The 116,209-nt window shown below is 40.4% G+C and overlaps 5 protein-coding genes and 1 long non-coding RNA gene across 8 annotated transcripts; 2 read left to right on the forward strand and 4 right to left on the reverse strand.

Moving 5' to 3' along the window:
- Positions 1-562: 562 nt before the first annotated feature.
- On the reverse strand, positions 563-8,606 carry GCSH (glycine cleavage system protein H). The gene is made up of 5 exons (XM_083851697.1): positions 8,268-8,606; positions 4,623-4,702; positions 3,313-3,376; positions 1,615-1,746; positions 563-1,052 (listed from the first exon to the last, which is right to left on the reverse strand). Exons 1-5 carry the CDS (start codon positions 8,437-8,439, stop codon positions 955-957), a joined length of 546 nt encoding a protein of 181 aa, XP_083707823.1. The 5' UTR covers positions 8,440-8,606; the 3' UTR covers positions 563-954.
- Positions 8,607-8,937: 331 nt separating this feature from the next.
- Positions 8,938-49,565, reverse strand: LOC310905350 (polycystin-1-like protein 2; the record flags this gene model as incomplete). Its single annotated transcript, XM_083851521.1, has 39 exons — positions 47,511-49,565; positions 46,781-46,945; positions 43,416-43,601; positions 42,942-43,052; positions 42,355-42,502; positions 40,718-40,938; positions 39,655-40,059; positions 38,468-38,566; positions 37,689-37,738; positions 36,366-36,560; positions 35,195-35,265; positions 34,808-34,900; positions 34,384-34,619; positions 33,511-33,881; positions 32,302-32,496; positions 26,272-26,406; positions 25,430-25,655; positions 24,778-25,043; positions 24,182-24,574; positions 23,882-23,983; positions 23,519-23,697; positions 22,869-23,015; positions 22,175-22,374; positions 21,797-22,023; positions 20,598-21,198; positions 19,737-19,965; positions 18,647-18,968; positions 18,200-18,296; positions 17,422-17,562; positions 16,578-16,763; positions 15,375-15,702; positions 14,251-14,384; positions 13,324-13,451; positions 12,837-12,997; positions 12,030-12,240; positions 11,164-11,265; positions 9,842-10,017; positions 9,645-9,748; positions 8,938-9,158 (listed from the first exon to the last, which is right to left on the reverse strand). The coding sequence occupies exons 1-39, from the start codon at positions 47,896-47,898 to the stop codon at positions 8,938-8,940; spliced, it is 7,950 nt and encodes a 2,649-aa protein (XP_083707647.1). The 5' UTR covers positions 47,899-49,565.
- Positions 26,764-73,163, forward strand: BCO1 (beta-carotene oxygenase 1). Of its 3 annotated transcripts, XM_083851673.1 has the most exons (15): positions 26,764-26,892; positions 28,159-28,250; positions 55,750-55,831; positions 56,594-56,655; positions 56,843-56,999; positions 60,612-60,740; positions 61,030-61,159; positions 62,636-62,783; positions 63,647-63,794; positions 64,876-65,096; positions 65,943-66,200; positions 67,321-67,423; positions 68,048-68,142; positions 70,272-70,383; positions 71,074-73,163. In XM_083851673.1, the coding sequence occupies exons 5-15, from the start codon at positions 56,936-56,938 to the stop codon at positions 71,244-71,246; spliced, it is 1,581 nt and encodes a 526-aa protein (XP_083707799.1). In that variant the 5' UTR covers positions 26,764-26,892; positions 28,159-28,250; positions 55,750-55,831; positions 56,594-56,655; positions 56,843-56,935; the 3' UTR covers positions 71,247-73,163. The 3 variants fall into 3 exon arrangements, with proteins under 3 accessions (XP_083707799.1, XP_083707797.1, XP_083707798.1); XM_083851671.1 differs by lacking the exon at positions 56,594-56,655; XM_083851672.1 differs by lacking the exons at positions 26,764-26,892; positions 56,594-56,655 and having other exon boundaries at positions 27,757-28,250.
- LOC310905427 (polycystin-1-like protein 2) lies at positions 26,892-32,629 on the reverse strand. Its single transcript, XM_083851696.1, has 4 exons — positions 31,299-32,629; positions 29,713-29,895; positions 28,522-28,646; positions 26,892-27,729 (listed from the first exon to the last, which is right to left on the reverse strand). Exons 1-4 carry the CDS (start codon positions 31,410-31,412, stop codon positions 27,570-27,572), a joined length of 582 nt encoding a protein of 193 aa, XP_083707822.1. The 5' UTR covers positions 31,413-32,629; the 3' UTR covers positions 26,892-27,569.
- On the reverse strand, positions 72,275-75,404 carry LOC310905431. The gene is made up of 2 exons (XR_014589038.1): positions 75,100-75,404; positions 72,275-74,660 (listed from the first exon to the last, which is right to left on the reverse strand). It is a non-coding gene; the product is annotated as an uncharacterized lncRNA (long non-coding RNA).
- Positions 75,405-75,583: 179 nt separating this feature from the next.
- Positions 75,584-115,370, forward strand: GAN (gigaxonin). The gene is made up of 11 exons (XM_083851670.1): positions 75,584-75,893; positions 88,355-88,469; positions 89,335-89,685; positions 90,523-90,740; positions 91,636-91,757; positions 92,242-92,354; positions 93,323-93,472; positions 93,769-93,905; positions 94,604-94,732; positions 100,598-100,707; positions 101,468-115,370. Exons 1-11 carry the CDS (start codon positions 75,727-75,729, stop codon positions 101,647-101,649), a joined length of 1,794 nt encoding a protein of 597 aa, XP_083707796.1. The 5' UTR covers positions 75,584-75,726; the 3' UTR covers positions 101,650-115,370.
- Positions 115,371-116,209: the final 839 nt, after the last annotated feature.

Raw genomic sequence — 116,209 nt, forward strand, 5'->3', positions numbered from 1 at the left:
AAAGGTACTTGGTTTTCTCTCCCATTTTGTGCTTAGCTTCTAATAACCATTTTTAAATTGTAGGAAAAAGCTGTAGTCCAAACCTCTGCTGTACTATTATATTTTCCTAAAATACAGGTCCGTACAACTCAAACTTACCTTTAGATGTCACATCACTTTGAGTGCACATTTGTGGATTCATTGAATATTAAGTCTAATGGAATCAGCTGATTTAATTTACTGGTTTGCAAAAGGAAAGTTTGAGTCTCATTCCTTTTATGTCCTCATTACAGCAACATGCCTACTTGATCCTCACGACGCACATTACTACAGTGTATGTCAAACTATTACTATCACACCATTTTCAAAAAGTACTTATTCTTGTGAAATCACCACAATTGCTAGGCACAAGATGTAGAATTCCTTAATTGCTTGTGACATATGTAGTGTTTACTTAGTCCAGACAAAAAAAAACAAAACAATCCACTCAAGAACCTTGATAAATGGTCAGTGCATGAGTTCTGCATTGTAAGAAAGCACAGTGAAACAGAAAACAAGGACTATACCTTCGGAAAGGCAGAACTAGTTGATTACAGAATTTATTAATCCTTCATGTTTTCCTTCTTTATTTCACTACTCAAAGAAGTAAACAAAAATCATGCAAAGAGGTAGTTGATATAGCTTTTCTTTTGGTATCATCTCTGCAGCTATAATTAGTACAAAATACTAGGAGGTTAGAGAGGCACTTTTGTTGGTTTTTTTACATCCTGAAGTTACATAAATCAGACAATCTAGAATAAAAATCCCTTGCAGGTATGCATATGTTAAACATTTTATCACTGCAATTATTTATGGTCTGCATATGTGAACATCAGTGATATTTTTCAGGCTGCCAAAACTGGATATTCTCTACTTCATTAATTGATGACAAACTACGTTGAAATATTTTATATGGGTTTATTTGATTATTCCAGCTCAGTCCTCGATGGATTTTATGTATTTCTCATAGGCATCTTCATTCATCAGTTCATCAAGTTCAGCAGGGTTTTCCACAGTCATCTTGATAAGCCAACCTGTAGTTAGGAGATTTAAAAGAAAAAACAGTTGCTAATATCCTATAACCAAAGATTCATTCACGTTACTTCCTTAGAAAGATACTCCTACAAGCTCTGTAACAGAATCAACAGGACTTCCTGTGCAGCAAAACAGTGTTTCAATACTTTTAAAAACAAACAGCCTGAAGTGGCCTTTTAAGTCAAATCGGTTATCTAATTTGGTACTGTCTCCGACACTGGTGTTAAAGAGAGGCTGTACAGGAAGAGTAAAAGACCCTGACCGCCCAGGATCACGACTTGTTACAGGATCAAAAAAAGAGAAATGCAATCAAGGGAAAGAGATTTAAATAAAACCAGTCTATGTCTGAAAAGAACACCTTGAAAATAAATTATCAACAAGACTACAATAGTATTTTTTATGCTATAAATTTTATTGTGCTTGAACTACATTCAATATATTCTATTTTAAGCCTCCATACCATTAAACTGGAAGAACTAGGAATCACAGACCTATTTGTGTTAGCAAGCAAGACTGCCAGGATCCAGGTGGTATTGAAAGATAAAAACCATGACATCTTACCATCTTGATAACAAGATTTATTGACGAGCCCTGGATTATCGGCAAGGGCAGCATTAATGTCAGTCACTTCTCCTGTGAGAGGAGAGTAGAGTTCACTAGCAGCTTTCACACTTTCCAGAGCTCCAAACTCATCTGAAACACAGAACACGATTTGATGCTTTTAAGGGGAATACACAAAGCAATTTAGTTTCAGTCATTCTAGTGATGGCCTATCAGTAAAAGGCCTTTATGTTGAGCAAGGAAAACTATCAAAGAGGTTGAAGTTACCAACTTTATGAAATGATCGGCAGTACTAAATTTGACGTTTATACTCCTCAGTTATTGTGGGGGACTTGCATAATACTGGCTAGCTGGCTGTTATAAAAGGAATGGAAATTTCTTACATTTGGCTAATCCTTTGGCTAAAGCCCTACAACATGATATGACGCAGAGTTAGAAGGAACTACATCCAACTATTGCAGCAAGACGTCTAAATAAACCACCTATCTACAATTTAGACCTTTTTATGCATAGTTTGGTTACAAAATAGCCACGATTTCAGGAGCCTCCCTTGTTCTTCAAAAACCCCATCAAATGGTACACTTGCACTCACTGGAAAACACTCATTAGTATTCCGAAGTGCCACACTGGAAGCACCCAGCTGCTCTTCCTTTTTTTCTGTTTCATATGGAAACAGTGCCTGGAGCAACCTTAGCCAGAGTAGCTCTAAACCATAAACAAACAAGGCTGAGGCCGGAGGAACATGGAGCTGTCCGAAAAGCAGATAGGCATCAGCACAGGGACTCAGAGAACAGCATGTTCTGGGAAAACTCGGAGTTAGAGTAACGCCAGAACGGGCAGAAAAGAGAAGTAAATGGAAATGAAATTCCTTCAGATAAATCAAAACTACAAGTTTGTTAATTAAAACCCTAAACAGAAAGAACTTCTGTCAAACATTCACTATTCAATGTGATGTAACAGATTTGGCCTGAACAGCTTGACACAGACCTGTTACACAAGAAGGATGGCAAAAGAAAGGCCTGCTACTTTACCTCGGTAAATTTATACTTTTCTTCAACAATGTCTGCAGTTCACAGCAATCTTTTCATACACTAGCAAGGCAGTGCTCTGTGCACTGCAGGGATAGGCTTTTCCTTTCTACCTGTTAATGTTCACTCTTAACACTGGAATGAAACACTCTTTAACACTGAAAACTGCAAAAACTGAATGATTAAGAATGTAACAATTTGTAAGTTGCTAATGACACAACCGATACGCATAAATTATTGTGTATATGCACAGAAAAATTAGAGCTTGCTATCAATTAAATCTGAGTGTTTCACAACAAGTAACTCATGAAATGTATAACTGCAAAATCACAGATAAGCCAGCCTACACACAAGCAAGTCCAAATCAAAGCCTGTGTTTTAAAAGCAGAGTATAGACAGAATTATTACAAAAATATATCTAAAATAGTTGATTTTTAAGTAAAAGTCTTCACAGTTTTAAAAATAAATACTTTCTGCTATCACGGGTGGTACGCCAATGAGTATTTGAAAACTGTTGTGTCTAGTCATACAAATACCTGAATTTATTTTGCATCCAGAAGATGTGTAACGGTATTAATGAACGTAAAGATTACTTGATAAAATTTGACTTAAGAAAGGGAGAGTAGGATGAGTAGAATGAGTATCATTAGAAACTAGAGCTGAAACTTACCATGTTTACTCAATTTTGTCCCAATTTCTGGAAGACTACAGTAAACAACGTCTCCTAGTGCTTCCTTAAAAGAAAAACAAATGCATCAAGGCACACACTAAGGAAACTATAGGTAGGAGAGATCTGATACAATAACTCTAGAACCAATGTAAACACGTCATCTCCCTCTCTAAACACAGATATCATTTAAGTATTGTGTATTTGTCACTCTGTCTTTTTAAACATTTCACTTGAAAAAAATGTTAGGTGACCCAAATGCCTAATTAATTATCTATTACGGTGTTAATAACCCTCAGGCTGAGTTACAAGGCTTATATACAGATTTCATCATGCAGAACGAGAGAGAACATCTGCTTATCTTCTCAACGCCAGCTAGCGCAACAACGGTTTTAAAGGACAAAGTTGCCAGTGATTTTAGGGAATTAGGCTTTTGGCAGAAGGCACAAAGAATTTTCTTTTAGTGTAATTTGAAAGCAAAAGCAGTGATTTCTCCCCAGGAACAGGGACAACTAGACAGCTGGAAGCATACAGTTTGTCCTTACCAAGTGAATAAGGAGCCTTATCACCATAAGAATCAGCTCAACCGGAACAGGCTTGTACCTCTACAGTGAGCAATGTACCCTGTCTCACAAAAGCCTAGGGACCTTATAGAGCAGTGGCGTTATTTGCACAAAACATGACCGGAAATGCTGTTTATCCTAAAAAACACTAATTGCACTTCATTGATAGCTTCTCATGCTAGATTTTTTGAAGTTTCACATACAGTAAATCTGTGTCCTGAATTTCCCTGTGACTACTCCAAATCAAGTACATGCACCAAAGCAAAACAAAACAAAAAAAATCCAAAGGGATCCCCCCCACTATTATAAAATGAGAAATATATGCCGTGTTATACTTCTATTCACAATTGTTCTTTAGCCAAAAGAACTGCACCACATTTACGTTCAAGTGGAATTTGACCTAAAAAGTGCATGGTAGCCTCTTAACAGAGTCACTTACTCCTAAGGCCTGTAAGACCTGAAGTAATAAAAGAGCTTTTAAATTCAGCTGAACCAGTAACTTTCTCATCACATTCAGCTCTCTGTAAGCTTGATCTAAAGTGATTAAGAATTTATCAGAATGCTGAAACAGCATTCACTTTTCAAATAATGTGATAACTCCGAGTCCAAAAATCTCGTTCTGTGGATATAGCATATACAATTACACCAATAAAAAAAAACAGTAACCATCCAAAGAGCAAGGGCAAGAGCAGGTATGTGTAAGTAAATATTACACACTTGGGTAGGAAAAGAAAGGGGGGTTATCGATACCTGTGCAAAATTGCTGATTCCTACTGTTCCAATGCCATTTTCAACTGATATCCATTCATGCTTGTCTGTGAATTTGCGGGCTAAAATGAAACAAACTTGATATTTCAGAAATAAGTGGCATGCTGCTTGCTTAAATACAATACACTAAAGGTATTAATCCTTTTGTTTTATTTCCCCCCCAACGTTTTGTTCCCCTCCCAACACACCACCTCCCAGAAAATATTCAAAGCAGCAACTAAAATTTACAGAAGCATTTTATTCTGCTCACGACATGCTTAGTGCCATAGTAAAGCTCACTGGGGAGGATTATGCCTGAAAGTATTACTAGTTCCTTTGCAATCATCTAGAGAATGATGAACTACAGGAATAAAAGGAATAGTTTAGTTCAAATGTAAAATATAAATCCAAAGCATATACGTGTACTTTGGTCACACTTACGCTTTTCTATGATAGCTTAGGGTCTTTTCAAGCATATTTAGTGCTTATTTCTGCCAACACCTTTATTATTCCTGAGAAGGCCAGTGTGAAAGACGTGTTAGTTTGAAACAGTGTCAGCGTTACAGCACCTCATTCAATGCACTTAAATAGAGCCACCAGCTGAAATGAAGTTGCAACCTTTAAGTTTAACCTTTACATTTTAACCTTGCAAAGTTTAAGTGGCTGATTCCCTTCCATCCCCCGACATTTCCTATACAGTCTATTTCTCCTATTTTACACAGATCAGTGCCAACATTAAATTAAGCACAATTAGTATAGGTCAAATTAATAAGACCATTCAAACAGATAACTGTTACTTAAAAGAATTTGCTGTTAATACTATTAGAACAACACAGTAGTTATTCTAAATAATTTTAAATATGCACATTTAAGACCCTGTTAGATCTCTTCACAGCAATCCTATAATTCTGGATATATTTTAGATCTGTTAGATTCAGGGCTGCTCATATTAACTTTTGCTAGAGCCAGTTCTTTATATAAAGACATAAGGAAAATCTTCAAAAGTAGTAATTGAAACAGATATTTTTCTTCCTAATATTTCTTCTTATTCTGAGAGTGCTTTCATCCTGCTTCATCCTTTTCCTCATGTCTAGATTTTCCCCAGATATTTTTTCTTTCCTTTCTCTTTAACGTTCACTTATAGCACCTGTCCAATCGCACAGGGGATGTTCCAGAAGTTGAAGAAGATAACTTCTTAAACAGAGCTTCCTGTGAGATTAGTGCCTGAGCGGTGCAGCTGGACCTTCCCTCTGAGTCCAAAATTCTCTTCTTGGGCCTTTCTTCTAGGCTGACCTCCTTGTAACCCCTAAAGAAATTCAGCTTCTACAAAGCCTCGTTTCTTTTCTAAGCCTGTGCATGAAGGAAAGCAGTTTTCTTTAGATCTGCTAAAATCCTTAAACTAAGTCAGTAATGTTTCAAGCTGTTTCAGTTGTAGTGAAAAAATGGTTTGTCTTTTAAGATGGCTCAAGTTTGATATGCGTTCATATTTATGTTGGTAGCACAACGTGCTTTTTTGTAAGTACAGCATAAAAAACTGAGTAAAAAGATAAGCAAAGATAAGGGTTTTTCCATGCAATACCACTTTTTAAAAAAAAAGCTACAATTTCAGCTAGCATTATTGGTATCTGCATAAATCTCTCAGGACATGTTCTAATGAACAAGAGAAACTAAATGTCTTTCAAATCAATTTAGGTCAATACATTAAACCCATGGGTAATAGGAATTTCATTGGAAATGAGCAACGAACCATGAGAACAGAGAACAACCCAGAACATCAAGCCCAAGCTGAACATGAATGTTATGTGTGTCATGAAGAAACCAGCCAGTATCTTTTTATGTAGGACAAAAATATTGTATAAGATTAGTGTACAAGGCAAGATTTAAAAAAAAAAAAAAAAAAAAAAGGAGACACCCATGATCAATTTGAAACAAAGCAGTAAAATGTTCTCAACAGCTGGAAGAGCACATACGCTTCTCATAGGACATTAAAAAAAAAAAAAAAGTGAAATATTAAAAATTCTAATCATGTAGCAAAACCCACTGTAAGTAAAGTCCAGGTCAAACTGGAAAGAGTTAATAAGTAATCTCAAAAACTGAACTTTGAGCTTATGCCATCAGCACATCAAATAAATCAAAATAACGGACATGAGATGTCAAAAGCACACCAAATCTCTTCTGTGAGTATTCTTTTTCAGAAGAGGAGCTAAATTTACTCTAGCTTCATTCATTTCAACATGACTTTAGTTTCAGCTTAACTAGCATATTCTAAGTTCAGACCTTCATTTAGTTTATCCTGCCTCTATTAAATATTTCATAAATATATACCTGAAGAGTGAAGGAAAACTCACACCTCCACAAACAGGCATACAAAATTTTTCCTCTCTGCCTAAAACAAAAGCATAATTTATGTTATTTCTTCAGGTTATAACTATAGAAGGCAATGGGTATATTAAACAGCTGGAATAGTGAAAAAAGCTTAGCTCTTGTCCCATCTAGTTTGCAAATAATGACTAATAAATGCTATTTATTTCACTTAGAGCAGACAGTAGTTAAACAGCTAGGTTATAAGGCTATATAGAAGAGAAATTATGGCCCATTCTTAGTGGCAGTCATTGCTTCCACAGCGTATTCTCCTACTTGTTCTTCATTTCCGTTGCCTAGAGTACCACGGTCTGTGTTCAGACTGCTGTGGCTAACTTCCATTCAGAGGCAGTTTCGACAGCAGCAGATACCGCCCGGGGCAACGAGGTAAATCCACGGGCAGAAGGGCACCAGGCAGCAGGGCAGAAGCCCACCGTAACGCTCCCATAGCCGCACTGCCCAGGCACCAGTGAGGCCGATCCGACCTTCTTCAGCATGCACAGGCCCCAGGCCCTGAAATTTGGCTCAAGTTTCCTGACGGCCTGCACTGGTCTAACCGCAGGGCTGCTGCAGGCCTGTCCTCCCTACCCATGCTTTCTTTGCCCCTTTTTCCTTTTGCTGCTGGCGCTGTTTGGATGCTCGGACAAGCTGCTCCAGCGTAACGCATCAAGGAGCGACCCGTGCCTTCGCCAGGCCCGCTGCCCGCTCTGCAAAGCCTCCAGCTGGGGCCAGGAGGGGACGAGGCCACTGAAGCAGCGTGGCGAGGAGCTCGCCCAGCTCCCTGCCAGCTAAGGGCAGCGAACCAGCTCCTTGTGGGGCGAGGAACTGGAGCAGCACCAGAAACCTGTGCTGCGAGAACCAAGGCAGGGCAGCGGCTGCCCCCCAACTCTTTGTGGAGCAAGGAACTGGAGCAGCACCAGAAACCTGCGCTGACAGAACCATGGCACAGCAGCGGCTGCACCCCGTGGGCTCCAGCCATCTTGCGGGGCCGCACCGGCCCCCTGGCACACCAGCAGCCCCAGAAGCAGGCTGCCATTTAAACCCCACGCCGTGCCCGGGGCAGACATGTCACCCCAGCCCTCACCGCTCGCTGCAAGCAGGTGCAGCGAGCGAACAGCCCTCCGCACATCCCGCCCGCACCGGGACCCGAGGGCTGCCCCACGCCGGCGGCGCCCCCGCTCCCGAGCCCCGGGGGAAGGGACGACAGGCACCGGGCCGCCCTAAAACCCCCGGAGCCGCTCACCCAGCCCAGCGACCTCTACCACCAGCCCCCTACCCGCAACTCACCGGACAGCGCCAGCGAGCTGGTGGCCAGGCTCCGCGCCGCGGGCGGCCGCAGCGTGAGGCGAGGGCAGCGGGGCGCCAGGGCCAGCCCGAGCCGCCGCACCGCCAGCCACGCCATCTTTGCCGGGCGCCCTGCGCCGGGGCGGTGCCTCACGGCGGCGGGCGGGGCCGCCATTTCTTCACGGCGCGGCGGCCGTGGCCAAGGCACGGAGTTGGGTCGGCGTGGAGAACGGGGCTGCCTCGGGCTCTCAGCCGCGTGTGGCTGGAGGGATGAAGGCAGGGAAGCCCCAGGGACGTGCAGTAAAGCCCCGGTGGCTGCTCCTTCTCTGGGGAGGCAGGGGGTGACCTGGCCGCCATCTGCCAGGGCTGCGCGCTTGACAAAAAGCAAGCGGTTTGAGCCAGCAGTGCAACAAACACTCGGTGTTTATTAAATACAGGTGTCAGGCCTACTGTAAGTACGCGTAGGATACTTTATCTTACGTTTCATACAACTTCTTAATCTAACACTTTGTTACAACATCAATCAACAACAGTTTGTGTTGGAGGCTGTGGTGTTTCAGTCAGAAGCACGATGACCTAGGTCTAGCCGCTGCAGCTGATAGTTAAAAAGTAAAAGCGCTTGCCCACAAACAAAGAAGCTCTTCATTATGGTTATCTGTGAATTGTTGACAGATTACTTCAGTTGATCATTACTGGCAGGCTTTTCTTCCTTCTTGCATTTAATCCCGAAGAAACTGAAAAGTTTCATTACCATTAGATCCACAATCTCCTCCTCTTCTGAAGCCTGAAATAATGACAAGAAATAAGTTACTAGGCTGGACAGACTAGAATCAAATAGAGCCTCTGCTGAAGCTAGAGAAAACTTTAAGAGGAACACTACTTGATGCCAAATAACTCAATTTTCACTTTAAACAGAGCACAAATAACTGCTGAAGCAAAACATCATGCAAACATATTTATCAAAGACAAAAGTCCCAGGTAGCCTGAGGGTTTCTACATTACAGAAGAAACTTTGGCTCTGTCAAAGACGATGGAGATTCTGCTTTCTGGAGCCTGGATTTCACTAGCTGGCTACCATGCAGCTACTGGTATACACATCTGGCCACCCACTATTTCTAGACGAAGTAAATGAGAAAGACCAAATATATCTTGTTTTCTGTTAACAACATTTTTTTCTTCTCCACTGAATTTATATAAAATACAGAGGAATTTTGGACAGTACTGTAGTGCTCGCCTGAATTTCACACCATGCTACCAACAGCTTGAAAAGATCAGGCACTCAGTGGCATTGTCAAAAGGCTCTGTAAAGTACTCATCAAGTCGGTAGAGTTTTGGTACTGATTTCAGTGGAGCTGGGGCAGAAGTCTAAAACCTTCTTACTGGGTTTAGTATGTGAACAGAAGGCTACAGATCTTATACTAAATCGGAACAGAGACTCGCCTGAACAGGAATGGATGGTGTAATTCTGGAAAATCTGAAGTGTGCTTTATGAGTAAATGTTGACTTCTTAAAAGTAGGACTGAGTTTACATGGGTATCATCAGGTGGTGGAATACCTAAATTGTGAGTAAGCACTACACGATAAATGTTAAAGAACAGCAGAAGAGTTCAGATGAACACACCTGGTAGTGCTTCTGCTCCTCACTGAAAGCAACCAGAATCACTGAAATGAAGAGATTCAGCACCACAAACGTCATGAAAATGATGCAGGATCCAATTAAGAAGGAGCCTAAAATTGGATTGTAGTCCAAGATCTGTAGTATTAATAAGGTAAGACATCACATTTTGGTTTTTAAAAAGAGAATACATATAAGCAGTTAACACGGCAGTTGGTCTCTGAAAATCCTTCTGGCTAATAAATTATGCTATATATACATTATATATTTAAAAATACATTTTCTCCTTTAGTCACTTTTGAATTTGATACAATATAGTACAAAGATAATGGAATATTTTATATACATGATATGTGAATATAGGAAGTCTTTTTTTTTTTTTTAAAGTTTGCGTTTGAATGTAATGGTATGAAAGTTCCATGTGATTTGAAACTTGATAAGTGTGGAGATTGTTTATCCAAATAACTAACAGCTGAAGCTCCATCATGACCTAGCTAGCAAAGCATAGGTAAAATATGTGTGTTTCTCTGAGTGTTTTTATTTAACAGTGTCTTTACACAGAAGTCCAGTCAGACTGTCATGGACACATATCAAATAAGGGTTGTATAAAAATTTAAAAACCTCATTTTGGTGTAAGCTATAACATAGGAATATATTTTTTGTGATTAACAGCTTGAGTGGGATGTAGAGCTGAAAATGTTATGCCCAGTTACTGATCTTCAAAGCTACCCATACCCTGTTGGATTCATGGTCTAAAAACATCCACTGTGGACCTCACAGTCAGATGTCTGAGCTTAACCCACAGAGTCATTCAGAGGATACTGTAAGATTTGAAAGAACTTAATGAAAAAGTCAAGAATAATAAAAATAAATGTAACAAAGTTCGCTTATGGTAGGCATTGCCTTTCTTGAGAAGATGATGGGTACGTGTTCAGAACAAATGCAAGGGCATTGCTGACATTTCTTTCTGTAGCTTTCTAAGAAAATTATCTCAAAAGTTTTCCTGTAGTCAATAAGTAACATACCTAGTTAAAATGTAAGCAGCTTGCTCAATGAAATGTTCATTATGAATCTACTGACGTTCAGAATGGGATGTAAGATATATTTCACTCTTTTTCTTAATTTAATGAGTAAATGTGGCTGCTTTAGGAGGCTGTGGCGCTTGCAAAATTAGATACATGTCTAGCACTAACTGAAAGTCCTTCTGTTTGCTGGTTCAAAGCACATTTGATAGCTGAGATGCTAATTGCACAGCGATAAACTTCTCAAAATCAGAGGGGGTACCTCCTCGTAGTTGAAGATTCCCAGCTGAAGACTGACCATGGTCTCTGCTGAATCAAAGAGAGTTTTGTAAGAGTAGAGCTTCCAGCCAAATATCAGGTTTGTCTGCAGAGGAAACAAGGCACATCTTACATCATAATCAGAGTACGTGCTGCAAGATCAGCTAATGAATGCTATGATGGTGAGAAATTGGGCAGGATGAAGCTGCCTCAGGTCCTGTTTGTCACAGGACTGCCTTTCACGTTACGTTTTTCCTTGGGTCCAGATGATTTTCACTTAAGCTTTTCAGTGGTTTGGCAATTGAGGTATGCCAAATTTCCCATAGCCCTCTGCCAGAAATTTTACACAAAACATTTCAAATAAAACGGTAAATGTACATACATAGTTGCAGTCCAATAATTCTCTGATCTCATTAGAATTAAAAGAACATTTTGTTTGCATAGTAATTATTATTCCTCAAATAGAGGAAAATATTCAGAAAAATAATTATTTCCCACCTAAAAAGCAGACAAACAGCAAAGGGTACTCTGTGTACCCTCCCCAATTTGAGTTTTATCCAGAAAATGATTTTTCCTGTACTTTGCTCTGTTACTCCTGTTGCACACAGAGAATCTTTTTTTTTTTTTTGTCCCAGTGTTCCATTTTTGTACTAAAATTCATTTTGCAAAGAAACAGGCAGGTGGATATTGTCACTTCTTTCACTTATACAAAGAATTAGGCTCCAGGCTTCTAACCGAAGATTTAGATATGCAGCTTTATTCAGTTTTACGTTTCAAAGCCACGTCACTGTCACCATTCAGAAATAATTGACTTAACCTGGCAATACCTAGATGCAGACTGCAGACAACAGAACCCACAGTCACACTCACAGCGATGGAATAGGCAAGGAACATGATTGCGATAACAGTGATGAATCCAGAGATGTCCCCCCAAGCCCTCCTTAGAGTCGAAGTGATCATGTTTAGTTTAGGGTTGAGCCGCAGCAGATGCCACAGTTTCACTGTGGTGAGGAGCACTAGGAAAGCAATCAGGTAGCCAAGAACTGCATCAGCTCTCGCTGTTTCATTAAAGCTTACGCAGCTGTTACAAACAAAGAAAAAATGTGTTAGACCACGCACATAGGAGCCTTTGAATACATAAAATCTGGAAAAGCCACTCACTCTGAACTAATTTTCAGTGGAGAGTTAAGCTGAGTTTTTGCTTGAGTTCCTGTCTGAGCTTCCTGCTGCGTGCACACAAAAAGCTCAGTTGCATAGGACAGTATTTTTTTAAGATTTTTTTTTTTTTTAAGAGCATTAGCTAAAACTGATGGAGGCTCCAGGCTGTAACCCACAAACGGCTCATTTTTAGGAAGTCATAGGTTAAAGGTAGCTGGTACAACCTTGCTATCAAATTCTGACTCAGAAAGGAAGACAGGTTCTTTCATGCATGTGAATATTGAAGGGGATGGGCTTACTGGTGCTATGCAGCTGTGACCAGTTTTTAGCAAATGTTATTATTTTCCATTCTGTATAAAATAAGCCATTATTGTCCTCTACCCAATGTTTCTTTACAGCAGGTAACGAGGCAGATTATGCACTAGCTGGCTGGATGTCCTGTAGCAGAAGGGCTTCTTGACTCAGAAGACGGCACTGCAGCTAGGAGCTAGTGTAGTAGTTGCTAGCATTAGTACTTACTCCTCTTTGTGTTCCTGGTAGTAGCTGATATCTCGAGTCCCGAGGATCGTGCGCTTCACGAACACTGTCAGGGCACTCCAGCTAATCAATATAATGGCCATCTCCAGGAGATTCCACTTGCTGTGGAAATATCTCCATTTCAGAGTCTTCATCAGTTTTCCCTATGGAAACAGGAATTCGACAGTTTGAGTCTGACTCCATATCATACAATACACCTCTAAAGGTTAGGGCTATGCCCTCCACAATAAAGCAGGCTAGTGCACATCAGTGAAACTACATCTTGCACTAATTTCACACTGTCTTCTCAAAAGAAGCATTCCAGCCAAATAAAATGTCACCTTCCTATTATTTAATAGAGTATCCGATTCAATCATCCTTTGGTGCAAGCCAGCAGCAGCACTACTGAAATCAAGTATAGTCCTAAAGTCTTTGCAAATGAAATCAAAGCCAGGTGATGCTGTCAAGAGAATTTTCCGTTGCATCTCACCTGTACTACCATGTAGTACACAATAAAGAGGAAATAAATTACTTCTGCTGCAACAACAAAGATGTGGAGGCTGTTGGTGTATGGGTAGAGACGGACACTTTGCAGCTCTGCACTTGTGAAGAAGGCCCCTAAAAAATAACAATGCTCACCTCAGTGCTATAGTAATTACAGCTTTCTGTTTTCATTCAAACAATTAAGTTCACTAATAAGACCCCCGTACTCACATTCATGTCAATGTGAGTCTGAATCCAGCCATCAAACTGAGATTTAGACTTGACTATATGTGGTTTGGATTAGACTACAAATGCAAAGATGTAACAGGAGGGCCTGGAGATATAAAGCTGAATCTTACTCTAAAAAGAAAATGAACTCAGTTTTGTGGTTTGACTTGGGCATTTTCCAGTACTGGGAGAAACCTGAGGGAGGCTACTGCTCAGATCAAATATTTTTGTATGATACTCAAACCAGAATCTAGTTTCACTGTTGTATCCAGATTAAGTATTATATGATTACATGGCCATATTTTATGTCTTCTACAACAGAAAAGACAGATTTTGTTATTTGCACTTTTTGTCTTGATAGTGTATTGATCAACTTAAATGATTTGGAAACATATTTTTTCTTGTTCCTGTTGTGTAATTCTAGACTAAGTGTCAGCACTGTGTTTTCTTCATCAGCAGATGAACAAGCATGAGCAAACATGATGTATGCCATTATGGTCTGTATTACTGTGGTGCTCAGCATGTACTACACCTACATTTATTCCTAAATGGTTTGTAATTCTTTGCATTGATTTTGCTATGAGGAGATTTATTAAAACCTGTTTACTGAATCAAGAACTGGGTAAACACTGTCAGTACGTAAATATGCACTCTGTAGATATATTGCTTGCTGTCTTCAGAACTAGGTGACTTAAAAGGTTCTCACCTAAAGCATTGGTTTCAAACATCAGGCTTATAATGCAGAACAGGTTCACGTTGGCATTGTAGACTGTAAATTCAACAAACACTGCTCTTGTGAAGGTGTCCAGCCAGACGTTGTTGAAAAGGTACTGGAGAATTCTGCCAAAAAAAAATATAGACAGTGATCTAACTCACACAGGAGAGAGGCAGTATCACATGGAGAACAGAAGTGTGACATTTTCATGAGAAAGAGCAAACCAGAGCTAAGAGGTTTGGGAGGAAATCTGTCCCATTAGGTCTGGAGATAGGGGATGTTTACTCTAGGTGGTAAATTTCTTTTTGGCTCCTCTGGAGAATCAGGTACCAGACTCTGGCCAGTGCTAAACCTAAGATGCATCAGGTCTCTTACCTCACAGGAGTTCCTGTGCAAACACAGCTATCTCTGATAACTTGTAAGAGATAAGAGGTTTGGAACGCCACCCCTGCGGGATACAACTTCCTGCTTATTTATCTCATGTCTCTTGTCCGCCAAATTCTGCCGAGGCCCGGATTTCAAGGCCTCATTTCCTATTATTTCACTTTTAAAAGTATTCCCTGTTGCTATTCATATTCACACACATTGCACTAATTCTCCTCCCTCTAGGTAAAAACTCAGTTGTCTGTAAGGATCAGGAGAGCGTAAACACCAGAGAGATGAAGAAGCTTCACAGATCTTACTGTGATAGGAAAACAAGTGGAGGCTTATAATGAGATAACAGAACATTAACATAAAAAGATTTAGGCTAAATTATTTTCTCACCATCTTTGACACACCCTTAGAAAATGCAGTATTTAAGAAGTTAAAGGCCAGCCTAGATGCAATGATGGATTAGCACTACACTGATAGGATTGTTCTTCTAGTTTTTCAACATTATGTATTTCTGCAGCTATGTAAATCTGGGATCTATGCGTGTAAATTAGGAAAAGCAGACTATAATTTGTGATCCTGGTTGTTACCTAACATGGAGAAATATGATAAAAGTATAAATTACACTGGAGGCAGCACAGTCAAACCTACAATATTCAGCATAATCCATGCTAGCGAACTTCAGGATGGAATCTGAGATGAATCCTTATCAGAGGATTCGCTAATAATTTACCAAGTGGTACCTGGAGGCATTGTTAGGATCAGTTCCCAGGTGAATCACGTATCCCCCTCCCCTGTAGACGGCAAGTTTGCCCCAGACGGGCTGCCCTCTCAGCTCGGACTGACTCTGGTACTGCCATGCTGAGCTCACGTCAGAGGAGTTAGCGAAGACCGAAGTGTTCCAGTGCTCCCCGTAGTCCGATGTGTCTTCTGTTTGTAGGGAGTACGGAGCGTGGCATTCCCGAACCACACGCTGCAGTCTGGGAGAAACAGGGCAGGTGTCTCCTTTCACTCTTACTTGGCGAATTCGAGCACTACCCACCAGCTTGGAGTTGCCGTCTGTGATGAATCCTGATCGGGAGAGGGAAAAGAGCAGCGCTGGCAATATGACAGAACCACTGATAATATTGCTTCATTTCATTTATGAGTCACTGATACATTAATATTTTGCTACAGATTCCTTTTTAAAGAACTCTGTAAGCGAAACAGTCCTGAAAATTAAGTCCTTGTGTTGATTTTAAGTCAATTCTTAGATAACATCCACGGATAATGGTGTTTAGTATTATTATCTGTCTATATTTTATAGAAAAGGAAAGAGAGGCCTGCAGAACAGCAGCCTGCCTGGAGGCACGCAGCAAAGGAGCTGTGTGCACTGCTCCTTGGCCACAGTTGGCTATTGCCTGTCCTGCCCAGGCAACAGCTCTGCCGATGTATTTTCACAGTTACTCTGAAATGGGAGCTGGAACACGGCTCTCATCTGTTGCTAGATAAGGCTAGATAGAAACACGGTGATAGCGCGAAATTATCCCTCCCATTGACCTGAGCCATGATGCAGGCACAGCTCTCCCGAGGAAAAGCTTTATAGTACCATCTATCTGTCGTTCTGTTGTGGTTTTTCAATTATGGGAAGAAGCTTGCGCAAAACTGTGAGGCATATGTCTGAGTATGAAATGAGCGATGTAAAACATGAAAAATGGAAAATTGCAGTGCAAAACTTGTGGGTTATATTAAAGATAATGAAAATGTCAGGCCACATGGAACTTGGGGTCAGGCTGTGGGGCTTTTGTTATCCACTAGTATTCAGATTATGAATCCTAGTTTTATGCACTCATAGTCTCCTCCTCCAGTCAAATATGCGTGTACAAGCTGGGGATATGTATAAAGATAATGTTTCAGCATCTGTCAAGCTGAAGTGAAACAAGGTGGTATCAAAGCAGTCTCTGCACCTGTATATGATCCATAAAGATTTTTGAGTAAGGTGGTTTTTGCCCACGTGAAAAAATCCAGGTAACTGTAGACATCATGGAATCCATCTGTAAAGCTGCTCTCGATGTGCTTGTTTAGGTAGTAGGAGTTGGGATCTCTCTGCCCATAGGCAACCAGCAATAGCATCCATAAAAACCCCACATAGGCTGGAAAAAAAAACAAGAGACAGCAGGTGAGCTCAGAATGAACACTGCTGTTCAAAATAGACAGCAGGACTGATTAGTGCTGCCATCACTTATTAGGTTAAGGCGATGCTTTGCAAGAATCTGACTGACCAGCGCTAATGAATTTACACAAGCTAAGTCAGAGTGCCGCGGTTTAAGCAGGAATCTGAGTAGTGGTCAAGAAAATAAGTGGGAAGGCTGGCCGAACATACATAGTGATGACAGCTGTTAAGGGAATGAGTAGTTTTAACTTCATTCCAAGTGGTATTGAGGTATTATTTGCCATTGTTTTCAGAGGCAATAAAACGTAATGCTATCTGTAGATACACCTCTTAGAAAAGTGGCCGGCAAAGATGGCCCCCATTTGCTCTTTTGATTCCAGCTGCATGTAACTGTTGACCTACTTCCACCCTTCCTAACTTTTGTTTAGCCTCTTGTGTCTGTAATGTGTCTCTTTAGCATAAAATCCAGCCTTAGCCACGCTTTCATCTCCAGCTGCCCCTGAGCAGCTGGTCTGTACACTGTAGTGGCTGCTGAAAGGCTAAAGACACGACAAAATGTCTTTACCCCAGAGAACAATATTTTCACTGATGTAAAAGTACTACTGAGTAAAATGAGGTAAGCTTCATATGGGAAATACCCAGGATTTCTCTGATGAGGGCAAATGCTTTCTGCTCCTTCATGCAGCTGATTTTCATTTTCTCAACATCAGCTGCAGGAGGTGGCCGATAAATATTGCTTCTGCTGTCTCGTCGGGCTCCCAAGAGAGGATTTGAATCACCTGTGGGTGAGAGCAGTAAAACCTGGAATCAGTCAACAGATTTATCTGTATCCTGCTTTTCACTTCTTTGGACATTAAAAGGAAATATTTCTGTTTAAAGGGTGATGTGCTCAGAGCTTGACCAGGTGAGGGAAGAAGCTGTTGAACAGTATTCTTTGCTGTGCCCTAGGACTCCTGTCTGCTGCTGTCGACAGGCTTTGTTTGGGCAGGATTGTGATTGCAGAAGCCACTCTTTGGTAATAGGGACACATGGTGGATGTGGAAAACGATGTAAACTGAGGACTTTCATATCATAGGACTTTTATGTTTTGACCTTGTGGACTCTTTCATCAGGTGTTCTGCAAAATTTATCTGTCTATCATGTAGCAGTCTTTGTGTTTTCTGGGACTGACACAAAATCAGTTACTAAACTTTGTCCCCACTTCTAGCTTGATCTTAGGAACGCTAATGGCTGGGCACGTCGGCACAGCACCTTTGCATCCTAGTGCTTTCTGCTAACCTTGTCAGCTGAGATTCAGGTATATAAAAATAACCTGCAAAGTCCTCACTGTGAGTCACGTATTGATGCAGAAAGCATTCAAAAGTCTTGGAGTGCACTTCGCTTTTTGAAATAATTTTTTACTTTACAGACAGGTACCTGATGCAGACAAAGGCCCATCAATGGCCATGTTTTCTTCATCCTCATGTTCCACCTTCTTCAGAACCAGAGCAAAAAAGGCAGCAAATCCCAGCACCTGCAAGAATCAGCTACAGATTCACTACATGCCCATTTCATATAAAAAAGCTCAGAATTTGGATCCAGGTACTGCAGGAGAATAACTGTGCTTTGGCTTTGTGGAAGTCTTACAGCTGATACTCATAAACATGAGAATAGTGCACAAGCCCTAGAGACTGCCTAACTAAACTGTTTTTGCCGTGTGGTACATCTTCTTTGGTCAGAAACCTTATCGCCTATTAAATTCTGACAAAAGAGGGGAGATGAAACTGATGGAGTTAGTGCCAACAAATGACAACAGAAATCTGTGGTCTATGTGTTAGCTCTAGTTTTAAAGGGAAAAACTTTAATTTTTACATGTTAGATCCTGTGGTTCTTTAAAACACATTTTCCTCTTTTCCTGGAATGATGGCAGAATGAGTTCATGTTGGCCGGTGGCTGCATTTCTGAGTATCTCACCTTTAAAGGCTGTGTGATGAAAAGACTTTCAAAGAAGGAGATAGCCATGGAGATCAGCCACTTGATGGAGTTCTCCTTCCCATAATGCAGCCCATAGAGCATGGTGAAGAACCCAGATACGCCACTAGTGGCTGCCACAAGGAACCAGGCAATGAACACAAACCACCAGGGCAGCCCTTTGGAAGAGGAACTTTTCTTTCCACCACCGGAGAAGCTTGGAGTAAGAGACCACCTTTAGAGTCAAGCAGAAGAGAAAAAATCATTCAGCACTGGAACAGAAGCCAAAATCACAGTCTTTAGGTTCAGTGGGGTTTGGCAACATCTTATGATTTAAAATCTCTACCAAAATACTCTTTTTTTTTTAACTAATGCAGTTATATAGATACATGGATAGCAAAAAATACAGCAAGCAAAAATACAAGAAAATGTGCTGCCACCAGCTGAAATCAAAACAAATATGATGGGCTTATTTGCTCCTCAGTTTATGCATTATTGAACCTCCAGTAGAAATGTTGATGAAAAAAATAAACACACGAGTGCTTTTTAGCTGCTGGATACATCTCTTGTGAGATCACCAGAAAGGCCAGAAAGATAATTAGTGGTATTCTTTTCAATACTTCCAACGTAATTATCAGATTTTCCTGAAATATTTTTGTCCACTTATTCATTTTTCTTCTTGCATTTTTAGAGACTGATGAGACTTTGGAGCTCAGTGATTACGTTCAGTGCTGTACAATCATGTGGCACTGTGCTGTAACATTCAGTTTTGGAGGCAAAATTGACAGAGAGTAATGATCTGTCATTATTTCTTTTATGCACAGTTCAATGCATTGAGATTTCTTTGTTGCTCCTAGAGTAATATAATAGTATGACATGTTTCTACAGCTGTTATAACACTTATCTAGCGCATATTAAGCAATACTTATTTTCGTCTCCGTCATCCTGGACAGTTTTGAATTCATGACCTGAATTTACTTATACTGAAAACGGGAAGAGTTACCTCTCACTGACGGACGCTGATGGGCAAATCTGGTTCTCCAGGAGGTTCTTCATGTGCTGAACCTGACGAACAGCTTGTGTATAACTCTGAGGCATCTGAAATTTGTGGGGCCCCAGTAATTCCAACTCCAGCTCTACATGCTGGAGTTGCATGTACAAGCAACGGTTGTAATCATTGTATTTCAGTCGTTCGCACATTCCCTTCTCTGGAGTTGGGCTTCTTGCTTTTTCTACAAATAAAGAATTAAAAAAAAAAAAAAAAGAGAGAAAATCAGCATGGCTATCCCTAGATTAAAATACTGTTCAGTACAAAGGGTTTAAAAATTAGGGCCCAAGATTATGAATGTGACAAAGCGACATTTAAAAGGACATGTAATGCAGCTTTATTACTAGAGCCTTAGCACTCTTCTGCTGGAATGGACTGGAACAGTTGCCAGTAGGTAACTTCGTAAGACAGAAGTCCTAAAACCTCAGTAGCAAAGTCGGATAAGATCAAGTGTTAATTTGTTCGTAATTTACCTTTGCATTTTGTAGCTTCAAATACTCATTGGGAAAGCCAAATGTATGTCTTCATGAAATCAGTGGGATTGTTCACTGTTCATATATTATTTATTATATTGTTCACATATTATTTATATTACTGTTTAATTGAAAATAAATCAATGCCTAAGTTAAGAGTCAGACTGAAAGGAGCAACAGCACCAGGCCAATAATAGAAAAAACAGGCAGGACAAAATGACTGCGAAACAACTCATATTTGTGAGTCTTGATGCTACTAGATACTGATCCAACTCTGAAACCAGGCTGATAGCTAACATTTCATTTACAGCAAAAGAAAGAGATTTCAGTGTCTTCACTCAGCTGGGTGGTAAATGGTGCACAGTGAAAGGACGAGACAATGGGCACAAATTAAAACACAGGAGATTCCATCTGAACCTAAGAAAAGCTTTTTTATTGCACAGGTGGTTGAACACTGGGACAGGTTGCTCAGAGGAGTTGTGGAGTTTCCACCCTTGGAGATACTTGACATCCAGCTGGACATGGTCTTGGGCAACCTGCTCCAGCCAGCCCTGCTCTGAGCAGCGTGGTGGACTAGACGACCTGTAGAGGTCCCTTCCAGCCTCAGCTATGCTGTGATTCTGTAATTGCCTTTGAGTCAGAATATAAAAGCTTGGGTCCTCACATCCAGTGTCACCATCAATTTCACTAAAAGGTTTCAGTAGGTGTGTCACCCTGTGTTGTTTACCTGGTATATCCGTAGCACCTAGTGTCACAATTATAGGGTCATCCTTCTTTTTGCTCTCATCGTAAAACTCTTGCCCAGCTCTGTTCTGGTGGCAGATGATGTCCTCAACCAATGCCAAAAGCGTGTTGATGTTAGTTGATTTTCCAAGATCTGATACTGAGGTGAGTGATGGAGTCTTCAGGGCTTTAAAGAGTGAGTTGGCAATTCTTCTAATGTCCTACAAAAGACAGCAGCAACACAGCAGTGACTCGGGCTGCAGTGACTTACGCTGATGTTTTCAGAAGGCACCACTGGCTGGGAGCTGCATCAATTGCTAAAATCCACAGAATGGATAAGGACAACACATCCTACAGGGCTGGAAGTGGCAGGCAGATTTCAACAAGCTCAGCAAGACAGTTTTCAGGACTCAGAAATGCAGCTTACCCGCCTGAGGATCTAAGTGGAGGAAGACTGGGTGCATGATATGCTTTATCTTCACTGCCTTGCTTGATGTTTGCTGTTAACCCCTGAACACAGTGATTTTGAACACACATCTTAATTATGCTAGAGTCTGGGATGTACAGAGGCAGATCTTGCTGAAGATGAGGATTCCCTACACGTGGAATACACTCTGAAGGTGGATGCCTCCTGTGCTCATCCATGGCTGTGTAGATGCATAATCGAGTGCTTTGCACCAAAGCTTGTTTGGCTTGTCGCTTCAGACAATTTAAAAGTCATTTGACGGAAGATTTCTGCTGTTCAGCTGGAGATGTCGAGTAGTGCATGGCAGCAGAGGGCAGTGCAGGACTCACTGGGGAGCAGCCACAAGGACTTACCTTCGTCACAGCCTCTGGAGTCAGCGAGACGGCGTGGGTGACCTGTGGGGTGGGAGGTAGGCTCGGAGACACCCGGCCATTCTTTCCCGGCTTCTTCTCTCTGCCCTGCGTGGCTGGCCGGGATCGTACGTTCCTGAAGATCTGCACAATGAGCAGGTTGATGGGGAACATGAGGAGGGAGCTCTCAAAGCCAATCATCACCTCCTGCCATGTGAACTCAATCTTCCCTGTCAAGATCAAACAGAGGGAAAGAGTAAAAAATAACCTCAGGAACCATCAGGTCTGTATCTTGTGAAAAAGCCTGTTTGTTCAACTGCCATGCTTCTAGATTTTGCCATCTCTGTATTTTCCTGCCCAAGCAATGACAATGGTTGTTACCCAGATCCATTTTCTGCTCGGCTGGATCCTTTGGCACCCCCCAGAACATGATGCTGGTCAGCATGGTGCAGAGCAGCAGCGAGAAGCAGCACGACACGCGCTGGGCTCGTGTGAAGGAGCTTCGCGGGGAGCGGCTGAAAACTGAGTACCAGATATGCCCATCCTGGAAACCCTTGGAGGTCTTCATGAAAAACAAATTGCTGGGAAGAGGAAGGGGAAATCAAGAGTGCTTAGAAAGGAGAGGGAAGAATAAAGCTGTAGTTCAGGGTCCTGACCTGTTCACGCCTGTAGGCACTGTCAGAAGAAATACTAACTATGAGAAATTATCAAATACCATGGCTTGATTTACGTGGCTGCTTTATGGCCTTTCCTCCTGGCCACACCATGGTGGTGAAGCTAGTCATGAAGTACCTATATAAATTTCTAGGCAAATTACACTTAAGATAAGATGGTTGGGTTTCCGTATGTCTGTCCAGCTATCCTTCTTTAACGCCAACATTTCCAGTGTGGTGTAACTGCTAGAGTAACAGTCAGACTGTGTTAACTATCCTTCCTTTTCTCCTTGTTCAGAGCCCTTTGGGAGCCTTTTGAAAGATCTCCCTGTTTTCATTTTTGTCTAGGGAGTTATCTTTGCATACTTGCTTTTCTAGACTGATTGCTATTAAGAGCAAAAAGGCCATAAAGCAGACGTTACCTGAACTGCTTCATGTCCTGTTCTGTAGCTACTGGGAACACTTTATCTAGGACGCATTCTCCGATATCAATGGCTAGCCAGGAGTTACAGAGGAAGTACCATTTCTGGTCCCATGCAAGGTCCTGGACCACTACTCGATTCACATACCTGTAGGGAGAACATGCAGGTCACATTCACGTGTAACTGAGTGCTCTGAAATTCAGGACTCAACAGGACCATGGAGGACAACCTCTGGCCTTTGACTTTTTAGGCTGTGTGTAAGCTGTAAGGCACAGAGCACACAGCACAGTGCCCTGGAAAAATGTTCCTCTGAGTACTCAGGTTGGTGACCTAATCCAGAGCAGTTACAGCTCCCATCTGATCATAGTGCCTAGATTTTGTTTAATAGCTTCTACAGTGTTTGATGAAAGTCTTGCTCTAGCACAGAATCGGGTTGTAGTAGGGGTATATACTGATGCAGAATATGGGAAGCACTCATGGACCTGCAGTTTAGATTATGAATTGATCTGTTCATTCTGAAAAAAAAAAAAAAAAAGAGAAACTTCCTTTCTAGAACTGTAGAAAGGGTAATTTGTAAGTGCTAGGAAAGGAAAACTATTGTCATTGTAAAAATAATTTTGAATCTTTATTATTTCCCTGCATACGCTTACCAGGATGGATTGTCCCCTGAATTATCATGCCACAGTCGAATACTCTGCAATTCCCCAAGAGGGAAAAGGGTACAGAGCAGGAAAACATCCACTCCCCCACGTTCAAAGACTGGTGTATCAGGATCAGTTAGATGGTGTGGCTCACTCTCTCCTTCGAGTCCATAGAGGGTGAGAGTCACCTGGAGAGTAAGATGGCAAAATGAAGACTTGCACATCTCAGAATCCTGTATATGATTATTCCTCTGAAATATTCCCCCTGCTTTCTAAGGACTTTCTGGCTTAGAAATTGCATTTGGGTGCTCCTTTATGTCTCCAGTTCTGTAAGTGAGTGCATGAGCTCTCCCTGCACAGTGCCATTGGTACCTGGGAGGTTGTGGCTGCCCCACGGCGGTGTCCTGTGAAAACTGTCACAAGATAACGATACTGAGCAAAGGGGTCATTGTCTTCCAGTACTGTGATTTTCACCTGCAGAGTGACACAATACCAGCGGTGTGTTAGCAGTTTGGTAAGTATGGATGCATTAAAGCTGGGGATAGGAATTGGTCATCTTGTGAGCTATGCAAAGGGAAGGGAGTAGGGTTGGTTGAAGACTTCTTTTAAAATAGGCTGGGCAAAGAGGGAATCGGCCTAAATACTTTCAGTCGTTAGTAGCTGAAGACTTACTTTGGCATCATCCTGGATGTCTTTCCTTCGAGCCCAAACAACTACAAGCACATATATCAGAAAGATACATCCTACAGTGGTCACCACCACAGGGTTGTCCACAAATGTACCAAATAGTTGTGCAGTTTTGCTAACATCAATGGCATTGGGTATGACAAAGAAGGAGCTCCCAAAGAAGGTCAGATGGTTGCAGAGGCACTGCGTGTTCCTAGGACTTGTTTTTGGTCCTACCTGAAAACCAGAAAAATTTCTGGATAAAACATTTGGCTTCAAAGTATAAGAAAACTTACCAAGCAAATGAAAAGACAGTGCTGGGATGGGTACATTAGTATGGAGAACTGCAATACAGGAATGAATTATTCCCATTCCAATCAGGAATATTAATTCCAATGTCTAGCCAGAAATAGGCATTCACAATATGATACAGACTTGTCAGAATAGTTCGGTTTGTCCTTATGTATAAGCATATCCCAAGAAGTTTAATGGAAATGTCATTTGAAATTTAGCCATCCTGGACTAACGTTCATTTCTCGATTTTATTAAAACATCTCAGAATGATGTTATTTTATGGTGTGAGATCAATGCCATCATTTTACTACAAGATGAGGGTTATAAGGGCTGGCTTTGAAGTAAATAATATAAACATTGCTATGTTTCTCTCTACTTACCTGACATCCATGGCTGTTCCAGTTCCCCTGCTGCTCATCCCAAAATACACAGCGGGATGCGAAGCAAGTGACAGCTATAGTTAGCCTGTCATGGGCTGTGGAATCTAGTCCCATATCTTGTAAAACCGTGAAGTAGTAAGTTCCCTCTCCAAAAATGAGTTCTGCTGGGCTAAGAACCCAGGTGTTTGTCTCACCTTGAACATAAATATTTTAGTTTCAATGTTAATTTGGAATACAGCTGTGTTGCATATAATAAACAAACAGAACAAAATGAAAGAAACAGGTATCAAATAATTGCTAGCAGCTCACTGTTCAAAGCATCCCACTCTTTGCTCCGGTAGCATGACAGATTGGAACTCCTTTGAGACCTTTCTTTTAAGATAGATGTCTGAACTTATGGTCAGGGCTCATTCTGCAAGTATATAGATGTGCTGACCCTGTAAAGCTGTGGATGAGCCCTCCACGTCGTCCATGTTGGGTGCCCTTAATTGCCGTGGGTAGTGACCACGCACAGAGCTCTGTCTTTTGGTTCCACAAGCCCAAAATGCCCAAGCTATGGGTCACTAGCAAGTTGTCTTACCTCCAGTAGTTTTGTTACAGAACAGATGATTTTTCAGGTCATAGTTAGTTTCATTAGGGCGATAACCATACCCTAAGTAGAGTATTAGTGGAACGTCTTGTTCACATTCCAGGTAAATCACTGTAGATGTGTTTTCTGAGGTGACGTTGACTTGGAAAGTGCTAAAATTGCCCAGATTCAATAGAATCCTATTTTCCTGAGTTGCAGAATGCCTTGGTAACATTATCTGGTTTTAAACAGAAAGACATAGCTTCAAATACAGAAAAGCATGTTGCTTCTATTTTTATCTATAAGCACAATACAGCCACACACTAGAAAATCTTTTTTAATAATATGAGGAAAGTATGGCCAACAAAAATACTGTCTTCAAAATGATTGTCTTGATACTGTCAGCTAACCTCTGAAAAATCCCTTTCAAATCCACATAGGTTCGTCACAAGGACTGTGATCCTTGGTGCATTTTGTAAGTAAGAGCTGAGGTTATAACTGAAATACCGGCTACATGAAGTGCATATATGAACTATTTAAATGTAAGTTTATACATGGGCTAGGAAGCCCAAACAGGAGTAATATGTGTGTACTGCCTTGTTGGATGTTGACATCCATGACATTGTGTTTTGGGATGACTGTAGTCTGGAGTAATTTTTCCTGACCCTTTTCGTTATTTTATTCTTAAAATCAAACAAATCCCTCCATCATAAATGCAGGCACCCATGATCCCATGATATGTTGTAGTGAACACAGTACCACAGTTTGTAGTCACCTTACAGAGGATGGTAGCACAAATGACTGTAAACAGAAAAAGGGGAAAAAGGGATAGGGATAGAAAATAGTGGGTTTACCTCAATGTTTTCTTTGAGATTGCTGACTGGTATGATCAAGCCATCCAGACCAGTAAGGCTTAAACCTCCCACTGTTCCACTGATGTCAAAGCTGGTGTCGCTGGAGAAAAAGGGATTCACGGCAAAGCTCACCATCTATTAGCAAGACATTAAGAATCAGCTTTGAGCTATTGGTAAGATTTCATTATATTTATATATCCATTATATATTTATAATATTAATATAATATTAATATATTATATTAATATGTCTAAATTGCTGAAAAGATATGGCTTGAACTCAGACCCAAACAGTACTCATAGGGAGCCTGCATCCAGATTTAAATACCTGCCTTAGCTCTGTGATAGGCCAAACGCAAACCTTGAAAGTGATTTGGATTCTGAAAGGTGATGTGTACAACACTGTTTATGGGTTTCCATTCGTTGTAACCATTTTGTCTTTTAGATACCAGATATCAAAATGCAATTGCATAGCCTCTTTGCAAGTAACTCTGTCAAAGCTGCGGCACTCCTCTTGGCATTAGGAACAAAAATCTATTTCTCCTGTGACAGCAATGCATAAAAGAGCGTGTCAGAGTCATCATTTCAATGAGAGGATTCAGGAGCCTCTCCTAATGCTCAGGTAAGACACTTTCAGTATTCCACTGATATAAGGGGGTTCTGGACTTGTTTAAACAGAGCTGGAAAAGACAGAATGAAAAAAGTGTATGTTTTACCGGTATTGTAGGAGTGTCCTCAGAGTGTCAAATCAACCTGAGAGGCCTTTAGAAAATCTATTAGAAAAACATCACAATAGTATGCAATCTCTTGTTCTGAGGGAAAAAAACAAAGTCTCCTAATTCAGATCAGGGATGTGCTATCATCAGGACATGCACAGACCTCATGTCTCCTGCATGGTCTGAGTGCCTCAGACTTGTTTGTTTCTACCTGGGATGAAAGAGGACAGCTGCCTGTTGGTTTTAATCGTGATATTGACTCTGAGCTGTTGCGTCCTCCTCAGAGCGCTGGTTGTAAACAAAGAGAGCAAATAAGTATGTAGTATTGATTCTATCACCTTCTCTAAGCATCCAGGTAGGAATCAGGAGTGTACGTGAGGGGATAATGGGATGGGGAGTTTAAGCTTTCAGTCCTCCTCAGCTTGCTCAACCAACTTCATGCAATTAAGATAAGAGAAGGCTTCTTTGACAAGAAAAATATTTCAAATAATGTTCTTGTAATGACTGGAGGGATGATTTGTGTGCTTGTATGCTCACTGTAAAAGGAGTCTAAAACCACTAGACCAAGAAAGTAAGTTGTAGATCAGATTGAGTCAGATAAAAGCTGTTTACTTGCCCTTATATCCACTGTATCATCATCAATTCCTGAAACACTGAGAAAGGAAGCTGTTGGAAGAACAAAGCTGGCAGAGCTGGAATTGGAGATATTAATGGCTGTACCATCCAGGCTTTCTGTCTGTAATCTGCCCAGTCCAGTTAGGGTTGAACACAAGCAGAACAGATTGGAAAAAAAAAAAAGAAAAGAAAAGAATCATGTATGGATTTCAAATCTAGAAAAAAATTTTCTCGCTTCATTAGTATAACGTACGTGGGAAACTATTTCTAACTCTGCCAGTAACTACTTAGTGCATTTTCCCTGATGTTGTACTCCACGTAACACTACTATATATCACCCAAAAAAGGGGTGGAATTGGCATATCTGGATGTGGAGGTGTACCTACTTAGGTGTACTTATGCAAAAGATACACCTGGTCTTTGTGTGAACATGCTCTTGATTTTTACGCAGAGTTAAATGTGGATGAAAAATGGGCTCTCAAGGAACAATTTGGGGATAATTATAGGCAATGGAGAATGCTTATCAGGCTCCTCATGATTGTATTTGTTCCTGCCAGACTGGTTACAGTTCTGTATAACGTGTCATTATTGGCAACATGGAAAAGAAGAAAAGAACTTGACTGACTGAGATTTCCACAGACTTTCAAAGGTAAGCAGCTACTGCCTAATCCAGGAAGTAGCAGTAAATTGTCCCTTGGTCAAAGAAGGCACAGCATGAGAATTTCTAAGATGGCTTTACTGAAGTTAATTGGGGTCCAAGCTGTTCTTCCTATTAGTCAGTAATGGCAGCCTCATCACACTGTTGAAGCTGTCATTATGCTACAATATTTTGTTGCGTGGTTTCACTGAAGGATAATGTAATGGATATTTGGGGAAAATTTGGGTAACTATCAGGATTTAGGGGGTGTTGTTACAGTTACCTGTTTATATACATGGTGGCAGAATGAGTGGTAAGGACCATGGGTTCATCATCCGGTTCCTTCCCAAACAGAAGGGCACTCTGTAGATTTTCAACTGTATTCAGGAGCTGGTGTGACACTGAACTCTGGAAAAGGATTAGAGGAGGGGACTTGTAACACAGCTGCTCAGAATCAGCAACTTGGACGTTATTTGCCCTTACTTCTTTTTATGAGGAAATACCGGTTTTACTGTGTCTTATAAAGCTGGCAAACTTGGTGATGAGCTTCTTAATCTCAGAGAAAATTATTCTTGTCAGCAATTCAACTTCTGTAATTCTCATGAAAACATTGCATACAGCAAACAAATATCTTACAGTAAATGGAATTCTAATATTTAGAATTTCTACAAATCGAAGTTTGAAGGACTACAAAAATTACATCAATTTCATGCAAGATGTGTGTGCACTTGTGTACATTAATGCTCTTTCACTGCACATTTTAATGTTTAGTCACTTGAAAAATAAGACCTAATTACCTATTCGTTATGTGTTATTAGGGTGTTATGCTGGGGGAGTTTGAACAGTTCATAACCTTTTCGCTCATGTTAGATTTATATCATGCCCTACTCTCTTGCAGAGATGAAAGCAAAGTATATTCAGCCCAGGAAGCACACAAAGGCAACTGTGGCAGTTTACATATAAATAGGAAGGGCTAAGACAAAACAAACACATTGCATAATTCTGAATAGAAAATCAGAGTGGGCTTTCTGAAGAAGTGTAAGCAGCAACCAGAGCCGATTCCAGCTCTGAAGTAGTGGAACCAATCACAAATATCGACTAGCTGTGGCTTCCTTGAATTGTGGGGCAAAAGGAGGGAAAAGAATCAGATCTAGAAAAAAAAAATCTTACTGCAGTCAGTCTGCTTGTCCTCCGTTAGAGGTCTTACACTGATCCAGTGTTCTCCAGCACTCTGTCCTGTTCAGCTTTAAATGCAACAAATCTTAAGAGGCTCCTATCATTCCCATTAGCAGACTGTTCTAACAGGCCCGACTGGGGAGAAGCTTACTTTGATATTCAAGTCCACCATGTCGTCATAATAAACCCTACCCAATGCCAATTTAAAAATATGAAGCAGCAAAACTCTTAAAAACCTTCTAAAGCAAGTTAAATATTCTGCCACAGGACCCTACAAACTGGACCAAACCAAAATTACCTGTTCTGCCTCTGGCACTGAAGTGTTCACAGCTCTGGTTTGTATGGAAGCTTGCAGGACATTGCTCACTGCGTTAAATAGGTAGTTGGCTGCATCCTTTAGCTTCTGATCATCTCTGCTGTCCTTTGTGTTTACAGTGAGCAAGGAAGCACTTACATCTTTTAGTGTGTTGCTAGCTTCCACCTGCAGGGGAAATAAAGGGAGAAGTTTCAGTGTTTTGGTACTACAAGTGACAGAAGTGACGCGTGTCATTGAGGCTTTTACTGAGTATTGCAGTGTAAGTAATCCCATGGGACTGTTTGTGGCTGTACCTCTTTTACTGTAATAATTTCTGCTGGGGTAATACCTGAAACACCAATAATGATGATGTACTAGATGGCATACTAACACGTAACACAGCTAACGTGAAAAATGTAGCATGCTTCCATGGATTCAATCCGTAGAAAAGATGGATAATATCTGAAGAAAATATGTCTGTCAAACACAGCGACAAGGAAGAGTTTAGATGCACAATAACGTAGTAAATCAGGTTGTACTTTTATGTGGTGACTCCAGAGACCCAACTCTATTGTCAAGTGCACGTACATTTCAATCTTGGTTTCCATAAAACCTATTGGATTACCAGCAAGTGACACCTTTGGCCTTGTGCTGTGCTAAATGCCAAAGAATGAGTCTTACAGTATTTATTTTGTGCCAAAACACAGCCCCTGACTGACGATTGGTTGTGAAAGCACTGGCCAGCACTTAGCCCAGGGTGACGGAGCCAAACACAGTCATTGCAAGCTTGGACGTGTCCATTCCCACAGTCTGCAAGTGCTTAGCAGCCTCGCGTGGAGTGAGTGCTGAAACTGAGCTATGCTCTTGTCTCACCAAAGGTAACCACATACAGCTGACATGCTCCCAAGCCATTGTCTGGCTGCAACTGTACAATACGTCAGAAATCGGGACAGCTCTTCTTATTGCTGGTGTATTTGTGAAACGTCCCCAGTGATGGTTTGTTCTGTCCTCCCATGTGCTCACTCCTTACACATAAATAGCATTGTCTACTAACGGTGTCATATTGCCAGATAAGATTCAGTAAATACTTCTGCAAGGGCAATCTGAACATTTGTGCCTGATTCCTTTAGGTACTGCCTTGTTCCTGCCTCACTGGCAGCTTGTTTATGTACATTTTGTGACAGTGCATGGATCAGGGACCAATGAATCTGGGTAATTCTAGGAAAACCTTCCTGGGTTCTTTTTCTTCAAGATTCTAAGAGTGCTTTACAAGATAAAATATACATCCTAGCCTGTTTTTTGCTAAAAGTTAAGGTTTTCATCTTAAAGATGTATCACAGAATATAACTGCCAGCCACTTATGCCCTGGATTGTAGTGACTGCTGAGACGACCCCTGTGGGTCCACATTTGTTTACTCAAAACAGCAAAATGTATTCCCTTCTGGTCAAGGCACACATCCTAGTACAGTCAAAAAAAAAAAGAGTAAAGAACAGGTACCTGTAAGGCACTGAAACTCTTCCAAGGTTAGTGGGGTGCAACAGTGTTTATACTGTTGGTGTAAGGAGACAGAAGGTGAGATGCTTCTTACCTGCGCAGAGGCAGACAGCTCCTCACTCCTGTGAGTGATTTCTTTCAACACTTCTGACATCTGAAGAGCAGTCTGCACTGATGTTACGTTAACAGCAGAGAGAGTTGTCAGCATCAGCCCTCGCAGCTTGGGATGGAAAGGGATAATTAGGCAAAGGAATAAGATGCTAATGAAGACTAAGCAAGTAGTGCTTTATATTGACAGCAAGGCTTGCTGTGAACTCTGTGGTAGAATAAGGCTCCACAACAAGGATCATTTGAACTGATATTAGGTCTCCTGACAAGATGCCACTTGCCTTACTAAGTGTGTAATTACATGAGTTTTGTTACCTCCCAACACAGAGAATTTATACACTTAACATCCATTAATAGCAAGGGGAGTTACTTCTTAGACTTTGTACTAATGTCTGTGAATTATTATGTAAATGCCACTTCCAGAGAAAGCAGAGCCATGTATAATTGACGTTAGTCAAATAATGAATCACAATTGAAGGATTATATGGCATTTCTCTAGATCTTTACATCTGAGGCATGCAAAGCACTGTACAAATATCAGCTTAAAATTGAAACAAGCTTGTAGCCGAAAGAAACAAACTAAAATTACCTGCCATTTAGTACTTTTAGGGAAATTTTGATAGGATATTTCTCCTGCAGGAGAGGCAATTTTATTAACATTTAAATTTTGTGCAAAATCAGGCTACCTCTAAGCTTAAAAAGACCATCCAAATAAGTTTAAATTATTGCATTAACAATTGAGAATGAATTATTTTACTGATGGATGATATATATATATATTTTTTTATTATTAATATTATTATTTTTCATGGGCAAGTAGTAAAAAATAGCTGAAACCTGTGCCAAACACAGAGGTGGATACCAGAAACTTGAAATCTCCATTGATTGAGGAGGTGATATATGAGCTTCTTACTGCTTAAGAGCTGCCAAAGAATACAAAGAGTCAGTTATATCGCATTGTACTGCAAGAAAACAAGTGTCTGGCTGACCTCTTTTCGTGTGTCCGTCTGTAAAGATATGTTAAAGTTTTCCTCTTGGGTCTCGTGATTAAGGACTGAGGTTACTGACTTCAACAGCTGGAAGAGACTCATGCTGTTGTTCCCATCTTTTAGCATGCTGTTTACCTTCTCAGATACAATGGCCTGTAGGGTCAGGTTCCCATCGATCATATCTGTGTGTCCAACCTAATAAAGAAATCAGAAATGCTCTTAACTTTGCTAACACTGTTACAGTTATCTTTGAACAGTTCCCACAGTCATCTCATTGGCAGCCTAGCTAGAGTGGACAGAAAACTCTGCTACCATTTTTTCATGTTTTATTTTCAATTACATTCTCCAGGCAGTTCTGCTGTCCTCTTGGGTCTGCTGACTACGTACTGGAGTCATTGACTTGTACAGCTGGAACAGACTCATGCTGCTGTTACCACCCTTTAGAATGATGTTTGCATTCTAAGATCCTATGGGCCATCTTTAGAAATGCCCAAATATAAGAAAAGAACCCAATTCCATCTCAATCTATGAAAAACTACTCTCTTTTTAAGATGTCTGATTCCACCCAGTTGGCTGAGAAATTTGTGAAGAAGAGGAAACAGACTGTAATTCAACCCAAAGCCTTACCCTGTGTATTGCACAAAAAAACCACAGTGACAAGAAGCTCTGCTGAGTGTGAGGCATGGAGAAATACATGGAGTTTTAGTGGCCTGATAAGGATCTCTACTGGCACAAAAGCAGGAGTTTTCAGGGCCCTACAGAGAGTAACTCCAGACTCACTAAATACAACCTCTGCTGCCCAATGTCCAAATAGGTCATCTTTTAAAATTCTGTCTTAGAAAAAAAACAGAAGTATCTTCTGACTATCTTGAGTCCACAGAGATTAGTCTCTGTTAGATACAGAAATGAGTATTGCACAGTCACAGGCATGTAATAAGTACAAAATGGAAAGAAGTTCCAAAAGTGAATCACAGATTAAATATCAACTTGAGAGAACTTGAATAAAGTGTTTGTATTGCGTACCTTCACTGAAGCGTTAGTTTGAACTGTATCACCAAAGTTGTTGCTAATGGTAATTGTCACGTGTAAAATGAAATTATTTTCCTCTTCTCCAAGTGGAAGATAAACTGGGAAGAGCTCAGGATCTGGGCCACAGTGCAAGAGAGAATCTGAAATAGGAAAGATGGGATTACCTACCAGATTTCACACAGACACCTCCTGTTCTCTGAGAACAGAGAGCTGTAGGCTTGCTCTGTGCAGGCCTGATTGACTCATGTTTAGACTCTCCGAGGAGCAGAAGCAGGCTGTGGCTTTGCTCTTGGTAGTGTCAGGAACAGTGCTTGCCAGAAACATGGGGAAGCAGCCAAACCATCCATCTCGGGACTTACTGGAGTTCAGGTAGAAGCAGTATGTGAGCTGCCTGGATTGGCATGAATCCACTGAGCATGGAGTGCTGCAGGAGACTGTGAAAGTGGTGAGCACGGATCCCTCCCTGGGAGACACAGCGCAGCTGGGGACCTGGGGCGGAGGCACTGTGCTCAAGAGGTAGGTGTCCTCCCCGTAGCCACGCTGAGTCACTGCTGGGAGTGGAGGGAGCAGAACGTCAGCGATAATCATGCCATGGCAGCAGCGAGCTGCAGACATTACTCTTACCTATTCTAGCAATGATGTGGTTTGTTCAGGCACCAGAAGCATCGCTATGTACCTAATCAGAAGGGAAATCCCACTACTGAATAAGCCGTAAGAGGAAAAGAAGTATTAAAAACATGGTAGTGTTTGCATTGTAAAGCAAAGCTGGAATATTTAATCAAGTATTTAATATAACATCATTGCCAGATGAGCCTTAACAAAGTCATTAACAACTTGCAGTAAGATAACTGAATTTGTCCTGTTGTGCAACAGCCCAGAACAAAGATAGTTCTTAATTATTTTAGAGAACACATGTGTAAAGTAACAGCTCTCAACTTGTGGAATAATTTAACTTCTTGCTTGTCAGCGAGGCTCTGTGCATGTAACGTCAGTATGATGTCAGGATGGCAGAGGCTATCTCAAAGGAGTCTAAAAAACCCTGCTTGCCCCTACCTGTTACTTTAATCTGAAAAGCTTCTCCGTGTGTCTGCAAGAAGGAGCTGTTCATTATCAACATGGATGCGTTGCTTTGAAGCAAATTCAAAGAGTTCTGCCGGAAACCAGTCAGGCTACAGGCTGGAGGGAGGGGCACAGACTGAAAATCAGACAGAAAAGAAAACTTGACAGTGGACGCTCTTTGCTGTGATTTCTGTTGCAATGTATCAGGAGCAGGGTGGCAATTTGGTGCCCTCCATTATAACCACTCTCAAACGTAGCTCCCCCGTACCTCAATCCTCGATCTGTTTCCAAAGCCCTCCATGTGCCCCCTCTGAGACCACATGGCTTTCCCTCACAATAGATGTTTATTTTTTGTGTGTGCAGTATTTCTGATAAATCTGATGCTCTCACCTTGTTTTGGAATGTGTTATCTAAATACCAGTTATAGTATATGGCCTGGGAGTCCTTCGATTCAGAGACACTCAAAACAACTTCCTCGCTAGCGTTCACTGGCTTGCAGTTTGCCTCACACCTATAAGGAAGTAAGGCAGTAGTTACAGGCAGTAACTGTATGAGATGTCATAGTCCTTGATGTTGTTTTAATCTTGTTTAATGAAAATCTGCAAAAGTCCTGTGATATATGTCCAGGTGACGTGACTCACAAATAGTGAAATACTTCATTTTAAAGCAAGGGGTTTAGGAACCTTCATCTCCATTTTCAACAATGACTAAGGCACAGAATCCAGACGCTATTTTATGTTCAAAAACTCATTCAGGCTCTCAAGTGAAGCCTACCTAATCTCCTAAAATTATTATATTAACAGACCATCGAAATGCCAGTGATGTTCCAGCTTCCCGAAGACCAGATTTTTGAAGCAGTAATGTGTATCTGGGTGTCTAGTAGGAATTTCAGACATATCTTACAACTTTTACTCCTGTCATTTCAATGAGGTTTGCATATGGAAATCTCCAGCACTGAAAGGAGGTAGTGAGAGTCAAAATGCCTAAGAGGTTTGGGAAGAATATTACGCAATTTATAAAAGGATTATGTTCAGAAATGTGAACTGGAAAATGCAGCAAGACCCATTGTCTTTAATTCCTTTGATGGTAATAAATAATTGGATTTACAACAATTAGTAAATTATTACTACTATTATTATTAATGATAATTGTGGCCTTGCCCTAGATTTGTGTAGTAGTAATATTAAATAGTGAACACTAAGGTTTGAAAACAGACCTGATTTCTAGCTGTAGTTCTTGTTTTGCAGTCACATAGAGACATTGCTCATCCTGTTTCTCTTCATTCCCATGGTTTTGGACTGTAACCTTCACAGTCACCGCTGACTTTGGAGGAGGAAGGCAGGAAGGTGGGATTTGCACCTCTCGTTGGTTGGTTAAGATTATCTGGTGCTGCACGCATTCATTCCACTCAGGCCAGCAAGATCCTGCATGAACATTTCTTTTATTATTAGAATAATCGTAACATCCCATGTCCCTCATAAAGGACTTGCCCGACAGCAGCTCCAAAGAGCTTTATACAGTAAACGAGTTTCCTTAACCCAATTTACGGAGTGAGTAACCAGAGTTCAAACTGATTTCTTCAAAATAATATATGAGGTCAGGGATAAATACGAGGACAGAACACAGATGTTCTGAATCTCAGTTCTGTTTTCAGCTATAAATGTTCTTGCATTACGTTTGATGCTAATTATTGCAGTTTTATTGAGAACATACCTTTCAAATGCTTAACTGTGTAAGTCACTTGCAATTACGTCTTCACTAGGGGGGTGAAGGCTTAGGATGGGCAGATCTTGAAAACCTGAAACTAGGAGCCGCCTTTGGGAAAAGACAGAGCTGTGTGCTACGCATTATTATAGACCATGATTAGGTGGGTGTTAAAACCAGAATAAGGCAGAGGGATGTTCTTCATATACAGCGAGTGGCAAACTTTTGTAAAACCAGGCAGAGACTAAACCATCCCCTAGTCAGATTTTCACAGCTTGGTCTAACATGACAATGAGTTTAATGCTCATGAAATAGAAGTTGGTGGAAAACCTTCGGGAAATGCACATACCGCAGGACCAGAGGAAACTAGAATTAGCGCTGTTATCTGGCCAGCCAAGAGTAACGGTTGTGAAAGGATCCACGTGGCGACTCGGTTTAATATATATTTTGTTTTTTCTTTTGTAATCCTAAATAATAAGGAAATGTACCAGTTAGGAGAGTAGCATGTATAAACACATACGTATCTTGTTTCATATAGAAATGAAAAAGGTGTGTAAGGTTAGACCCCAGATGCAGATCTGTAATTTAGATGATCTTTCTCTAACTAGTGTTTGTATGGGAGTAGAAGCTATGGGAATAGAAACAGATCGCACAGAGAAATTATGTGTGGCAAGATAATCCCAAACTCACACCTGTTTAGGAGCCCAGCTCCTATTTTTAAAATTAATCCAGGTACTTAGGAAATTCCCATTACTTTTCCTCTTTTGGACCAAGACTTTTAAGTCTTGGACAATCATTTGTCTTCTAGTACATTTTCTAGTACCTCTCTTTTCTATCAGAATTGGATACATTACAGCTGTAGATAAAGAGAAGAAGAAAGCTGAATTTGTCTTCTTGTGCAACAAACTGTGATAAACTTTTGAATTAGTTTAATATTCCTCTGACGCAATATATTTTTACAGCCAATCTGTAAAGCATGATGCCTTCTTGTGAAGCAGCGTGTCTCCCATAGCAGACATCTGTCTGCTAGAGTTATAGTTAAAAACTAGACCTTTGAGATGATAACAAAATATTATATCTAGCAATTCTCGATTTAACTTTGTGCAGCTGCTAGCAATTAGTGTATCATTAGTTTCTCAGCTTGCCATGAGCTGGAAATTTCTTTTTCAGAAAGTGACTTAAACATTCCAATACAGAAGGAGAAAACACTTGGAAATAATATAAAAATATATTAAACTCTGCTTGCAAGATAGCCCTTCAAAGAAAAGTTTGCATTAGTCACATAGATAATTTAAAAATTCATCTAATCACATTTCAACTTCCAAAACTGGATCACGGTGAAAAGTTCATTTTCTCTAATATTGGAATTGTTCTTTGCAGGCTTTTACAAACTGTAGGTTGAATGCCTGTGGACACATTTGTCTTGGAGATGTTTGGTGTAGATTCTGTGTTAAACTAGTTGGGGCACAGAAAATCTAGTCCATAATCTAATATGTTGCTAATGCCTGTTTTTAATATCTTCTGCAGCACTTTTACTAGCAAGAGGAATTTCTAAGCATTTCTATTTTAAAGAAAGATCTTTCAATAGTACTTACTTTTGTCTTTTGGGTATTTGTTTTGGAGCTGCCTTTTTCCTTAGCAGAATCTGTTCAATACAGAACAAAACAAAACAAAAACAAACAAAAAACCAATATTTTATTGCTACCTATAAAGCTTTCAGACAGTCCTCAGTGAATTTACCTTAAATATTTGACTACAAGCACTCTGAAAGATAGGGCTATAAGACTCGGACTCCTGAATTGTGATAAACAGCGTATTTTCAGGAGGTAAAACTGTAACAAACTGTCACTATAAATACTATAAATAAGATCACTGTAATTCTTCAATCATAATGGTGTAAATCAAAATCAGTTCACAGAGGTTAAGAAGTTCAATTGATGCACAGAGAAAAAATGAGGGAAAGTACTGGAAAGGTCTGAATACTAAAGTCAGTTTATTCCTGGTAAAATCTGCTTTTGTAAATGTATGCATGTGCCATCTAGAAGTGTTTACTGGCAGCAATTTATATGATTGCTGTGATGCAGATATTTCCTGGTTTTAGAGCTACATCCCAGGACACAAACTTCACTACTTAATTTTGAGGACAAATAGCAAATGTGGAATATGTAATATAGAGAGAGCGATGCTAATTTATGACCACTTCAAAGCCAGAGAATCTGCCTTCATCGTGAAGAAGCCTCCACAAAAGTTTTCAGCACTATTGCTGGAAAGAAAGCAATTACTAGATGCAAACCATAAACACGCCATAAAATGCTCTGATTGCAAAAAGACATTTATATGGTAAAAACCAGCACTGTCAGATAAATGCAATTACCTTCTTTATGAGAAGTGTTTGCCAGCACATTGATGAACCCAATATCCAGACTCATGTTTGAGAAGGCATTCATGGCCACCACTTTCACTAGGAAAGTACCTAGAGAAGACAAAAGACCAATTTAGAATAGCAGCAGACCAGTCCATGTTTGTGACATAAAATCCAATACATCGAGAAAATCCTATTCTTTTCTCTTGGTTGGTTTTGTTTGTTTGTTTTTATGAGTTTGCCACTGCCGAAAGGCTCTTCAGGGAATGGTCTTCCTCTTTATCTCAGGTTTTAACAACTCAGCTGCCCTTGTCCTAGCACTTGCAATGCTGTTCTTTGTCAGCTGGCTTTGATAATACAACAAAGAAATCTAGAGATGTGCTAGTATTGGAGTCCAAATGAGTTTAGACATCTTGAGAGAGCAGCTGTCTTGTTTTGCTTGAAGGGAAGGGACATTCAAATGCGTATAGGGAGGCCCATTAAAACTTCTAATATTGAATGTTCTTAAAACATAAAGTGAAATCATAATTAGCTTCTGGTGTTCCAGCTTTGGCATGGGATTTGAATAGTTCATTAGAGGAGAAAACTTTTTTATCTTCTGCCACTGAATTAACTCTTAAGGACAGTCTCCCTAATCCCATATTTTAAAGGCTTTGAATTCTTCATAATGAAAAGAAAAAAATGCTAAAAAGCTTATTCATAAGTCCAACAAAAACTACGTGTTGGAGACTGATGTGCAGATGAGGATGGAGCTCCCTTTTTTCTTTCTCATCCATACTGAGAACTTCTCAGGTTTTTTATTACCTTAGCGTGAAAAGGAGTATAAAGTTGAAAAAGTTACACGTATGGACGAACTGGAGGAAAATGCTCTGTGAGTCAGGAAAATGTCTTCATTTATACCTGAATCAGGTACAGTCATGAAAAAATGACTGGTTCGCTACGTCTTTTTAATTGCAAAATTCATGTGAAACCTTGCTTTCCGTCTCCTTATGGACACCCATTTGCCAGTTCCGTTTTTTTAGCTCACTTAAAGGCCAGTGCTGTTCATACACTTCTGCAGGACAGGTTTAAATGGTTAGAAAAGTTATCTAATTCAGCTGTAAGTTATTGTCCCCTAGCCCAGGGTGCTGTGCCTGTTTATGTGAACTCCCCCACTCAGTTGTGAGTGTTTTAGAAACAGAGATGTCAACATGCTGTACCTTCAGAGTGCATGGGAATGAAGTATGTTCGAGGTTCCCCTGCAGGGCTGTCTTCCTCGTGAGAGTGAGTTTCATTAGATCCAACCACCTCAAACTTCAGCTTATCTGGGGCACCATGAGGAACAGAGACGTTTATCTCCAGATTCTCCCCCAGGTGCAGAGTGTGAGAAGCTAACACAGCCTGAAGACCAGAGACTGGCTCGATTAAGTGAACGGCAATGCTCCCAGAGATCACTGATGCAGTGGTGTTGCTGGATGCTCGGATTTCCAGCCGATGCATCCCAGGACCCAGCAGCTCTTGAGCAGCACTGTCAAGTGTCAGATTGTGAGGGAGAATTCCTTCCTTTGCACTGGATTCAGCGAGTGTCACGTTGTCTGCTAGTACCGTGTAGGTCACTCCGTTACCTGCAAAAAGACAGATCAAAATTTCTCACGGCCTACGTAATAGGCAATCCACTTCTAGCTGCTTTGTGCAGCAGTTAGGTGTTTACAAAGGAGCCATAAGGGTACTGCAGCAATGCAGTTAGTTTGAATAAAGTCACTTTTGGTGCCTTTGTGCCCATTTGGCTCCCTATGGAAATCTGACTCTTTTCTGCTGAGAGTGCTAAGGCAGTCAAGAGAGTTCAAACACATGCTACTGAATTTCACTTTTTAAGCATGTGGATCCCAGGAGCTTGAAGTGAGCACAAAATACACAGTAGCAAATATGACCTGCTCAGTGGGGAACCCTCTTACCCTCTGCTAGAGAGGCATTTCTGTGCGTTCCTAACTTCAAATACAGAAATACTACTACTGGCTTCATGTGGATTCACATGACCGAAGTTGTGGTCATGCTTTGTCAGATTTGTGAAGAGGGGAAAAAGGGTTTATGCTCATGTTCAAAATACCTCTGAGAAAGAACCCCTCCAAGGGAGCCGAGAGCATTCAGTTGCAGAAATGCAATGATTAGATGGAAATCATTCACTAAAAAGGATTGTTTTGTGTAATGAAAATCCTGCTTCTGTCCTATGGGTAGGATCATATTTAGCCTACAATTTAAAGCATGCAGAGTAATGAAGCTCACCTCCGTTGAGTTCAACTTGGATCCATAACACCTCCCCGTAGAGTGTTCGGCAGTGAGAGCTGTTCCCAGATTCGTACTGGCTGTAGCACCCGGTAAGGCTTAGTTCGTCCATCTTGTCTTGAACAGTCACCCGCCTCTGTGCTGTCACATGCCACTCGCTGGTGGTGCACTCCACAAAAACTGTGAACTCCCCAGGAGATGAATATCTGTATGTGACATTGCTGGCCAGTCTAGAACAGAAGGAGAACAGCTGCCTGTGGAAAACTGTCCTGGAAAGTCTTGAGCCTTACATGCTAACGGTGGTCACAGTTCCCAAATTTCTGACCTGGCTCAGGAGACTGGAAATGAACATGACTATTCACACTAGAGCATGTAGCAGTGCCCTCTATTTCTCTATTTCATTCCTGATTTATCTCCTTTTGGATACATCAGTGGAAGCTGAGGCTACTCAGCATTTTGTCAGATCTCAAACCTTGCTATTTTATTTTGCTCTATGTACGTGCGACTGCCATGCTGGAAAAATGTCTCTTCACTTCCTGGGTCTGGTACAGCTCCAGTAGTGGTAGTAACAGGAGATGAATGGATGCGAAGAAGTCTGCAGCAGCTGCTATTACTGCTAATAAGCATCAGGAGATGGTAAAAAGAACCTAAGGATATCCTCCTTGAATGACATGCACCATGGAAGGCAAAGAGGTATTACTCCTGACACTACTCTCTCTGAACTATCATGGTGACACCTAGTAAATGCAAAAAAATAATAATAATAATAATAAAAAAAATAGATCCAGACGTCATCCTTGACAATGCGTATTTTTCATTCTCTGTTTTAATGAAGTAAAGAAAAAGCAGCCCCTGCAAGAGTGGGTATCAAACTGAATGCAGAAAACAGATAAGCATGACTGCTGGCCATAGGTGAAGTAAAAGGGCCTCGCATAAAACCAGCAAGCCTCAGCTTACAGCTAGCAAGCATATTTCACTTAAAGGCTCCCTATTAAAGATTTTGTTCATATTCTTTACAGCTACAAGCTTGTGTCTATAGCTCTGAGGGAATGTTTTCTATTTCTAGTATATTATGACTTTTTGGTTTTCATTCTTTCTACTCTTATTTTTCTAGTTGGGATTCCATTAGAAGAGAAATAAATTTCTAGATTCATATTATGTCGTGCCTAGCACTAGGACAATACAAAATCTGGCTTTTAAATCCAGCAGAAAAGTGTTTGATCTTTCAAAGACAATTTTTATGCAATTAAAAGAAAAATTCCAGAATTCCACTGTATTCTTTTTAAATGTTATCAAAAATACTCTTTAAAAATACTTTTAAAAATAACACTTGCCTATTTCTTTGGCAATTACTGACTTTTTTTTCAGTAATTTTGTGTGCTAGGGATCTGTATTCAATTCCATTAGTAAGAAATAGGAATCACTTGTCACGATAAGCATAAGAAAGATTGTGGTTGGCAGCTTGACATAACATTTTGTATTTATTTCAAAACAGGTTTCTGCAGAATCCAAGTATCTTGTATGTATGGTCTGTTATCAGTCTGATTAATTTTTGACATCTCATCTTGAAGCATTCAATGAAATGCAAGCAGTGAAATTTGCTCTTTGTCTGATGATTTGTAAAGGACTCATCTTACGTTAGAGGGTAGTAAGGATCAACCATGTGGCCATCTCCAGTGCTGATGATACAGGAAAGGTTGCCAGAGTATGGGGAGAGCAGCCAGTTCAAAGAGACTGTGATGTTTTCAAAGATAAAGCATATATCTGTTACAACCAGCTGCAGACCTGTAAAACATAATGACAGCATTCAGTGCCATTGTTTGTCTGCGACTCTTACATAACTCAATTGTTTTTCATGTATTGTTGAGAACAGGCCCTCTCCAAAGCAGAGTTGATACTGCTGCCAATTTGAGTGCATTAGTGGCATGACTGGGAGCTGATTCTTCTCCGTATCTACTGGTCAAGATTCATGTTAGAACATAATTTTATTTGCTTGTTTTATGTGTCTGAATTTCCTGGCTTTGTGTCCTATCAAAAACCCTCTGGAGCTGTCAGTTAAGAGAGGAAAGCTACATTTTTGTGCCTTCAATACTTCGAGTGGTCACCACTCTTCCAGATTCTTCTTTGAGGATGGAACAGGGATTGTCAAGATAAATCTTATGCTCACAATGTTGCAGCAAAGTGCAGAACAGGCTTTTGGTGTTGACAGCCCTCTCCCACTTACCTTCCTTGCAGTGGTATTGAACAGACAAATAGCTTCCTGAAGCTGGGCAAGGGTCTCCAAAGAAAGCATCATCTGCTGCCACCTGGCAGGCCTGAAGACCATGACACTGTGCTGGAAAGAAGTTTTGCATGAATTAGTGTTTTTTGTCTTTGACTGTCATAACAGCTCAGGTGAGAGATGGTTACTGAAACAAGAACACCAGTGAGGGGAGCAATGCTTCGTCACTGATTTCTAGACAAACTCCTACAGCACTTTGACTTCAGTGTGTTTCTTATTGCCTGGTATTTCTTAGCACTGTTCCCTCCTTCCCATTTAGCCTCCTGTGGGACCCTCCTCCATCTCAGAAGTTCTTCGTGATCCCCTTCATTTTAGGAATAATATACTTTTCCATTCACTAAAGCTACTGAAATACAAGATGAAATACTTTAGGGACCAGGAATGTATTGTATGACAAACAATGCCATAAGATAGTACCTGCTACTTCGTCTTTGACACTGATCCAGCTACAGTCTTCATCTGTATCATACTGGAGAGGGGTTTCCAATACACAGTAGTGAGGGGTCTTCCGTCCATAGAAGGTCTCATCAATTTGGATAACTTCTCCTGATCCACACTGTACAGTGGCATTGTAATTATCACAAGCAATGCTCTGGCCAGATTCTATTAGGGGGAAAAAAATCAGAATTAACTTTTTGAATATCTGAAAAGTCCTGCTACAGTTCTCCATATCCTTCTTTTTTGTTATTATTATTTTTGTTTTATTTTTCTTCCTTTTAAGCTAAACAATACTGAAAATGGAAAAATGAACAAATCATCAAATATTTTTCCATTTTGGAAATCTGAAAAAATAGATTTATGCTCTTTACCATCTTAAGCAGAAATTTGAGAACACTTTTAATAAAAGAAAACATTTTAAATAAAAAAATAAACATACTTTTGTGGGAAACACTTATCATTTGTTTGACCTGTAGTACTGGAAGGTTTAAAGTTGCTTCTTACTTCAGAAACCCTTGTGGCAGTGTGTGATTTGCATGATACTCAGATAATTGCGCTGGAGAAGATCTTGCGTATTAAGTACAGGACCTGATCCCATTTCTACTACAGAGGCACCTTTGTTCCTGTGCAATATTCGACTGACTTCATTTAGCAGGACTGTTAAAATGAGTAAGGTCATATCTCTAAAAGCATATACCTTATTCCTTGATTAATCTGGGACAGTTAATTATCTTTCAGAATTCTTGGTATCCTGTAGTAATCAGGATACGTAATACCCTGAAGAAGGGTATGCAAAAGACTGTTCTCATATGGGAGTGTTGCAAAAGAATGTTCCTGTTTCAGCTGTCTCAGCTTTAAATACATTGTCCTCCAACTGCTGTTTTGATCATTCCCCTTAAGCACGTTGATTAACAGAGCCAACGTGTGCACACTGCAGTAATTGTGTGCTATTGTTATTTAAAGCTAAATCTAAGCCTGGCTGTAGCTATAGCAACATGATCAGTTTATAGGTTAGAGCTCTCTAAATAAGCTTGAAAAATAACTTACTGTTATATTGTAATACAGGCTATTATCTCATGCATTTATTTGTTCTTTACTTTACATAAAGCGTTCCTGTAGTATTTGCTGTCTCAGCAACTTTTACATGTAAAACTGTCCAGAACTGGGTTTGTGTTCTTATGGACAGTCCCTGTTCAATCTGTATATTTTTGCTACATCAAATTCCTAACGTACGGAGCAGCAAATGCTTGGATAGAAGTAGTAAGAACAGTGAACTGAACTAAGGAAAGTTTTCACTTGAGTTGAGAAACACGATTCTAGGACAGAGGCAAAGAGCAAATGAAGGCAGAATGCTGTCTGTCTGCTTAATAGTTTTTGCACACATAAACATCTCAGGTGATCAAGTAAACGAGGTTATCAGGAATCAGAGAGGTTCAGTTCAACTAGTGATCCCATTCGGAGCTACCTGTACGTTCAAAACAGGTGAGGTTTTGAACTCGATGTTACTGTGAACCAAGCCTTGCAGTAACTGAATGTGAGGGAGTCAAACACCACTGTGCCCATTTTACAGAAACACACCAAGGCACTGTCAGGCTGTGCGAACCTCCAAACATTCAGCACCCAGAGGAATTAATGAAAAGAAAGTCCCTGTTTCTTTCGGATATTAGATCAAATTCCTTGCATGCAAAGCTAGTAAAAGGGGAGTCTATTATTGAAATATGCATGTGTATTAATGGATATGGGCTGTAGATAAGGAAACCAAGGCTGTAATTGCTTTAATCTGTTCGCAGTTTCCTGGGTAATGGTGGGTTGGCATCATTGTTCAACAATGCAGACTCTCTTTGAACGTAATGGGCTTTAAGTCAGATCCTATGGTAACAGATGGTAGCTTCCTTACAAACAGACAGTTGTCTACCATGTTGTAATGGAAAAATAACGTTAGTCTGATTTAGCATGGAAAATAAGCTTAAGGCATCGTGCTGTCTGCCAGTTTCCTCTCCCCCAATCATTTTTAAGAAGAAGATCGTCATCTTCAGCCAAATTTGATGTATGGACATAAACCTCGAAACACCCTAAAATTTCATGAAAATCAATAGTAGGTGGAAGAGAAAGAGCTGTATCAGTGCCTCTACTAGGAGCGGAGATCATAACCCAGCATTTATCTTTTCCATGATGGGATTCAGCTGCCAGCAGGTACAGCCGGAGCTCTGAAGCTGCTGCAGAACTGCAGGGACGGAGGGAAAAGCATCTGGAGAGGCAGAAAGTGCTGGGAGTGAACTGGGAGAGCTGAGGAGGAGGATAAGGACGGGATGTGGAACAGGAGATCAGGACAGGAATCAAGTCGTTATTAGTTTTGCTGATTGTGGAATGATTTGTTAATCATGTCAGAGGTAGTACCGTACTGGACCAGGGCAGCAGCACTGCTATGGCTTGGGATAACCTGGATTTGCATACTGCATTTGAAGACTGTTTATATTAGTGAGTCTACAGCCACACCTGCCTTCAGGTGCTTGTGACCTTAGTTCCAGTTTTAAATGCCTGGTTTACGTGCAAAGTGCGAGGAACACAAATTCCCCTCATATCTGTGTGTCGAATGGGATCATACTGCCAGCATTCCTTTCCAGGACTGTTCCAAGCCGCAGCTCCAGGGACACAATGTCTGTACTTTTTTCTATCTGAACACTAAAATGCCACCAGGAGGGACAAGCTCCTGTCTGTTTCCTTGTCCTGGGGAAACCCTCAAACTTCACCTGATAGGAGGGTCTGAACAAGAAAAACTTGTTCTCACTTTTGCTTGCTCCAGGCTGCTAGAAAAGTTATCTCTGGAAGCCCAGCTGTATTTTTGCTTCCGTGACAAATTACTTTGATGGTCTTGCCTTGGCCCATATTTATGATTACGAGTTTAGATTCAGGGCAGTCATACTGGTTCCACCTCGTTCAGGTACTGTGGTGGTGTGGCAGTTCATATTTGCAAACATGCTGTTATGCACTGCTCAAACCGTCTTTAAAGTAGTTTTTGTATACAGTAGACATGGACAACTCCACATTTCAATTCACTCTCAGATCTGTTTCTATTTTATTAGTCCTCTGTTGGAAACCTGGAATTCACAGGCTAGTTGCTGAGCACCTACAGCTCCCAGTGATTTTAGGGTTCTTCCTTTCTTTGGATCAGATCATCAACAAAGGGGAAAAAGAGTCCCTGATGGGGTTTACTGTTTTTTTGCTTGTTCATTTTTAATAAGCTTTAGGTTATTGCACAGCCACTTTGAAAGAAACAAGACAACTTATGCACAGTTGTGAATACAGTATGCTCATGTCTTAGATCCAGCTGTTGTGTATCTTACCAAACTCACAAATGAAGTCAAATTCCTGGCTGCAGTTTTCAGTCACACTCCACTGATACTTGGCATTCTTTAGGATGTACCCACATGTGGATGAGAAAGAAGATGGCTGATCCTTGTACCAGTTACTGTAGCTTATATTTGAGGTGTCCAGCCAAATCATTGACCCTGTGAACAAAGCAATCATTTCCCGAGTGTTTATTTTCCACAGTAACACAACTAAGGAGTCAGAGCCTGCAGAGCAAGACTATATCCCTGCTCCTACTCAAGCAAAGACGGTTTTGTCTGAATAGAGATCTTCAATATATAATATATAACATATAATCTGATATAGCCACTAAAAAAGACACCACTGCTTCCCCCGTGCTCCCAGCCTCCAAATTCCACCATTCCCTTGCATCACATCTCGCAGCATCTCCTGGCGTGATGAATTAGCTCAGCTTGCTTGTCCACTGGAGAAACAACCCAGCACATCTTTTTAACTGGGTTAGCCAGCTGATCTAATTCACCATGTGTTTGCACAAGCACAAGATCCCACGGAAAAGGTGACAACATGCAACTGAGAAGTGAAGCACACAGCTAGAACATTTTAACAGAAAACTGAAGTTACAGCTACAAAAGACATTGTTCTTTCAGCAGGTGTCTATAGAGGGATTGACTGCATTTGCTGTCATGGTAAGTAAGCATCATGGGCTGGTACAGTTTTAAAGAAGACGATTTCAAAAGCACCTACCGTCAGTAGTTTCATTCAGCAAGGAGTTTGAGATCAGTCCTATCCACCATTCCTGATCCTCGGCAATATGCTTCTGCAAGAACTCTTGAGTTTTCTCATTTTCAATAAAGACAAGGTGCCCCCCTCCTCTCTCGCACCATCTCTGGGCACTTCTGAAGGATCGCTGGAGTCTAACAAACTCATAGCATGAGTGGTTGAAAGCTAGCTGATACTTTGAGCAAGGGATTCCTTCCTCAACTGTTGTCTCCTCCACAGCCAAACATACAGCAAGAAAAATTAGAACTGTGATCCCAAGCCACATTTTCAGCTCGGTGCCCCATGTAGCACTGGTGTTGCTTATCACATCACCACTCTTTTTGCTGCCTTCTTCAAAAGCTTGAGTTGTCATCCTTGTCATGTCATCAGTATTCCTCCTTCCTCTTTACTGTTTGCAACAACAGCAGCAATAGGACGTGGAACAGATTGCTTCTAATATATAATGGCGATTGCGTCTGAGGATACACACAACCGGTGTTGATACTAAGTCACTGCAATGGCCATTGTGAGGCCTATTGTGTAAAGGTGTCATTCCACATGAAGTCAGGTTGAAGAGAAGCCATTACAGGATTGCTTTCCTCGTGAGCAGAGAAGATAAGGTTGATGTATGCTGTTACTGGACATATGCAAAAGTGAGATAAAGCTCCTCCATCAAAGGTGTCATTGTGTGAACGTTAAAGCTGGATGTCTTCACAACAACGAGATACAACAGTAAGAATGAGAGAAGGATGAGGGAAATAAGAAACACAAGGAATCATGAAATGGGAAAACACACGGTGTTCCTCTAGATACATTTAATTGTTTTGGATTACTTTGCTTTTAATAATTATTATTGTTTCAGTGTGATTATTTGAGGTGCTTCTTTTGGATGCTAATGTGATTCCTGTAATTATTGTATCATTCATTCTGGCCACCTGTTTACACATCCTGAGATTAATCTCAGCTGTTCCAAGGAGGATGTATTTTGAAGTGTTGTGTCTGTTTAGAATTACACACCTCATGTGAAATGCTCCCATCTTCCCTTAAAAGCTAAGCTGCTTAACTCTACAGAGCTACTTCACTTATACCTGCTCGGAGGTAGAAGACAAGGCTAGAAGTTAATACAGTGATTTGGAAATGGTGGAGGTACTGCCTTCATCATCAGAACTAGTTGGGAGCCATACGTGGACATTGCAAAGGCTGCTGATGGACTTTGTGAAGCCAGTCCAGCAGCATTTTGGAGCTGAAAACCCTAAGTACTTCTGAACTTCCTTACAAAAGGTACCTGCCAGGCTTACAAGGCCACTGGATTAGCAGAAACAGTACAAATAAGGATCTGTAGCTGTTGTGATCCTCATGTCCTCGGCATTACCTCCACTGAATTTGATGCAACTATTATTAATTTATATCACCACAACTTGACACCAAAAGAACATGCATTTATATTTGGATGTGGCTCAGTGAGCCAGGAGCTGCATCACAGAGATGCAGGAAGCAGTGATCCTCGCTTGAATTCCCCCACTGCAGAAATGCCACCGGCATTGCACTATTGACCTGAAGGTAATGCACTTATCTCAGAGTATGCCAGCCCAGCTGTGACTATCTGAAGCTTTCTTACAGAGTAAAGTATGTGCACTTTATCCAGTAAACATTTAAGAATTGTCTTCAGTCCCGAGCCTTTCTTACCTCCACTTCATAGTCAGTCACCTTGCTCAGCTTGATAAAGCAGAATTATGATCATGTGTTCAAGAGAAAATTCATGGGTAATTATTTAATGGGTAGGACAATTGCAGAGGAGTAGAGGAAAGGGGAAGAAAATGCCCTGTGATGGAAGGACAGTAACTATGCTAGATGTCCCCCCTCCCACTGAACTTGATAATAGACTTATCTCAGCTATGGAACCCTTGGACCAGATCCCGCAGGAATTTCTGTCTGATTAATAGAGAGGGCTGATGCAGCAGCTGAGATAAAAACATTCAGCCTGGGTTTGCCACCTCTGAGGATGGCCAGTCCGTACTCTGATTATCTGATGGATCTGGCCCAGGCAGTGCCCAGGCACCACTCCCTTTCCTGGAAGAGACCCTGGAACTATGGTTATCAGCTGGTTCTGCTGAAACAGTTGATAACCTGTTGTGGATTTTGCCCACAGGTTAGCAATCCCTCTTGGGCTGCATACAAAACCTCGTAGGTGTCAGTTTGGGACCTCCCACGCTCTTGCAAAAGTCAGAGCTGAGGACAGCTGCTGGTCAGAGTTTACCACTGCGTATTTTCGTGATGTTCCCTTCAGATTGCTTGCTTCTTCTTGGGCCATGCTGACTTGCCTGGCTTTGGAGAAGCTGGCAGAAAGCCCTTCCATTTTGGCTTCTTATGTATGAGAAACACAGCCTGTTTCTGAAAATATAGGTATGAAGAAGGAGGCTGTACATAAAGGTGTCTGACTCAGTGATATTGAGTATTTCCAGTAAGTGCCATTGGCTGGAGTGATGGATTGATTCTGTAGCATTGTCCAGTTCTCTCTCTGCAACTGAAAATCTGAATACACGAACATACTGCTAAAAATGCCAGGGCTGGAGGTGCCACAGGCTGTCCTCTGTGGATCTGCTCCAAAGCCATTGAAGTTAATGGAAGTCTTGTCTCTGGCCTTGATGGATTTTGAAACATGCCCCCAGAAGGACAACTAATGTTTGGAAATGTCTACAAATGAAGCCAAGCTGTCCAAGTGAGCCTACAGTTAGCAATTTCTACAGCACTGTGATTTTTTTTTTCCTAATCTACAGTTGCTCCATGTAACTATTCAACTGCCTGCAGCAGATGGGGAATGAAAGAAAGATAGTTTTCCTCTTTCAGTTTGTTGACTTCATACCTTTTAGTGTCACTAAAGCAGGCTGTCAGTTTATTCTGCTTACCACAAGGAAAAGAAAAGCATTTACAGAAAATAAAATACTGCTTTAAAACCATCAAAATTAGCAACCAGGGTCCTCAGGAAGAGAGAAAATTCCTGAAAGCCCTTTTCACTCATAACTGAAAAATGGCTCGATTTCAAATAGTGCTGCTTGAATTCACCATTTTGTAGGAAACTTGTTTTTTTTTTGCATTCTTCTTCAACAGAAGCACATTTTTAATTAGTTTTCTTATGCCAGAAGTCCACATGGGAGCTTCACAGGATAATGGTTTATTTATTATTATTATTTTTTCCTGCTTGCCTTTGTGTAAGTGGCTATTAAATTTAAGAATTTAAAGAGTTTAATTAGTTTAAGAAGTTACTTTAAGTGTTGTTTTTTTTTTTAACCAACTTTGAGCCCCTCACATATATCCAAGACTAGTTCATTTCTGTTCAGCTATAGCTGGCTGCCCGAACGGCTGTTGTAGCAACCACCCTTAAAGCACGTGTTATGTACCAGCGACTTAAACTAAAACATATTCACCAGCAGAAATAGGGCTTGCAAGGCAATTGTGCTTTGCAAAGCAATTGTGCTTTGCAAGCTTTGACTAGAAATTAGTGACAAAGGTTTCTCAATATTTTCACACCCTCACTCCAAGCTGTGATAAAGCTATGAATAAGTCCTTTGTTTGTGAACTCTGTTGTGCCTGTTGGAATAATTCTTTCGTTTTTCCCAGAAATGTTACAGGGGGCCCTGCAGATCTCTCAGAGTCCTAACTTGCCCTTATGAGTTACACCAGATGGTGGCCATAAAGAGAAAGTTTCTTTGGCAAAGCACTGTGCTATATAAAACATCACAAAAGGCAACGATGAATGATTTATTCCTAGTTTTCAAAGGACGCTTCAAGGTTTATTAATTTGTTGTTGTTGTTGGAAATAGAAGCTGTTGAGGTGAAAGAAAACTGAAGCATATTTTATTAATGATGCACACACACACACAAAAAAAGATGTTAATATAAAAGTGGCTTGCATTGAGATTCTGTAAGGAAATCTTCTAGGTGGTCTTCACTACTCCTAAGAATTGAACCCCTTAAAACTGTCTCAGATTTGGTAGCCAAATCTCAAAGTACTCATAATCACTTTTTTTTTTTTTTTTTAAATCTAAGCTTATGTGTTTCAATGATATGCCATTTGGAATCTTAGCTTTATATGCCTAAATTCTTACAGATCAGGATGATGAGCACACACAGTGCTTATCTAACGTACGTATGTGTGGTAGGCTTGCCTTGACACCTTTGCAGATCAGCTTTTCACACCCCAAACTAGACACCTATCACTGAGTGGCATATCTGGGGGGAAAAAAAGAAAAAAAAAATCTTATTCAGCATAAACAAGTTCTATAGCTCAGGACACCCTGAATCCAACTGCAAATTTCTCCGTGACCAGTTGCTGCTATTAGGAGAATGTGGCTCTTTCATAAGACTTTTCTTGTTTCTGAACTTTGGTCTCCCACACCGGAGGAAAATCAGTTCCAGAGTTTCACTGGGCTATTGGAAAGCTTGGTGTGCAGACAAGGAGGAAAGGCGTGGTGCCCCCACTGACTTCATGGTGGCCCCGATGGGTACCCTAGTGCAGCCTCTCAGCATTATGTGCTTCAAACGGCCACGGCAGCACAACAGAATAGCTTGACAATCCTCTTCCACAGGCCAGAAAGTATTAGACTTAAAGAGTTAAAGAATTGAAGAGTTGCCAATAGGAAGGAATAAATCACACCCCTGTTCATTTTGGCTCTTGTTCATTTGCCTTGAGGAAGAGCAAGTAAATTTACTCTCTATAGGATATTTACATCTTCACATTCCTGAATATTACTGAATGTAATGTATAGATTTTATCAGGAATAGAACTATATCTCTGTTCTGTGAAGTGCACAATCATATACATGGAAATTTGTTTTACATTGCTCTAGCTTTGAGGTAGAAGAAAGATGATTTTCAGGTATCACTAACTTGAGCCAAGGCTGTGAGTTCCCTTTTCGATGTGTCACATGCATACCCACTGTGTGCAGAACTGCTTCTTGAGAAGATCTGTTTCATTATTACCCAGATAGGAAGTCCTGAGTACAGAGCAGACTGCCTGGAAAGGGATGGGGAAAAGCCCCTAGGTACACATACACCTTCCGTCTCTAAAGATTGCTTTAGGTCTGACAGGACAGATTGCCATCTGTCAATTGGTTTAAGAAGGGGGGTCACAGTCAGGCTTCCTTCCTTGCTGCTCTCCTGGGCTGCTTGTCCTTTTAGTGAGACCCAGTTGTTTGCTGAATCCAAAGGGTTTGGTTTTGTTGCTGTTCTAATGCCTAATTGTCCGTGTGGCAACACAGTGAACTTACCAGTGAGTCCTGCCAAGCTGCAATTGTGATGTTATCTCGTTTAGAAAAACAGAGAAAACAATTCTTATCTTTATAGGGAGCAATGATTAATGTAGAAATCCGTACCTGGAATGATAGGGTCAGGATACGGATTAGCAGGACTGCATTCAGGAGTTGCTGGGTTGGACGTAATTTCTGTATATGGGATGTGTATGGTTACCTTCTGGCACAGTTGATGTCCGGATAAGTCACTGAGGGTCTTGCCTAGGAAGTGTCCCTTTAGAAGCATCTGCCTTTGGGCGTGTAGCTTGGCTTTCCTCCCTTGCCAGAGAGCTGATGCCCAAACACCACCCCCTCTCCCAGCTAGCTCCTGTCCTTTATTGCTGCCCACAGCAGAAGTGTGACTACGGACAAGAAGAGGAAACATGTGCCACATAAGAATGTTAATCAAGTTAGGGTTATTTATTGAAATCTCACCCCCCAAAAAATTCACCAAAACCACATAAATAATTACTTTGAACCAAATGATACTGATCAAAACAGTGTTTGATCAAAGCAGGTTTGATCCAAACAAAACCTGCTCATAGTAACATATGGAAACTATTGTTATTTAAATGTCAACAAACTATATATGATGGTTTGTTTTTGTAATTGTACTTCGACAGTGCAAGAGAATTATTCCTCAGTGGTGCTGAGGAATTTTCCATATTTCTTTTGAAATGAGATCATGTCAATAAGACAGTATTTAATAAAGATAACTGTTGGAGCTTACATCTCCTGGTACAGTGAGATAGCAGTCAGTATGAGTTCAGCAAGAACAACTCTAAGTTCATATCAGTTTTACTGTTGAAATCTTTATTCGGTAATAATGGATAACATTTGATAGCTGGAAGTTCTTAGTGCCGCCCAAAGACATATTCAGGTAATTTGACCTCTGTTAATGGCTTTTAATTATAACCTGAATTTTATAATGGAAAGGTTGAGATAAAAGTAAATTAAGTAAGTACTTCTATTTCAGTATGGAGATAAGGAATAATATTGGTGTCTCTCTGATTTACGAGCCAATGATCTACTTCTTGTGTAAGGAACCCAAAAGTACAAAGGTAGACACCTGGCCATTACATTACTGTTATACCAGAAGCTTAATTAACTAGCAGTTTGAGCTGTACAAAATGCTTAACTATTTATACACACAGAAAGTAAGCACGGTTGCAAATTTACAAGAAAGCAGTAAGACTTATAATGCTATTCTGCTGTGGAAAACTTTGTTTCCATTGAACACCCGGTGTTGGATGGTGGTGAGGCACTGTGGATCCTGTTCTACTGTGACTTCTTGCAGCAAGACTGATAGATGCCTTTTGACTACATTCATGATTTTATATTACATCTAAGATCTTTTCCTTCTAAGTTGTGAACAACTCTGTTCTCACTTCTTTCCTTCATTGCAAACTATTCAATTAAATGGCTTCAATAAAATGGAAAAATCTAACGCTACAGAAAACTGTTCTTCATACAGACAGCACGGTCTCCCTGAATTTATAGTGTTCTGGTAAACATTATATGTATGAGTTATAATGTGTCTGGTAAACCCAAGATCAGAGAGAGTCTGGTAGTCTCTCCTAAATCCAGAAAGGTTTGTATTTCCTGTAGGCCTGGTAAAGGCAGCAGCTCCCTTTTCAAACCTCTTCTTTATTTTGTTCTGTATAGGAAGTTGGAGCCAAAGCCAAAAAGCAGACGTGAAAACATGAATAGGGAAGAGCCTCAGATTCATCATAAAGATACACAGTTTTGTGCTGACAAAGAACTTCAGCTCTTAGGGAAGGTCCTGCTGGTAAAACTGAATTTCTTCTTTCTCATGGAATATCAAAATAAATGAGAATAATAAGGAGGAGTAGAAAAGGTTTCTCTCTGTGTTCTCTAGAACATGGAATTTTGTAACCTTCTCTATGCTCTCCCATCAAACATGTTCCTACAAAGGAGAAAGAGACTTTGTGAAATAATAAAATTAGAAGAGTCACCCAATCCACATCTACTTCCTCTGACAATTAAACATTATAATTTTAAATAAATACTTTGATATTAATCCATTTCAAGGTAAAAAGGGGAAAATTGCACAGTTAGCAAGAAAATTAATTTCTCCATATCTTACTGAACTGGTCATCTGTTATTAGCATGACTGAGACAAAAAAAAATAGTATGTGTTCTCTGATAAATAAGTATTTTTCACAGACAAGCAGGAAAAAAGAACTTTGCAAGGCCTCTCTATTAAGTTGTACAAAATGTCAGACAAAACTTACAAGCAGACACCTGAAATTAGCTAACTAAACACACTCGGGATGATTTCAAAAGGTGTTCAATACCTCCCTTGTTCTTCCCTTAAAGTAGCTTTTAACGAGGTTTCCAGTTATCTTATGTAGGCTGAATCTTAAACTACATAAACAGGGTAAAGAAGGGCAAAAATGGTTTGCAGTAATCCTTTTATTGCTTGCTTGCTGTACGTAAATAGCACCGCTACAGATCAGACCACTCACACGACTTCTGTTTCTATGAGGCACAGATCAAACAATTAAATCCAGAGCATTAAGAGCTGCAGCCGTGTAAATGGAAAATGTGCTGAAGAGAACATACTAAACGAGAGCAGAACATCAGGGACAGACAAAATGTCCCTGTGGCTTAGGAGAAGTAGAATTAGCTTTGCTTTCTTGCCAGATCCTCTTCACTCTCCAGTATTGCTGAAAAAATCCCTTAGTTGGCTTTTCATATACAAGTAAGTCTACTTCTCTATATAAAAGCACATAAATGCATGTGTGTATATATATATGTTTATGTATGTATGTCAGCATGTGCCTACATGTGAGGACTTTGACACTTCTCCTGCAGCCTCCTGTTTCAAACATGCAGTTTCTTTATTAATACTACTGACTCCAACAAATCCGACCCTCCTATTTTCTTTTTTATCTGGCTTCTTATTTTTGTAGTCACCAGTCAGTGCTTTCCAAATGGAGACAAAGGCATGCTGTCTTGGTGATTTTCCACGATAAGCCATCAAAGAGACGAAAGGTAAGGATGAGAGGAGCAATGTATGTGTGCAACAAGTGAGTCAGAGCAGTCACCACAGCACAAATTGTGTTTTCAATAAAATGAATATGGATATTTATAAATGATCAGTGAGACCTAAGAATGGATGTTAAAACATTTTGGGAACAACAGTGATTTAGCAGAAAAAATCGGATTTTAGGGTAACCCCATATGAAATTGCATAATATATGATTGTGCAAAGAATCTTTTTATCCTTCATGTTCAATGGAACCTGTGACTTGCTCTGCAATCACATGCTTTATATTGAAATAATTCTTTTCCTAGAGGATTTTAAAATTAGCAACGTTGAACTCAGTTAAGTACCTTATCTTGAAACAAATGAATGAAGTTAAAAATCCCCCTTTTTTTTAATTATTCCTGCCATACTTTCACAGAGACTCCAAGGATCCAATAACTAGGTGGAATCAGGTCACATATGGGACAATATGTTACAATATTTATTTGTGAAAAGATGTTTAATTCAAAGGTGTGCCACTCAGTTCACTCTGGACTAGCTTGTATATAATGAAAAAAACACATGGCCATTCAGTGATGGTATTTTGTTAATTAATAAAATAGCCCAGTTTAAAGTTTCCAGCATGGAAAGAAAATGATGACCCCCCACGTTTGTCAGTTCCAAAAAGCCATACTCAGAATGGTGGGTTGACATTTCTTCTATTCTCGTCTCTGCTCCTGCCAACTGGGGCAAACACCCCTACAAAGTATCTAAAATTTTCTCTGCAGTGCTGAAGGTGATGCTTCAGATTCATTTTACATGACTCCTTGGGTGTGCCTGGCTGCCTGAGGTAGGTTCACAGAGAGCAAAAAGACAAGTTACATTTTTCTTCCGTTGAATTAGTGAAAGAGTTGGGAATGTGCAAGTATTATAGTGTATGTGTTAAGGATTAAAGATCAACTATTATAAATTGTCGATCTATAAGCCACTAGCCACTAGCTCGAGTTACACTTTGACCTTATCCTTCTATGTAACAGGAAAGAGCTTTTCTTAGCCCAGACAGGAGGGGACTGCTACGCCTGCAGGAACAGCTGGGTAGAGGACACAGAAACCGTTTGATTACATGAGAGATGGAAACGATATTTAATAAAAACAAAGAAGAACATCCAGAGCCCATAAAAGCTGAGGTGCAAGGTAAGTGAATGCAAATCTCTTCTAATACATGTGTTTATTTTGGTGTTTTCAAATGTGTAAACATTGAAACACTTGTTCACCCGAAACGGCGTGGAAGAAGGAAACCGAGAAAGGGAGAAATGTCAGTGAACTTTGTTTAAAGGACTGAACTCAGATCTTATTTGTGCCCCTGACTGGGGGATTTTTCTTCCTTTATGGGTATTTCTGTGTATTTTGCCAGAAAGTCTGTTTGAACAGGGTTCACTGAAGTCGGCAGTGAGGGACAAGAATCAGAATTTAATCTGGTGACACCCCCTCCCCCATGGCTCTGTTTAGACTTTCATTTTCTCTTCGCCATAATTCTTCGCTACTCTCTCGCTGTTCTTTCAGCCGAGCACACTCTTCCTTGCATTCTGGAGAGGTTCACTAAAACTGGGACACTTTAGCAATAGTAATTCTAAATAGATAAGCAGCAGTAACAGATGCCACTGTGTGCTGTTAAAAAGACGGTTCAGAAGGCATTCCAGTAAAAAATGCAGTGTCCTCCAGCAAGATAGCTTAAAGTGGCTTTCTAGGGATGAATGCTTGATCAACTTAACATTTTTACTCCTTGTTTTACCTTACAGAAGAGGGAGGCAAAGAGTTTTTTCCTACAGCTATAGGAGATGTTTGTTGCTGAGAACGCCAATTTTCAGTAAATGTATGCTGTGTCTTTTGTAGTATATAGTCTAAGAAGTAGCAGGCATCTAATGCCAATTTTAAAGTTAATTCCCAGGTACGCTATATAAAAGCAGGCAATTACAACTTGCATGATGTTGCTGTTGTTCAGTTTGATGGCTGAATAGAAAAAGATTTTGTTTCCAGTCAAAGTGCATTGTTTTAATTTGAGGTGATTTTATGCCTTTCTAATTTTTGTCACTCAAGATAAAATCTTTCTATTGAAAACATTTGAAGTTGTTTGCAAACAAAACTATTGACCATACCTGATCTGCATTATGGAATGGTTTATTTAAACAAAGACTGAATAGTTCAGTAAATAAAATTAAGTATACAAAATATCATTTCATTGGTAATGATGATTCAGTATTTACCACTAATAAAATTAAAGAGAACCTAGACCTCTAAATATTTAGCTAGCCCTGAGCTCTGCCCATGTTTTGGCTCCTTGTTACTCAATATGTACATTGTAAATATGACCCCATATTACTGACGTCAGAAATAATTAACTCTTACTGTCCTAAAGACTGTATAGCCATGTGATCACACATGGCTTGATTGCTCTGATGCTTAATAATCTTCCAAATATTTGGAGATTTTACTGTGTTACTTTCATGTCCTCACATAGTACAGAAAAGTATCATTATTGCCGCTTTAGGTAAAACATGAGGCAAAAAAGATACAAGGGACACATTTTTAAAGCTACTTAGGCACTTTAGGATGCTGATTGGTACCCAGTGTGATACTTAAGTCCCACTAAGATTAATTTTGATCTGAAAAACTCACTAGATGCCAATTTGCTCCCTGCTTTTTGCACTGGAATTATGCCAGAAAATACACTGAATTATGCCAAGGGTTTCAGAAACTGCATCAGTTCTGTAGTGCTTTAAACAGAAGATCACTTTTTTCCCTGATTACCTATTGAAGGGAAATTATTTTGTTGGCTTGTCCTGGAACTCCTTGGGCATCTTTATTTTGATAGAGAGGAATAATAACTAAACAAATTTTTTAGCCCTAGGCGCTGCAAGAGCTTCAGTGAATTACAGAAATATTTGCTTTTCTTGAATGATGTGCCCCAAAACAGAAATGATCCCACAAGACCTGAAATGCAGCAGAAGTATCATATTTTTGCTGGAGGGAAGGGAAGACTGGTTGCAGCAAAACACATGCAGTTAGCCTCAACTCAATGTTACCAAAAGGTTTGCTGGTGCATGACCAGCAGTTCGTGCTTACTGTATAGATTTACAGTCTTAAATGACATTGGTAAGAGGGTAGGAGCACAAAAGACTACACTCACCATACTGCAGTTGCCAATAGTTCTGGAGAAAATGCAGAATCTACAACCTTCTGTTTGCAAATAACAGAAAACTGCAGAAAGGGAAGTGACAACAAGAGAAACACTTGTATTTGAGGCATAACAATAGACTAAACTTGTTTAGTAATTAATGTTTAGTAATCAGCCAAGCAAAAAATAGGTATCTACCTTGAATATTTAGTTTCTTTCTAAATCTATTTCCTCCAAAGGAGTCTTTTCATGTGCTGGTCACAAACATTTACCCAATGTTTGGTTTTCGAAACTATTGCAAAATGCAATAATAATAATAAAATGCAAATCCATTGTGTCAACATTTTTTTCTCTTCCTAATGTGTTCTAGATCTGTAACTGTAATGAAGTTGTGTGAGTATTGTGGCACACAATATTAGTCAGCTATCCTGACTGAGAATATATTTATGCAAAGCTGGGTTTTACTGTATATCCTTCCTTGCATTTGGATGGTTTATGCTTAATGTCATTTATTTGAAGAAATGGCAAACATCCTTGCCTCCCTTACTTACAATGGTCAAAATTCAGGATTTGTTCTCTTGGAAAGTGGTCAAAGTCCCTTTAGGATCTCAGAAAGCCTTACCACAAAACCATTGCTACTTCTCCACAACTGCATCAACTTTGACAAAATTGAATATTTTCATGGGAGGACATTTCTATCTGTTGCAAAGGTAAAATTATTAAAGGTAGAATTATTAAAGACATACTTGACATGGGCTCACAAACTGAACCGTAAGGAGAATTAAATTTCTAAGCAGCTTTTTTATGTAGAGACAATGTTCAGTGCAGAAATTGTGTGGAAAAGTAGTATGTGATCATAAATATTCCCTCAGGAGGCATACACACAAAGAAGCAAGTGAAGGTTTTAATTTCATATCTGATATGCTTCTGCTCAGCTCTTTAACCCTGAATACATTCTTTAATTGTTGTTATTCTCTATGTCAAATGATAGCTAATGTATTTCTTGCAGGGATTTGATGAGGAACATTTTGTATTCAAACCTTAATAGTACTTACACATTTTCAGTATAATATTTCTACTGGTTCTACTGGTGTTCAAAACACCAACATTATGACTAGTGTCACAAAAGCACTCCCAAAATGACACTACAATATGCTGTGTAATTTAATTAAAGAACTTTTTACTGGAATTCATTTAGCCTAAAGCTTAAATAGTTATACTGAAGGGCAGTACAAGTCATATATCCTATAAAATATGTTTATTTCTGATAAGCTCCAGCTTTTCCTGGCATGAATAAAAGGGCTTAAACACGTCACTTTAATATCTGAGTGCAAGGAAGAAAGGTCCAACTTTATTTACTTCCTGTTTTTTAGCAAATTACATTCCAGCAATCTCTTGTACATGTGGTAATCTCATATATTTATATTTATGCAGAATATTACTAGTGCCACATTTTTGATCAGGTCATATTTTAGTTAGCTAAAACTCAAATGTAATTATATGCTATTACAAATCTGGACTTACACCTATAGTCCATCTGCCTATATGAAGCCCATGCCCTTAGGAAAATTGTCCTGTAGCATACCCCTTCCCTAAATGAATGAATACTGAAATGTCATTTTTGTTTGCAGGTCAGTTGCCCACTTGGTTGCAAGGGATACTTCTCCGAAATGGCCCAGGGATACACACAGTAGGGGACACTAAATATAACCACTGGTTTGATGGCTTGGCTCTGCTGCATAGCTTTACATTTAAAAATGGTAAGTTATTGCATGTCAGTTTACAAAAAGCTCAACAAGCCAAATCTTGGTGTTTTACATTGCTAATTCTCTTTTAAGTTTGATTAGCATTAAAATGTTCCAGGTGTCTGGCTATAACCCTGCAAAAAAATAGTACACGTAGGTGTTATGTGGCTGGTGAGTCGGCCACAGCAAGCTTTGCTTTGCTAAAGGATATTTGCTTGACAGGTTCTTTCTCTGGCTTTGTCTGTGGTAATTTTCAAAAGAGCTCAGTATGAAATGTGATTGAAACCTGTCTGACCTTTGTCAGGTGAAGTCTACTACAGAAGTAAGTATCTCCGAAGTGACTCATACAACTGCAATATAGAAGCAAACCGAATCGTGGTGTCTGAGTTTGGAACTATGGCTTATCCAGATCCATGCAAAAACATATTTGCCAAGTAAGCAATGCTTTTTCCAACAAGATTCTGCTATCTACCTCTCTCTCCAGCACAGATGTCTTTCTGTTTACCCTTGACGCATATATACAAACATGAAATCTGTTTTGTAAATTTACAATTACCAACTACTGACAAGGCCAGGAGATACATCCAGTAACATACACTCTATGGGTTAATTTAAGGCAAATATTCTCAATCCACTTCATCAGTAATATTGTCTGTTTTATTCACTAGTGCAAGTAGATTTCATTGTAGTTTTGAAAAAACAAGTATTTTCCAGGTGTTTCATGAAATTTTATTAAATTGATATTCTGTAAGGGGAGAAGCAGCAAGAAAAGGAAAAGATGAAGAGATGGGGAAAGTATTAATTCAAAATTTATTCTGTAAAATGATGAAAATCATCCATGACTGAAATAAATAAATAAATAAAACCCTGCTGTATTAAAGGCCATTTCTATGCCCCCTCCCCCCTAAAAGAAAGTGAAGAAAATTTTCAATTGTTTCTTGAGTCACAGGCAGTGCTTTGAAGTACTGCACCCAAAGACCTGAGCTAACCTTATGTTCAAAATCACAGCCGCTTGGGGTCATTGCATTAGCTACTTTCATAGTGTTAGAAAGGATGACAGGCTATTTATGAGCCTGTAAAATTGCCTTTGTATGTTCCCTGGCAAATGCAAGTAGTTCATCCATCTTTTATTCCTGGCTGAACTACATCTAATGACCTCAAATTACATGCTTGGTAAGACCATAAACATGGATAGTTATTGCAAAATAACTATAACTTTGATACGTTGTGAGTTGTTGCTCTGATAAAAGATGCTTTTTTTCTTTTTTCCGCAGTAATAGGATAACACTGGCATTTTAAGTCTATAAGGGATAGGAGCAACTTTGTCTTGGTTTCAAATGAGTATGATAAAATCCTACACTAGTAAGAACTGTCACAGAAGATGTGAAATCAGATCTGCTTTAAAATCATAATTGTGATAAGGAATAATACTGAAAACAAAAATACACCATCAATGAGTATATAAATCAATTTATTTTATGAGGGCACACCCTGAAAAACCTAATAACTTTTAGGTAGAAACTGTTAGGCCAAATTCTCATGAGGTATGCACAGGAGAGCTTGTAATTATCCCATCCTGATACAACAGTGGCTATCTCACAGCTGTTGGCAGGACTGGACCTGAACGTCCATTTGTGCATGGAAAAACAGTTTCATACATACATGTCCTTAATCCTCCCCCAGGCTAAGGGTGTTGAAGAACTTCATCTCCTCTGCCTTTCACGCTGTCCACTAAGGCAGTGGAAAAGCTGCCAGAAGAGGACACAGCAGGGGAGAGACAGACCCAGCTCCATTACCCTGCTACTGTGCACAGCCCACACTGCGCAGGGTGACTTCTGCTTCGTATGGGGTAAAATCAACTGCAGCTGCAGCTTATCTAATGAACCAATATGAAACTTTCCTCTCTGCAGGGCATTCTCATACTTGTCTCACACCATTCCCGAGTTCACAGACAACTGCCTGATCAACATTATGAAATCTGGGGATGATTATTATGCTACCAGTGAGACTAACTTCATCAGAAAAATTAATCCACAGACTCTGGAGACTCTAGAGAAGGTATTAAATGGCTGTGTGTCATTCTGGTTCCTTCTAATGAATACAGTTTCAGGCTGATTTATAGGAATCAGTACACAAAGCTGGAAAGATACTTTTCTCTTTCTACTATTTCCTTACTAGCACAGAATACTTTTTTTGAAATCCTGGTAAAGTGAAACGATGAAGATACCAGTTCATTTAAGAACTCAGGAGCTCAAAAATAAATCACAGGCAGTTTAGGGAAAAGCTGGGCTTTGTGCAGTTTCACAATTGTATGGAATTGCAGGCAAAATACCACATATCGTGCTTATGATGTGATTATTTTGGATGATTGCCATTATTATGTATCTGTAGTTATCAAGTGATTTACATAATTAACAATTCAGTAGGTCATTTATATATGATTACTTTTCAAATACCTTATGCAAGATATTATTAAAAGCAAATCTTGACATATTGAAATATGCATTGAGTTTTCCTATCATGCATTACAGTTTAAGTACAATTCCCAAGCTTTAAATTGAATAGAAATCTTTTTCTCCAGAAAACTGCTAGATTCGTAGTGCTATTAAATAAACTGCTTTCAGGATGAAATGGGCATCTGTGGAGTAGCTTCTTTAGCCAATCCTCCTGTTGTCTTATGTGGCTGCAAGGAAGAGATGAATGCAATTCAGATTTTGTACCTTGTTTTAGCCTTGAATTAGGAAATCATTTGAGTACTTGCATAAGTCATTTGATTGAAGTGTTGAAATTTCAAGGCATTTGGGTGGCATCAGTAGAAGGCTTTAATCAGTGTTGAAAGGCTGGTGGATTTGGGGTGTTAGCTATGATTAATTTAAATATTCCTATGCAGTTCTAAAATCTCCTGTTGTATCATTTGCCAGGTTGACTACAACAAATACGTAGCTGTAAATGTGGCAACTTCTCATCCACACTATGACAGTGCTGGAAATATTCTCAACATGGGTACTTCAATTGTTGATAAAGGGAAAACAAAATACATTTTATTTAAGATTCCTTCCTCTGTGCCAGGTAAGATCTGGCTTTTGTCAGTATTTTTTAGAAACTTGTTAGCAGTTTCTTTTCTTCTGAGGTCAAAGGGAGATGGTACAGCTCTTCCACAAACATACAATGCTTATTTTCTTAATTTTAATGTAGTGTGAACTTAGTGTTAACTGCTTAGCCTGTCTGAGTATATGCTATTACAAAGGTTCATCTTGAATACTATATAAACAGGATGTTTCAGTGTGAAGATCTTTGCTTTTAGAGTTTGCTTTTAGGAGAATTCTACTTTGATTATCACTAGATATTCACTAGAGTGAACTAATTCTTCTACAAGAATTTCCATACCTTGTGTTGTGATGTGTAGAGGGGGTGTGAACAGAAAAAAATTTGTGCGTCAGGCAGTGTTCTACAGTTTGAAGTAGTAAAATTCAATTTTCTTGATAAATGAAAATGCTCTTAAAATACTTATACAGTGATTATAGGGAAGCATAATACCAAATAGTACCTAATATGGAGTTATTTCCTCTCTAACCTGGCCTACAGTAGGGTTTGCTGAAATATCATCCTTTGTTCACAGAGCAAATCACTTGCTCTTTTTCCTTCAAGACAATGCTTGGTTTAAAACCAGCTGATAATGTGATGTCTGTCCTCATGTGTGCACAACCAAGAGACTTTCCGTAGTTGAAAGATGTTTGTTATTCCTAGCTGTGGCTCAAACAAAGTCACTATAGATCAAACAGGAACATCTCCGTAAAAGTAAGTTCAAAACCATGGGGGCATTTGAAACCCCATGTAAAGTTGCTGATTTAATTGAACAGCTTTATCCTTCTGGAACTTCTGAAAATGTTTATCAGTGGAGTCAAATACTGAGACAAGAGGTCTCTGTCTGAATGGATCTGGCATCGTGGTACTACTGTGCTGCTTCACTCAAATGCAGCCTTCTATGTTAATTCTGCAGAAGGAAACAAGCCATTTTCTAAACATGAAAATGCAAATAAAACTGAGAGGAACCTATTCTTATCTACTCCTTATGTGGGAAAAATCCAAGCACAAGATTGAATTAGAATTTATTGTAAATGTAATCTTATTTTTTATCATTTATGTTCAGAAACAGAAAAGAAGAAATCTTGTTTTAAACACCTGGAAGTGGTATGCTCCATCCCTTCTCGCTCGCTGCTTCAACCAAGCTACTACCATAGCTTTGGAATCACAGAGAACTATATTGTGTTCGTAGAGCAGCCATTCAAACTGGATATAGTCAAAATGGCAACTGCTTACATCCGAGGTGTGAACTGGGCTTCCTGCCTTGCCTTCCATAAGGACGATAAGGTATTTTTTCTAATGCTGAGCAATGGAGTCAGCCAGGCCAGTAATCTCTTCCACACTGTTCTGTCTTTCATCTGGTTCATTGATTTAAGTAATAACCCTTTTTTCTTCAACAACTGACTTTCATGTTTCATATTTTTTATTAGAAGTTGCATTTTTTAATATTTTCTCCCATCTCCAAAGTTTCACAAATAAATACTGATGCTGAAGTGCTTGAGAAAGAGGATAGTTGGGCATTGTTAGAAATAATGTGTGCCAGGAGAGAAAATCAAAACTGCACTAGCATCCCAAACACAGAATTGCTCCTGCTCCAAGCAGAACACTGTATAGTGTGGATGAAGCCTGCTCTAGATCCATTGCATCACATAGGAGAGCCAGATTGGTGGAGAAACCTGAATTCATTGTGGCAACTGAGGGGGAAAAAAACTGTTTTCTGAAGATCTTATTTCCACATTTTGTGTCCATGAACAAGTGGAGCATGCTGGGGTCGAGTGCACCAGCAAAGAATAGTACAAACTCCGGACTAAGACAAAGTAATTTAAATGAAAAATGGACCAGGGGATTTTCCAGGTTCACTGGAAAACTTCTATCCTCAGCCTGGTCCAAACAGTAATTTGCAACAGTGAAATGAGTTTAGAGCACTTGTGCACTCATTTTACTCCTACTTTTTTTTGGTCTTTAGGTTGGAAGTTCTTGCCTTCTGGCAGCAAATCTGGAATTCTTAACATGCTTCAGTAGAGACAGAAGGTGCTTTAGAATGTAGATGGTTACTTGCTGAAAAACAATTTCCTAAATAACTGTTTGTTGATCATTCATTAATGGTTTTAAATAATGTTTGCTGCCTTTCAGACATGGTTTCACTTTGTAGACAGGAAGACTAAAAAAGATGTATCCACCAAGTTTTATACGGATGCTCTGGTGCTTTATCACCATGTAAATGCTTACGAAGAGGATGGCCACGTTATTTTTGATGTTATTGCCTACACAGACAATAGCTTATATGACATGTTTTACTTAAAAAAACTGACTAAAGACTTTGAAGAGAACAACAAGCTTACCTCCAGACCAACCTGCAAGCGATTTGTTGTTCCTCTGCAGTATGACAAGGTAGGAAGAAAATGGTTTTTTAACTTGCTCTTTGATCAGTAATTTAAAATTTATCAACTAGAAAAATGGGTGAATTATTAGTTGCCAGCCCTTTTGTGCAAAATTCTGATTCTTTAAAAATAACATATTCACGAAGTGTGCAGGAGTTTTGTTTTGCGTATGTACTGTGAGAAATGGCAAGGAGCAGTTGGACATACAGTTACGTGGATCTAGGTTCTGATGCCTTTCTTTATGGAGAAAAGGGCTTTTGAGCATATATAATTTCCTTACCTGTGCAACTATTTGTAACATGCTATCAAATATGAGCAGATATATCAACCTGGCTGTTGGTTAGAAAGGCATGCATGAGGTTTTGCACAATCTGTTTCTTCCACTTTACTGGAAGCCTATATACAATATATTCACATTCTCCACTGTTGCAATAGTTTTATTAAAATTAGAAGATTTAATTTAAGTTTGAGTTTACCAGAAAGAAGAATGATCTTATCTTTCAATTTAATTTAAAACATAATTTTACATCATTGCTTGCAGGGAAGATTTTATACTGCCCAGCAACTTGGGCAAGTTTCTGCCTGATACATTTAGAATGGATAATACTTTTTGCTTTTACATCCTAGAATCTTGCTTTATTTCATGTCTCAAAAACAGTTATGTAGCAATAGCAAAGGATGTGCTGGATCATGCCAACTATCCTACCTACCCTGCAATCTTAAGAATTCAGCAATAGTGTTAAAAACAAGAATGGATCACACTTATTTTTGCACTTGATTAATAGCAGATGCAAAAAAACTAACCTTTGGTGACTTTTAGTGGGAATTCCTACCAAATTCGCAATCTACATAATCTATTTATTGTGTTTCTGGAACATAACCATGTGTATCTAAACCTTTCTAAATGCTCAGTGTAATTCAAAATGGTTACATGATGATATATTAAGATTTTTAATGAAAAGGTCAGAATCTAATGTTACAGGATAAATGCCATTATGAAGGAGGTTATTGAAGCTGTAATATTTGTTTAACCCCCTAATTGTCTATATTAATATCAAACCTGATGAAAGGTCTAAATTAGAAGCATATTCATAGAAACACATTACGTTTTCAGCATATGTCTCTTTCAGGATGCAGAAGTAGGTTCTAATTTAGTCACACTTCCAACTTCCGCAACTGCTGTAAAAGAGAAAGATGGCAGCATATATTGCCAACCTGAAATATTATGTGAAGGTGAGGCATATCCATTATACAAATACTTTCTCTTACACACTTACACATAGGTGCATTCTAATAGTGCCTAACAGCTCCTTCTAATAATGCCTAACAGTTGTTCGAGGGTCCCAAGTCTGATCTTACAATTACTAATATGGCTTACAAATCTACCTGTTATGAGGAGTAAAATTGGTCTGTTATAAGCAGTAACTTCAGTTATGTATTTTATGAAGTTTACCTTTGAAAGTGGATTTTTAAACTTGAGCATGTGTGTATGTGTGTTAACAGGAATATACAAAAAGTATATATTTACTTAAAGTGAAAGTCATTTCTTTGAATGGTAGCCTCTAATTATGTCTCAGATGTTCACATCTGAATGATGTATTTACGAAAAAAAAAAAAAAAAGAAACAACACTCATAATTTCCAATACAATGAATCCCTAAGAATGAAAAATTGTCATTCTTGAACCAACAACCCTGGCTTTTTAGAAGTTCAGACATATAAAATATATGCAATACCAGTTTTAAATACTGTCAGAATTTTTCATAGGGTAACATTTCCTGAAAATTGGCACATGTAAACGTACATTTGAAATATGTTTCTTCTCTTGTTCCTAAGTCTTGGCCTTTGTTATACCTAGGGATAGAACTGCCTCACATCAACTATGGATATAATGGCAAAAAATACAAATACGTCTATGCAACAGAAGTCCAGTGGAGTCCAGTTCCTACAAAGGTATCATTAACATGTACAAAGTCAGGAAATGTATTTATGGAACACAAATCAAATTTAAGCAGTTATTAGTAAACCATGGTTTATTAGTCTGGCCCAAAATATAGCCTCATCTGCTTTCATGCATGCAAATTGAAAGTGTGTGGTTCTGAGGCCAGGGCTGAAACTGTTAACCTTGGTTTTCCAGACAGCAAAACCCTTTTTCAACATCAAGTTAAAGCTTCTAAGTGACAACACTGCAGTTGTGTACTATGTTTGTAAACTTCAACACTTGAGAGCAGGGAAATGAAAAGTTGGACATCGTTAGCGTACTTGTATGATTAAAACAGCCTCCCTGAGCCAAACTGTGGGAACAATAAAGAGCAAACACTTTCTTATGGGTATGACTTGAGATTGCATTCAACAGTGAATTGGTTTCTGTCAAAACTTTTCCCATTGGTGAGTCATTCACAGTTGGAAAATATGGAATGCCTAAATTCTCCTATGGGTAAGCTCATGTAGTACCATTTCCCTTATGAAGTATTAATAAACTCAGGCTTCCTCGTCCAGCTTTTTATTGCCACCGAGTCTTCTGAACACTACAGTTACTGAGACCCTCACTTTTCTGCTAAATTAGGTTGAACTTCTGTAACGTACCAAAAGCTACAAAGAGAGTAAGAGAAAGGAAGAAGAGTACTAGGCAGACACACATCTGTAATAAATATTTTTTCCCCTTAGGAAACCTAAAAAAAAAAAAAAAAAAAAGAACTTGTTGTAACAATATCAAATATTTCAGAAAGCTTTACCTTTTGCTAGAGAACTAGTTGAGTGTTAGAGGATAGTAAATGCATTCTTTGTGTACACGATACCAGCCTTTCAGGAGACAGCCTAGAAAACAAATAGATTAAGATGCAAAGTACTACTAGCTGAAGGCAAGAGTATTGTACAGTCAAACTCACTCTTTATAATTACTGTTCTGAGAGCAAATTGAGATTGCTGTGGGTTCTTCTATATAATTATCACAACTGATTACAAAATAAAGCTGGATTTCTGCATGATGCAAGAAAATTTATTGCAGCACATCTGACAGTAGCTCAAGCAAATATGCAAGTTTGTGATTTCCAGTGCAGATAATCCCTGCTTGTCAAATATAAACAGCAATATAAAGTGCTGTTAGAAGATTTTTTTTCACATCAGTTAGTCTTTAATGAATGCAGTCACAGCAACAACCACGTATGATCCTTCTGTAAAGTCTGTAAGCAAAACTGCTGTCACCTTGGATAGAAGATTCTTCCTCCAGTGCCTGAATATTTCATTTTTGTGTGAAGTTATTTTTCTGACTAAACATCAAAAGGGAAAAGAAGAAAACTGTATCTGGATGGGTAGAGAAAAGCCCTTAATAGAACTGAGGTGAGAATGTCACGTGTCCCCACTGGAAGCTGGTTTCGTCAGGCACACGACCCATTAATGAGATAAAATCTGCACGCTGTTCCTTCAGTTAGTACCAGTATCTGTGTGGCATTCTTGCCCATTGGTTTAACCTTTACATCACTTCTAGTAGCCTTTGTTCTGGCATATATACCCTAGTTAACAATAGAAGGTCTTGATAAATATTGATAAATATTTATAAATATTATTTATTTAATATTGATAAATATCACAACAAAAGGAAAATAATACACAGGATTAGAAATTGGAAGGTTTAAATCCTGTTTCCTGCTTTACAACAGAACTGCAGTAATTTGGGGCAAGTCATTTGCATGTTCGGTGCCATGTACTCTTCCTCTGTATAGTGAGAGTATTATTTACCCATGATGCAGGGTAAATAGATCTTATGACCTATTTGTGTTTGTAAAACACTTAAAACCCATATGCAATTGTAATCTAATGAAATGGTATCTGTGTCTCTTGACACAGCTGAAGTAAAATAGTCTTTGTGAAATTAAAAGATCATTTTATGCTTATGCAGCCACTAAACGCGACTCCAAAGTTTAACATTTTCCAAGCGTTTCCTTTTTGTGATGCCACATGCCTCGTTGCTCCTTAACTCTTAGCGTTGCTTCTCCATGCCCGCAGTCTGTTCACGACGTACCTTTGGAATAAACCATTGTCTGGGTCACTGACATTTTTCTTTTCTGTCCACAACGATTCAGATTGCAAAACTGAATGTCCAAACAAAGGAAATGCTCCACTGGAGAGCTGACCACTGCTGGCCATCTGAGCCCATTTTTGTTCCCAGCCCTGATGCAAGAGAAGAGGATGATGGTAAAATTGTAACAACATTCTGAAAGTTGGATTTACATGAGTTTTGTATTAAATCTTAAAAGTTTCATTGTTGTCAGTCATAACAAGAAAGCTAGGCTGATGCTTCCACAGATAGATTAAAATTGGTGCCACCCATTTTGCTCTTGCAGACAAAAGAAAATGAAAAACAAGCAATAGTGCAAAATCAGCTTGCATAAAGTCCCAGTCTGCCCATAAACAATGAAATTAATGCTTAGGACTGTCCAGAGAGACAACTGGAACTGGATTTATCATTAGGAGAAGCTGAAGCAGTGGGAAGTCATTGTTACAAGATGAGAACACGAAGTGGCACTGCAAGTATCCCTGTAATCTCGATCCAGTTGTGTTCTGAGGCGATTCCGTGCAAAGGCAAATGATAAATAGCTGAAAGGATGTGTCCCAAGTTTCACTGCTCAGCTGCCCAACAAGATTGTCAAGGACATAATTCAGTGTTTGTTTGCGTCATAATGAACTGCAGGCAGAGCAGGAAAAAGCACAGAAGAGAACCATTCATTAGTCCTTTAGCTCTCTCAGTCAGACTTCTTCATGTCGTAAGCACCTTCAGTTTGTGTTCTCAGATTCTTAGGAAACAACACTAATTTCCTGACAGTGTTATCTTTTCTGCTTGGTGTAATTAGTATGTGCTTCTAATTCTCCGTTTGTATGTCACAGGTGTTGTTTTGACCTGTGTTGTGACATCTGATCCAAAGGAGGCACCCTTCCTACTCATCTTGGATGCTAAAACATTCAAAGAACTGGGCCGAGCCAGAGTAAACGTAGAAATGCATCTGGACCTGCATGGAATGTTTATACCAGAGAAAGTTTTGAAGACTGAGACTGAGTAAAATGTTCTTTATCCTATTACACAGCCTGAGACAACCTTCTACTGAATGTGGAATAATATCCCACATTCGTTCAGGAGCAACCATATTATGGCAAGAAATGATTATATACGATCTCTTAAATAACTATATATAATCCCTTTTAAGAGATAGCAATGATTTTTATTAGAAATAATGATATGCACAACTGGCATATAACTAGTCCAAAAGAAGAATGATCAGTCTTTAAAAAGTGCTAATGTTGTGGGGAAAGGAATAGGAGAAAAAGGTAGTTTTATTTAAGTAGAATACAGCTTTCTGAGCAAATGAAGTACAGTATTTTTAATGTGATATAGGGAATAACTAACGTATGTCTACAGCTCATGAAATTTTCTTGGATAGTTTCAAGACTGTAGCTCATGACGAAAGTTGTCTTCTGCTAGAAAACCTCACATTAAACTATCTGCTGTGATACTATTACATTAATTCATGGCAATGCATTTTCTTGGTGCTTGATTTCTTAAACTCCACTGTAACCAAAGTTAAGTATTACATTCAGGTGCTACAACTTTCTAATTTAGAACCGAAAAAAAAAACCTGCTTTGCTAATAATTCCTTGGTGTATTTTTCCTTTTTATGATGACGAAACCAAGTAACTTGAATATTTTATGTAGCATTCATTTATACTTCAGTGTTATTCAATGTTATAAGCAGTTTGTATTTAAATCGTGTTTCCTTGAGAATATCTGACATGACATTTCATGTAATTCGATGATTACATTGTCTAAAAGATAAACAGAAATGTAATATTTATTAATATTGCTATTAATCTGTTACTAATAGTATGTGTATGAATGTGAGCAGTGTATTTCTGGCAGAACTCAGATATACATACTCACTAATTTGTTTAGGTAAAAGTGTATTTACTGATTAAAAGTGTACCTTTACTGATGGAGAAAACTAGGTATACATCCACCTGTTTTAGCTGTGCATCTGGTCTGTATGTGTCACCAAAGTACTTGGGTATCTCTTTCTTTTGTGTACCTATTCTCAGTGTCCCTGCTACTCACTGTGTTTTACAGGTAGGAAGCAGAATGAAATCAGTGTTATTTTCTATCTCCCCATCACATGAGCACCTGGGCTTTGGTGACTTGTTCGTGATTATGTAAGATATTTACAGCAGAGCAGCAATTGAACTAACATCACCCGCAGTTCTTGCTTGCTCTGTACCAACTCCCTTTGCCAATGTCTTTATAGTACATATAGAATATACAACCTAATTTTAATGTGAAAAACGTCACTGTGGTCAGATCTAGAGTGTACGTAAGCACTTTGGGGTATTCAAAGGTTTACAAATTCCAGAAAATGGAAATAAACACCTCAGTGAGATGCGTCTGCAAAAACAGTCACCTTCAGTGTTTTCAAGGCATATTGCCACTACTGTTTAAGAGAATTTTATAATCTAAATAAGAAATTGAATTCCATTTTTGTAAGTAACACAGAAGCAGTATTGAAATGGCAAACTGACTTTGGATGTTGGGAAAATACCACTTAAGGGTTGTCAGCTGTGATGCTGTTTCTTTTATTCTGCATATGTTCGTACTTCACTAGCCTCCACAAATATTTCTGGAATTATAAGGTGGCCATAAAGAAAAAGTCTAACCATTATTAGAGACCTCCTTTGTCTGTCTCCAGAATTTCATCTGAGAATTCATAGAGTTAAGCTTTCAGATGATCATGAGTTCTCCTGAATACAGGAGTTACTTGATTTCTGGGGAGCTAATTCATACTAGCCGAGAAGATATGATAGGGGATATCCATCATAAAACCAAAGCAGATGGGTTATCTTTAGTGTAAGAAAGCAAATGTGTTATTTATATTCATGTAGAAATACGGCAGAAAATAAACTGTACAAACTTGTCTTGGATATGATTTTTTAAACAGTGTGCCATACTCACTTGGTCAACATTACACAGGATTTGATTAATGTCAAGTTTGTAGTCAACCTGAAAACAAAAACAGTGATGTAAATTTGGATTTGCCGGTCTCAGTGTTTGATCCAGATCCTCCTACATATGGATCCAGACAATATGGATCAGACCATATAGCTAATCACAAATTTCTTTGAGACTGTTTTTAGGAGTTGGAATAGTAATGAAACATTTAGCATGAGTACAGTAATATACAGTATCATTTCTAGGCTGACAATAGCAAGGGGGAATGCATACGTGCTTTGCCAAGCGGCTGCAAGGCTTGTGGTTTTTTTGTTGTGGTAACGTGGCACATGGTAATAAGTCTGTCATTTGGTTTGCTCCCCTGACATCCTTTACTGTGAATGAAATCTTGAGGAACAAAAAGGTTCGATTCTTCTTTTGTACCAATTAAGTCAAAAATCAGCCCAGTAAAAATAGCGGAGTTAGTGTAATGGCATAAAAAGAACCTACACTCAGTGATTGCATATAAAAATAGTAAGGATAGATCACTCTATTAAAGGAAAAAAACAGTTGAGCGAAAGAATCAGGTTATCAGTATACACACATAGTTACTTGAAAGATGTTACAAATGGCCCTCTAGTTGGTAGGAGTGGTTTGGTGTTGTTGTGTTTTTTTGTTTTGTTTTTTAATCAGTGAGCTTCATTAAATGGAACAAATAACAAAACATAATAATTAATTTGTTCTCTGGAAGTGGACATTATCTGTTACACCTTGCCCATTGCCCCACATACACAGCAGGAGGAAGCAGAAGCACTGTTTACTAGGACAAGTTAAAAACCAGAAATACAACTATGTTTTCCTACATAATAGTCTGTGCAGGAGGCACAGAGACAAACCAGTGTTTTTCTTTTTAAATAACCAGGTCACTCAATGGCAGCTTTCACAATAATTTAAACCACTGCTCCCTTGGGTATGCAATTACCAAAGTATTAATAACAACAAGCAAAACACATCTTTCACCAGCAGCACAGGATGCAGTGCTCTCTGCTTTCAATACTCTCCAAGAGATCCGGGAATGTGCCTTCCTCTGCATCGCTTCCACGTTTCTGCATTCCGCTGTACTTACTCAGAATAAGGACATTTGACAGTCTGGATAATTATACCCAAGCCAGAAGAAGTGGCCTTCTAATATTTTAAGATAGGTATGTAGTATTAAAAACTAAGTGATGCAAAGGTGCTGGCGTTTCTCACAGATTTTTTAATGCCATCACAAAGGATGTGAAACGCATTCTCTGCTGCTTCTAAAATTCCTGTTGAAAGCTGCCCAACAAAGCTAGAGCATGGTACTCTTCTCCGGGACCCCTCTCCAGTCAGAAAGCACTCCGGCAAGGGCTGAACGGCAAACGCTGGCTCAAAGGTTCGCAGTCTTCACAAGGAAGCACTTGGTGCAGAGTTTTGACTTCCCAGGGTCTACATGTGCAGATGTCCTGGCTGAAATCTCCATCTGGAGAACAAAATAGCGTTGTGTCTAGCTCTGAGAGGACAATGGTGCCTTTGTAGAGCCATTCATTTCTCTTTCCTACGGGGACATTTCCAGATACCTTTACTCTAATTTTTCCGGCGTAGAAATGACTTGGAGATGGTATCGAGCTGATTTAGAATGAACTATAAAATAAAACATTAAGTTGTCCCCACTTCAAAAACGTGTATTTTTAAATACCACGCTTGACGTCAAAGAAACTGCCTCAAAGTAATGCAAGTAGTAAAAAGCATGCAGCCCACCCCAGCTGTACCAGGGCAGGCCCTCAGAAAACGCATTTCTCCCCAAAAGCGGAGCCCCAGGAGTGACTGCAGTGGGGTGCTTCACAGCCTGAGAAACCCGAGTTTTATTTACCCATCGGAGGGGGGGGGGGGGGCCATGGCGAACTTCTGTTTGCCCCCACCTGGCAGCACCGACTGATCCAGAACATCACAGCTTTTACAGCACGTTCGCTCGGTGCAAATCGAGTTTCACTACTTAAGTTTTGGATGCTGTTAAAGAAAGAAAAAAAAAAGCAGCAGACAGAATCAAGTTATCTCCTAATGTGCAATTAAGCCCGTTAAATACACGGCCTAAAACCTCGTGAAGAATCCTTCTGACGAAAATCTTTGCCCGAAAGGGGCACGTTGCCAGCTGCAGCTCGAGTGGCACTCTGTAAACGAATCTCACCTCAATTAATTCTCATTTTCTTACTTTTTCTTATGCTAATAGGCCTCATTATCACCTCCAGCTCGTGAAAAGAAAAAAAAAAAAGTGATTTTTTTAAGTGCTTTTAATCACGTTTGAACTCCGACAGAATAATTTTTAAAGAAATGACGGTGGGCTCAGGGGAACGGACCCCCCCTGAGGTGCTGAGGGGGGACCCGGGCGGCGCTGAGGGCCGGGGCCGGGCCGCGGCAGCTCCCGCCCCGTCAGGGCGGCGCGGGGAGATGATGTCAGGGCGGGCGGGCCGCCATGGGGCCCGGGCGCTGAGGGTGGCGGCACGGCCCGGTCCGGCTCGGCTCGGCACGGCTCGACCCGACCCGGCACCATGTCGGGGCCGAGCGCCGTGTCGGATCCCCAGCACCCTGCTCGGTTACTGCGGGCCCTCAGCTCGTTCCGCGAGGAGAGCCGCTTCTGCGACGCGCACCTGGTGCTGGAGGGCGAGGAGATCCCGGTGCAGAAGAACATCCTGGCGGCCGCCAGCCCCTACATCAGGTACGGCACGGCTCGGCTCGGCTCGGCGCTGCCAGGCCGGGCAGGGCGGCCCCAGCAGCCATGGGGGCCCCGGGCAGGGCGCTGAACCAGCGAAAAACGCCCCAAAAAGCAGCCGGGCTCGAGAGGAGGTGGAACAGGGGGAACTGCGGGGCTCCTCTGTGCGTCCTGCCGTCTGCAGGCAGCAGAGGTGTTTAATATCACCCGAAATACGTGCGGGTCTTCCGGTACTCCATAAAAGCTGGGTTATCGCAAGTCTTCAGGAGGCTCTCCCCGGTGAGAGGACGTTCCTGCCAGCTGCAGCCTGCTGCCAAGTCCTGCCAGAACCTGCGGGTGCTGGGCGGGCTGGGGCCGGGGAGGCTGTGCAGCTTCCCCCCCTCAGATTTCGTGCTTTTGTATGCTTTTAGGCAATGTGATGGCCGTTATAAAAGGGCCTCAGTGTCCTCAGGTATAAACTGCAAATAAATGGAAGGTAAAGTTGGTGGTTAACTTTTATAAAGGATGTTGAGCCTGGACAGAGCTGAAGGAACAGCGCTTCCCACCTATAGCGACGAGCTGGCAGGGCTCAGAAATAAAACAGCATCAAATTCACGGAGAAGGAAGATTTCCAAGAAACACACCAAGGAGTTTGCATACTCATAATTGGTTTTTTCCAGCGCTGCTCTCGAGAAGCAATTGTGGAAGGCTGTGTTGAGAGGCAAATCAAAGGCATGACATAAGCATGAGCAGTTGACTCAATACTCATCAAATGCCTGAATCTTTTTTAGGCTGTTGTTCATCACATTTGAGATGACCCAATGCCACATCCAAAATTAAGGCTTGGGAGGCTTGCTTTAGATGGAAAGAGGCCACGGTCTTGGAAAAATTGTTCTACTGTAACAGCAGTACAGATATACATGAAACATGCAAATTTTTTACTGCAAAAAAGACTGCGTAGGTAAAAGGTACCATTCTGCAGGAAAGTACCTTTTCACAGATTTTCGTCTTCATGTATTGCATTTTGTTGTTCGTCTCTGAAAAACGTGCTGTGAAACACGAGTTAGTTGTGTGTGAGGAGTCAGAGACTCAGACCTGACTGCATTAACGACAACAAAACTTGTAGTCATTAGAGTTGCGGCTTTTTTTTTTTTTATATAACTCAAAATTGTTCAGATTCAAATCTCATGAAGGAACTCATTAACTATGTGTGAAAGTAGGTTACATGCATTAATATATGATTTCGTGGAGGTTTTTATTTTTTTTTAAGCTTACTCATCTCTTGTCCTTGGGCTTGCAAGATACAAAGAACCAAAAATACTTGTGCCTAATTCTTCTGCAGCACATAAAGAAACGTGTTTGTCTTACCTACCTTTGCAGAGCCTAATTTCCACCTGTGCTGCCTCTCTTTTCATCACTTCAGCATCTCTTTCATGTTCCAGCTGGTCTTCACATTGGCTAGAATCGGTCGGGTAGGTTGCCAGTGTTGGAGCATTGTGGTTCCAGCTAAAATTAACGTTTCAGTGGCTCTAGAGATAAAATGCATCTTTACGGTACCTAGTTTCTGCAAGTACCATATATTTTAAGTGTTGTTTTTTTTTTTTTTAATAAAATGATTGATTTATGTTTCTATATAAAGAGACTCAGGAATTTTATGCCATGGTATTTTAAGGTTAGATGACTCCAAAGCATGCTCTGGTACCAGAGCCTGTTAAAGTCTCCAAATGTCGATTGATTTGAGTTGCTTTCATTTGAGAAATTCCAATATAAAGCTCAGAAAATCCAGTAACTAATTTCAGAAGTAAAATTTGGAAGAAAAATGAGTGGATATGTCGAACTTAGCAGCGAAGCACTGTAATTATTGGTTGGCGTTGCATTTTCTGTATCTGGCTATGTCATTATGTGTTGTGGCTGTGGGCAAGTTGGTGGGCAGGTTCAGAAGTTGTGTATGGTTTGCATGAACGCTTCGTTTAGGGCGTGAGCAGGAAAATAAGTAGGCATGGACGTTGTGAGGGGGTGGCTGGGTGTGAGCGGAGCCTGAGTATGCTGAAGGATTTGTGTAGCCGCGGAGAGAGGAGCGTTGCCTGGCTTGGGCTTTGCATGGAGGTTGTTTGGCTGAGCGTTACGAGTAGGGCACTTGTAAATTGCAGTGGTGTGGCGTCCCTCCAGTTATTTGGCAACTGGGCTGTCCGCGCGGTCAACGGCGGCAGCTGCAGTGGGAAGAGGAAGAAAGATGCACAGATGTTTTACCAGTGCTGTCCTTCTCGTCCATGCCCTAGCTTCTGTGAGTGCAGGGATAAAGTGCCAGACTCAATGAGTTTTCAGTGTCTGGGACCAGTAAGGCTTCTAATTCTTGTGGTAGCTTAAGGTCTTGCCTCAGCTGCTTAATGCCAAGTCGCTTGTAGTTCTCTTAGGGGCAGCGAGGTCCTGGGTGGTTGTATGAATTCCTACAGAATTGCCTTATATGTGCAGGTTTCTTTCATCCTTTAGTGTGCTCCTGGAGCAAATCCTGGCATTTATTAAAGAAAATAACGAGAGAAAAAAAAAAAAGAAAAGTCTTCCTGCGTATCTCTAACATCTTGTGGTATGTTCCTGAGCCTGAGAAAATGAGGATTCCTAATGAAGAGACTGCCATAGGACAAAGCGTGGTTTGGCTCGGAGATACTGCTCTGCATCCCAGAGAAGTTAAATTCGAGCCAGGTTAGCTCTTGATTTTCTCTGCTGTAACTACCCAGCAACAACTCTGCACTTCATTTTTTTTTTTTTAACAGTTTTTGTCCTGGCAGGAGCTGTAACATAGCTACAGCTGTATTGCGCAAGACACTCTACTTCGGTTTAATTTGTTTAGTTTGTGACCCTAGTGTAAATTACACTGGCATAAGAGTGCTTTTGACAGAATAAACTATGCTCACACCAGTGGCATAAGTTGTAGCATATATCCACAAACCTTTTATAGGATAGGTTAGGTCCAAGTATTCCTGGTATCCCCAGCGGTAGCAGCAGATGTTCTCATCCAAGCAGCTCTGTCACTGTCTGGCATGAGCAGTTCGTGGCCGGCTGAAACTTGCAGCTCTCGGTATGTTGCTGGCTTGCCGTCTGCTTGCCCGTGCATCGGGGCGCAGTGAGAACTGCGTTAGCAGAGGGCATCGGGACCCGAGTTCCTGGGTAGGCTTTGCGCTGTCACGAAGCGGTGGTTCTCCTGTCTCAATTAAACGCTGTATTTAAAATTGTTTTTTTGTCGTTGTAGTTACCTCAGCAAGTTTCGTCTTTGGTTTTCACACATCTGCGTGAACAGATTGCAGATGGGTGCACGTACGCTGTACTGTTCCTCGAGGCTTTTCTGACTTAATAACGGAGCAGTAACTATATTTTCATCTTTTTCCAGACGAGCATCGCATAGCCAAAGCAAAATAAAAAATGTAAGATCGAGTACACGTTACTTTCCATTTGCTTATAAATGCTTGCTGTGGATTGATACTGACCAGAAATAACATGACAGCGTTTCCATCTTCTTACCTGCGCCGTTCAACCTGCTGAAGCAGGCCTTGCGAGACCCTTCTCCGACCCCAAGCCGTAACCTGCCAGCGCTGAGACAGCTTTCAGCGGAGAAGTGCCGCGACCTGTCCTCCGTCACCCAGCGCCTGCGCTGCTCCTACTGGGAGTAGCGAAGTCTGCGGGCAGGCAGCCTGCTCAGGGTGCTTCGTGCACAGGCGTGCCTGCGCAGGAGAGGCTGAGGTGGCAGCTTTTGGTACCGGCGTCGCAGAACCGTGCGAGGTGGAGGCCGGCGTGTGCCAGTTGCTCCTGCTGCGCATTTCCTGCTGCCTGTTTGGTTTTAATGGACATTCTTGGGGACCTTTCGTAGTGCTTTAAAACTCTTTCAGTTTGGGGCTAATGCAAATGACTGCTGAGGCTGGGAAGTACTTTGGTGACCAGGAGCCCCTTCTCTCAAGTGCTGGTTCAGCTGAATTGCTCTGTGCTTGTTCCAAGTTTTCAGGTGTCCGCCTGACCCTTCTGTCAGTCTGGTGCTACAGGCAGCGGCGTGAAGCCATGCCATAGGCGTTCTTACAAGAGGTTGGTTTCTGTCGCTTTCCTGGGGACTTTAGAGGCTGCCCTGACAGTTTGAACTCTTACAGGAAGGTAGGAAGAAATGGTGCCAGGTTTTCCTCCCAAACTTTTAAAGCTGTTTTTCAGATCAGGCAACACTTCTTTCCCAGTGACACTAAAACATCCCCTGTGATGCTTTAGCGGTACCTGAGTTGTAAGTCTCCAAAACTCTGAGAAGCAATAAATCAGAATCGCAACCATGTCCAGAAACTTCCTGTCTGGCACAGCTCAGAAGTGCCAAAATGTGCATTTTGTTTGGACAGGTAGTTGGGGGCAACAGTGATAAAGGTATGTGAGGAGATTATGCTGTGAAAAGGATTTTGAGAAGTGCTATGCCAGGCTTGAGTGGGGAGTTGTTAATTACTTTCCTGCTCCAACAAGCCCCTAAAGATGGCCTAGAGGGAGGAAGCAGTAAGGCTCTTACTAGCTGAAAACAGGCAGACAATACAGCTGGGCTGCTGCTGCACGTCGGGCAGAGGGAGAACAGGAAATCGGAGCACGCTGTTTACAAAGGAGCCTTGAGATGACGCTTCTTGGTCTTCGTGTTTGGAGACGTGCAGTTCCTGTATGTGCACAGTTTGAGGGGCAATTTGAAGGAGGTGGGGCAGGTTGCTTTTGCACCCATGTTAACTTCTGCCAAGCAAGACAATTTTGTTGTTAAAAGGGCTTTTTTATTAACCATTTTTCTGGTGTCTTTTAAATCATATTCTGTGGTTGGGACAGGGCTGTTCTGCTCATGTGCTGGAAGGAAAATCTGGAGCTGAGTCTGGACACATCTTCCTTTGTGTTCTGTTTGCATTGGTCTCAGCTACAACTACAGAAGGAACGTTTTCCTTGTGTGGACTGACAAATGTGAAAAGTAACTGATGGTCTTAAGGAGTTTGTTTCTTTGCTCTGTCTAGACCTTTTATTTCACGTATAGTACAAAGATTTCCCTCTCAGTCCTGCTACTGAGCGTAGTGCCACCTATGCACTGCCATGCTAGAGTCTCCCCTGTTTAGCTTCCCCTGTTACATCTTTGCCACTGCTTAATATTTCCAAGAAAACAAGCAAACAAAAAATAGCTGTTATGGACAGCTCTGAAACTACCTGTTGCCTATCAAGGAAATAACTTCTTAATACCACGTAGTTAGTGGCTGGTTTATGTCCTCAGGCATGTTGGTTTTACATCTCCTGGGTGACTTTAAGCTGTCTGCTACAAGCATTGTTAAGTGTTCATGGACGCATCTAGTCCTTTGAATTGTAGACTCCTGGCTCTTCCTTCTTGTGCTGGTGAAATCCACGCTTCTGTTTCCTTTTTCCTCTTGGCTGTGTTGTTGCTTTTCATTACAGACTTGCAGGCCTTAGTTTTCCAGCTTCTGGCATGTTTGGAGTGCTGGTGCGTTCCTCAGGTGGATTCACAGAGATGGACAGTGCTCGTTGCAGCTTCTGGCTGACCTACAATATTACTTGTGCGCTTCTAACTTTGTCCATTCTCCTTTGTACTTACTGGCAGTTGTGAAAATCTTTCTTAGACTCTGATGCTGCTTTTTTCTCCCATGTGCTCTCGGGATAAGTGAGGTATAAACACCTGAATAAATTAAGTTTTCTCAGCAGGTTCATTGGTGTATTGCAAATAAGATTGCAGTAAGTCACAGGAGTGTTTAGTTTATTAGAGACATACTACATGGTTGTACGTTTCTTACATATTTAATGATAATTTTAATGGTGTGGGTAAGGTATTGTACTTGTTCCTTCTCAAAAAAAAAATGGCGTTTTTAACAAGCTTAAAAGCAGTGCTAATTTGAAAGAAAACATTTTCAAGTAAGGTACAGTTCAGTTCTAGGTTTAAAACAATATTCCAGAAATGTCTTCCTTTGCTCTTCCAAGGAAGTCGGTCCTAGCTCCAAGCTGCGGCCTAGTAGATATACCACTGCTGTTTAGCAGGGAGCTAGCTCTTAGTTTCAGCTGATGTGGAATGGAATCTCATGAATCACCTATTTAGTGAGTGAGCTCGAGCACTGTGTGGGGCACAAAAATGGCATAAATATGAAACTGATGTCATTAACCGAGGAAGAGCCTTGATGAGTACTCCATTGAGCTAGCCTGCTGCCAGTTGAGGAATGGGGGCTAAATATCTTTTCCCACCTCTTAACAGCAAACAAATGACCTTCCTAAACCCCTTGGCACAGAAATCCCACATTGTTAAAGGTATTCCTGTTACAGGAAGGTGCACGATGGGCAAGGTGAGGGCTGGGGAGCACCCCTGGCTACATGTGCCACCGAGGCCTAGCGCTGCCTCGTGCCGCCTACATGGCGCAAGGCCTCGGTGCCCGCAGCCAGCTCTTCCACATTGCTTGTTCTTGACTTGTTTGTGAGCTCAGCTGGTTTGTTTGTGTCCCAAACACAAAGTGTTGACTAGAAAACCCAACAAACAAAGTGTCCCTTACTTCTTGTGGCTGAGAAGCTCCAAGAGGCCCTTCTTGGAGACTCTGTTAGTCAAGTGTGTGTTCTGTCTACTTAGGCCTAACTCGCGTGTTTAGGCAAGAAAGGCTGCTTGAGGGTAGATTTCCAACGGAGATTACAGCCTAGCGCTGGATGAGCTCAGTGTAGTCGGAATAACTTCAGGTTTTAGAGTAAACAAGCTCTTCATTGAGGGAAGCCCATGAGCCTTGAACACATCTCCTGTGCTGCTGTCGAAGGAATTGCTTTATTCTTTTTCCTCCCCCCATTTAAAAAAAAAAAAAAAAGCTTAAAATTTTTGACCTAATCTTTCCATCTATAAAAAGTTTAAGTGATTTCTAGCTGTCGTTACCCTTGAACCAAGGGAAGCAACTTAAGAAGCAACTTCTGCAGATTTTTATGCTGAGCTGTTGGGTGGACTACTTCGCCTTGAGACCAGAAGTTGCAGTTACAGATAATCTTAAAAAGAGAGACATACAGCAGGCACAGCCAAAACAGTCTGAGAGCTGGCACTCTCTACAGGGTGTGGTGAAGACAGTCTTTTATGTGCACTGCTAAAGGCCAGGGTGCAACCTCAAAGAGAACCTTCTGATTTGGTTGTAAAATGCCGTATTGGAGGATGGCGGTGGGTGGAGTGAACTGCTGCATCATGTTTTTGTCTGACCTATTTAATAGCGTAATTATTACTATTTTTTTTTTCATGCAGAAAAATCAGCCTTGATGGGAGGAAAATGTTGCAGATATAAAGGCAGAGAAATTAAAAAGAATTGGCCACTGTATTGGTGAAGTTTAGGTGGGACTCAGATTTAATGTGCTAAGCTTGTAGTCTGAAGACTCAACCCGCGTAAGGAAACCTGGATCAGGAGGAGGCTAAATTGACCTTATGTTTGCATTGAAACCAGAATTTAAAATTTTTCTCCTTACTGTTGCAAAACCTTAAAGTACTTGCTTGACATTTTTGGTGTTCTCTGGTGTCTCGTAGTGATCCTGCTCTGACTCGGGACTGAGTCATAGCTGTGAGCGTGTTCTAAGTTGGGTGCGTGTCTTTGCCAGAAACTGTTGTTAGAAATATAGCTTTGTTTTAAAATGCCATCTTGAGAAGGTCAAAACACTGCTGCAGATAAAGGATACATCAGCAAAAACTGATTTTATTATCCTTTGGTTTAGAATGATAGTTTTGCTAATTTAATACCAAAATACATTAGTATAAAAATATTGGCAGAGCTTATGTAGTGTAGACTAGTCCTTATGGCTAATCTGGAGCAGAATCATGAATTTGGAAAGAGCTGCTTTCAAAAAGAAGAGCATTTCCCTCTTGCCTCCTGAAATTTTGTTTCTGATAGCTTTGTAAGCAGGTCAATGGAACTGCATTGTTAGCAGTGCAATGATGTCAAAGCAGGCAAAGGTTTTGTTTTAACCTCTGGTCTTTTCCCATTGTAAAGCATCGAAAGCAAAGCAACTGGCTTTGTTTCCCAAATTTTCCAATTGTTCTTCACTGTAAATATCTTTAACCTACTTGAGGTGAATGTGATCTAGAGCATACTCTTTGGAGGGTGCAGTCTACAGAAGCGTTTTGTTTTGTTTAGGTACCAGTATACCCGCATGCAAAGCATGAAAGTCTTCCAAGAATACAGCTGGTCTCTCTATAATTTGTCACGGTTGTAGAAATATATCTGTTATCTTTTCATAACAGTTCACAGATAAGGCAGAGGTTTTAAAGATAAAAATATTCCGACAGAATTGTGGCGGTCTCCAGAGAGCAAGCTCTGTTGGTGGTGGCTGAATTCTTTGTTTTGTTTTTCATGTTGTTTGTTGGTTTATTTTTATTATTACTTTTTGTAAGTATTGCTATCTCCCTCCACTCCCTCAGGTCATTGGTAAAAGGTCAGAAAAACAAGTCTTCAGACACATGGTCCCCGCCTGAATGTTCTTCTCATTTATCTTAAGTGTCCCAGAGCAGTGCTGTTATAGAGACTTGGCTGTAAGGTTCAAAGTATGGCTGTGGTTTCCTTTGTGTTTGTGTGTTTGTTTTTATGAGAGTTATGTTGGAAGATCTGTCTTAATTTTACTGAGAACTGTGGACAGTTTTCAATTTACCTGGTTTTAATTTTAATGTTTTAAATCTGTTTGATGCTCTTAGATGTGAGTGGTAATTCCTAGCAATAACAAAACTTGTTCTTCAGACCTTGTTTTCATTTTAATGATTTACCTTGCTTATGTTGTTGCTTACGTATACAGAAGAGGTATTGGAATTTTTTTCCTTATTCTGCGTTATGCAGTGACATTTGAGATGACTCATTAGGATTGTATTCCTTAAGTGAGGTGGAAGAACAGATTCTAAATTTGTCTAAGGCAGACACACAACATCAAAACACAGCATAAAACCAGTTGTTTGGGTGGCACCTGCTCAAGGTATGGTACATGCCAAGCAGTTCTCCTGACAGGTACAAGAGCTTGGGGTGGATGTTGTGGATTTATAGAACGTGTGATTTATGTTACCAGAAGCAATTTCAGCTTACAATGATGATGCTCTTTTTTTTTTTTTTTTTAAATAAAAAAAGGGAGGAGGGGACAGGACACACATGGTTTTAAAACATGCGTGGAGTCAAGCTGCTCAAAATGAGATTACTTAAGAAAATAGGATGGAGAAGTTGCCTTGCCTTGTTTTCCCCCAGCTCGGTATGCATCTCAGGTGTGCTCTGCTCCTGCATAATGGGTTTTCTGCTTGGCTGTGGGCTTTTATTTCCGTCTAAACCTTGATGTTCTGGTCTTTCATCTGAGTTGAGGAAGACTGAGGCAGTCTTTTCTGCTGTGGTTTGGCAAATTAGAATGCTTGTAGAGTAATTAGAAATGCTGTCCTTGGTAGGAAGCTCTCACACATGTATTAGAAGCAGCCACATCTGGCCGGACCCATCTCTGCACCTTCATTTGCTGAATACCATTTCCAGGTTTCAGCTGCACAAATCACAGGCTGAATAAATCACTGTGGAAAAGAGCACAGCAGGGAAAGACGATGTCCCCCTGCCTGATGTACCGACAGACTGGAAACCTCTGTTTGAGCGTGGTTTGGAACTTTTCTTCTGGAGTGAAATTTGATAGAGAACCGGGGTTAAGTGTTTCACAACCTGCTGTCCCCTCTGCACCTGAACTGGGAACAAACATGTTTGGAAAGTTTCTCGTTCCGGCGGTTGCATACGCTGTGACAAGGATACCCACACTTCGTTTCGCTGGTGAGGTGTGGAAGTGGGTGCAGGTGACAGCCGATGCTGAGTGATGCAAGAGGAGGCACGTCTGTCTCCATTCCTTCCTCTTACATACCCCCTCCTTCTTTCTCCTCCTTCAGCTTTCTTACCACACTTCCACACTAGACTCTTTTCCATCTTAACCTTTTCCAGCCCAAGTCTAGTTACAATCCATCCTTTCGTTTTTTATTTTAATCTTTTTCTCCCCATCAGCAGCTGTCTCGCAGTACCGATACAAGCAACAAGGAGCACCTCCAGCTGCTCTTTGGGTTTGGTTCTTATGTCACAGCTCAGACATCTTTGCACCAAAATAGATAACCCAGTAGTTTGTTAGCTAGGAAATGAAGGTTATGAGACAGACAGATAACTACTGCTTCTCAGGACACAGGATAGGAACAAAGCTTACCCGAAAGTGAGTGGGATGCATTTGCATACGGTGAATATTTGCCTACATACAAGTACCTGTAACTTTGGAATCAGTCGATGTGCTCACAAGTTTAGTTTTTCTGCTTTGAGTTTGTTCTGGGCAAGCGTCAGTGATTGGTTTGTTTCTTCTCAGGTTAATAACAGCTGTGGCCTGAAAGGTACACAGTAATTAGAACATCTAGCCTGATAAGACCCAAAAACTCTGAGCAACACTCTCTTGTTACTAGGAGGCGTCCGTGTAAAGTCCGTGCAATGAGGTGATTGAGCTTGGGTGTGTGCAGGTGATGCAGAGATGAAAGTTAGTGATAAATAGCACCAGTCCTTTCCCTAATCTCCCCATTAGCCCTGGCATGCAACGTGTTTATTATACGCCTTGCACTAGGTTCAAAACCCACGATGTGTGGCTGGCCCAGGTTCTGTGTGGATGCTGCTGTGTACCGGAGCATGCCAGTTTCTTGTTGTAAAACCAGAAACCCCCAGCTCAAGTGTAATCGACGTAGGTAAAATCGAGGTACTTTGGCTAGACTTGAAAAAATCTGTGTGAGGACACCTTGCGTCTGTGTTGGAGTTGCAAACAGACGTTTGTGGGTGTCCGTGTGCTCTTTCATTCGGCTGGAGCTCGGAGGGATGACAAAAGCCGATTCCACGTGGGCAGGGAGGGGGCGGCTGGGGACGCGGGCTGTACAGCGGTGCTCGAGCCCGGTGTTTGCTTTGCCGGACTTCAGCTGGCAGCCCGCAAATCAGCGCCTGCTTTCGCACCACATGCCGTATCGGAAGTCACGTGGGGCTTCACAGGACGTGTTTGGTTTTCCTCATCTCGTTCCAAGTGTTAGGAAATAAGCAATTTACTAATCCAGCTTTTGTTGTTGTCCTGTTATTTGTATTGTGACTTGTGCTAGGCGCTGTACAAACGCGGAACGGAGCGGCTCAGCTTCAGCCCTCTTGCAGCCGACCGCGTGAAGCGGAGCAGCGTGACTCGTGACGGAGTTCTGCCCGCAGTTCAGAGAGCTCTGTGAGAACAAGACCACAAATATGATTAACTCAAGGGCTAAAATTACCGCCCTTATTCACACTTAAAAATAGCTCCTTATAGACTAGGATTTTATTTGATGTGAGTTGTATCTTGTGAGAAACTAATGTATTCTGAGTGTGAGTAAGTGAAGCAGAATCTGGCCCTTAGCTAAGTCCTATTTATGTATTTATGTAGTATGAGTGTGGATAGTGGAGGATGGTGACAAATTAAGATGTTTTCACCTTAGCAAAGCCACAGCTTTTCACATTGAGACTTACTGTATGTAAGAATATATTCAAAGGAAAACAGCAATACCTTTAAAGGGGTTATGTAAATGTATGGGTGTATATACAGACAGCGAAACAACTTTTCTGGTCTTTATAATGTATTCTTGGTTGCCTAAAGTGTGGAAATAAAGTTCAAAATGATCTTTCAGCTCTTGGGACTGTGTTTACTGGACAGGTTCCCTTTTGAACTCCTAGTTGTCTTTCCTGGAAAAAGTGCTTGTACTTACAGCTGATGGAAAGCAAACTTGGCTGCGTTATTGTCATTTCCTCCTCCTTCCTGCCCCACTTCTCCTCCATTCTGTTCAAAAGCACATCAAACTGTTCCTGGTATTTTTAAAGAAATTGCTCCTGAGTACAGTGTCCACTGGTGTAGATGAATATTTAAAGCCCGGCAGAGCAGAACACGGTCTGCTTCCTAGAACTGTGAGCACACAGTTTAGTTAGAGCCAGGCATAGCATTAGGCTGATAACATCAAAAACTACACAAAATGGTAATGCAGTCAAAATATTTGTGCTGCCAGTGTATATTCTGATCACATATGCTCATTCCAACGGTTGTTTGCTTGTTTGTCTTTTGTTCAAGTTTTTTTTTTTTCAACCTTTACCAAAGCAAATTCTTGTTTCATCTCTCAGCAGAACTGCCATTCTTTTTGAAGTTTTAAGTGATGTTTATGAATGCTTGCAATGAATGAGCCATGGGAAAATTACTTTGGCTCTCTGATGCATGAATAGTTTGCAAGGCTAACATATTTGTTCTGTTTGGAAATGTGATGAACAATATTAGAAACCGTGCATATAGCCTTTTCATGCTAATTCAAGACAGGCAATTTTCAAATTATATTGTAAGGTTTTAACATTTCTGTTTTATCTGAAGTGATCTATAGCTTGTTTACTGTAGATTTCTGTAGAAATGAATGCTATGCCCAGGTCATGAGTGCTTTTTATTTATTGATTCATTTTCTCCTCTCCTCTTAGAACAAAGTTGAATTACAATCCTCCTAAGGACGATGGCTCAACGTATAAGATTGAACTTGAAGGGATATCTGTTGATATCATGAAAGAGATACTAGATTACATCTTCAGCGGCCAGGTACGATACTAAAATGTGCTAGATGGAAATTGAATTGTTTGGCAAAATAACCTGAGATTTAAAATAGGCTTATCTGTCAGAATAGCAATCAGGAATCTCACTATAAAGTTTAGTACTGAAACAACTTCTGCAAGGCAGAAGAAGCCCACACGTGGGCTCTGCATGTGAAATAGAGACTGAGCTCTGCAGTTCTCTCTTGTCCTACGGGGGGAAGGACTAAAAGATTCAGTTTAATGTTAAGTGCTGGTATTAAAATGGTGGCTTTCTTCAGTAACCAGCTTTAAAGCACGCAGCCTTTTACTACTGTAAAAGAAAAGTGGATTGATAGCAATGGAGGTTGAGGCCCCATCACTGACCTTCTGTATTACAGTACAGCAGGCATCCTCATGTCCAGTTCTCTGGCCTCTTGCTGGCTGTGTACCCCTCCAGATCTTTGTTCCAGTCACCTTAGCAGGAATTAAAGTTGGTGTGTCCGTTTTTTTCAGAACCAGACAGTGATTGCTGAACTGGTTTTAAGTTTCATCAAAAACGAAAAGGCAGATATGGGTTGGATTTTTTTTTTCTGGACATGCATTTATAAAAGTTACTCGTTTATTGCAACAAAATTCATTTTAGGTTCTCAGATTAGATTAGCAATTTCATAGTTCCCTCAGGCGCAAACTTTTGCTTGACACCTTCAGTCAAGCTAATGCATTCCCGCTTTTTTGTTGGTTTATAAACATGCAGTAGTCGTAGTGATTTCTCATAATTTTTATACCCTTTAATACTCCCATTTTCCAGCCCCTGAGAATGAGTGTAATGAATGTGGACATGTCATGAAGCAAATGAGTGATAGTAGCGATAACTTCTAAATTAATTCTTGCAGATCAGGCTAAATGAAGAAACAATCCAAGATGTGGTACAGGCAGCTGATCTCCTGTTGCTTACAGACTTAAAAACTCTCTGCTGTGAGTTTTTAGAAGGTTGCATAGCTGCTGAGAACTGTATTGGTATTCGGGACTTTGCACTGCACTATTGTTTGCATCATGTTCACTACCTTGCCTCAGAGTATCTGGAAACTCATTTTCGAGATGTCAGCAGCACGGAGGAATTCTTGGAACTGACTCCTCAAAAACTGAAAGAAGTACTGTCGATGGAAAAGCTCAATGTTGGAAACGAAAGATACGTCTTTGAAGCGGTTATTAGGTGGATTTCTCATGATTCAGAATCAAGAAAGGTCAGAATATCAAAAGGTTTATTTTTTGAATGTGATTCAAATCACTGTGCTTACTCTAATCGGTGGGAGCTTAAAATAGAACCATTTAGGTTGGAAAAGACCCATAAGATCATCAAGTCCAGCCATTAACCTAGCACTGCCACGTCCTTCACTAAACCATGTCCCGAAGCGCCACATCCACATCTCTTAAATACCTCCAGTGATGGTGACTCAGTGATGGTGACTCTGCCACTTCCCTGGGCAGCCTGTTCCAATGCTTAACCACCTTAGCCATGTGGAAATTATTCTTCCTAATGTCCAATCTAAAGCTCCCCAGCACAACTTGAGAATGTTGGCTTGGGTCCTATCGCTTGTCACCTGAGAAAAGAGACTGACACCCTTCTCACTGCAGCCTCCTTTCAGGTAGCTGTAGAGAGCAATGAGGTCTCTCCTCAGCCTCTTCTTCTCAATCCTAAACAGTCCTGGCTTTCTCAGCTGCTCCTCCTAAGCCTTGTTTTCTAGGTATACTTCTTTCAGGGCTAAAGTAGTTTTTGTAGAGCTGAATTTTGCCAGAAATGCAGACAGCATGGTTGTAGTAAAAGGCTGAAAGAAGAAAAAAAATACACCTTTGGCATTTAATGACATAATCTTGATCTCAGAGAGAGGGAGAGCAAGTGGCCCATTTGTAGTAAAACTTCAAAGGTTTTTTAATATCATTGCTGTAGATTTTGCTACTACTTCCAAATATCAAAAATACTCTTTAAAGCTTTTGATAGATACAGAAGTACCTGTGTACGGGTGCCTTGGTGCTATTCTGTGAAGTCTGGGGAATGTTGTTGCATTTGCCTCTTTCCGTAGGTTCACATGAAGGATGTCATGTCAGCAGTGTGGGTGTCAGGCCTGGATGCAGCATACTTACGGGAGCAGATGATGAGCGAACCGCTGGTACGGGAGATTGTCAAAGAATGCAACAATATTCCGCTCACGCCACCGCAGCAGGGAGAGGCGATGCTGGCCTCCTTCAAGCCCCGGGGCTACTCAGAGTGTATCGTGACTGTTGGTGGAGAGGAGAGAGTGTAAGTACCAAGTGGCATTGCAGGTTGTCACAAACGGCCAAATCCAACCATCCAGCATCCCCAGTGCGTCTGAGAACACAGCGTGTTCGCCTGATGCGCTTATTAGTATTTCATTTGAGCTTGGTTTTGAGTTGGTCAGCCACACCTAAAATACCTTTGTGAATGGCTCAGCAATAAATAGTTATTTTGTGATAATTTTCTTAAATTCTTCATGTGGTAGGCTTAGAGTAGGTCATGTTGTTTGTTCAGTAAATGTTGGCTGTTTTTTTAACTGAATAGATTCTACTCAAAAAGAGCACAGAACATTGGAGAAACACTTTTCTAATGATGTGAAAAGCATCTATAGTAAAGCTGAATAATAATGAATGTGTGCTTTAACTGTTTTGCTTATAGTAGCTGTGGTTCCAAAGAACATTATCAGTGCATCTGAGATGCCAGATGTAAATTTGTGTTCCACACAATCCCTTTCTTTGCTTGAGTTACCCATGCAGTCGAGGAGATGGTTTTGTGCGGTTTAAGTTCAGCACTCTAAAAGTTTGCTCTTTATAGAAGTGAAATAAAATACTCAGATATTTAACATTTTGCATATCGAGTTGCACTCTCACTTTTCTGAGACATTACTGAAAATCTCCATCGGTTCTTCTCAGTTTGTTTGAAGTTCCTCATAAAAATAATATGGGCAGATACAACATGAATGAGGTGCCCCTGCTTTTTATGTCATCAGTTTGTACAAAACTAAACTTGCATTTGGTTTGGGAATTTTCTCCTTATCAGGTAAATGCCACAGTTTATGAATGTACATTGCTGTGAACAGAAAAGCTTCAGACATAAGTGGTTAACAGTGTACCTGTAAAACTATGTCTCGGTTTTTTTTTGTTCCTCACCTTGTGTTCAGGTCACGGAAACCAACCTCAGTGATGCGGTGCATGTGTCCTCTTTATGACCCCAATAGGCAGCTCTGGATTGAACTTGCTCCTATGAGTATTCCAAGGATCAATCATGGAGTATTGTCAGCAGGTAAAGAGGAACTTTGTGTTTGTAAAGCCAATATTATGAAAACTTACTAGTGCCTCAGAATATGAGATACAGTTCATAATATTTTTTTTTCTTTTAAGATTGGTTGCACTGGGTTTATTTCATGCTTCCCCTTTGTCTGGCCAAAACATCACTTTATTCTGTGAAACTTCCTGTTGTCTGAGTGTCTTAAAATGACCATTCCCACACTATTTTGTGGGAACCTACTCATCTGTCTCTCCAGGAGTATTTCAAGTTTTAAGTAAATTCTAGTTGTTGCATCACTGAATATTTTGAAGAGTAGCTGCAGCAGTAGACTTAAGTACAGATATAAATATGTGTTTTTACTTTCTCCGGCCCAGAGTTTGACTTGTGACTGGTCTGAACCTCTTAGCAAAGTCTAGGAGACAGCTCACCAGTCATGTTGTCTTGCTCAGTGTACAGGTGTGAATCCTGTTTTAAGATCACATTGTATTTTGTTTTACAGAAGGATTTTTATTTGTGCTTGGTGGTCAAGATGAAAACAAAGGAACGCTAAGCTCTGGAGAGAAATACGATCCAGATACCAATTCATGGAGTTCCTTGCCACCGATGAATGAGGCAAGCTCCTTACTTAACTGTTGGAATTTATTTTATTTTATTTTTACTTTGGCAAAATGTTCTGTTGCTTTGCAAAATTTTATTCTGATTCTCCTGTCGTTTGCATTTTATGCATACAAAACCATGCTAAAGATTGCTTTCCACTTATATCTTGTGGTTTCTTCTGGTTCGATAATGACTGCAGGGTCTGGAAAACCTGGTGAAGAGCTAGGTGTAAAGCTGAACCTCAGGAATTCCACACTGAAGCAGTATGCTTAATGCTCTGTGTAGACTGACCTTCTAAAAATATGCATAAGTTTCCCCTACTTGTATGCAAGGGAACTCTTACATGGATAAAGGGATTGGACTGTGCAGAAGAGACAGGAGACAGGCCAACATACAGAAGTTGGCTTGCACAGTCATATTTAAGTTTTGAGTTAATATTTCCTTCTTCACGTTTGCATTCCATCAAAAAGGAACAGTTTATTATTTGTATGTGTTATTCTTAATGTGCCTGTGTATTTTATCTTCTTGAATCAGCATAGGTTGTTTATTAAGAAATTGTTGTTTGCCACAGGATTTTCCTTATTAAAGTCTCTTACTGGCAAGGGCCGTAGTTGTGCTCAAAGGAAATCCACATTTGTAATTGTGATGCGTTATGTTTCTTGTTTACTGTGAGTAAGACTGCGAAGGCAGCTGTGCTGTTTACAAAACAGAAGGGCTGCCTTTTCACAGATTATGGGTCCAGATTTTGCTACTGTAGAGACTCGAAAGCAGCAGCTTCATCTTGGAGGCCACTGCTATGCAAACTGAAACATGGCCAAGCTTTGTTGTTAGATTTCTGCAGGGTCCCTTCTGCTTTTGCTGCTGTTTGAATACCCTTTGTGTTGTTTAATTGGAGAGTTTAATTATGTTCGTTGTGAGACTGAGCCTTACCTTTTTAATAAATAAATGAAAAACCCCATGTTGACTTTATTGATATTCCTTAGGCACGACATAATTTTGGTGTGGTAGAGATTGATGGAATTCTGTATATCCTGGGAGGTGAGGATGGTGAAAGGGAGCTAATCTCTATGGAGAGCTACGATATTTATAGCCGTACCTGGACCAAGCAGCCAGACTTGACTATGGTTAGAAAGGTAAGAACTACATTGTACACTGTCACATTACTTGCTGTTAAACGGTTAAAACCAACCTATGTATTTTAACCCTTTGTTTCAAGTAGAAAATATAACAAATAATTCTCAAAATGAAACAAACACCTTCTTTATATATAAAATTTGTGGCTGAAAACTTTAATGTACAGCATTGTTTGACACGCAGTACAGGTAACCCAAATATATATGTGTGTGCATGTGTATACAGGTAGCTTTGACTGCTTGATGTTGTGTTTGCATGTAATCTTAGGTGTACTTTTTTCTTTTTTATCTTCAAGATTGGCTGCTATGCAGCTATGAAGAAGAAAATCTATGCAATGGGTGGAGGCTCCTATGGAAAGCTCTTTGAATCTGTTGAGTGTTATGACCCTAGGACTCAGCAGTGGACAGCAATCTGTCCTCTGAAAGAGAGAAGGTGGGTGAAAACGGAGGGCAGGAGGAGAGGGAGAACTAGATTGCAAGAGTATATTCAGTCAGAAACCTCTAAAACAGTTACAAAAGCATTTGGTTATTCACTTAAATAAAGGAAGAGTTGACAGTTCATGTCATCAGTGTTGTATCAGTTCATGCTTGATATCTGTTGTATCAGTTCATGCTTGATATCATGTACAGCCTTTTTAACACTGAAGTGCTGATGCTCTGATTAGAAAGTAGCTGCCTTTTCTCCTCTGACAAATCCCTAAATATTGCTGTTAGAAAGCCCTGTGAATTTCACTGTGTCTTTCTGATCATGGTAGCCTGTAATTGTAATGCCAAGATGTGGCTGAGTAAAGATAAGTATCCAAGCAATAAATATGGATTCTGTAGGAACATGCTTCTCATGTTACAAGCAACACTATCCTGATGCAAAACAAAAAGTAGAAATTGTAGTTCAGTTGGAGCTTCAGAATTGTACTTGCTGTTTTGTTCCTTTACATGGTCTGAAGTAGGTGCTTATAATTTTACATATTCATGACTCATCTAACTTTGTCAAATATATAATATTTTGAAAAAAATATATACAGCTAAAAATATACGTTAAAAAAATTAGAAAATTCAGATGGATTAAATGGTTTTGATATATCTTTTGGTTATGTTTTTTTTTTTCCTCCTCTCTCTTATTTGGATTTTCAGATTTGGGGCAGTGGCCTGCGGAGTTGCCTCTGAGCTTTATGTATTTGGCGGGGTCAGGAGTCGTGATGACAGTCAAGCCAGCGAGATGGTGACATGCAAATCTGAATTTTATCATGACGAGTTTAAAAGGTAACTAATTACAGCTGTATGCATTTGTTCCAGTCATAATTGACAAGCTTTGGTACTTGCGGTGTTTTCTTCTTGCACGTAACAGTAAATTGGACAACTTCTGCTTTTTTAGTCCGCTTAATTGCAGCAAGATTTTACTGTCAGATATCTCAAAGATGTTGACTATGGAGGTTACCAAGTCTGTATTACAAGATAAAGACTTTTTTTTTATGACTGTCACCTGTATAAAAGCACACAAAAATGAAACGGTAGTTGGAAGTTTATTATATAATTTTATTCTAGGGTGTGGATGTAAAGAGGCTTCAATTTTTGTTTGAAAGGGTCTTCTGTGTTATTTTAAGTGATGTACAAACTAGCTATAACCAAAAGAAGCTGGAGAAGAAATGCTGTTCAGGTTGGTTATAGGAAGCAGACAGATAAGAGAAGTTAATGCTGCTGATGCTCCCTAGTGTTTTCTGTTCCCTTGGGGGTGTGGGGAAATGCTAAAAGCTAATAAGAGGTGGGCAAGAGGTGGTATATAGTTCAGAAGGTGATATATAGTTCATAATTTCTTACCAGTGCTGGTTGGTGCAGTCTAAGCTCACATAATGTGTAGTCTGAAACAAAGTTTGCGGTTTCTGGCCCAGTGCAGGTGAGTTGGTGGTGCCACCTGCTGTCTGCAGTGCAGGTGTCTGCAAGGCAGCATTTCTAATGCGTGCGTTTCTCTGGGTTTGCTTGGTGTGGCATCCCAGAGGTGTTACAGGATTCATGTAGCGCTATAATACAAATCCAGTCACTTCAACTCTTGATCTAGGACCTCATCTGTTGTGTGAGTGCCACGAGGGCTGTGCTGGCACAGAGGGAGGTGAGGTAGCAGCAGGTAACGTGACTGCTGAGCTGCTCACACAGGCATGTGTTGAGGGCTGGTTTGCTTCGTCCTTCTGCCTTGCCAGCACACACAATTCGATCTTAAAAGTTCAACCTGGTGTAAATTTGCTCACGGGCTCCAGGCACTGCCTGGGAGACCAGACTGGTTACCAGCTGGGTGCCAGCACCCTGTGCTGCTCCACAGCTCTCTGCCTCTGCCCTCTGGTTTTGGAACAGCCCCTGTTTTCATCCCCCGGAGTGAGAAGTGATGGTGCTTAACCAGGAGAGGGTGCTGTGTTACCACGCTGTTTTATAGCATTAGCTAGCGGGGGACTAGCGCTTACCCGTTTCAGACACTGTTGGAGTGCTGTGCAGGATGAGTGCCACTCGTCGAAGCCATGGCAGTGCCTGAGAAGCCTGAGCTGTGCTTGCCTGGGGAAGAGAGAAAATAGTCGTAAAGGGACTGTGCTTCAAAGTGAAGTTAGCAAATTGTTCTGCCTGCCAAATACCAAGACAAAATACACTATTGTCTGGCACTGGCCTTTGAAGTAAGATTGAATCTGGAATATTATAATAATTTCATTATAATAGTGTTTTGCAAATATGAAATGAATACCAAATGAAGGCAAGTTGACTCTCTGGAAAACATGAGGGTGTTTCCTCAGCTGATTCAGTAAGAGCAGAAAACAAATTTAAATCACTTTATTTGGAGTGAAGCATGAAAGCTTAAATTATGTGCTTCTCTTAAATCTGTGAAAACCATATGCTAAATACTGGCGTGTGTGTTTGATCAGTTAAGCAGCTCCACTTGCACTGGTTATCATGTGCTCTGCTGTGCATCCTTACTCCGAATAAAGCATAAGTGATGCTATAAATTTTACCAAAGGTGGACAATGTCTGCGTCCCAGTTCCGTAGTGCATAGTTAATGTGATGCATGCAAAGACTGATTCTTCATCTTAATGTTATGTAGTTCTTAGAAGATGGTTAATTTATTATTGAAAAGTGCGTTTATTTCTTCCGTGATAGTTTCTGAAACAAATAATAGTAATTAGGCTCCTTCAAATCAGCAGCTTCAAGAAGTCAGGATGAAGGAAGTAAGCACCTTGAAACTCCAAATAGTGTGTCCCTTTTCTAGTTACAAAGAAAAAATAATACTGGAGCTGTCTGATTTAAACCTGAAATACCACCACAGACTGTGTGCATATACGATTGACACAAGTCTGAAAGAGCTGAGGTAAAAGAGAATACCTGTGGAAAGGAGGATTGTGTTTGGAAGCTTATTTAGTAACAGAGGGCCAGAAGCACAGCGTATGAATTCTAACAGTGTATATCCAGCAAGCTCTCAAAACAAAATTCATAGCGGCTTTTTGAATGGCTGCATATTGGTGTTGCATACTTCCTAACGAACTACAGGCTTTTCCAGCTGTGTTTAAGTAACTTCAGAACTCTGTCATGTTTGCTTTCTTTTTGACTGGAAAGAGCTTTTTGTACTGCGTTCAGCCATCAGATATTGCTGGTTCGGTTATGTGCAGCAGTGCACACGTGCGTGATTTGCATCAGTTTTTCATATGTGTGACACAGCCCTCGTTACCTGAGAGGAAAGGATATAGCGTTATCTTAGGCATCCTGAGTCCATGAGGAACTGAGTTACGGGTTTTAGGTAAGCATTTGCACTTATATCAGTATATAAACTGGAATAAATCTGTTTTGAATCGGTTTAAAGGACTGAAGCTTAACTTGTTTGATATTGCTTACTTGGACAGTAACTTAGTCCAAAATAATTCATCGTGCGCAGTCTTTCAGAATTGTTATTCTTCCCCGTGACACATACTTCTCTAAAGACTGAAATATGCTGAGATCTTCACATGAGCCAAAACCAAAAAAAACCCACCAACATTAAGAATCCTGTTAAACTATACTGCATAAACAAGTAATAAAATAAATGAAGTGAGATGGAATACTAGCATACACATGAAATGAGGACTGGGTAATGTAGTAAGTAATTCTTATTATATTTGACGTACTTCTGTAATTGAAGATTTTCAGTTAATAAATGTTTTGTCAGCCTGTTTTTAAGACGTCCATGAGTGAATTTAAGTAAACTGTGGATGGGAAATATATACAATTGGGCTGCAGAGTTTTTTGAGGATGTAGACTTTTTTTTTTAAGGGCTATGGACTGAGTTCTGTGTACATTGCATCCTTGTTTTAAAAGTACTGCTCAGGATAAGAATTGATTTTAAAAAATGTGAGAGATGTGCACCATGTATGTCAGAGGTGCTGGTAGAGCCCTGTCCTTGAGTATAGCCACTGGTTCTCTGTCAGTGGGATTGTTTAGTGTTCTTTGTTTTTGTTTTGTTTTTAAGTTGTTATTATTTTTAATTCTTACTAGCTCCTAGTTCAAAAGAATGATCAAAATTTGCAGATATCTGGGGGAATAAAAGTGAGATGCTTGTTCTATAGCAGTAGTTGGTTAAAAAACCACATTCCTTTTGCTTCTGGAACATCATAGAAATAAGAAAATGCTTTCAGTGGTATGTAAATAGTAAACCAAACAAACTTGTACTATTAGGGAGGTTCGTCCATATGGTATGCAGGAATCTCATTAGAAGGAAATGCTTATGCAAATGTAATGAGAAAACTGTCTGACCGATAGTGCTGTCAGATAAGCAGAGCACAGAAGAGGTTTTCATTCATTTGTAGGCTTCCTTTCACAGCTGCTACGAGCTTAAGGTGACGTGTGCGAATACACTGGGTCTGTATTGTGCCTCTATTTACTTCTCATTTGGAAATAAAAGTTACCATCCCGCTCAGTACATACAGCAGTTAAATTAATTTTTTTGTTTGTATCGCTTTAAGACTGAAAGAAATCAGGATTCCTTCCCCCCCACCCCCCCTTTTTTTTTTAATTTCTGTGGAAGCATATTTCAGTTTCACAGTAATTGTTTTTGCCCGTGGTTACGCGCCTCTGCCGCTCTCGGATTCCGTTTGAGCAGCGCCGTCCTGGAGAAGTACGTAAGAGCTGTGTTCCGAGGAGTGTTTTCAAATTCCTGAAGACTGTGAATTTCTTGTATGGTGTTTTTTCCATACTGTTCCAACAGTAGGCACAGCCCACATGGAGCTGGAGCTTAGTCAAGTTCTGATGAAACGTGACCCCTTGCCCTTCCTGTCTTTGTTCCTTCCTAGTTTTAACTGCTAAAACTGCTGTAAGCGTTCCTGAAAAGTTGGGGCTGTTTTTAAAGTGCGTTGAGAAAGGTTGAGAAGGAATTTTCACAAGCAACTGCACATACTTTAATATTTTCTTCCCTTGATGTGCAGTAGTAAAACGATTGGGTCCCTCACTTTTTTTCACTTAAACTCCAAAGCTTTGATTATCTAGTGCAGCCAAATCCCCGATGTTCACGTGATTTCCGAACTTGATCTTCCTCTTCCATTTCTCTACCACTTAATTCAGTTTTCTTAATTCTAGGTACCTTGCTACTAAAAATAAAAATATTGAACGTGTCCTCTTCCCATAGTAAGGAAAGAAAGCTAATGAAATATGCTAAAAAGTGTTTTGCTGTGTAACAGAGTTCTTGAATCACTGCAAAAGATTTCCTCTCTTCATTGTTCATTTGTTTTCCTCTGTGACAGCTACAAACCTTTCCATTGCTTTCTGCAGCATTGTAGTGTTCAGTGTATAGCATAGACAAAAAAAAAAATAATAATAATGGGCAGCTAATCCTTTAATTTGGCCTCTAAAAATTGATCTCTCCAAGACAATTAATGTGTAGCAGCTTCTCTTTCAGTGCCAGGAAAGAGGCTTGCTTCTGAATCATGAGTTAGAATGAGACAGAATTTTCCAAGGCCAGCAATATCCGTGAGAGTATTTCCTGACTTTTCCTTCAAATTAACCAGGTGTGGCATTGCAAATGGATGGTGCTGTTGTCAAAGGCTTTTTAAACTTTCCTGTTTTCTGTAAATTACTTAAAAGATCCGGGAGCAGTCACCTAAAATAACATTGATGAGTATGTCTTCAGGATCTATCAATTGTAACTATGACAGCGTCTGCGAAAGTGCAGCAGCATTTGTAGAAACTGATTTCAAAACCATGGAAAGGGTGCTGACAACTCCAGATAAACGGGACACCTTTATAAACCAGCGTCTCTCAGGGGTGACGGGGTACGTACTTACTTGGCTTCCAAAGGCTTTGACATGGAAACCTGCTTTTCACGTGGCAGGAAGATCAGGCTGATGTGGTGTTGAAATGGGATGTTCTTAATGTGAACGCAGGGGAGCTGTAGGATTGCAGAACGAGCTGGGAAGTGCCTGAAAAGCGCCTAATACGTGATTGGGAAGTTCTCTTTCACTTCCAAGGAATGGGCGTTTCTTTCCCCAAATCCCTTACCATTTTGAGTTCCAATCTCTTATGCCTTGTTTAAAATTAAGCATTGAGCCAAGTGCTGCGTTCTTCCTCCTGGGCAGGGAATTTCGTGTCTCCGGTAAAGTGCAATTAAAGAAGTTAGGGAATTGTATGGGGGAAGGCATTGCTTCATAACGAGGACTAGCTGTAGCAACATGGTATTTCCCCTGCTATGGACTGTAAAGATTTACACATTTTTATGACTTTTCTGATTTGAAGACAAAATTGGCTAGAATTTTCTTTGTAGGGAAAATTGACTGTTGTAGCTGTTGGTGGGGGGAAAAAAAGGCTTACATACCTGCTTTTCTTTCACGCTGGGCGTCTGCAAGAAGAATTTATTTCGGATTAGATTACACAGATGAGTGAAGCAATTCTGAAATAAAGTAAATTCAAGATAAAGTATCCAAAATTTCCTAAATAGTAGTACCAATTGGTTTTCCTAGCTAGGAAGAACCAGGACTGTCTTGAACTAGACAATTATACATAAATTTTTATGTAAAAATAATTAACTTATACACTCTGCTTTTGATTCAAAGATGACGGTTGGAAAATGAACCTGGATTTTTTTGTGCTGGATAAAAATCACATACCGGTTTTTTATTTTTGTTTTCTTACAGGTGGATTTATCTAAATGACCAGAACCTATGTATCCCAACTAGTTCTTCTTTCGTGTATGGAGCTGTGCCCATTGGAGCCAGCATTTACGTGATTGGAGATCTTGATACAGGTCAGAACTAGAACTAATACCTTCTGTTGCTTGTCTTCTTCCAGTCTTTTAAATACTTGGCACTAATGAGACTGAATTTTTTTAGAATGAAAACCTAGGAGTTCACCTCTGTAATTTTAGATTACATCCTGTTAAGTTATCGTTGTCTTCAGGGGAGTTCTGCTAGTTGTACAGAATTGTACAGGTTTGTTTTGTACATTGGACCTCCTCAAAAACAAATAGGCATTATAATTTGGTTGATTATCTCTCTGAAGATCAGAAGAGACCAAGACCAAGAGTATGTTACTTCATTCATCTAACTAGAAGCAAAAATGTTAGTGCCTGGGGCTGTTTATCCTATCTTTGCGGTGGTAGGCAGGTGGTTTTGTGTTTTGGGACCTCATCCTGTGGTTCACCTGCATGGGATAGTGGCTACACGAGGTGATAGATATACGGGTGTGCTAATGAGCATATTCGGTACTCCTCACAGCTTTCAGTATCTGGCCACGTACTGTGAAAGACATTTGGAAGACTACATGTTTTCATGCCTGTGTGTAAAACAGGGCTTTCTACAGAAACATGAAACAGCAAAATTCCTGGTGTGGTGGGTTTAATTAGATAAGAAATGTCACCCTTTCCTTTGGAGAATAATTTGAATCGTGGATCCAGACCTGATTTGCAGTCCTGTGCATGCTCTTGTTCGTGTGTTTGCCTTAGAGGTGAAGTGTGCTGGTGGGTACTGTATGTTTTAAGCATTTTATTTTTGTGTGTGTGGGTCTAGGTACAAATTATGACTATGTTAGAGAATTTAAGAGAAGCACGGGAACCTGGCAGCGCACTAAGCCACTATTTCCATCGGACCTTCGCCGTACTGGCTGTGCAGCTTTGCGGATCGCAAACTGCAAGCTCTTCCGACTGCAGCTTCAGCAGGGATTATTCCGCATTCGTGTACCTTCTCCGTGATCTGTATGCTGGCAGTGGAGGAGACTGGAAGAATTCTGCGCAGTCCACCATAATATAGCTCTATATAAAGGAAAAGCTGAGAAATTACAACTGAAACTTACACTGTATGCTGTGCTTTGGTATGGTAACTGTTTTTGTTTTAAATGCTTAAAAAGCTTGAGTCTCAGTTCTTGTTTCGGGGACAAATAACTTACGTATACATTAAAAAGAAGAGGGGGGAAAAAACGGGAATCAAGGAAACACCTTCAGTCGTAACCGTTTGGACTTTAAAGCGTGTTATTGAAGGAGGTTTGCTGTGTCTGGAACTGGTGGGAATTGGTATTCCTTTGGCAAAGGTTATTGAAAAGCAAAAAAGATCTAAGGTGCGTTTCCCCTGAGGGGAACTGATAAGAATAAATGTGCTATCTCGGACTGGATAGCTATAATACGCAGAAGCTATATGAAAACCAACCTCCCTGGTATACTGCAAAGACTGTTGTTTGACTGTAACGCCGCCGGAGACGTTGGTTGTTGCACCTTTTACTTCTAGTCCTTCCTCAAAAGTTAAGGTCTGTGCCTAAAAATGGTGGAGGTGTGTACATACGTTTTTCATTCATTTGCAATGTTTTCATTCCTAAAATATTTTTAATATATTTAAAATGGACTAATCTAAAACGGATACAGTATACTACAGAGAAGTGAACTGTTTTTTCTACGCTGTCATTTGAATAGCCTGGTGAACTGGTGTACAGATGGGCGGCATGTGTTCCTGCATGGATTTTAGAGGCTGTTTTCTTGAAGTAAAGGGAAGTGGCGTTTGGAACGGTTCATGACAATTGCTGCTCTCGGTAAAAGACAACAAAACTTGAGAAATTAAAGAAAATAGGTTATGTTCCTTTTTACTTCAGATCACATGAAAACTAGGAGAATGTTTTTTTAAGATTGAGGATTATAGAAAGATGCATTTTATCTCTGTTGGAACAAAGGTAAAATGTGACAAGGATATATTTGTTTCACAGAAAAGAGGATTTTTTTTTTTTTGATTATCAGTTAAGGAAAATCAGTACAGCTATTTTGAATTGGGATCAAAAGTTGGTTTACTAATAATTTCCATGCTAGGGTACAGAGTCTCGTTTCCTGCTGTTTGACTTTGAAAGCTGGGTTTTATGGTGTGGTTATAGTGAAGAACTTGGTATCTTGCATTTTACTTCTAGTAGGTCTTGTTCACATCGGTAGTGATATTTAACTGACTTTTGTTCGTAGTAAAAATCGGCTGGTAGAACACTTTACCTCACTTTTTAAAGTCACTGTTGTTTGTGATGGGTGGGATGTAATCTATATTTATTTAAAAGGAATAAAGCGAGAGAGGTGGAAATAGAAATGAGGCTTCCTGCCCTTCAGAAAAAGAGTTTTTGTATAACCAGTATTATAACTACGTAAAATACTTTCCGCTCTGCAATTTTGTGGACCTCAGACAAGCCAATCTCTGCCCTCAGTTGTGTTAGTGTAAACCTGTGTCATTTGTATTGAACCATCTTAGGTCTGCTGAAGAACAACCCCAGACTAGTACAATAGTTATATTTAACTAAATGTTCCTCGAAGAGACATTCTGAAACTTACTCCTGCTCAGTCCTTCCACAGTGCTGATGTGTAGCTGGAATTACTCCGATTCTGAGAGAAGGGGTGAAAATAAATCAACAAGAGAGGGCAGCAGTCAATCCCTTGACAATTATTTATTTTTTTTATTTTTTACAATGCTGAAGTGCTGCAAAACTTGAATTACATACATCAATTTTCTGACCTATATTAGTTGGCGTATTAAAACGTTTATATATTTATGCATTGCAGTAAACTTGGTGTGTGTATATATATATGTCTTTAGATTTTAAATTTATATAAATGCTTTACTACAGAAATGTGAACCACTATTTCCATCGTCAGCTGTCTTGTGAAATAAATCAAGTGCTGTTAGCTTATCTGTAAAACTTCCCTTTCAAAAAATTTTACGTTACTTTTTCCTTAGACAAAGTGCCGAGATCCTATATCCAAAAGTGATGAGATTGAATGTTTCTAAGCATCTGTTTCACTTTTGAACTCACTTTTTCTAAGTGGCTTAGAAAACTCTCAAAAATGTTATTTAGACTAGTGCAGGCTGCTATCTCTTGAGTCCCTAGCTCCCTAGTACACATGTGGGCATTTAGTGTCCAGAAAACCTGAGTAATAAATGCACATAATAAATCCAAATCATATATACATTAGCAGTGTTTTGCAGTCAAAGTTATGAACAAAATGTTTACACTTACAGTAGGATTACAGTAGGTATTCTTTCCTTTTTTTTTTTTTTTTTTTAAGTGTAAATAAAGCAAGCAATTCTGCTGGTAACCAGAATGTGTTACAAATGCACTCCGTTACTCAGCTAGATTTGACCAAGAAGCTCGTGTCTCCTCACCTGAAACAGTTACAAACTTAATTTCTTAGCACATTGCTTTCTCCCAGGTTGGAGGTCAGGGACCAAGCCTCTAGAGATGCTGTCACCTTGAGCTTCGTGTGCAGGTACAAGTCAAAGATTTGGGCACTCCCCTGATCTCCAGTCTGGCTTCCTTGGCTTTGCTTCAAGCAGGGTGAACAAGATTTGCGTTGCATTGGTGAGCTGAGAGCTGGTGGGCGCACGGGGCTTGGCGCGGAGGAGGGTGGGGTGAAGCAGTAGGGCAGCAAGGGGAAGCCACCCCTTTGGCAAGACCCCTTCGGCTTTCAGGGTCTGTCCAGCTCTGATCTGCGAGCTCGGTGATGAATGCCTTTGTTGGGATGTGAGATCCCTGCCTGGTTTGGAGCTGGGCTTCAAAGCTCAGGCTCTCCTTTTCCCCAGGAGAGCTCTGTTGCACAGGTGGTGGTGGCTGAGGTGGGTAGCTGGTCTCGGTGCGAGGTGGAAGGTGGTTTGCTTTGGTAGAGGATTTGATTCCAGAGGTGCCGAGCAGCGGGAGCTGACCAGCCTCCCAAGCGTGCAGGGTGTTGGACTGGGTTTGACACTGCTGCCCAGCTATCCCTGCTTTCCTGGCAGCTGCGTACCCCACGTGTGATGGCTGATCCATGCGTGAAGCAACTCCTGAACTTTCTCAGTTTGCAATCCAGGGGTTTTCAGATGTTTTGGCAGTTTAGAAACTTGGTTAAGTAGCCCTTGCTTGGCATGGTAGCCTTGCTAGCCGCTCCAACTTAATTCCTTCCAGCTCGCGAATCAGCACTCTTAAATCCAGCCAGTTCCTTCATAGATTACTTCTTGAATGTTTTTCTTAACCAGCAGCCTGTGCTGCTGGCTGGTTTCTGGGGATCAGGTTTGTAGGCACCCTTTTTCCCAGTTTCTCGAGGCCAATGTCAGTAAGGCAGAAGGGTGCCGCTGACATGGTGCCCAGCACACCTCGCAGCGGGGCTGCGTCCTTGGGGTGCTGCTTTCAGGTTGCCACATCTGGAGGAGGGCCCAGACAAGGACTGGGTCACGATGCAGGTGTGAGTGGCTTGGTCCTGGCTCTGTGTCCTTTCCTCTCCCCTGCTGCAGAATTGGACAAACACAAGGACTTGTAATCAGAAAATCCCCAATTATGGGGGTGGAGGTTGTAGAAGATGGGAATAGCAGTGGTTTTTCTTCCCATCACTCCAGCTCCCACCACAATTTCCCCCTAAAAGTTTTTTTCCTCCTTTTCTCCACGTACGACAGATTGGTTTTGGAAGGGCTCTAGAACTGCTGACCTAAGGGTAAAGCACAACGGTTGGACTGCCCAAGTGGAAAAAAGAGAGAACACTATAAACACGAGGCTTCAGCCTACGAGCCCTGCAGAGGTGAGGGAGGCATGCGACAGGCGTGCTTTGTCTTCATCACCTGGCCTCTGTCGAGCCACTCGTGATCCTAAATAGTCAGCACTGGATTCCAAATTCTCCTTCCCTTTCTAACCTGAGGAAGGGATGTCCTGAAGAGTCTTCTGTTGTACTACAGCAAGGTCGGTCTGTCTGTCTTTAAGTAGTTTGTCAGCTATTCCTAGAGTTTTAGATTTTTGAAAATGCTGTATCGACTCAGCTGTTCCTGGTCACTTGATTTTCGGTAGCTTTGAGGTACCTCATCTGTGAATTGAACCCAAATTAATACGTAATTAAACAAAAGGACAGTAGTGAATCTGAAAAGAAAGGCAATTTTACAAGCCAGCTCACTAATAACTGTGTGCAGGTCGCAGCCCTTTTGATTTTGACAGCACAAGACTTGCAAGTCGCAGTCTGCCTTCTGATTCAGAATTCTTGGTCAAAATATGTTTGAAAAATACGTGTTTTCATTAAAGCTACCAAAGTGCCTGGCTTTGTTTTTTATCAACTCTCCTTCCAGAAAGCATCAGGCAGCTTAATTTCTTTTTTTTTTTTTTTTCCCTCCAGTATTTCTTGTGCCTGCATGACTTGGTAAATGCTAAAGTGTAAAAATTGAGGGGTTTAGGGAATGTTTTCCCTGCTTTGACTGCAGTTTCTCTGGTCAGCTCGATAAATACAGTGTCTGTACAGCCTGCTTGGTTTTTGGTAATGTGCATTTGCCATGCAAAGTGCAGTATGCAATAACAAACAGAAGTTGTTCCAAGTGCCAAACTTTTGGTTTCCTCTGTATGTAACAATAATTCAACTCTTCTGTTAAAATACAGAGATGCTTAAAATTCACTGTGTTCAAAAAAAGAGTAGTGATTCTTTTTTTTTAATGAATGTTACTTAAAACACTGTAAATCTTTAATTTTTGTGTAATACTGTTCTGCAGATTTGTGTTACTCTTCACAGCTGCCTTGTGCCATCACTCCGTGTGATGCATATGGACACTCTGCTCTTTATTAGAGCACTAGTGCCGTGCAAGTATATAATGAATGGCAGCTGACAATAGGTTTTAATATATAAAATTATACGTATTTAGATAAAGTACGATTTGTTTGAATTAATCTTATCTGCAGAAGGAAAGTTGTGTCCCAGAAAATGTGAATATAAATGGGGACGCAGGCAATTTAAAATCTGAAGGTTTTAATTAAGGTATGTTTTTGTGCCACTCAGTGATACTTCCCAAGGTTTTATTTGCTGTAGAGTATGGATCCTTTCTGCCCCTAATGTAAGCATCAAGGTTTTGGGGGTTGTGTGCTCCTAACTCTTTGGAGTAATTAAACAACTTTTTCAGGTGCTGTGTTAAATATGTACATGCTCGTTTTTTCAGGTAGAGGCTACTGATTCCGTGTTAACTTGGAGTATTTTCTCTTACTGCTGAGGAATGAGTTAAGGCCCGCATTGCGGTCACTAGTACTGTAGCCTTTAGACATTTGCCATTTTCTGTTGCCCTTTTTTTTTTTTCCTCCCAAGAAATTTATTACCGTAGGAAGGATTGCAATGAGGCTTTAAAGTAATATCTTTGATCAGCTGTGGCCTGTGTGACTCTTGGTAATCTTAAGCGTTGCTGTACTCTGGTAATCAGTTGTCTCAATTCTTGATTAACAAGTAATCTGAAAGAATACATTAAAACCATTCTAAGTGCCTAATTAGATCAACACTTGCTAAAATGTATTAACGGTAATAGGAACATTAAACTAGAAATTGCTACCAACAGGTGATTATGTTGTAAGCTTGTTGGTAATACAAAATCTGGAAAGATGTTTTTTAAAATAGCTTGTTCAGGGTAGCTGCTTATGAGTTACAAAAATAATCATAACACAGAGTCAGATTTGTTTAGGAATAATACTTGAAGGTTAGTTGAAATAATCTATTGAGTGTCTTGAAAAATGAGCTGTAAGACTGGAACTTTTCAATGTAAAAGGTTAAAGCTTGTCGCCCAGTATTTCTGCAGGGTTTTGTGTAAATGATACACACCTGCCAGAGCACATCAGTAAATGAACATGCTCAATGCCATTGCCTACCTATGCCCTTGAATTTTCATAATGAAATGAGACAGTACTGAGCCCTTGTAAAAGCTGATGGATTTGATTACAATAATAGGATAGAAAGAAGCATCCCCACTGTAAGTAACATCTATTATTTTATTGATTAAAACCTGAACATGTAATTTTTTAATGCTAGGTGCTTCTGAATCACCATCTAATGCCCTTGATTTTTCTTTGCCTTTCCTCCTTCCTTTTTCAGTCAATGCGAAGACATCCTCTGGTTTTGTCAAGGGCAAGTTTCTGTCATTTGTACTTTTAAACCCAGTCAGAGCCTGAAGGATATCCTTTAAGCAGGTTGTACAGGGGGCTGCTTTTACAAGTATAATTTCTGTCTTTCTAAAGTCTGCTGTCACCTGCATGGATTTCAGAATAGGAAAAAAACAACCGTGGAACAATACTGCGCTTGATAAAGAGCAAGAGCCATTTTGGAAAGTATAAATTTCTTTGTGATAGGAAATTAGCTAAAAAGACATCACTGGCTGTTCTTGAATTTCTCAACTTAATGATCTCACGTGCTAAAGCTTCAGCTAGGCAGCATCTGTTCTGTGAATTTACAGGTGATAGTAGGAAAGCATTACCATCCTTGTCATGTTTTTCATTATTTCAGAAAAAGCAAAGTGTATTTAATTATTGGAATAAGTGAAATAGTACACTGGGGGTATCTGGCAAGGTGGTCATGTTGAACAGAGCAGCTGAAGATCTTGTTAAAGTTTTGTGCTGATAGGAAACCAAGGGGCAGCCTCTTAAGAAATACTTTCTCAAAATCTTTCAGAACTGGTCTTAAACTAGTCCAAAGGACTTTTCTGGATTGCCTGCAGCGACTGAGGCTGTTCTAGCTTTTGTTTACTTGGGGAAACAGCTGCTAAGTCAATTTTAGGCTCTTTTTTTTGTCCTTACTAACTTCCCAAATCTAATGATTTACTTCTTGTAATTGCTTTTTGTATTTAGGGGTCTGAGACTATATTTTGCAATTTATGGTAATATGTCAGTACCTTAATTTAACTTATTTAAACAACAAGCTGTGTTCTGGTGGACTTCTAGGAGGTGTCTTTAATATCACAGTGTAAGTGGGGAGGAAAATTATCTGTACGGTGGCAAGATTCTCCTTTTACTGTGCATGGCCTTGCTGTATGCATCCCATGGGGCAAGAGGCTGTTTTTGTCACAGAGCTGGTGTAATTGCTGCCCCTTGCTGCCTTTGGGGTGTGGAAGCGTGGCTGGGATGTTGCCTATCTTCAGGTGAAGGCTCGAACCAGAAAGGTCTCAAGGCTGAGAATTTGCCCACCCAAAACCCTGTCGAACTAAAAGATGCTGGGCATACCTTGCTGCATAATACTGCTTTCTGGCCTCAGTTTTTTTTGTCATTTGCTCTTACCAGCAGGACTTAGGTTTCACTCTTGCCCCAAATTTACTTCTGAATCCAGTGCTTTTGCTGCTGTAGGTTGGAGGAAGTCCATGCAAACTTGAACTTGATCTTCCTGTGCACTGGCCTCTTGTACGTCTTAGCATCCTACAACGCCACTCAGTGTATGTGGGGAGAGTGCTTAATAGATGATGAAATGACTTTTCATCAAGCTTGTAAAACCGTAGTGTCTGCAGGTTAAAGATCACCTGAGCAGCTGTAAACAATCCTCTACGTAGAACACGTGTAGCACGCTCCTGTGTACGTTGTTATTTGTGGCTCAAAGTCTGCCTTTTGGTCCATGGGGGGAAGCCCCTATTCCCAGCTACCTCATTTCTTTTTTTTGCACTTTGTCAAATATTTTTTTTTTTAAATTACATTTTGTCCTTCAATAAAAAATAAAACCAGACAAGAAGCAGGGCAGAATGATGCCATTGTCCAAGGACAGTTTACTTTAATTTCATTTTAAATGCATGTTTTTGTACAAAAAGACCAAGGTTGACCTGCAGCTGCTGTAAAAGTAAATAAAAAATTATATTACTTGAAAGTAACTGTTATACTTGTAAATGAGCAAGCAATTGAAAGACTGTCCTGGTGATTTTTAAATAGGAAAAAATCTAAAATGTAGAGATCTACTTTTTAAAGACAGATCAGATGTTTTTTTTCTCTGCTTCTACTCCGCACTGTTTTGCCTGTGAACTTGATCCATTTTCTCAATAGAGAGATTCACTGATTTATCTGTAAGGTCAAATTTGGACTTTCTTACATGCAATTCCCTATTTACTGTCCAAATAAATGAGAAAAAGTGTCCAAATAAACACACATTTTCTGCACCTGAGATTGTATTTTTGTCCCTTTCTTTAGGACCTTCAAGTATGCAGGTTTTTGATCAGTTTAAAGAATTTAAAAAATAAAAATGCTTTTTTCTGATTCTAAAGGTGCTATTTTGACATATTTTTGAATTCCTTACACTGTGCTTGACTTCTTAAAGTATCAATGTGAGCTGATAATCGGCTCGTGGTTGTTCTGGTTTTTGTTTTGAGTATTCAGTCCTTCAAAAAAAAAATCCCTTTTCGTAGACAGCTTCCTAATGGCCTTAATAATAATAATAAAAAAATGTAATGGGGAAAAATGCTGCCTTTTTTCTGCCTTTGTAAAGGCAACAACAACAAAAAAGAAATGCTTCACAGGGAAACCTTCCTCTAAAATTTTAAGTAGCAGCTCATACGAACTTTGAATTGAATGTAGCAAATATTGTACTGGCCACGCACAAATAGTAGGGATAAAACAAGGAGCTATTCATGTCCCTGCAGGCCGTACCAATTAGCTACTAATTCCAGAGCCTTCTATTGGCATCATGGTGGCTATTCAGTAAATATTAATCTTCTTGGGCTAGATCCCAGGACCTGGCTGTGTTGTTCCCAGTTTGGGACATGCTGACCTACGCGGCTGTTGGAGCATCTGGATGTTGTTGGGCCGGGCCTGAGTTAGGATTTTTGCCTCAAATTTCATGTGCTCAACCCTCATTTGTGGCAAGCAAATGGCTGGCGAGGTCTTTGTCACTCAGGAGGGCTCAACCAGGGTCAGGAGGTAGGAGAAGAGCCACCGAATGCTGCCGTGGGGTAGCCATCGAGTGGCCCCAGCCTGGCGGTCTGAGGAGGAGGCTCTTGTAGATGCGAGCCGTGGAGGAAAGAGCCGCATTTTAGTCCTGGGTAGGAACCTTGTTGTTGCCCTCGTTGTGGTGTCTGTATTTTTGTTTAATCCTTATCATCAGCTCAGCTTCGTGATTTGATACCTTCACGTTGCTGAAAGATTTTGGTTCTGTGGAGGTCAGAAAATTGCGCGTCTGCCCTGTCAGAAGCAGCAGGAAGAATTGGGGGGGATCTCTGTGAACCTGGCCCATCTTCAGATGTGAAGTTCCTTGCCTTTTCACAGGCTTCACAGTCCTGTGGGTGTAACGCTTCTCAGTTGTTAATCTAAAAGCCTTTTAACTCCTGAAAAGTCGAGAGACAGCCTCATGTCGGGCGCTGCGCTCCAGGCCACCCCAGCTCGCCCAGGCTGTCCTTGTCCAGGAGCCACAGGCCGGCAGCCTTCATGAGGAGCTGCTGCGTTCCCTGCAGCACACAGGGAAACAGCCAGAAAACAAGAGACCACAGGGAGCCCTACTGAGCCTACACACCCCCAGTCCCCTTATTTTAGGAAAGGCTGATGAGGAACATCATCACCAGGCCTGAACGCGGCCTGCACGCAGCCTGAGCCTTGCGGCTGCTCCCCAGCAGCAGGGATGAGATGTCCCTGCTGCCCATAATGTTTGTGGGCCAACTGTTATCTGAGACCCAATGTGGTGTTTTACTGTACTTACATCCAATGCGTTGGGCTAGTGTACTTAAATCTGAAAGTGTTGGAGGCTCCGGAACCACTTCTGCAGGGTGGAACAAGTGTAGGCCTAACGACCTGGGGAGCTCCTGGCTGCCTGGTTTTCCACCCTCCTTTTTGTTTTTCTGTAGTAAACAAATGTATAGTTGCCTCCCAGTTTGCTTACTTAATGTTTAGTAATCTGAAGTTGGAGCCTGACAATTTGAGATTTTTCTTTTGAAGGCAAAATTTAAGTAAAATTTATTCAAATTAGATGCTCTACCTTCAGAGTTTCTCTCTGTAAACCTTGTTTATTGAGTACCATGAATCCTGCAGGGTTGGACTAAAGAATTAAAATCCGTATGTGAATGATGGCTAACATACTTAGTATAAATCTTCTATTTTAGCATAAGAAAACAAAATAACAGCTGCCTTGATTAACAAAGTCATGATACCAGTATTCCATGAGCCAAGCAGTAGGAGGGTGTTGGGACGTCATGCCTTTCCTGAGCATATTGTTACCGCTCTCGTGAAGGAAGGTTCAGCCTTCTGTCAAATCTAAGGTACTGGTGATCGTCAGGATAATGTCAGAATATATTGTCGCCTTTTCTACACAAATACGTCAGTGTGATACGGTAGAAACACTCACCTGGTCATGTTTACCATCACTGCTATGCAGCTTGACAGCTCGGTTTACTCCCATCATCCAGCTGTCATGCTTCGACTTCTGCATTACAGATGTGCTTACTGTTTCAGGCCTTGTATATGCATACGTTTTCTGTGTGTCTTTCTGTTCTGTGTGGGAATGGAGTTTTTGCTTTTTTTTTCACTGAGGGCCAGGCCTTGGAACGCTCTGTCCTAACTGTGTAAAGTCTTTTCTTAAAGAGTGAAAAATAAGATGCAAGCACTCTGTCTTCAATCAAACTATGCAATATAGAGCTCCAGAGCTGGATTCCTTATGCTACTGAAGATACACAGCTCTTGTGTCCTTCCTAATCCAGTCCTTGGTCCAAGGTTAGGAGAACTTGTACTAAATGGCTGCCCAGGAATCTTGTATCTAGCTCTTGTTCACTGGTTTTCCTCCTTCTTCCCCTGCCTCCTCTGTCCAGATTGTTAGGTGTTTTGTGTCTGAACCAAGTGGTGTCAAAGTGTATCCTTCCTGTCAGTGCCATGTTGTTGCTGGTTGGAGCTTGTCTTGTAAATCCACCAGTGCCATTTACCCACTGGGGTAAGTCAGGGGCCACTTCACAGCGTTTGCATCTCTTTGCTCTAGAGTGCTTTAGGCACTTGGGGCGGGCTGTGCCCCTCCAGGTAGGTCTAGGTCTTGCTTATGCCCCCATGATCAGTTGTGGGTCTGGTGCTTACAGCGATGCGTAACTGTGATGTCTCAAATCCAGTCTAAGTTTTCATTTCCAGTGCTTGTGCGTGTGTACACGTGTTTGATTTTGCTGCTTCCATTGCAATTCAGGGATAAATGCCCATGTGGTCAGGACAGTTGTTAAAGATTCTTTGTTCTCCCGTTGCGTCATTTTTCCAGTGAAGTTTGTTCCTTGTGTTCCTCTTCGTGCCCCTACTAGATACCATTAACATCAATACACTCTTTCCCCCCAGGTCTACGTCCTGTGAGTTGCTCTTCTCTACCCGTTTATCATGTCTTCTCACATTATAATGCCTTCTTCTGAGTAGTTTACTTATATTTGTCATGTAATTAACCCACGGTGTACCTCATACTGCTTCTCCTTCCTAACTCCACGTCCTAGTTTGTCTTTCTTTTAATTCAGGTTAACCTTTATTTATTTCCCTGATTTCAAAAGATTTCAGTGTATGCACAGGAGAGAAATGGCAAATTTCTCTTCAGATGTCTGTGTCTATCCCCTCCCTGGCACATACAGTGTAAGGGGTTCAGACTTCTCCATCCCTAACGCCAGGCTTTTCATAGCATTAGGCAGAACAAAGTCTGAAGGTGTTTTTTTTTTTTTTATTATTTCTTTTGGTAATTGACAATATTTGGAGATTTTCTTCTTCAGAAGTAGCCAACGCAGATGAGCAGTTGGCCTGCAAGAAGTTTGTTATGCTTCCATATTCAGTATTTTTAATTGAGAAGCAAATTATTTATTTTGGGGAGAAATGTAAATTTTTTTGTATTTGTATGTCAAAGTGGCCTTTATAGGAAAAGCACATAAAATATTTAGATTAAAATTGCTTAGTTGTGTAATTTTAGTGGGGATTTTTATATTGACAGGGTTTCTATGCATTTTTCAAAATATACTTACTGTTTTGTGTTTAAATTATTGGAAATATTTTTAAAACATATATTACCACATTTTCCATGGCAGATCCCTTTACTATCATTCCTTTTGAATACTACAAAGATTTAATTAACCCTGTAAATTAATTTTCCCCCACAAATATTTGCATTAAGTCAATACGATGAGTTACAACATGGGTATGTAGCTTTAAGGGAATAATCTTCGTAGTGTAGCTTAGTTATGGAGAGACTTTTTTGAGAAGGGCAGTACACAGTGTTTCAATTGCACTTGAAAGACTAAGTTAGCAAATAAAGTTCTTGCTGTACCTCACTAGTTTTTTTCATTTTTTTCCATCCTATATTGTTTACACAGTCATTATTAAATATGTGCTATTTATGCAGTATGCAATTCTCCTTCATTTGTTGGGATAATATGGTAATGGATAGGAAAAACTTCAGAACGTGTACGGTATCCTACTGGATATGTTGCGAGTTTGGGGGAGGGAGGAGAGAGAAGCTAGATCCATTATTCTGTTCTTTCCGTTTAATTGTGTACACATTTTCACGTTAACTGAAACTAAATTAATAGAGCTTTCTATTGAATTGTAAGTAAAATTAGTGTTTTAAGGCGGGGGGAGGGCGGGGGACAAAGAAGGGGCTTACAGAACTGCGGGCAAAACTACCCTCTGAGTTGCACTACAGCGTTTGTGCAATTGCCTTGACTGCCTATGCAAAGTATAACCCAAGTTGGATACGTCAGACCCTTCCATTATTGCTCTGATTTTACTCTCTGTTCTCAAGGTGTTATCGTAAGGCTTGCTGAGTAGAAACTTCCAAGGAATGTTTGTCAACCAATGCTTCAGTTTTATCCTTTTATGTATGCAATTTATTTTTTGCTGTTGTTTCAGTTTGATAAGAAATCCCACGTCGTTCATAGGTTAGCGTTAAGTGCAAGCTTTTAGGCCTAGTAACAAATGAACGTTGCACGCTACCCGTATCCTCAGAACTGAAGAAAAACGTGCAATTTTAATGGCACTTTGACCTGTTGTTGAAACACTGGGTTTTGCAATGGAACAAACTCTCAACAATTGAAAACACTCTGTCTATGTTAGATGTCTTGAAAGTGAAGAAAAAGGCAGTTACTCAAACTGTACCCACAGATAATTCGGTATTGATTTTATTTTTAAGAGCTTTATGATCTGTTATTAGAAAAATACTTGTTTCTTGGTTTACTTTAGTTGCCATAAGTTGCCCAGTGCAGAGTCTGGTCCACCTCCATCCATTTATTTTCATGGAGTAGTCGCACGTAAAACTGTAACAGCAAAGCAGAGAAACTGTTGGGTTCCTTACCGGTAACCTTTCTTGCAGAATTGCTTTGTGGCTCGCACATGATACAAAAAGGGACGTGAGAATTTTCCTGGATTAAGTAGCACTTGCTTTGTTTATGTGTTCAGTATAACGTTGGGTGACTAAAGGGAGGTTCCCTTTTTAAAGTATTTGAATTGTGCTTTGGGGACTTAGTTGCCACTGTGCAAATTGTGCTGTAATATTGTACCAAGGATCAGTGAAAGTGTTTTATCTTTTTTAATGTTGTTTGTATTTGACCGGGTTTTATAAATGTAAGAAAACAGAGTGTTGTATTTTGATCTGAAATTTGCGTATGGTAAAGTAACTTCGCTTTATGTATTGGAGGTTTGTTCAGAACTTGAATTATTTTATAGAAGGGTACAGACCAAAATTAATTGTCTTAAAGGTGTTTAATAAACTAACCAAATAAAACATTGATGGTTTGAAAATTTGTTAACTGCTTCAAATCATTTTTTTGTTGTTTCTATTTTTAAAAGAAAGGAAAAACGTAGTTCAGGATTTTTTTTCTCAAGGTCTTTTGAAGAATGAAAAAAAATGAAGCGGGTTTTATAAATATCTCCCCTGAGTTATCTGTCTTATTATTAAACGTACCTACATGCCAGAAGTTTAATCAAAGGGGAAAACCCAAAGGAAATCAATGGAGGAGGAAAGGCTAAGGAAATCGAGGGGGGCGGGAGCCGTCCCTCTGGGCTCTGTCCAGGCAATAAATGCCCACAGCCCTGGGTCTCGGTGATGGCCACGCCAGGGGAAATGCAAGTGAGAAGAAGTTTCTGCTCACCTGTAAAAGCTCGGACAGTTGTTTGAAGGTCTCCCTTCTCCTCTGCAGTCACCTTCGTTAGTCCTCCCAAGTGCTGCTGCTTTCACGTGACCTTTAAAAACAGGAGCAAAGGAGCTGAAGCACAACTGCTCCCAGGGGCAGGTACATGGAGCTCATTCCAGGGCTGCCAGATACTTGGCGACCCTCGTATGCCACGTTGTGCGTACGTAACCTCCTGAGTTCGGAGATCTGGGCTCTGTACGATGCCAGGCAGCTGCAGGGCGCTTCCTTCGTGCTGTGCGTGTCCCTTTGAGGGTTTGTCTGCCACTGCCTCTGCTTGTGCTGCCTCTGCTGTGAGAGCAGAGCCAGAGCAAGGGCTTTTGGCTGTTTGAGAGGAGGGAGCCCTACTCCAATACCTCTGGTCTTCAGGAAAAGCCGTGATTTCACCAAGCTCCATATACCGTTTTTTCAATAAAAAGACATCGAGGCATGGCCAGAGGGATGCGAAGAAAA

The sequence above is a fragment of the Anser anser genome (genome assembly GCF_964211835.1).
Source record: "Anser anser genome assembly, chromosome: 11".
Taxonomy (NCBI): Eukaryota; Metazoa; Chordata; class Aves; order Anseriformes; family Anatidae; genus Anser; species Anser anser.

Coding starts and splice junctions, on each gene's coding strand:
- GCSH (XM_083851697.1), bottom strand. CDS start 8,439: ATGGCGGCCCCGCCCGCCGCCGTGAGGCACCGCCCCGGCGCAGGGCGC. Junction 3,377..4,622: donor GAATCAGCAATTTTGCACAG/GTATCGATAACC, acceptor TTTTCTTTTAAG/GAAGCACTAGGAGACGTTGT. Junction 1,747..3,312: donor GACAAAATTGAGTAAACATG/GTAAGTTTCAGC, acceptor TCTGTGTTTCAG/ATGAGTTTGGAGCTCTGGAA.
- LOC310905427 (XM_083851696.1), bottom strand. CDS start 31,412: ATGCTGACAACTCTCTCTGCTGTTAACGTAACATCAGTGCAGACTGCT. Junction 28,647..29,712: donor CAGTGCCAGAGGCAGAACAG/GTAATTTTGGTT, acceptor ATCCTTTTCCAG/AGTTCAGTGTCACACCAGCT. Junction 27,730..28,521: donor GCCACCATGTATATAAACAG/GTAACTGTAACA, acceptor TGGACTGGGCAG/ATTACAGACAGAAAGCCTGG.
- BCO1 (XM_083851673.1), top strand. CDS start 56,936: ATGGAAACGATATTTAATAAAAACAAAGAAGAACATCCAGAGCCCATA. Junction 60,741..61,029: donor TAGCTTTACATTTAAAAATG/GTAAGTTATTGC, acceptor GACCTTTGTCAG/GTGAAGTCTACTACAGAAGT. Junction 65,097..65,942: donor CCTTCCATAAGGACGATAAG/GTATTTTTTCTA, acceptor GCTGCCTTTCAG/ACATGGTTTCACTTTGTAGA.
- GAN (XM_083851670.1), top strand. CDS start 75,727: ATGTCGGGGCCGAGCGCCGTGTCGGATCCCCAGCACCCTGCTCGGTTA. Junction 91,758..92,241: donor TCATGGAGTATTGTCAGCAG/GTAAAGAGGAAC, acceptor TTTGTTTTACAG/AAGGATTTTTATTTGTGCTT. Junction 92,355..93,322: donor CCTTGCCACCGATGAATGAG/GCAAGCTCCTTA, acceptor GATATTCCTTAG/GCACGACATAATTTTGGTGT.